The following is a 143,227-nucleotide window of genomic DNA, read 5'->3' as shown; positions in this document are numbered from 1 at the left end:
AAGAGCAGCAAAATGCAAATTCATCCATATGTGGTTCTCATTGGAAGGAGATTCGTGGCCCGTCCCCCCAAAAACGTAAGACCTTTGTGCCCAGAGCATGGGTCTGATGGCTGAGGATCCCATCAGGAGAGGCCTCTGGAGTTCACTCCACTGGGCTGGCCTCAGTTTACCTGTGAAATTTATTCCTCTGCTTGGACTCCCAGCTTCTCTCCAGGTGCTGCCTGGCCTCGGTCAGAGGGAAAGAGGCCAGGTGAGTTTTTGCTGGGGAGCAGAGCCACACCTGGTGGGATAATGCCGAGTGCAGCTGTGGCTCGATCGAGCACTGGCTGCCTGCTGGGATAACACCACAGCACCCTGTACCCATTCTAGCAAAAGCAATCTCCTTTTCTCCACAGCAGGCCCAAGCAGGGCTTGTGGAAAGGGGTGAAGGAAGAAGGGTGGTTTTGGCTCATCTGTTCTGGGAATATTCCTGGGTGTGTTTTCACAGTAAATGAATTTCTGCCTGGTGTTATGAATGGACTAGGAGACCAACTCCAAAGTGATTTTAACCTTTATTAAAACAAAATAAACAGCCTTTATTAAAAGAACAGCCTGGGAGGAAAGCCCGGCGCACACCGCTGCTGGTCCCGTGATGACTCGGAGAAGGAGTCAACCAGTTCCATCTCTGTATGGTGGATCTGGGTCTTCTCACCTCACAAGTGTCTCCAGGAAGACGCTTGCTGGCTCTTGGTCTAGGGGGGTCATGCTGATCGAGTGCAGTTCAGGTCATGGCGACAAGGCGAGAAGCTTTGGTTAGTGGTCTGATGTTCTTTACTGTTTTCCTCATCTAAAGGTGTTTAGAACTTTATTGGTACTTGGGCTCCTTGGTTTTAGGGGTTCTTGTCTGCTAATTTCGCTTCCACCACATACTAGGCCTTATGGGAGTCTTACGTTTGCATAGGAGGTGATGTAATCTTCTGCCACCATGGATACAAAGAGAGCAGCAGGGCAACACTTGACGGTAAGAGGGGGGATATGAACTAGGAACTGATTAACTTACACAACTTATGAGACATTTACAGAACATTCTAATGAACAACTGTATAACTTAACATTGAAACAGGTGATTAACCTTTAGAAACTTTATTTTCTACACCTGGAGCATGGGCTGTGCCCTGCACATAGGGAGGGAGGCACAGATACCTCCTGTGACATTCCTACAGTTTGTCATTTAACTCTTCCTACGCATAAAATGTGGATAAAACCAAGATAGCCTCTTAACAACATGCAAATTAATACAACTTCCTTAAAACAGGTAGCATAGTATGTCACATGTTGATAAATAACCAAGAGATGACACACACAAAATTTCAAGAGTTTCTATGAGACCACAAAATAAAAATGATTGTACAAAATTCCTAAATTATAAATTCTGTAATTGGAATTTCTTCTTTTGATTCACTATAAATTGTATAGTTTTCACAGCAGCTTTCCAGTGGTTCCTTAAAAGGGATTATTCTCTTGAAATATTTTTTTTAGCTTAAAAATCATTCCAGTTTTCAGTCTGAACTTGTATCCGTATTGTTGTCTCAAGTGGACATTGCAGGAGAGAGACACTGCAAATGGGAAAGCTTTGAAGAGACGCATTTCCTAAGCCAAGGGTTTTTATCTGCAGCATTGCATAGCACAAAAAGGTCTGCACAGACCAGTTTAATTTGATAAATAGGGATATAAATGCCATGGGAGGTTGTGATGGACTTTTAATATTAAGGAAGAAATGAGATATGAACCACGTCCTGGTTCTCACCTGTGCTGGGAACCCTGTGCTGAATCCCAAATCTGTTTTAACCAGCTGATGCGTCTGCTTAATTTTCATGGATTTCAAACAGAGCTCAGCTCCTCCCCAACCATTTGCTGAGATTCATTTTAGTTGAATTAATCAGAGTTTGTGTTATCTATAATATGATGTATGTAATGGGCTTTTACAGCAAATAGAATTTATGGCTTCATTTCTTGTACCATGCAAATGAAAGCTCTGTGTAATTCATACAGAAAAATCTGCTTACACAGCATTTGTCATGGCTGCTGCTTGTCCTCAGGCTGTAAAATAAGTAAGAGATTGGCAAATCAGACAGGTACATTTGTGTGGGAAATGTCACTCCATGGTGCAAGGTAGCACATTCTTTACCGCCCCTCAGCACTGCACTCAGAGGGGTCAATGGGAGCCAGGGTCTTGTGGGGTCCTGCCCGGTGGACACAAGCATTGTGCATTTGCTGGGCATTTGAACAACGTGTTCACTGAGAAATTAAGAGAGTATGGATGCTGTGGAAATACCCTTACTTTTTGAGGGCTGTGAAGCCCTGGGGGTGTCAAAACTGGAAACAGGATGGTCTGGTTTGCATCGCTCAGCCTCTTCTGTGAGCACCTAATGGCACCTGGTGCACCCAGGTCCTGGAGAGTGGAAAGCACAAGTCAGGGATAGAGGGAAGTTGCCTGTTGGGTCTGAGGTGGAAAAGGGCAGTTGAGAGGGCAGTTGAGAGCTTTTGCCAAACCCTTTCAATTCATGGAAAGGTAGTGGGGACATTTCTGCCTAGAAATAGAGCCTGAAGTGTAAGAGGGCTTGTTAGCTTGTCCCATCTCACACAAAACTGCAGTGAAAGAGGAGCTAAGGAAGATCACTGGCCTCCAAAACAAACTCTTCATCTTTTGTTTTCTCTGTTTTCCCTGCTTTGGTTAAAAATCCTTGGGAGGGAGAAGCTCTCACCATGAGTTACACCGTGCTTAGAACAGCCTGTCTTCATCATGGCTGGTACTTCTAGGAATTACTGCTTTTCCAAGGGAATCCACATCATGGAGAAATAATAATACTCATCCTTACTGAATGTCCTTTCCAACATTGCAAGGACTAAATGGAAATAGAGAATAAAGCTACTTTTCTGATTCTAAAAATAATTCTTCTGGGTCATGTGGAAAATCATCGTGGAGGTTATTTGTGGGAGTTCAAATGTTCAGTTGTTCTGCTTTCCTTTTTCTAGGAATTGCTGCATGGCTGAGTGTCAGCCTCAAAAATTCTCAAAAAGCTCATGAAAAGAGCTGCTCTGTTTCCTTTGGAAAAATTAAATGGCAGCGGAAGGAGAGAAAAAAAAAAAGTGTTAGAACGTTTCAGCTTTACTGGGATTTGGAAATAGAGCTTAGGATTTTCCTGTTTGTGTCACAACTCAAACGGGACAAGGAATTAATTTGGGGATAGAATTATTTTTAATGTGTTGTGACCCACCTATAGGACAGAAGGACTGCTCAGGGGTGGAATGTCAGTGGAAAATCATGAGGTTTTCCTTGAGAAGCAATGCCATTCCTCAAAGGTTGGTAATGTGCAATAAAGAAAGCTGATGGAGCATCTTTAGAGATAAGGAAAGGCTGTTTGATGTGCTCAACCATGGGAACGGGGACACAGCCACGAGGGAGTGTCTGGGTGGACCCTGGGGACAACAGGATCTGGTAAAGTTTGCCCAAAAGAGAGATGGGTTTCCTGAAAACTGCTGGCAAAGGCAGGATGCTGAGGCAGCAGGACTGCTGACCAGCAATTCCTGCACTCTTAACTGTTTGCCAAAATGTAATATTTTTTTTTTTAATAGTGAAAGGCCAAAAATAGGGAAAAAAAAAATAAAGTAAACCAGTGCCTGTCCAGTGTAGAGCAAGTGGTTTCCTGGTCCTAAAGCAGTTGTCAAACCACAGGTCATCATCTCCACAGTTTGCAGTTCTTTCTCTGGAATAAAAGGAAGTCAGAGCTGAATAAGCAGCAGAGAGGTTCCTTCTGGGTACACCTACACTTTTAAATGCTACCTTTCTCTTTTTAGCTCTTATACCTGCAGCATATATATTTAAAAGATAAATAAAATCGATCAAGACAGGAGTTCCCAGCCCTTTGCCCTCTGTAATCTTTTTTTTTCCAACACAAAATATCTTTTTAAATCAGGGAGTTATATCCTATATGGGAATTCCTATGTCCTGGTAACAAGAAAGGGACATGGGACAAAAGTAGTAGGAAGGTAGGAAGCTATATAGGCTGTTTGTATTTTCTCCAGCTCCATCATCTCTGCTGTGTCACATGTAACAGAAGTAAAAAAAAAAAAAAAAAAAAAAAAAAAAAAAAAAAAAAAAAAAAAAAAAAAAATTAGTTCTGTAGCCTGTATGTTGCATTTTTTGTTATCTGTTTGCATGGAAGAGGAAACTGTGATGTTCCTGTAAAACTTCTTTACATCAAATAAGGGAAGAAATCAGCTCACCTGTCAATGCTCATCTTGTTTCCAGCACAAACATTTCATCTCATGTTCTCTTGCTGTGAGCTGTGCAAGGATGAGGGAGGGGGACACCACAGCACTGCTCGTTTGGAGAAGAATCTGTTGTACAAAAATTGGAGGGAACTTAGCCTCAAACTTTCATATCTGTTTCTTGATGCCTGTCAGCTCCAGGAGCGCAGCATTAGCTTTTCTCCCTCTTCTCTGTCACGTCAGCTGGCTGAGAAGAGGCTTAAATGAGCTGACTACCTCCTTCTTGAGACAAATCGAGGCACAGCCAAAAAATAACAAGCACAGAAATATGAACAACTGAAAAGCTTTGTCTTCTGCCTTAATAATACTTCCTTGGCTCTAAGTTCTGATCTGCATAGGTACACATTTAGCAATGAGGTTCACAGAGCTGAAAAATGTTTGCACTTTGAGATACAATTTCTTATCATGTTATCCAACCCTGATAGTAGATGTGCCACCCTGAGAGCCAGAGGTTTGGAGCAGAGGAAAGATCACTTAGTTTTAAGTAGAAATGCTGACGGGATTTTGGCTTAGTAGAATAGCCATAGGCAGGAGAAAATTCAGATTTTACCAAAGAAATATTTGGGCGAGAAAGTTTTACTATTGGCTTTTAATTTTCTTGGTTTCTCAAATATATAGAGGGACTGGAGAATAATTACTGAGTAATTTGTAGTGAGAATTGGCTGTATTCTGCTGGGTTAGATGTGTGTGCAGCATTTCTTCCAAGTCTTCAGCCAAAGCTTCCCGTAGTGTTGCTGCTGTTGAGGATGTTGAGTCCCAGGTGATGGATATTCACCATTCCAGGCGTGGCCTTTGTGAAGCTGTTCTCTGAATTAGGCCCAGTCCTGCTAGAGGAGCCCTGGAAACCTGGGAGACCCTGCATACGAGCTCATTGGGACCTTGGGCTGGCTGCTGGAAATTCTCCTTTCTGTGAGCAGTTTAAATCCTGTGGAAAACTCCCACTGACTTTGCAGGGATTATCCATTTGAGGAAAGTTATTTTGAGGGAGTTGCATTCCTTTGTAAAACAGCTGGCAATGAGTCTGGGCAATGCTGAGGTCTCAGTCCTGGTCATGTATTTTTATTGGTCTGAGTCTGTCCTGTGCCGCGTGCAATGGGAATGCACTCCGTGACTACAGCTTGCACTTTCTATTTTGGTCCCATAAAATATAATAAAAAAGAAAGTGAGTCTTGAGTGCGTAGGTGTTTTCAGATATTGGACCCCTTGGGCTATATCATGTTTGTGTCTCTGTGCAATTCTGCTTGAAAAGCACAGACCCAGCATGACCTGTCTTTTGTCAGGCCCTTTGGGCTCCCAGGTGAGGGAATTTGCTCAATAAACATAACTGTTTTCATTAATTTTCTGAGAATTGTTATTAATTGTACTTTTTCTATTTTAATACCTTGTATTTTTTATTTATGTTTGTTTTGTGATCTCATTCATCTATGTGTTTTCAACAATATTCCAATATTTAATTTGAAGGTAAAGTAGAAAAGTCCCCATGACAGTTCATTTAAAGAACATGTTATCTGCTGTCTGCTCAACACATTTTCTGTGATGCTTCAAGACAGAGAGCTCTGTGCTGCTTTTACATTTAAGAGTTTGCTAGTAAAAATACACCTCTTCTGAGGTTATTTGAAATCAGGACCTACATTTCTCACCTCCCCCTGTTGTCTCACATACAGAAGCCCATGTGATATTGCTGTGCCAGAAAATGTTAACAGATGAAGTGCAGAGCAGGTTCAGGGTATTCCTAATTCAGATTAATGACTCCATTCCACTGCCTCCTTAGCAGGAAATTAGAAAGTGCTGGGAAGGAGAAAATAGCAATTCATAACGCGGGTCTCTCTGTATTGGCAGTTGCACTCATTAAAGCTAAGATATAGTTTTGATATAAAATAATTGAGCCTGACTTATTTATGGGATGTGGCTCATGGAGATTCCTCCAGAAGACCGCTGGCTCGATGTCTGGATTTCCCTTCCTAAGAGAGAACTGGCCTTCCCCTGAATTCCTGCTCATAGGAAATGAGTTTCTATGCAGAAGTAAAATTTTTGCCTGGGTGAATGTCCCAGTTCAAGAGCATTTAACTCCAGTCTAGCATGGAAGTATGGAATGCTCCTTTCAGAGAGTCATATCCATTACTCTCTGAAGGAGCATGTCACACAGGCATGGAGTAGGAAGGAGCTGCGCGTGTGACGTGTCAGGCAAGGCTGGGCAGGGCCAAGGTATGTATGAGCTTGGATTTTCAACTTTCAGCACTGGCACTGGTAATCTGCAGTCTGCTGAAATCCTGTGTCAGGTGTACTAGGTGTCTCTTTTGACTCTGGGTTTGGCTTGTAATCTTTAAGGACTCTACTCACAGGGTACTCCAAGGTGGCCCTGTGCACAGCTCAGTGTTGCCTTGATTGAGCACTGAGGTCAGAGGCCAGAGGTCCCCGCAAACCCACCCTGCGCATGGGCCGGCTGAGCTCTGCCTCTGTGTCATGAAGACAAATGGCATTTTTTAAAATTCTCCCAATGAACTAGCATTCATTTTCTGGTGTCTCTTCCTTCTTTATTGCTTCCTAATGAGCTTTGTTCCCATCACCTCTAGCCTCCTGCTTCCCACCTGCATTTACACCCTTGCATGGAAGAGAAGCAAATTGAACAAATTAATTAAGTTAGCCTGTCTAATGAAATGGCTTTGGTGACTTCTGGGGTTTTGCCTCTTGCTTTTTACAGGAATCTCCTATAAATCTTTAATGGTCAAAATTGCTGGGCTTTTCCTGTCCATAGTGGGCAAGAACATCACATTTTCTTTGTATGTTGTCTCAGACTTAACTGAGAACATTTCATTCTCTGTCTATATTTATATTTTTATATACATGTATTACATACATGTGTGTATTTTTACTCTTTATTTTTATATTTATGGTGGTCATCCTGCCTCCTTGTTTATTTTTTTAGCAATGGAATTTTTATAAAAGTGCTATTCAGGAGCCATTTGGAATAACAGCTGTTTCTTAGGAGAGGGGATCTGTGCTGGTGTTACAGCATAGATCTGTTATCTGGACTGCTGTTACAGTCCACAAAACTTGCTCTTGACCCTGGACTGGTCAGGGTGTATTTTTTCTCCTGTCCTTCTCATGCTGCTTTGTTTGCTCTTGGACAAGTCAACTGGTTCAGAATCAAGTGTTAGCTAGATTATTATTTTCTTGCTCTTGCAGATGACACAACTTCTAACACAGCACCACTCTTACCAGATGAAAATACCGTGGATTCTTTCCAAGGAATATGTGAACAATTTTAAATTCCTCTGCTGGAATTGCTTTTACTGAACCTTTCCCCCTTCTGGTCTTCACTGTGTTTTCACTTTGGTATCTGGTTACCTTTCTTTCTTTTTGTTCCAGCTCATCACTTCATTATATCTGAAAAAAAGTGATGCTCCTGTGAAGTGAAGCTTGTATAAAACACTGCTCTGGTATGAAACAGTGCCTGAACCTTCAGTAGTGGTTCATGTAAGGTCTCACACGTCACTTTTTGAAATCCCGGTGGGAACCTGATTCAGCTGCCAGTGTTTTTACCCTGTAAACTTTAGTGGCGTTATGGCACAATGAGAAATATCAATTTTAAACTCATCCTTCTATGCCATTTAATTCACTGCACATAATCATGTCCAGGAGGAACAGCACAAGATTTTGCTCTTGCTTCTTCCATCGCAGAGATTATTGTGCAGTGCTTTGCCATTCTGCAACCAGAATGTGTAGAGATGGATGATATGGGAAAATTATTATTTTGCACACTTGGTACAGTGTAGTGAGTACAATGGGTTCATTTCAGTCCCCAGGTGTGCAGTTGTTAATACAGTCTGAGAAAGAACAAAGGGGACCCAGAATAAAACAAAACCCATCAACTGGGGCTTGTTAGGGAGAGAAAGAAGTTCTCAAAAATTCTTTTAGCTGCATCTTCTTTCTATCCTTGTGTGTTTTTTATGTGGTCTTGGTGTCTTTAGGTTCCTACCACCCCAGTGATAGAAGGGCCATAATGGCTCCCTGTGGGGAATTTGAAATGCCAGAAAGTGCTACAAAAAGCACAGGCTAGGTCAGTGCTGCCACAGTGTTTACCTATGGAGTCAGGTGTGCTACTCGGAAAGCTGCATGTCACTGGTGGGTTTATTTGTGGTTCTTTTCTTTTAGTTTGAGATACCAGAAAAAGATTATCTATGCTGAGGAGTGTGGCAAGGGTGACCTCACCTCTAGTGAGATTCTGGACAATTTAATCAGTCCTTCTGCATTCAGGTTCACTGGCTCCAGCTTTCTTAGTTGAAGGACCCTCTTCCTGCCTGGAATTTCCTGCACTTGAGGCAGTAACAATTCAGCTGGTTTGGGGACTTCTGTGAGCAGTTTGCGCTCAAAAACTGGCACTAGGCCTTAATAGAGGAAGCACCTGGCAGTGCTTGCTGAGATGGAGGGTACCTCATAGCAGGATGAAGATGAAATAATTTGGTAAAAGCTGCTGTGCAGGAGGAGTGGGCACGGCAATGATTCACCTCCTGATTCCAGTTCTTTCCAGTGTCTCTCAGACTACAAACAAGGGTGTTTGACCTCACAAAGGCATAAATTCAGCAAAACCTAGATTTCATCACCACATACCTGTCATGCCTCAGGAGGAGCTCTTCCCTCACTTGTACCTTGGAATGCTTTGGAAAGGGGCTCTCTAGGTATAGATGTAGTTTTGTCAGGTACAATCCAATTCTTTCAGTCTGAAAAATCTCTCTTGATATTTAGGAAGAAGCCAAATAAGGAGGGAAACTAACCAAGACGTGCAAAGGACCACAGATAGATAGGGGTTTTGTCAGCTTTCTTCAGGAAAAAAAGCCCTGACAACTCTGTGCTGAACATGTCTGACATTTACTCACTTTATGGGAGTTGGCACTGCAGAGAATATGTATTTATAGGGATGTATTCACACGACTTTTCTTCTCACAGACTACTGATTTAGATGTGTAATTTAGGAGCACAGGCGCTCTCTGTCGTCAGCAGAGCCTAAATGAAGGTCTCTGAGTTGCTCCCTGAAAAGAGGCACCTTTCTCCAGCGAGTTCAGAGTGGCTTGAGGTTCCTAATTTAGGCCCATAAGCCACGTGTGCAGTGTGTGAGTCTTGAGTAAACAGCACTCAGGGATTAAGTGCTGGCCCTGGCTCTGCTTCCCCCCACAGGCAGTGAACTCTTCAGAGATCATGACTTGGTCAGACTTGAGTGTGGCTGAAAAGAAAGATCATCTTCCTTCCCTGCTGGATGTAGCCAGATCCATGGGCCTCAGTGACTCGAGGGCAGAGACACATTTGCATAGGACCATGCCCAAAATACCATTTATTCAGTGAGGGAAAAGGGAACTCCCCACCCAGGATCCAGCTGGGCATGTTTGACTTCAGGTGTCAGGGCAGGTAGTGGCACAAACCTCTGCAAGCTGCTGCATGCACAATGGGCTACCATGGCTGTTATTCTGGGATGCACACAGCTGAAAAAATAAAAAAGGGAAGAAAACTCCACCCCAAAGCAATCCCCGCCTCAGCAGAAATGGAGGTGTATAAAATAAGGACCAGAAAGGGCCTGTGAACCCCTGGCTCCTCCATCTGCCTTGACCAAGGGCTCTTCCTGTGACCCCACATAAATTGTGGATCTCTTGCTGCTTCTCCACTGCTTTGCAATGAGAATGATTTTATTCATTCAGAAGGTGATGTCACGAGATTGTTGTGAGGGGATGTGACTCAATGTTTGTATAATGCTTTGAAGATGAAGAGTGCTAAGTATTGTTATTTGAGATGGCAACAAAATAAAACAAAATATGTTCACAGCAGCTGTTCGAGCCAAATCCATTTTCAGTTAATCTTCCAAGCAGGAATTCAAAATCAAAGTGAAAAATCCTTGCCAACTGGAACTTTACAGCTTGATGGGAAAATTAGAAAGAAATTAATTGGGTTTTAAATAGTTGTAACTGTATTGTGATGGAGCATGGAGTGCTCATCTACTCCTAATTGCCAGTCAGTTTGGAACTGGGAATTAAGGCTTGCTCAAGGGAAACTTTTTTTCAGAAAAGGAAAATAGTTGGGCTGTCTTGCATGGCACACTGTATAAACTGTCAGAGAACTCTGAAAACATGTGCTTTTTCCACTTTATGCTGCTTTTTTGCAGTAATGCAAACCAGCAGATGTGGAAAGCAATGAAACTGCCAAATGCCACCACAGATCTCCGTGGGGGAATTGCTGTCCCCTCCCAGACAGCTCAGCCTCTGATCCTGCCCCAAAGGGCTGCTCCAGCAGGGCAATGGTTCTCCCGGCCCTGGGCAGCCTCTGCCTATAACAGTTGGGGACCAGGTGCTGTGCTGGCCCCTCAGCATCTGCTCCTGGTTGCTCATACATGGGTCCATGACAAGAGGATTCTCCCCTTGGATCAGGGGTGTCAGTAACCACACAGTGCTTACTCCCAGTGTGATAGAGCAGAATTTGCTCCCCAGCCTTTACGATGGCCTTTAGCCTCTCTCCCCTCAGTTTTGGGACTGCAGAAATTCCTGTGCTAAATTAGACAAATACTTCAGCGTTCCAGCAGCAGCAGCTGACCTAAAACTCCATTAAGGACAGATGTGCTTCAAAATTGTTTCTGCCTCATGATTGATGTTTCAAAATATAGAGAAAAAAATATGCTTCCTGCACAGTCTCTCTAAAAAGGACACAATAACACCTTCACTTCCCAGGAGCAGTGCTGAGCCCAGATTGTTTGCAAAACACTTTCAAGTCCTGGACTTAAATTAGCAAAGCTCAACTATTTTTGCCTCTCAAAGACCTGTCCCTTTTAAGGAAATGTACATTTGATTTAGCGTTTTTCCTGATGTTCAAAGGGGACTTGGACGTGTCTCTCAGCCTCTTGTGTTTGATGGGATTTGTGCATGTGAAGCACCTTTATAAGAGGGTTATTCATTACTTCTCACTTTGAGTGAATGCACTGTTTTCTAGCTAAACCATCCTGTTTGAGTTTTGCTGTCCTGTGCAGAGGTATGCCTTCCGGTCCCAGTTTTGGTTTTCTTAATACTTTTGAGGTTACTTGTTCCTAAAATACGACTTTCAGTAAACATTTCAGTGCTTTAATTTGGCTAAAATGTACGCTTGAATATTAAAGTTCCAAAATAGTTTTATGAGCAAATAAAAATACGATGGCTCTGGGAGCCTTTCTTTTCAATATCTTTTAGTTATGTTAAACTCTGTACCCAAGTAACTGCCTTATAAACAGCTTTATATTGCACTCGATTGCAAGTCATTGGAACAACATTCCGTAATGGTTGCAAATGGCATAACATTATGTGCCCCAGTTTCTGCAGCCAGAATGAACCAGATCATTGGAAAGGTTGGTGATAAAAGTGGACATAAAAAAGATAGCCTTAAATCTAAGCCCTCTCTATCACAAGTAATAGAACAAAGTAAAAAAAAAAAAAATCATCTTTTTCTTCTCAGAAGCAACATGAGCCAGCTCAATCCTGCTTGCTGAAATGCTTTTTCTTATCATATTTCAAGTAAAAAAATTATTTTCTTTAGAGCTGTGCTTGCTGTGACAAAAAAATGATTGCATAAATAATTTTTCCTCACCTTTGGAAAGCTGATTCTCTGAGAATCAATTAGTTAGCTGTCAGAAGAAAGCCTAGATCGTATATTCTGGAACACTTAGTGGGCAGAGCAGTGTTGAAACACCCGTGGCAAATGTTCATTACTTGAGGTCTGGCAAAATCAAAAGTGCAGCACAGGACTGACATTTTTTCTCCCTTCTGGAGAGAAATGTGTATAATTAGATGCTTATATTTCTTTCTGAGGTGTAAATCTTTTAGATTTGTATGAATGTCGCCATTAGCTACAAAAATGGGAAATAGCAGAAAAGACGGCCAGCGCTTGCCTGGTATTTTGCAAAATCTTGATTGCAAAAATGTCATCAAGTCATTAAAAGATATACATCTTTTTCAGTTATTATCTTGAAAACTTTGGTATTTCAAGTGCTTTCTGAAACACATCCAGAAACTCATGAGGCCCAGTTCCACATGGTGCAGCCTCTTATGCCCTTCCTAAAAAATAAACCTCAAGCCCACCAATGAAATACCTGAGAAGTTTTGACAGAAAAGAAAGCATTTTTAACTGAGGGACACATGTGCCTCCTCTGTGTGGGCAGTGTTTTGGGCATCAGCTGTTTGGTGATCATACATTTTAATTAAGGCAGGGCACAGTAATGTGTGCACTTTATTTGAGCTTGTTCTATTTGAGCTTGTTCTCCCTTGTAAGCCTAATGAACTTACTCAGCCCCACAAGCAGGAACAAGCCTGTCAGGTCCCTTTGCCAGCGGACTCTGGCACAGATCACTGAGCAGAGAGGGTGAGATAGCATCACTCAAGAGAGGGAATTGTCCAATCCTACAGAAATCCGGCTACTGTTCTTAGCAAAATACAGTACTCTAAGGTGGGGCGTATTTTCCTCCTACCTTCCGGTGAGGAAGGCAATGCACTGAGGGAGAAAGATGTTTCCCAGATGCATTTCTAGGAACAAATGTTTTTGGAGGTGGCAAAGGCACTTAAATTCTGGCTTTCTCAGCGCATATTTTATCAGCTGCTCTCAAGCTTATGAGCTGCAGCCGGAGGGACTGTGGTCCTTTAGAGAAACGTCCCTCGTATTTATTTCATCACAGTTTGAGAGCCGTAACCATGAGTTACTGCACAGTCACCCTTATGTGTGCTACACCACAGTAAAAGCAAATTGCTCAGGTTTCGGTTTTTATTTTGATTTGATTTGATTGATTTGATTTGATTTGATTTGACTTGACTTGAACAGACTTTCCTGACTGGGGTGCAAGAGAAGAGAGTGAGGTGGCTGGGTGGTCCCAATGGTTATAGCAGCAGTTGAGGATCAGGATTTCTGTCCTTTCCCTGCCTCAGCCATGGCTCACTGTCACTGAGACAATTCACCTCCTCTTTCTGAGCTCACGTTCACAGGGATTTCTGTGTGACACAGTGTGATAGCATTGACTTGCGGCGGTGCTGAGGGAATGATGCATAGCTAAAGCAAAGACTTGGACCAGGAATCCTGTTCTGGTCTGATTTACATTTGCCTGTAAGCCATGCCCGGGCTTCCTTCCTCTATCAAACGACACTGTAATCCTGGATTTGTACATTAAGGAATCCCTTCTGTGGGTAACCTCAAAGCGGCCAGTGGTACAAAATGTCATGTGCAACGTCCATATGCAAGAACGTGGCCTGTGAGGGGAAACCCTGTAAAATGTCAGGAGATTCTTGGGAATCACCCCAATACCCGTGGAAGTGGCTCTTTAAGTGAGTCACAAAAGGCGTTGGCCTTTCACGGGAGATGCAAAAGCCAGTTTCTCTGGAATCGCTTTCTGTGGTGCCATTGCCTCTTTGCGAGTGCCGGGAGAGGAGCCTGTAGGCAGGCGCAGGCCTGGAGGCATGGGATGCCCCAACGGGCCTTTAAGGACCACGGCCTGAGGTGAAGCCCCTTTTTCCTGTGGTGATCAAACAGGAGGGCGTCTCAGGCGGCCGGGGGAGTGCCGATATTTATATACTTATTTACATGTGTATAATTAGCGTGCATTTTATACGTGCCGATGTCCATTCGGGCCGGCGCGCTCAGGCACCACCTGTGTGCGGGCGCCACCTGCCGGCCGCACTGCCCTTCCCGCCGTTTTCCCCGCCGCTTTCCGTGGGACCCGGGGATGAGTCGTGAGGGGATTTGGTCGAGCAGGGAACCGCCCGGACAGGCTGCAGGTATTCAGAACTGTGGGCGATGTCCACATATGCCGTGTTACATGTCACCCACATTTATCCCGCCTTATTTTTAAAGTTCTCCAAGGGAGAGCCAAGCTCTCGGCCCCAGTGGAAATATCCTCTGCGCTCTGGGGAGATTTCCCCTCGGTGGAGATGCCCAGTCGTCTGTCACTGTCTCTGTTAGTGCCAACAGGGATTTCTTTTAAGACACCCTGTTCTCCATGAGCAGTTACTCCCACACAGGGCTGCCCCCCCAGTGTTCACAGCCTTGGTCCCTGGTTTGTGATGCTGGAAGTCACACTTTGTTCCAGCCCTCTGTGATGGGAACACACAGCCAAAAAGGCCTGGATTTGCCCTATGTACTCTGTGACCACCGCTGGCCTGAAGCAGATAGCCCTCAGTCTGGGGGTCTGTGTGCTGGGGATGCATCCAGAGAGTCCTGGAGAGCTGAGCCACCCTCTCAGATCCTTGTGGGTTTCACATGGCACTCACCCTATGGGGCACTTGGAGTGACCAGCTCCTTGTGGGTGCATCTGGATAGGTAGCAAAAGCTGAGGAAGACAAGTCTGGCTCACCATATCTTATCAAAGACAGGTACAGAGAAAGTTTATTTAAGTTGTATTTGACTCACCTGTGTAAAAGCCAGAGAGGAATGTAGCTCTTGGCCCCTCAGTACAATTACGTTTCATCTGATGCTTTATGTCTTCTTCTGCAATTTTAGTGCTCATATTAATTATTTTTGAAAATTTCAGTGAATTGGTCCAGGGGTTGCTTTTTTCATCCCCAAGTGATGTTCACTAAATAACAAATCCACACAGTTCACTAAGCTGACTGAAGCTACTCCACTGTTGTTTCCCTACTTCCCATGCAGTACTTCTCATGAACAGATGAGGCTGCTATGGAATTGCTTGTTTCAGCTGGGGGAGTGATATTTAGGTTACTGTCCTCTCCTTCCTAGATACTTGCTGAGGCCTCTGACAAGCCTTTGCACAAGTAGTTACTCCTGCCTGGCTTCTGCTAGTCTATGTCACTATAAAGTGGAATAACAGAGGGCTGGTTATCCTTGACAACTGCTTGGAGGCTTTAGGTGATGCTGAAGGTGACCACCAGTTTCACAGTGTGACACCTGTACCAGTGCTTCCCTCTTTTGTGCTGCTGTCACCTCGCTGCGACGGGCGCATCCAGACTTTGGTTTGCATTTAGAGGGCGCTGGGCTGCCTTGAGAGCTGCTTCTGCCTTCTGCCAAAACATTCCTGCCTGGACTGCTCCTGCTGTTTTTTACCATAACATTAAGCTTGTAGATATTAAAGCACTGTCAGCTGAAATCTCTGGCTCCACCACTGACTTTCAAATTTGTAGTCTGGCCTTAACCTTAGCACAAGCAAATGCTTATTTAGGTTGTTTTGCAAGTCTGTGATTTAATAACATCACCAAATTTCCAGCTAATCAAGAACTTTCCAGAAGCAAACAGTAAGTAGCAACAAAGCATATCCTTGAAGTAGATTTTATGTACAACAACCTGAACATTAGCAATCTCATTTTCAGTAATGAGATAAAAACCACAGAATCAGCTTTTAGGATCAAAGATACATCTTGTTCTACACACAACAACACATGGTATGGGATGATGATGTGTCACAAGCAGCACACCTGACACACCCTCAATGAAAAGCACTGTCTCCAGGCAGAACTGTTTGGTACTCTTAAAAATGCAAAAGAAAATCAGGTTGTATTGTCCCAAGAAAGAGCATCTAGTTAGAGCAGACCAAAACGTTGTTTTTCCCCAAGGGAGCATATTGAATGAACCACATTATTCTCTAGATAATGGACAAAACCCTTCTTTATTATGAAAACTTTATGCCCTTTCATAAGCATTAATAATGCTGGGGGTGTGTGGGTGGGAGAGCAGGTGGGTAGGAGTGCTAAATGGAAAAGCAAAAAGCAGAGCTATGAGGCTGTAATTTCTTATGAAATATTGCTCCATGTGATACCTCTTTGCTTTGGAACATTTTTATAGAAGAGAAATACTTTGCATTTCCTGCAGTCTTCAAGTTTTTGCTGGTTTTTGTGACTGCAGTATTTCTGAAAGGCAATGGGGAGGGGATAGCTTAGGAAAGCCTTTATTTATCCCAATGATGTACGGTACCAACAGCAGTGGAAATTTCCTTGTGCTCTGGGCCAGTGCCTGAATCTTGTCTAAAATCATCTCCTAGGCTCAGAACAATGTCTCTCTCCAGCTCTCCCAAGCCTCCCGAGATGGGACTCATCACTGTTCTTCCAAAAGCATTTGCCCGTGCTTTAGGAATTGGATGGTTTTCCCTCATTATCCTCTTTGGAGGTCACAGAGCGATAGTGGCAGCAGATGTTACTGCACACAGGGATGGATTCAGGGGGATTCCTGGGATGGGCTCCACGTCAGAGTACCTAGAACCCTTCCATCTTCTGTTTGCATGGAAAATTCTGTCATTGAATCTGATTCTTACATTGTGGCTACCAAATGTTTCAGCTTCACAGCTTTGGCTTGTGTGGCAGTAATGGTCCTGGAGGTTTTTTCCAGTTTCAACCTGTTTGCCTCACAAATGCCATTGTAAAATAGTGAAATATTCCCCACAGTTACCAGTAAGGGTTTAAGACTGTCTTGTTCATGAGCATTCCAACAAGAATTTCCATTCAGGGTCCAAAAAAACTTTATTAGCACAGCTCTTTCATCCACAGTGTCGAGACATGCTTTTATGAAGTGATCAGATTGAAACTTGTCTTCGTAGTTGCACAGGTGTTTTCATGGCTGAAAGTAAAATCCAATGAGCTGGAAAATTCACTATATAGACCTCACCATCCAGCTTCTGTCTAAATTAAAGAAAGACTCCATTTTAAAGAATAATAACATTATAAAAAAATAATTAACACGAGAATGAATATTTGCAGCCCTATTAGTCAGAAGCAGGAGAGGTAATGAGCAAGATTAAAATCAGTGCTGGCCTTTCCTGTTAAAAGTCTATGGGAGTTTAATGAATTTAAATGGGAAAAGGAAGCTGATAATTGAATTATTTGTAAGAACTTTATTCAGCAGGGTTTGAATGGTTGCTGTTGGCTTTCACTGTTGTCCTCCTTTTTGTCACCTCAACCTGTGCACTGGGAGCATTGGATCTATATTTATTTATGTATTCGGGCAAACATGAGAAGTGTGCTATTGATTGCATTGACTGGAAACATGTAACCAGCACCAGAAAAGGGGAATTGGAACAGGAACCATCTGCTCAGAGATTGCTACACCCACCTAAAGAGTTGGACAGGAGCAGAGAAGTCATTTGAAAGAGGTAACTGTGTCAGGCTGGAGAAATGCTTTTGACCCTCCACACATATAACATTCAACAATTATACGGGGACTTGTGAGAAGAAGAGATTCTGACAGGAAACTCTGGCCGAGCAATTTGCATTGGTCCATAAAGGAAGGCAGAGAACAGCAAAGCAAAGGCAGGCTCAGCCTACACAGCTAGCAAGGAAAAAGCTGCAACGTGAATTAATTTTCATTGAAAAGGTGCGTGGAACAGCAGGAGGACAAACTGCAAGTCTCTGCAGATGGAAAGGGCAGTGGGAGGAAGGCACCAGCAGGGAAAATGCTGCAAATTGGTGTTTTGTAGAAAAGGCAAATGCATTCACCCTGTCAGCTGCAGGAGGTTTGTTTATTGCGGGCTGTGTGTGGTAGCTAACGTGTGTGGGTCCTCGTGGCTTTGGGGATTGTTAGTTTGGGTTTGTTTTAGTACCTGAAAACTCTCAAAAACTGTTGGAAAAAATCTAACAGCTGTGAGTTATCCAGACGCTGACACCCCTGAGGAGCAGTGGCCTGCAAAAAACCCAGAAGGAACTTTTCCCTTCTCACAGAGGTCAATCCATTTGCCACAAAACCAGCAGATGTTGAAAAGAAGCAATTTTAAACTGTAAGGTTTAAATTGGCAGCAGGGAAAGACAAGTTTCCAAAATGTGTCTTTGTTTTGTGTTTCTGAAAACCTCAGTTCCTCCTAGTGGGAGATTTCCATGTTTGGCCCCTGCACAGATACACTTGCATTTCATTTAATCTGCTGTGGTGCAATCAGAAGGCTCTGGCTGAAAGGATTGTCCTGTGAAGCAGATCCAGAGCAGCTGGCCTGTGGAGAGCTCTGCACTGCTCTGCTTTTAGCACTAGAGATGATTTTTGAGGTGTATCAGTGAGGGCTGCACTTACCAGGTATCCTGGTGGGGGTGATTGCCTTGTGGGAAGAAGCAATGGGATTTGGTCCCTGGAGCTTCCGAAATGAAGCTTTTCTGTCTGGGTGTGAGCAGTCCAGTAGCTGCAGGAACTTCACAGTACCCCTGTGCATGAGCAAAGCTTAAGGAAAAAGATTTCAGTGACACGGTTCTGTGAAAATAGCAGAATTTCAGGGACAATTTCAGAGCAGATGTGAGTTCTCACTGACAGCTCTGAAACGCTATAATTACTTTATAAAAAGTTGTGCAGGATCCTTTCTAATTATTACACACATGCGCAAAGAAGTGAGAAGGGTTTTGTAAATGTAGTGGTCAGAGAAGGAGAGTAATTGAAATGTTAATTCTAATCATGTACTATGCTCATACATTGATTTTTTTAATTCATGTTATCCATTAATTACTTAATGCCTGTAAAGCTCATTGAAGATAGAAAACGCTAGAAATTACTATGGACTATTGTTACTATCATTATCCACTAAGTTTAATTAGTTCTTGTACATTTTAAGTGGATTATTGAGATGTAAACTTGGTGAAGATCGTTTCATACCAGAAACTGTCCTCAGAATCCTGGCAGAGTGAGCAGCTGCAGTGCCCATCCATACAGATCAGGAGACTGCCTTATTTATGCAGATTGATACAGAAAACTTCTTAGGTTTGTCCTACATGAGCATTGCATCTGATGACTTCCCTGTCCCCCAAATGCTCCTTGTTTAGGCCCAGGCTGGCACATGTTCAGCCCGGCCAGGTGATGGCATTGCTACAGAGGGATGTGGCATAGGGCTGAGCAGTGATTTATGTCCCTGGAAAACGAGAAACAAGAAGATTCAAGCACAAAGATGAGAAAGATTCTCAATTTCCCTGTGGGGTCAGCACTTCTCTGTCACCCTTTGAAGAAGGGGGGTTGTCTTTAAAGCAATAATATCTTTAACAGGATCTGGTTGTAGTTTGTTCTCTTTTCTTTCTATGTCTGTAATCATGATGAAACCCTCTGACTTTGTCCTTCGTTCTTGTCCGAGCTTTGGAAGGTTGTGTGGAAAATAACGGTTTCTAGTCTGCTTTATTTATTTATTTATTTATTTATTTATAAATAGCTGCTTTTGAGGGAAACATCAGCATCTAACCCTCTTGGAAGAAAACCTCTGGGAGGTTTTCCTTTCAATTTGGTCCAAACTGCTTCCCCCCGCCCCTGTGATAGATCAGAGATATTCTGGGTTTCTGTAAAGTTGAAGATGGTCTTCAGTTCCAGAACCTGCTTTATTTCCAAAAGTCCTTTCCCAGTGCATATCTTCCCATAGCTGTTTGCAACAGGGCTCTGTTTTTTGCATTTTTTTTCCAAAAGTTTTGATTTTAATGCTTATAAGAACCGCTGTTAAAAAAATCTCCCACCAAAATAAAAAAGACATTATAGTGGGCAAAAGAATACAAACACATTTGCTCTTTTTTAAAAGAGCTGGGATTTTCTGACACATGGCTGACTTGCAAAATTCTCTTTAACATCTTTGCATTTTTGGCAATGTAAGGAAGTACCACTTAGATTACTGCAACTGTCTGAGGGTTTTAGTTGACAAGAGAAAAAAGTAGGCAATATGACTTTTTCCCCCTAATTATTTTTTGTTAGCTATTTCCCTCTTCTAATTTTGTTTTTGTCATTTTCTTTATCTAAATGTCGTTCTGCTTTTAAAAAGAGTTGAGGACCAAGGCTGGTAAGAAGTAATTGAGCAGTTTATGAGTCCAGGATTCCTTGCAAATAATGGAAAGCCATGTTTTGGAGCCAGTGAGTTTTGGGACAAATTCTGAAATATCTCCATAGCACTGAATTCCTATTAAAAATTAGTGACATTTATATCCTTTTGTAATCATAACTTTCTGTCAGTCAGTTCTGGGGTCTTAGGCTGTGGCATCCTATCCCCAGTCCTTCAGGACTGACCCCAATTGTCCCTGTGCACAGATATTAGAAAGTTACAATCTGTTCTTTAGCCTTGAAGAGCGTTGGCTGAGTCAGCCTCGGGAATCTCGCTTCTGGGTTACATCCTCCTTTGTTTCACATGGTGTTGAAGCTGCAAGGGTTCACTATGCAAAGATCTTTGTGCACGTTGCTTATCTAATGTTACAAACAGAGAAAATGCTCATCCCCTGAAAATTGGGGGTTGGGGCTTTTGTTGTCTAATATTTCCTTGTTGGAAACAATTGTTTCAACTGCAGTCTATCAGTTTATTTTCAGATCTGCTTGCCCTGGGAATTTTTCATACCTCAGCTGTGACAAAATGTGCAGCAATGGGATTTTCTTTCCTCTCCCTGTATATTCCAAACATTATGGTGTGTGTCATCCCAAATTGCTGGGAAGTGACTGAGGTCAGCAGGATTTTTCTGGCCGGTTCCAAGGAATGGTTTGTGCCTTGCTTGATTAAATTTTACTTCTTGGAATTGCTAAATTGCCCTCTCTCTGTTTTAGCTCTGTTTCATTCAGTTTAGAATGTCCACCCTGGTCTGTCATGCCTGTGGCTGTGTGAGCCGTACACAGGGGTTTTCCCTATCTTTGAATTCCTGCTCCGCTTAAAAACTCAAACAAGCCAGAAACCCCCTCACTCCAGTGCCCAGTTTCCCGAGTTCATGCATCTCCTCTGGAATTTATTAAGTAATAATAGCTGGAAGGAGGATGCTTAGAATAGAAATCGTCATTTGGGTGGGGTTTTGTTTGTTTGTTTGTTTTGCCGTTCCTGTTCATAAACAAATAAACCAAGATCTCAATAATGTGCATATCATTGCTGCATGGTTTTGTAATGATACAGCATGTAATGTTAAGCTAGCACTAGATAGAGTAGTTCACTTACCTGATATATTGAACACAGCCTAATTAAATATTTAATGGATTTTTCCCACTGAGAGGAATCAGCAGAATAACTAACGAGTGTGTTCCGGGAGATGAAAGTTGCAGAGGAAGGTGATCTGTGGGGATTGTTCATTCAATAACCTCATGAGCTGCCTTTCCAATTACTGTGTACCTTCCTTCTGAGAAGGGCACTGCATACATTGATATGTAGATACATATTCCAATGGCCCAAAACCAGTGAAGAACTTCAAAGTCTTGCTGCATGATATGATGGTAAGTGCTCAGTTGATTACTCTTTGCTGAACTGACAATAAAGCTGTGGTTTGTTCTTTGCTTAGTTTAATGTGAGTGCAGCTTTGCAGTGGGAAATGCCCACATATTAAATGGGACACTCAGATTTAACTAATTCTGGCTCTTTCCTTTGCAGGAACCAGAGATCTAAAGGTGTATCCTGTAAATTTTAGGGGCACTGTCTTTTTATGGACTATATTGAGGACAGTCCTCTCCTTTAGTGGTTCTATAGCCCCAGCTCCAAGGGGTCCCACTCCATGGCTGGGGGGTCTTGGATGCCGTTGCACTGCAAATAAATAAGTGAGGCTCAGGGAGGATAACACGCTGCAGTTTTTATTCCCTCCTGAATGGCATTGTCAGAGCTGATAATTAATTAATTTATGGAGCCATTGGGGTCTGCACAGGGCTGGAGCAGCTCCTTTATAAAAAAGGAGCAAGTGAACAGTTTATCTAATTAGCAGGCAGCTTCCTTCTACAGTCCTGTGATTTCCAGCTCATGTGAAGGCAATGACTTTAGATTCAGCTGGGCCTTAATTCCAGCTAAAACTTAGAATTCCACTAGGCCCTGTGATAGTTTTACTGCCATACCATTAACTCTCCTTTTGTGGGCAACTTTTGTTGTTTTTCTCATCAAAACTAATCTGTAGATGGCAATTAAAAAAAAAAAAAAAAAAAAAAAAAAAAAAAAAAAAAAAAAAGGTGTCTGCTGTTCTAATCAGACTCTGTGTTCACTGAGCCCTCTCACTGACATTGTGAATGAGCCCAAAGGGCTCTGAATGCCAGCTCCTTCACCTGTGTTATTGCCTGCCATGTTCCACCAGAACCCTGTGAAGAATTGCCAGTGAGCTGGAGACCCAGGATTTGCTCAGATGTGAGATACAAACCCTAAGAAATACTGCAGTCGTTTTTAAACTGCTGGAGCAGCAGAGGGAATGCACTCAATAGGAAGTGCCATGTTCCGTTAGATAAGCTTTGAATACTTCACTTCATAGGAGCCCAAATATTAGAGGGTTTTTTTGTTGTTGCTGTTGGGTTTGTCTTCTGTTCTTTTCCTTTTGTTTGTTTGTTTTTTAATTAAAAAGGAATGGGGAAAAAGAGTTTTAAAGAATAGGACTAAGGAAATGGGAATTATCAGAGCTACAATTGGTATCAAGGAAATGAATGTTATCTCAGCCACATCTGCTGGAGAGGTTGTGTTACTCCTGCTGCTTTTTATTATCTAAAACTTAAAGAGCTTTTGTCTTGGAATTCTTTCTTGCAGCAGGAGCTATGCAGAGCTAAGCACCCCTCAAATGAAGCCTGAGTTAGGGCTGTCAGGGCAGCATTGCAGGTTAACTTGTCAGGAAATGAACTGTTGCGGAGCTGCCGGTCCTGGCTCTGGAGCCCAAACAAGGAGGGACATTGTGGAAAGCAGTACTCCATGTGCTGTGGCCTTGCCACTGGCTTTGGAAAGTGCTGAGATGGACTTGGGCTTTCACGAGACTGATGTGGACTGATATGAAAATGTCTCCTGTGGGTGTTCCTTAGTTTTAGGCTTTTCTTTCATTACTTGATTTCAAATTTTGTACTCAAGGACCCATGCTTGGCTGGATGAATGATTTTGTTTGTGTTTTTAAACCAGTGTAGTATTTAAAGTGACTCCAGGGAAATCTTCAAAAGAATCTTATTTTGCTTCTCTGCAAAGAGGTAATCCTATAAAGACGTGAAAACCTTAGGATGGGAAGTCTGGATAATTTGGAAGTCCCAGGAATTGTTTCCCACTGAGTTGCACTGTGGAAGTTGTCAATGAAGCAGCAAGAGACAGGGAGAAATTGGCTTCTGCAACAGACCACTGGTGTCTCTGTGACAAAGTAAGTGGTGAATAAATAACCAATGATTTCACAACAGAGCTGACCATACTGCAGGCAAAACCTGAAATGCTGGGAGATCTGTTGTAAATTATGAAATCCTGCCCTACCAAGGAAGGAGCTGGATATAAAATGCTGTCACATAACCATGAGTCAGCCAGAGTGAGTGGATGGGTGACTGATTTAAATGCTTTTTGGGGTTTTTTTTGCTAAATTACGATGATTCTAAATGAAAAACAGTGTTACAAACCATTGAGGTCTGTCCTGTTGTAGATTAGTTTTACTTAAGCACACATAGCTTTATAAAAAATGCAGTGAGTAATCACTTTTTGTAAAAAGGTTTTATTAACAAGTGTCAATAATGCCTTAATCTCATTCCAATGCTTGTGCTTCCTAAATTTGTTATAAATGCTTAAAGCTCTGTTGATGTCTTAGAGGAGGACAGAAAGTCTCCATCTCCCTGTCTGTAGATACTGTGCCAGTATTTGCCATTCTTCTGGGGCTCGGGGAGCAAAGGATGATGCTGTAGGACATGCACCTTGTCTCACCCCCCACCATATTGCCATGTACTTTATTTCCATCAACAATAGTGGAAAGAAGCATATGGCCCCTTATTAAATCACTAATCAAGGATGAACAGGAAGCAAAGTCCAGTGTTACCCAAGTGAAGAATGGGAGCACAATTAAAACAACCCCACAGATGCTCTGGTTATGTGTCTGTGTTGGATCCCAACCAGAACAAGCTGGTAGCTCTGCAGAAAAGTTGCCAAGCCCTCTACAATAAAATCAGCCCCATAAAAATGTTATAATTAACTATTTCCCTCTAACATCTTTAAGTTATTGTCTCAGGAATGTCTTCTGCTGAGTTGGAAAGGTGCCTGTTTTCATATTTGATGTTGTCTCTAAGGATCAGCCATCAGCCCACTTTTTTAACCCTGGGCAGTTATAAAGCATGTTCATTTACATGAACCTCCCTGAGATGAGCAGGTGGGTTCAGGAGCATGGGCCAACACCTGCAGAAGCAATTTCCCTGTCAGTTTGAGTGGCAGTATCTTTTCCTGTCTCAGGAAAAAGTCTTTTCCTTACCTCCTGTGAGTAATCCATGACTTGGGGATCCTGGGTTTGTCCTGGAGGAGGGAGACACAAATCTGCAATTGTAATAAAAGGCAAAGTGCCTATGTGAGACCTTCCTTTTCATTCTATTACAGATTCCAAGTCAAAGCTGCAAATCTGGCTGGGCCACAGGCACTGCCTAAGCTCAAGCAGGCTGTGCTCATTGCTCTCCACTCCTCTCCTCTGGGGCATCTTTGGTGGCTGTCCTGAGTCAGGGTGTGTTCAGTCTTCCCCAAATGCAGGCTTCTGTCAGCAGGGATGGACTTGCTTCATCTCCATCCCAGGCCTTGTGTGTTCCTTCCACCTTCCTTGCATCTCATACAGCTTCTGTGAGCCAGATCAGTGCAGCCATCCATGGTAAAACCAGTTATTTATTCAGAAGTGGTAGATTTTAACATTGACTCATGAAGCTGATCCAGTTTACCGCACACTTGTGTGGTCACTGGACCATAAGGAAGGTGTAGGTGGCAGCAAGAAGAAGTTCACAGAAAACTTTGCTTTGTGAGAATTTCTGAATTTTGAAATATGAAGGTAAACTTCTTGACAGTTTCAAGAAGAAAAAACTTCTTATGTAGTCAGTTTTCTTAGAGAATAAATAGAAACTATTTACCACAAGTAATTAATTAAAGGGGTCTAAGTTGCAACTTCTGAAATTTTAAAAAGCTCAGTGATTAATTCAAACTGAGTATCCCCGCTCTCTTCAGACTATTAATTTGAAAACATTTTTTTCTAGATTTCTTTTACATTTTCTCCTAGTTGGAAATACATGAACTTCTTTTTCTCTCAAAACTATTCCTGGGATAAGAAAATTGCATGTTGCCTGGTTTGGTTTGCTCAGAGTTGGCCATTTACTTTTACCTGTGGTCAAATCAGGAGCAAAGGATGAGGATTCCATCTGTAAATGCTTTGAATACAAAGGTGTGTGTACTGAAGGATTTTGTTTGTGGCCAGCTTATCTAGATGGCATTATCCGTAATAGCCTCTGTGCAGTGGAAGTGGGCATGCAGTGAGGTAGGAAATACTGTGTGGATGGCCTGGTGTCAGACTATTAGCTTTCATATGTACCCACACTGTGTGAACACTGCTGGAGACTCCATTAGGAAAAGTTGATCTATATTGTATTGTAAAATGCATTATCTGATTTATGCTGGTACAGTGACTACAGGAGTAGCAGTCAGGGCTGGAAGGTGAATCCTTCATAGATGGATAGAGCTGATAGATAGATAGATAGAAAGATAGATAGAAAGATAGATAGATAGATAGATAGATAGATAGATAGATAGATAGATAGATAGATAGATAGATAGATAGATAGAAAGAGCTGGAGGAGGAGTGAATGGATCCTATGGCCAGTAAGTGCTGGCACAGCTGGCGCTGACAGCTGTGACTATGGACCATCTTTGAGTATCAAGGACTGTTAGGAAGAGGTGGGATCCACCTGGCCAAATGAGGCAAAAACATTTTTTTGCCAATGTGCTGGCAAATCTGCTCAGGAGAACTTTAACCTAGGGATGGACAGAGAGAGCTGATGACAATGACACAAATGAGGGAATAATGGACCAGACCTGGCAGGCAAGAGATGCATGGCTGGGGTGCTGCCATGGTGGAGAGAGGCTCTGTAGGGACAGGATGGGAAGGCGAGGAAGGGGAACTCTCTCCTTGGTTAGGGATGGGAAGGTGTGGAGCTCTGCCCAGGGACAGGAGACGAGCCAGCAGAGAAACAAACAGGCTGGAGAGCAGCTGATGTTGGGGATGTTGTGTTGGGTGTCAGCTACAGACACGTGGCTCATGGGAAGAACATCCAGAAGCAACTGTAACTAAAATTAATTGAACTTTTCATTTTTAAAGCTCTCTCCACTTCTTTCCAATCTGGGATGACATTTTTCATGTCTGAACTCCTCTCAAAAGTATTTTTGGAAGGTCTGAACAAAAACAGTTTAGCCATCTTTGTGTAAAATGACTGCTAGGCAAGTACTTGGCTATGACATATTTTTGGCAGAGAGCTATTGAACAGCTTTAGGGCCTCATTGGAAATGTCCAAGAGTTTTTAAAATCATCAGATAATTATTATTGGTTTTGATAATCCTTAGAGAGTCTGCCCAGCAGTCAGAGACTTAAAGTACTGGAGGGTCTGCAGACAGCAATGAAAAGCAAGTCCTTAAGGATATGCTGGAGAAATTTTCCAGCAACCATTGCTGGGTATCTGTATGTCCCGGGGTGGGCAGGACACAGCAGTGAAAATGTTACCAAGATGGCAAACCGTGGTGAGCTATGGAGATTTAATTGGCTGCAGATCCACATTGCTGCTGGCATTTGGCACCTGGTGTGAAGGAACTGGAAGGATGGACAGGGACTGCCATCTCCCTTGCCACTGGACAGAGGCTGCAGCAATCCCAGCACTGCAGTCTCCAAACTCATTTGCCCAGATTCTCCATTTCAGGCTGGAAATGAGAATAATTCAGGGGAGTATTGCAAAAATGCAGCTTTAATGTGAAAATCTGAGTGTTTGTTTTGGGGCAGTTGTCCTCACCACTGACTGTGTCTCACATAGGCACTTCCCCAGGAGTGGGGAAGTACTTGGCATTTGGGCAGTGAGGTGGACTGTCTAAAAGGAAAATTGTAAACTTGCCAGGAGATGGGAGTAATTATGTTCCACTTCCCACTCTGCTTTTGATCTTGTTACACAAGCGTGAGTGAATGTGAAATTAGATCCTCTCCTTATAGAAACGTTCCAGATTAGTTTCACTTGATATGTTTTTGCTTCCATTATTAGAGCTACATTTGTCCCAGACGTTTGAAGTTTGAACTACTTCCAGTGTCCATACTCCATGAATTCCCCTATCTCACTGGTGCCTGTACAATAATGCTGTGCCTCCTGAAGACACAGATGTGGAGGTACTTCATATTTGTGGGGAACATGGTGCTCCCTGGAGCTATTCCTCTCAGATCTGTGCTTTCCACGGCTCCTTGCGATCAAAAGCTGTGAAATGCTGCTCCAGAGTAAAACTGGTAAGATTGAGGCAAGTGGACACTCTTCTCTGAAGCTTTTGGATTGAAAAGTTTTTGGACATTTTTCAGTTAACTGTTTATTTCATGGATGGAAATTAATATGAACTTTTAAAAACCCAACATCAGTGTATGAGCTTTCTACTTATACACTGCTGAATAATAATAAGAAAAGCCTTTATTATTGCTGCCAAGCTGTTCTTTTTTGGTTGCATTAAACTGAAATATATTTGGGCATAAAAGATGACAGCTCATTTTCATGGCCTCTTACTGTATTTTTGCTGTGTCTGGTCAGATGCTTTTATCTCAAGCTTTGTTCTTTGCAGTGGGAAAGAATCAGAGGATTTAGGAGAGTGATAGAGTTTGCAGAGAAAATAAAATTTTCACACAATACTTGGCACTGCCTAGGAAATGGGATTTCATGCTGGCAAAACTCTGTGCAGGGTTGGAGCTCTTGTTGACAGTGATGGGCTTCGGGGTTCCTCCTGCAGCTGAGCCAACATGACACCCTCCTGTGGCACAGGTATTCCTTGGAATAGGGGCAAAGGATCCTGAGCATCAGGCTGGCCCTGTGGGAGAAGCTCAAGAGGGATTCCCATGCCAGGACCCATCCTGGATGGAACCAGAATGTTTGGCATGTACCTGGGAGGCTGGCAATACATGGAAAATAGATCAGTTGAAAGAACATCTCTTCATGACAGTTGGGAAGGGAAAACATAGAGGACTCTTGTGGTGAAAAGTCCAAGTGTAGCCCACGATGGATAGGTGTGGGAGAACTTTTATTGTGGTCAAGTACAGCTGGCAGTTCAAGGAGAGGATTAGCAGTAAGAACAGATGAAGTGTTTGATTTAGCCATTCCTGCAACTTTTAAATAGGACTAAGAGCAGAAAATAATCACTGGTCTGGTCCTCTGACACTGACAGGAAAATGCCAAGGGAGCCAGCTGGGACAGTGATGTGGGATGGGTTCTACAGCTGCCTGTGCAGAGCCAGCTACAACCTTGTGATCTGCCATTAACTACTTCAATTTTCCCCTCAAGAACCAGAATCTTCTTTAATCCTACATAATTCTAAAATTGCATAACTGGAGGTAGGAAGGGCCCATTAAGTGAGACAGCCTCCTCTGCCCGCAGGGGAATTGTTCAGGGGGAACTTTGTGAATCCCTTTGAAAAACAGAGATTCAACCAATTACTCTCCTAATAGTTTCAGTTCATCCACCTCTGCCTCCGAGATCTGTCGTCTCATCTTTCTTTGTAAGCAGCATGAATGAATTATCAAGTTTCATTCTCAAATCATCTGCAAGGCAGATTTAGGCAGAGTCTTTGTATCTCTAAGCAAATCGGGGAATGTGAGTCTCTTGCTACGCTGCGGCTGAAGATTCTTAGGGAAGGTCTATAAGCAGCCCAAGCCTGTGAGGAGTTTAGCTCATGGCATCCGACCTTCAGCTGGAACAAGGAGCTCCACTCGGGTTCGGTGCGAGCCCGTCCGCGCCTGCGAGCCGCGCTGAGCCGAGGCGGTGCTGCCCGGCGGTGATGTAATGCGACCTCTCGCCAGCCGCCCCGCTGGAAGCATCGCACTGACGCGCGGGGGGCTGCTTTTGTGCCTCCGTTGCTCGGGGCGCGGCGGTCACCGGCCGGGACGCGGGAGGGCCGGGATGCTGCCGCAGGCGTGTCGTCCCGCAGGCGTGTCCGTCCCTCAGGCGTGTCCGTCCCGCAGGCGTGTCCGTCCCGCAGGCGTGTCCGTCCCTCAGGCGTGTCCGTCCCGCAGGCGTGTCCGTCCCTCAGGCGTGTCCGTCCCTCAGGCGTGTCCGTCCCTCAGGCGTGTCCGTCCCGCCCGCCGCCCCGGGATGGCCCCGGCCGCGCTGGCGGGCGTTGGCCGGCAGGGGGAGCCCGCGAGCCGCGCGGGGCCCGCACCGCCCCCGCCCGCACGTGGCGCGCGCCCCGCTGAAAAGCCGCGAGTGGCCCCGCGCCCGCCACTGGCGCCGGCAGCGCCCGCTCCGCTCCGTCCTTCTCGCTGCTTCCCGCTATTTCCCGCTCCTCCTCCGCCGCTGCCCGGCCCGGCCGGGCAGCCTGCTCGGAGCCCGCCTGCTCTGCGCTCCGCCATGGTGCGCGGCGTCGGCACTTCGCATCCTCTCCTGCATCCCGCAGCCCGGGGGCGGCGGGTACCGTGAGAGCCACCGCGCATCCTTGGCGCTGCAGCGGGGACCGGGCGCACGCAGCTGGCTGTGACCTGTTGCAAGAGCCGGGCTTGTCTTGGGGATCTTTTGTCTAGGTCTTTTTTCTATTTTTGGTTTTTTTCTTCTCGACGGGGGAAGTTTGCTCCCCAGCCTGCAGCTCGGCTTCCTCCACACCCTTTCCTCCTCCTTTTCCTCCTTTTTTCCAGGATCCGCTGCTTGGGGCCAGAAGAGGTCTCCCTCGTCACCCCCGGCCCAGCGCTGGAGCTGGGGGCACCCCGCAGGCTCCGGGCTCGCCCTTTCCCCCGGCGGCGGCGGTGGGGCGGCCCCGGGAGCGCGGGGAGGCTCCGCGAGTGCCCCAGGCTGCCGGGCCGCCACCATGTCCAAAGTGGCGGCGGAAAGTTGCGGGGCAGCGCCGGCCGAGGACTTGTCCAAGGTGTCGGACGAGGAGCTGCTCAAGTGGAGCAAGGAGGAGCTGATCCGCAGCCTCCGCCGAGCCGAGGCCGAGAAGATGAGCGCGATGCTGGACCACAGCAACCTCATCCGCGAGGTGAACCGCCGTCTCCAGCTTCACCTCGGCGAGATCCGCGGCTTGAAGGTAGTGTGGTGGGCAGGGTGGGACCCCTGAAGTTTGTGCTGTGTCTCCGCGTCCCCCGCCTGTCCCGCCGGGAGCAATCTCGTCAGGTCTGGGAGGAGCTGCTCTCGACAACCTCATGAAAAGCGGATGAGGACTGGGGTGAATAGCGTGTGATCTCGCTTAATAATCAAGTGTCCGGCTAAGAGATGACCGGCTATTTGGCAGGCTGTGGGGCACAACTGGTTTATGCTCTACCCCAGTATTCTTTTGGGTTGATAAAAACGCTGAAGTCTTGTCGACTTCCTTGGTTTTGAGTGAGGTTAAATGATCCTACCTGAAGTGCACGAGAAATAAGGGTTTGTGTGGCTTATGCTGTTTTCTGTCACTATTTTCGGATGGCTTAGTCTGTCAGGCAGGCTGGTAGGCTGCTGGAGAGAGTTGGTCATTTCCAGGATGCAGTGCAGTGTGTGACAGGGGAAGGCAAACCCTTAGGCTCAGGTTTGGGATGGTCAGAACCAATCCCTAATTTATTGTCTGGAAAGACATCTGGTGATGCACCTCTGATCAAACCATTCTCAGTTGTGTGCTTGTGCAGTCAGAGGCAGACCAAGTCTGTAATGGCTTATTCCCTTCTTTATTTTACTGTCCTGGTGCATGAGAAGTGTAGTCCCTAATGCTTCCTTCCCAGTTCTGAGGACTGGGAAGAAAGTGCGACTCTTTACAGAGTGTTACCTTGCTTGTGGGTTATAGACCTAGAAAATTGCCGTAGAGTAGGCAGGACTACAGAACATTTTCTGGCTTACTGCTTTGAGAATTTTCAGGAAATTCCTTCAGTGAAGTGAGGTTGGAGGGAAGGAGAGAAGAGGCAGAGATGCGCTGTGGGCTTTTGAATTATTCCAGGAAAGTGCAGTAGAAGAGAGTTCTTCACTTGAGAATGGCTTTAAATTTCAGAATTATTGAGAAAGTGTCTTCAATAGTGGTGTGGCGTGAAATAAATAGCTTGTGGGAGAAAACAGTTCCTGCCTCCCAAGTTGTGTTCTGCGAAGTATGTGTGTCCCTTTGGCGGTGTCTTTGGAGGTGTCTGAGTAAAAAAGACCCACCCATGGTAGTATTGAGTAAAACTGAAGCTTATCTTTTAAATGGCAGTTCAGTTATGACAATAGTATCTTTCTCCCAGTTACCTGGAAAAGTATCAGGACTTCTGCATCTTCCAGATAACTGACCAAACACACTTAGGATGGGTAGGAAGGAGTCACAAATTCCACTCTCAATTCCAAACTCCATAGTCTTGTTTGATTTCCGCCTTTTGTTCAGATGACTCAGCTGGAACTTTAAAAAATAATCTGGGAGAAGGAGTTTTCTTGAACCCTGTGTTGGTGTCTGGAAATCTCCTTCCTTTGTCCTGTGTGAAATAACTGTTCCATGAGTAAGAATGGCCAGCTGGATAGGTGTCTCCTGCTTCCTGACTGAGGAATTGTGGACTTCCACAACTTTTTTATTCCACTTTGGGTTCATTTCAAACATCTCTCACTAGCAGAGTTTTGTAAGGATGCCTTAAAATGTCATTGTGATTTTCTTTTCCATTGTCAAATACAGGCTGAAATTGTTCAAATTCCAAGTTGTTTTGGGGCAAAAATCAGACAAACACAGGCATTCATGCACCTAAATCCAGTGGAGTTACAAAAGCTTCCTTTTCCTAGGAAACTGCTAAAATGCTGTTTCCATAAGACTGACTTTTTAACGACTGTGGCTAATCCCTAGTTGTAATGTCATGCATAAGGAATGAATATGTAGATGATGGGAGAAAGATAAATATGGTCACAAGTCCAAACTAGAAGGATAAAATACTGAAAACGTTTTTATTCTGCTGTAGTAATACTCTGAGCATTTTTTCTTCAGAGCATTTGCTTCAGACTGTTCTTCACTTAGGGAAGGGCATAGAATCATGTACTTCATTTTGTTCGGGGTGAAAAAAAATCTATTTAGCCAGATTATTTCATTTCAGAATGGTTGAAGTGATGGTCAAGTGATGACTGACAAGGCTTTTTATGCCAATCAGAAACAAAAACCAGCAAACCTCAGTTTTAAAAAAAAATCTCTAAAATGGTCATCTTTATATTTGACTATGCTTTAGGGAATAGGGACTATAAATGTTAGTAATTATTTAAGAGAGATTACAATTTCTGATGTACCTTGCACTTTTATTTAGCAATAACTTGCAGATGAATATTTCTCAGGGGAGCGAAATCATCATGAGAGCACTTACAATCTTTGCCCAATTTGGGAGCTAAATTACTCTGATATTTAGCATGAAAATTAATTAAGCACCTGAAACTCTTCTGCTGTATCAGAAATTGGAAATTAGCTCCAAGTCAAGGGCAGTTTTTGCTGGACAGCAGCTTTGTTTGCTTGAAGCACGGTGCTGTTACAACGTGCCAGGTCTACACGTGGAATTATCTATGCCTCACTGGAGTGCTTGAGTTTGCAGCAGTGCTGTCCATTGGTCTGTGTAACAGTTTAACATCAATTCCTTTAGACACTCCTCTGTCATGATAATCTTTCTTTTAAAGGACATCAACCAGAAGCTGCAAGAAGATAACCAGGAACTGAGGGACCTCTGCTGCTTCCTGGATGATGACCGGCAGAAGGGCAAGAGGGTGTCCCGCGAGTGGCAGAGGCTGGGCAGGTACAGCGCCAGTGTCATGCACAAGGAGGTGGCCTTATACCTGCAGAAGCTGAAAGAGCTTGAAGTGAGACAAGAAGAAGTGGTTAAGGAGAACCTAGAGCTGAAGGAGTTGTGTGTGTTGCTGGATGAGGAGAAGAGCGGAGGAGCAGGCAGCCGGAGCTCTATCGACAGCCAGATCAGCCTGTGCCAGCTGACTGCCACCAGCGCGTACATCAGAGATGTTGGGGACGGCAGCAGCACTTCCAGCACGGGCAGCACAGACAGCCCGGACCATCACAAACACCACCCGAGCACCAGTCCAGAGCACCTGCAAAAACCTCGGGGGGAAGGAAGCCCTGAGCATCAGAAACACAGGAGTATCAGCCCAGAGCACCTGCAGAAGCCCAGGGGTTCTGGCAGTCCTGATCATCACCTGAAAGGGCCGAGCCCCGAGCATCACAAAACCATTGTCAAAGTACCTGAACAACAAAAGCACAGCAGCAGCAGTCCAGAAACTATCCCAAAGCACGTTTTGAGTAGTAGCCCTGAACACTTTCAAAAGCAGAGGCCTGGTGGTAGTCCTGAGCATCAAAAGCACAGCGGTGGCAGCCCAGATCACCTTCAAAAGCACACGCCCAGTGGAAGTACAGAGCACCTGCACAAGGTGAGGGGTACGAGCCCAGAGCATCTCAAACAACACTATGGAGGGAGCCCAGAGCACCTCAAACACCTCAGCGGAGGCAGCAGAGAAGGTACCCTCAGGAGACAAGTGACAGATGAGCTGTCCCCTCACCACAGGAGTTTGTACAACGGAATGAATGGTGGGTCAATACTTGGAGCAAAAGCTCACTTTGAAAATTGCTAAGGCAGTTTCGGTGTTATTCCAGCTATTTCTGCGGCAGAAATGATATTTGATGTGAAATGAAAGTCAATGGGTCTAGTGTCACCATTATTCCTTTAGCAGGTGATTTAAGTGGAGTACATGTTTGTCCATGCAGTAGGTGTGGAGTAGATTAAAGAAGTGGGGGAAAAGTGCATTTTGTGTTTTGGTGTAGGGCATCAAGGAGAAGCTCTCAACCCTGATCCTGCTCTGTGGTTGGTAGACATAAACTGTTTGTCCCTAGGTAGATTTGTGTTTGCATAAGAGGAATTGCATTATGTTTCTTGCCCTGCCTATATCTGAGTCAGGAGAGTGGAGGTGTCTCCAATTTCATTTCCACCTTCCTAATCTGCCTTGTCTGTAGCTTTAAAGATATTGAAATTTCCTGTTTATTGATTGAAGGCTTTTTGTATCCTTTTCCATAAACTTTGGAAAAGACCCCAGATGAAGAGTAGGCTCAATAGAAAAGAATCTGATAGCTCACAAAGCTTTTCAAAGCCTTGAGTTTGCAGATTTATAATCATAATAAATTAAAAATTTAGGAAGATTAAGAAGGGGTTTCTTTGCTGTTGTTGTTCCTGCCTTTTAGAAAGGTTTCCAATAAACACGCCTAGTTTTTAAGAGCTGTGTATCCTGACTGATGGAAATAAATTATTTATATTAGGAGGGTCACAATGTAAGTATTTTGTTATTTTGAAAGCTCCAAAGTTCAGACATCCTACTCTGCTATAGAAATAACTCATTTTAGACTTAGCAGAGATCCTGTAGGCTGCTGCCTTTTATTTCTTCCATGTGCTTTGGGATGTTCTCATGAAGGCAATTGGTGTCCTAGTTGAAAACCCTTTTCTCAGACCTTTACATGTAGATTTGAAGTCAAGCTCTGCAGAAAGTGATGATTTTGCCTTAGCAAATTGTCTTGGATGGAGTTCACGTGTTTCCACTTCGTAAGTAGCTGTGTGAAGCTGTGTTGGCATCAGTGGAAGTGGCCACTTGTTGGATCTTCTTGTGAGATGGGTGCTGTCCTCAGCCTTTGTCGCACTGGTCCAGTCATCTGTTGGGATTAACTTGCACAGTGCCCTCAGTTAAACCCTCTCTGCAGGGGCAAATCCACATTGTGTTCAGTGACATATGTATGTATTTTTGACAGGGCTGACCAAACCCAATATGGTAAGTGTAGAGACTCCTCTTTTTATAAAGACTTTGAAATTATTAATAAGGTGAGTGTGTGACAAATACATGAAGATGTGGAATACAGGAGTTATTAAAGTTGGTCTTACACAACTTCCATTAAATGCTGTATTTTTCTCCATTGAGTTCTTTGTGTTTACTACTGACCTTCTGTAAGTAGCGTGAAGTATGGAACCAGACTTCCTAAAAATTACTTGTTTTTTGCACCCATAATGTTCAGTCCACCACAGTTTATGTAGGAAGGTCATCCAAGGTTTTAAGTACGTATTTTTAAAACTCACAGGGGAAGGAAGATCTGGTTTTTCTGCTGCCAGCACTGTGGGCTTTGGTTGGTTGGTTTTTTTTTTTTTTTCCCTAAGCAGCCTTGTTAAGAACCATATTCCTAAGAGTGCAGTGAAAGCAGTTGTTACTTTATTCCTGAGTTGACTGGCATCCTTTGTGCAGCATATTTCAGCTGTCAGAAGATTGGATTCAGGCCACAAGGTGCTGGAGAGGGCAGCTGTGCTTTGGGAGGCTCTTTATTGACTTTAATCAGAGCTTTGCCTGCCCTGTGCTTTGTATAATCACTTTTACCGAGAAGTCCTCTTTTGTTTTGACAACTTCTCTCACCAGAAAGTTGTCAAAGTTCTCTTCTTTCATATTTATGTAATTGATGCAAGTTTGAGATTGAAATCTGACATCTGTCTGACCTGGATCAAACTTGGTAAGACTCTTGACAGCTGTGCTTTGGAGGAAAGGCTTTAAACTTCAAGGAAATACTTGGTCTTCACAGCAAGGCTGAATCCTTCTGGGTATTTTGTGTTTTGATTTTGTCAGCTACTGTAAAGTTGTGGGGAACGGTAAATAAGGAAGTGGTAGAAGCACTGGTCATTATAATTTGTTATTGTTGTGAAAATAATGCTTAAATCTTAATTTGGATGTTCTGTGTGTACCTGACCCTGCCAGTTGAGTGTAGGCAATAAAAATCCTGATCTTGTAGTAAGAAATGTTAAAACTGTGACAATGGGAGTTAGGGAATGGCCTGGAAGCCTGGCCCTAAACTCTCATAAGCAATACAAAAGGCCAATATTTTGATTATGATCCCAAAGTCATCCAGTAAGTATATTATATCACATTGGTGGAATTGAGTTGGCTTTCAAATTTGGAGTATCTCTAGCTGGCAGATGTTTGCACATCTGTGTCATGAGTTTGCAGAGCGCTACTTATTGTAGTTCTTGTGGACTGTCATCTGAGCAGCAAGAGTGAAGTGTTGGTGACCCTAAACGATGAATGGCAGAGACAAACATGTTTTGATATTTAAAGAAGTAAAATAAAGTATTTTAACTACGCAGTCAGAATTTACTAGAGTCAGCACAAGCCCTGTCCAATCTTCCTTGGTCTGAACTGGACTCTGAATCATGTCTGAGAGGAGAAGTTATTCCTCTTCATGTCAAACCTCATTCCAAAAGCATTGTACCTCTCTCCCTGGACCTGGTGTTCCTAATTGGAAGCGTGTTTGTGAACAGCCCGTCTGTTCCTGGAGAAATGGGAGCTTCTAACAGCTCCTGTTTACCTGGATTTGTGATCCTGTCAGCACTTGGTGACCACAGGGGAAGCAGTGGATTCTGCAGGGTGGTGTTACCTCTCCCAGAACTGGGGCTGTAGGTAAAGATGTGTGGGATGGATCAGAGAGTTTGCAGGTTCCTGACAGACTGGAGCTGCAGTCAGAGCAGTTGCAGTATAATATTACAATGCCATCAGAAATGTGATGTGCAGCTGGAGCTGCTTTGCAGGATGTGTTATGCATTAATCATTGGCCTTCATGCATGTTTTAAGCTATGCGGGAAGTTACCTCAGCCTCTTGCTCACAGGCACAGCTGAAGGAATAAAGGATGAGGTGATAACATTTCCTTTCATAATTCTTCTCATCTTCTATGCTCAAGGGTTTGATCTTGGTATTTTTTCTTGTATGACATGTCAGCTTTCATTTATAAGATTTATAAGGCTTTAAAAAAACCTCTACTTCATGGATCTCCTACATATTTTTCTGAAATGAGTGTCTTTAGCCTTTGGAGTGATAGAAAATGGGATGGGAGAGCTAAATTTGGCTTGGTGCCTGTTAATTGAAAGCACATGTATTTAATTCTAGAGGTTTTAACCAAATAAAACATTTTAACAATCTTTTGCTGTAATCACACCTAAATGTTCTAGGTAATGAGAACAGAGGTATTTGGGATAGGATTGCTGAAATTAGATGAGAAGATACCAGCAGTAAAATCATTCTGAGAAGAGAGCATTAACATACACTAGAAGAATCTGTGACAGTTTAGCTCTGACACAGATATCTGGGGTGTAAAAGTGCCTCCATAAATTGATCCGCTTTCCGCATTTGCAGTCTAAGTGTTGTTTTTTTTAATCCAAGTGATTTATTTTCAACTTCCTATTTTAAGAAGTCCTTTGTTTTACTCTGAGCTTTGACTTTTGTGTGAAAGGAAGGTATCTAAAGGCTTTCATGTGTGCTTCTTGCTTCCTGCTGAGGTTATTAATGAAGAGAAGCCAAACTGCTGACTAACACCTCCTGTACTGCTGGAGGTGTGAGGGCTCTTACAGAACAAATGCAGCATCACCTCTCCTTGAGCAAAGGTGTTTGTAGGCTAAACAGAGACTCAGCATAAATTTTGGACACTTTCTCTTATAAATGCACTTGTGAGAAGGAAAATTAAATTAGAAAATGCTGCACTGAGTGAAAAGGGGAACTGCAGTGTGACTCCAAAGAGAAAAAAATGCACAATGTTACTGAGTTGTCTGATATCCTCTCTGTGCAAACAGCTCCCCTTTGCTGGCTGAAGAGTGGGGTGAAGTCATGTTTCCATGTATGTTTGCTTACAAATTATGTTTCTTAAAGCTGAAATGCAAATAATCTGCCTGTTATTAATGGCACTGCACAGCACTCTGCGTGTGATTTGACCTGTCCTGGTGTCACCTACGACTGCACATCTGGGAGCCTGTGGCAGCATTTCTTACTTTTCGGAGTGTTACCAAAGGCTACAAAGATCAGTAGAATTTTTTCCTTGACAGTATGAAGCGATGTCATGTTTATTTCAGGTATTTAATTTTGAAGTGTGGAACTCTGAAGCTTTTTCAATCAGAGTCTTTCATCTGAACTCTGTAGGTTTGATGTCAAACTTGTAAATTGGTTCTAGCTGTTACACACACTGTAAGAGAGCTGGGGCATGAGATGTGAATATGGATGTGATGACAGCATGCTGCATTTATTACCCAACTCTGTTTTTTTGTGGAGTGAGTTATCACGTTGAAAATGTGTTTTGTAGTATCAAAACCACGAACCTACTAGAAACCCATGCTGTTGGACTTTTGGGTGAGGGTTACAATTCCATGTCATTTAAGGATTACATTTAAAGACAATTACAATGTCCTTAACTTCACTGACAAAACTTTTGATTTGAATGTTTTAGCGTGCAGTGGATTATCCTTCCGGCGAAACTCTTGATATGTTAATGGCAGAGCGATGCCTCTCCCTATGGAAATGGCCTGGTATCACACGGTTGTCTGGCCTTTCAGCACCGATTCCTGCGCAGGTCAGAGGCTGATCCAAGTGGCGGACAGGTGCTGGGGACAGGGTTTGCTGTTCGGTGCTGTGGCGCTGCTGCCTGCAGCGGGACGTGCCGGGGGATTTGGCTGCACAGCCCCCCTGCTGCAAGACTGAGAACACCCCAGCACCTTCTGCTGCTTCCAAGTTTTATGTCTTTCAGTTTCTCCCTCAGGCTGCACATCCCGCTTCACAGGCAACTCTGTTTTGCAGTTAGGCCTTAATGCTGATTCGGCCGTTCTTTGATGGACGCGAGGCAGAGTAGGGAATAGAGACATTACCTTTAAGCCGTCTCCAGCGTACCTCGACTCTCTGGCAGCAAGGTCCCGGTTAGTCCGTGAGTGGGGTATTAATGAGGTGGGAGGGAGTCGGTGCTGCCAGGCATTTGGGAACAGGTCCCACAGCTCCCACAGCAAAGCCCCGTGCAGTGGGAAAGCCCCTGGTGCCCCGTGAGCAGGGCCCGTCTCTCCGGAGCGTTTAACCCGGCGTGGGGGCGAACGGAGAGGAGGAGCCGTGTGGCCATCTCTCGTGTTGGGAGTGGCTGCTGGAACTTCCCTGACGCTTGCCCCCGGAGCTTCAGGAGGGGAGAGCTGCTGATCAACCACAGTCCCCACAAACACCCTGCAAGACAGCGCCGGCTGCCATCCCCTGACTGTCGTACCCGTACACCTGGGATGGGGCTGGCATACTGATCTTTCACCTGCTTTCTTTATTTCATTGGGCATTTTTAGGAAACAACGTATTTTCTGAGTAGTGAGTTTGTTTTGGTGCGTACGGGAAACTTTAGAGAAGCTTATTTCTTTTTCATGGCGATTGGGTCGAGGTGTGAGCCATTTGCCTCTACCTCAGGGAGCTTATGAGGAGTTTGCACAGCTGTTAGTGCTGTCTGCCTGAAATTAGTGGGCACATTTGTGTGTTACTTTATTTTTCTCAGTGCCAGAATGGCAAATCCTCACATTAAAACCTTATCTGAATCCTTGCCTAGAGAGAGTACCTTTAACCTGGGCTCAGAATGTCGTGTATCAGTTCTTCACACAGCTTTTGGAGTTAGTGTTGTGAGTTTAGAACAGTAAAATATGGGGTTAGAAATATTAGTGATTAAATTGTAAAATTCTCTGAACTATAGCACTTGCAATGGGGTCAGTATATTACAATAATTTCTAGTGAGTGCTGCTTGTTTAAGACGTTCAGCCTTGTAGTGTGCTAGTCAGAATGTCCTGTCTCTTCTGTTCACCTTTTAATTTATTTTTTTTTAATTTTATCATGAATTTAACAATGGAGAGTTGTGCAGGGGTTGGAGCTGTGTTAAGAGTTAGGGAAGAGTGTGCCAGGCAGTGTATTGTGGGGTTCAGATTTTGTACTGCCACACACACAAAGCGCAGGGATGTTGACAGGAGTAAGCGACAGCGAGGCATTCCAAATTATAGGGTATTTAATGAGGTATTATAAAGCCTTGTGTACATAAGAAAATTACTCTGGCAATGAAAATTCATTGGCTTCTGTGCTAGTAAGTTATGTCTTAATTAGTAAACTGTAGCACAGCTTATCTTGGGTCATATTGTCATGTCCAGAGATATATAGTTACTGAGGGAGCACTGAGAATTGTCTTCAAGTTATGATCTTGATGTAAATCTTGTCTGCTTGTGCTTCTTCACTGGTTAAAGGGTGGTCTCTGTGAAGAGAATCAGCTAGGACTGAAACACAGCTTTGAATTTTGCTTAATGCAGAAAGCAGTATAATAATCTGAGAGGGAATGAGTTATACAAATATGACATGGGGATGAAGGGCATAAACTAAAGTTGTCTTTAAAAAAATAAGCAATAATGATATTACTCTGTGCATATTTAGTGGGCTTGTAAATTTATTTTTTAAGTGCTTTTAATTCCTCAAAGCACACAGAGGAGGGTCGGGATTGTGATCTGAAATGTGTCCATGAGCATTTGGTATGCAGCATGGAAGTGTGTGCAAATTTATTGATTGTGAATGGGAAAGCTGCTGTCTTGAGCGAGGCTGTCTTAAAAGATGAACAGTTCTGTGAAGGCTGTGAATAACAAATAGTCTTAGTTCTACTCATCATTTTTGCTATAAAAATTTGGGCATATTTGCAGTATTTCTGTAACATTCATGGGAAGTGAAGAAGCCTGCAGCTCTGGACCAGTGTAGTTCAGCAAGGACATGCTTCTTCTACACTTCAGTTTTTATTTTATATTTTATTTGAACATGATTCATGTGAACTTAACTGGTTTGTGAAAGTCCATATAATAAATTAAGTGTTTATTTGGACCAGTGAAACGGCAGTGTTCAAGCACTGTCAAGAGTAAAAGATGTGTCATAGCTGAAAAAGTCCAGTGAGCCCTGTGGTAAGCAACAATATGGAATGTCTCCTAAAGGTCTCCAATTTGGAACTTCTTCAAGGTTACACAAATTATTCCAGAGCCTTTATGCCTGTAATATTAAACATCTCTAATCTGATCAGTAGTGAGATAGCTCCTTCAAATGTTTGACCTCAAAACTCACTAGATTTCTTTCACTGCATCTCTTTAAGCTCCTGCGAGCTGTGAAAATTTGCCATGATCCATTGTGGAGCCTGTACCTGTGTCTTGGATTCAAAGAAAAATATCAGTGCTTTCTACAAAGGGTACAAGGCTGATTCATCACTCCCTGATAAGCTTCCATTTAGGCCAAGTGCAGATAAGCCTGGAGAAAAGCATTGATTCCTGACCCACATCCCCTCTTGGCTCCTGAATCTGTTTTTGGTTTAGAGTGAACAAACTTTAATGATGTTCAAAATCCATTTTATGGCTTTTGTGGTCTGCAAACATTGCTGAGGACATTAAGATAAGCCTCTAAAAATAGTGTTGGATTATGAGAAACAAAAAGAACATTCCACTGGAGGCAGATGAATATATCAAGCACAAATACATGAATGCTGTGAGGCAGAACCGGCAAATTGCCTCAGATCCTTCCAAGGATTTGAGCACTTCACTCCTTGTTGGCGCCTGACTTGCACTGAAAGGGGCTGCCCAGACAGAACAAGATGCTTAAATATCCCTGCTCATGCAGTGCTTTGAATGAAGTCACTTGTCCTGTCACTGTCATTCATCTTGTTTACTTGGGTCCATTTTAGAAATGTATGTAACCTGAAGTTAAATTTTGAATTTTAGGTTTTTTCAGTGTCACTAAGTCCATAAAGAAAACATGACAAGAAAGCATTCCAGCAATGAATTTTTTCCTAACCAGCTCTCCAGCCATCAAGACTAAAGGCTCTTGAGTATTAACTGAACAGCAAAAGATGCCAAATCTATGTCTTCTCCAGGTATAGGTGCTAAGAACTCTTTTCATTCATTCATTCCGGTTGTTGGGACTTGATGCCTGGCCTACACTCCTGTCCATACTGCTGAATGCTACATTGTGACCACTTGAAACCATAGCGCATGCAAATATTTTGGAGAACTATGAGGACAAAAGATCTTGAGTTTTTGTTTTAAAAAAAAATCCTAATTTCAGCATGAGGGCATTGGGATTTATGTGTTTAACTTCTCCATGAATGTAATCAAATGGGAAGGGTTTTTCTTTAACTCTTGAGTTTACTGGGATGTTACATTCAGCCTGAATTGCTGGATTGGCCAACAGCATGGAAGTGACTGGTCAGACTGTCTTGTCAGCATGGATCCCAGAGTTATAAGCTGACAAGTCACTCCATCATCCTAGATTTGTCAAGAATGAGTTGGACATTGCTCACTCCTTATATTGATCACAAATACTGCAAATGCATCCAGTTGTATCCATGGAATCCCTGGCTGGGGAACTCGAAAAGGAGGTGTAGCAAAAAAGGACTTGCATGATCCACTTTCATGATAACTCTACGGTAATGCAAATTAAAGTGTATTTACTTATCAACTGCCACCTGGAAATGTGTCCTTCACGCACAGGAGTCAGTTTCCTGGGCAACATATTCTATTCCATCTTTCCTGTGTCATGTGCTTTTATTTTATTTTTTTTTAACTAAAAAAAATGAGTGTTGATTCCAGTGTTGCTTTTGAAAATGGGTATTTGAAGGATTGGTGAAGATTGTTTGAATGAGAAACAATTTCTGTTGGTGTTGAGAGAAAAATACTGTTGAATTTATCACTGAAAAGATCTATATTTTAAATGTAGCAACCTTAGCTGTGTCTGCTTTGTGCTTAGTAGAGCTGCACTTAGCATGTGTATTTTTCAGTCAGTCGATGTTAGATATTAATCCTGCATGTCACTTAAACCTAATGTAAGATTTCTGGATATTCCTTGCCCTTGTTGCAGGGGAAACACGATCTTGACTACAAAGATAGTCAGGTGATGCTTGTTCTCGAATGCTTAAGTGCTTCTAATACCTCCCCTGTTTTGTTAGATTTTGATTTATTTGTTCATGTAGTGCTGCTCAGAAACACATCATGACGCACAGGAAGCAAAGAGGCTCTGGAAAATCTTGGAAAAGAATCTATAGTGAAAGATAAAAGTTATTAGTAAGTTTTTACTCCCTGGAATGAGAAAAATCCAGGTAGTGTTTGCATTTTGTTTGTTAGGAAATGCTGTTCCCCAGGGAAGCAGGAACGTTTTCTTGCCAAACAATGAGGCTTGCTGGTCTGTGCCTTTGCCCATCAGGTGTCAGGAGAGTTGACTGCTGCCTGAAGCAGCTGCTTGGTTTGCATCTCAGCTCATGGCACTACTAAAATGAGGCCCAAGTGCCAAATTTGTGTCCCATCATACCTGTGGAAACACAGTGGGAAGGGTTCTTTGGGAGAGTTTCTTCACTGCTCTAGAAGTGTCATCAGCAGTGCACAGTTTCAGTTTGGCCACACCTGGAGGCATCTGTTGCAAAAATAGAGATAAATTTCAGCAAATACAGATTTCTGTTTTAATGTTGTAAATCAGAAGTGGCTCTTTGCCCTACAGATTTCAGGTACAGTTCTGTTTCTGAACACCATCCCTTCAGCAACCTAAATTCAGGATTCATCTTCTAACTGAGGGCTTGAGGCAGCTCAGATCTGTGGAGAAGGAGGGGTGGATGAGATTGGCTTGGCATGATGCTGGCTTGTCACCTGTGGATCTGTCCATGTGCAGCTCCATCTGTGTTTATTCTCCACACCATGAAAGGTGTGCCCTGATAGCAAACCAATCAGCTGGGCTAGAGGCTGATTGTGGAGTTGTGGGATTTTGGGGAGATGTGGGTGTAATCAGACCTTGCATCCTGTTTTGCTCTGGTTTTGTGAACTTGTATATGTGTTGCGCAGCAAACTTCTCCCTCTGAACACAAAGCCAAATGCTGAAAAGCCCAAACCTAAGTATTTGTCAGATCTGAAAGCTAGCAAAATAAATGTTCAGTGATATCTATTTTCACAGATTCAAAGCTTCTTCTGAGTTGGAAGGGACCCACAAAGATCATCGAGCGCAGCTCTAGTAAATGGCTTGTATGGAGATTGAACCCACAACCTTGAGTTATGTGCTGAATTCATCATGAGAGGGAAACGCTGAAAATCTGTAACATATTGGTCATCAGATCAACAACATTTATGCCTCTTCTGGAAGTGACTTTTGTAGTATGTCTGTCCTTTTCAGGCCCAAAAACAACTGCTCTGGTTCATGTTGCAGAAGCTTTCTGAGTTCCCTGGTGTCCTGTGAGCTTCTAAAAAGTGCAGAGCAAGTCTGTGACTCCAGAGGTAGGACTGGGGTACCTAGGGGAGAGGAGGATGTTGCTGTTTTCCTTTGTTCCCTTGCAGGCTGCAGAAAGCCATTGGAAAGTCCTGTCATTGCTCCAACTTGTAACGCTGGAGTTTGAGCCTACTGAGGGTTTGGCACCAGTCTGGTGTGACTGAGAGAAAGCAGCTCTTCCCAGAGAGCTTGGCTGGATTAACTCATGGAGATCTGGCCCTGGAAAGCTGCTATATGTGTGGGCTGGGGTAGCATCGATGTGTGGAACATCGATTTACGTGTGTGAACACACCCCTGGTTGCAGCCCAGTCAGGAAAAATGTCTTCATGAGGGTGAGACCTTGATGTGTGTAAAGAGCTGTGGGTGTGCTGTTACCCTGAGCAAATGCTTGCACTTGCCAGTAGTGCCTGGTTCCCACTTGCAGCTCTTATCAATACTTCTGGAAACGATTTACCAGCCACACAAATACTGTCATCATCACCTGTGTATTAAGAACCATGAGCTAAACAAAAGACAAGACAGGATTAATCAGCCACCAACTAATGCAGATTTCCTGAGGTTTTGCTGCTGATTATTCCATCGCATAATGCCGGTTTTCTAACAGCTTTATTCTTAGCCTGTTTTCAGCACGGTGTAAAAACTGGGGCTGAAGTCACTCACATGCCTAGAAAACACCTTTATGAACAATCAGCTCAAGGCAAACATTTTCCATGTGTTTCCTTTCAAAATCAACTTTTAAGACAATGTTTCCTTCCTTCCTGAATTGCCTAGTGGGAAACAAAGCTATTTTTAATTGTCTTTTGTGTGTGCAGCAGTCCAGTTAGAAGCTGTTAATGTACGTTTTACATTTACAGGGCTGCTTAAAGGTGTCCTGGCACACAGTGATTTGCAATGGATCCCCACACCCCAAGGGCTGTAATGGCTTTACTAGAGGAAGCTCTGTTTTCTGTCCTGTGTCTCCTGACCTGTTTTTACTGTTGCAAAGTAGTTGTGTAGCTGTAGTTGTCTTGATTTGGGAACTGAAGTCGCTGGTACCAACCAGAGGCATGGTCAGCTCTCTGCTGCTGATTTGGTACAATCCAAAGGAGCATTCATCTTCCATCAGAATAAAATTTGAAAATGAACATTCTTGAGCTTAAAAAAAGAGAGAACAGAGTATTTTGACAAGATGGTCATCTGGCCCTCAGCATCCATCAACAGTGTGGCATGTTGTGACAGTGCCAGGGAGGGGGGGAAGTGGTGCTTAGCAGATATAAATCTCCATGGCGAGGCTCAGGCTGAACATCTGTGAGTTGGCAGATGTGGAAGGGAGGAACTCAGGGATTTGGAGCTGTTCTGGCTGGGTGCCAGCATACTCCGTTCAAGCAGGTAGGTGCTGCTCTCTGTCAAACACTGCGGGCTGAAATGTTTGCTTAAAGTCATGTGAAGCCGGGGCTGTGCTCAAGGGAACACTGGGGAAAGGTTCTCCCTGCCTGCCAAAAGCTGGAGCTTTCCTGGGCAAAGTCACTGCAGCAGGGTCAGTTCGAGAAGGGTTTGTGAATGGCCGCGTTCAGGGTTCGGTGCAGGCTGCAGAGCTCCCCAGTGCTGTGCACGCCGTGGGGAGCCGGGATTTGACATCCTGGGATGACAGCCCAGACATTCCCGGCCGGGGAGATGCGCTGACAGGACTGCAGCAACAATCCTGCTCGGGAGCGCAAAGTTCCTGCAATTACAGCAGCTTCCTGCCGTGCCAGGCAGCCAATCCTTAATGGCCCTTCTCAGCTGAAATGTGCTCTGAGTGCAGTCTAATGTTTCAGACCTGGGCAGAGATTAAGGAGATATTAGTACTGCTACTATTTTCATCTTAATTACAAACCAGAGCAAACACCAGGTTGCGTGTCCTGAGCATGATTTAGCAGCCTGCTACTCTTTTAATTATCTCTTTCCTAATTCGATTGCTCTGATTATTTGGTACTTGAAGTAAGTGTATATTTTTAAATTCTCGTGGCAGTAACTTTTGGAAAAAATTCATTGCTTTTCATTTTGCAGACATTTTGTCTTTCATGCTGAAGTACAGGAACATATGGTGCTACTTCTGAGGTAGCACTTGTCTAAATATCTTTGCTTGTAAAATTTTCTGCAGAGCCATATAATTTTCCCCTGTAAAAACATTCTTACTGTATTGAACTGGTTTTATAGCTACTTGATGGGATTATCACATTTTTATAATTGCAAGCTTTTAATGCAGGTGGGTCAAGAAATTAGACTCTGAACCATGAATTAAAAAAATGTGCAGTAAGTAGTTAGAAATTCAAAGACAGTAGTAAGAGGTAGTGATAATAGTATAAGGAAAATAAAATAGTTTATCAAAACATCCCAGGTATTTTGAAAGGGTCAAAGCAGTAATTTTATTTTTAAACTGAACTCTTGGGCTCTCACTGGCAGTCAGTAAACATGGAATGCTGTAATACAGTGTCCAGAATCCTCACATGGGAGCTGGTTATGTCTCTGTTTGTGTTCAGTCTGGTGAACACACTTCCCAAGTGATAGTGTTCTTTCTGCCTGAGCCATGGGAAGCTTGATTCAGGAGCATGCGTTAAAAAATGTAAACCAGCAGCACATTCATCTATATACAATGAAGGGAGACTGGAAGTGTTCCTGAGTGTGGCATAGCTGGGAGAGTCAGAGGAGTGGAATAACAGGAATATTCTGTATATTTTTGTCTACATTGCTAGACTCTTACCCAGCATGAGAGATGATTAGTGAGAGGCTAATTGGCCTGTTAAATAAATGTATTTAGAAATGTATAAAGATACATATCTCGGGAATGATGCAGATCTGAAACACAGCAGTGGGAAATGCATTCCAGGGTCATTGTGCCAGGCTCCCTCTCTGCTGCCTTGAACATGCTGAGCCAAGGCTGGAGCTCTTCACAAGCCAGCTACCTTGGAAAATGCTGCAGGGATGATGCATCTCCAGGAGAGAAGCTGGCCCGGTCATGCCTGGGAGGCAGAGCTCTCTCCCCCTACGGGATCACAGATGGAGCAGCAAACGCACAATTGCTGGAAGCGGAAAGGCAGGAGAAGGATGGACTGATCAGGATCTCCTTTCTCCTACAACTGGGCTCAGGACTGATTGCCATCTCTAGGGAAACATCACTCAGATGTGGAGGTAGCTTTTGTAGCTGTAATGAGAGTTGGCTGTGTTTGATGCTGGAGGTTTGGAGTTGCACCCTGCTGAGTGCAGACAATAGAGCTGCTCAGAAAATAGTTTCTGGGGTTTTTTTTGAGAAGAAGAAAGTGGATGAGGTCAGACAGATTCAGAGTTATACCTAAGAGTGCATCGGTTGTAAAGCTGAAAAAACAAAAATGTTAGAAGGACTCCGGGCAAGGGAAAATGTCATAATCCAGTTACTCAAAGTTGGATTTTGTTGAATTTGCCCTGTTTTTGAACAGTCCCGAAAATGAAGGTATGGGAGAGTAGAATTAGATTACAGGATAACCAGAGCTCCAGCATTTCAAAGTTTGAAATGGTAGGAAAAGCTGTAGGTAATGATCACTTACATATCACTTGTTTGTGGGTGCTGAATACAGCTGAAGGGTTTTATTAATGACTGTAGTTTTTCAGTCAGTCACCGGTATCAGTTTGGTCTCCTGGCCACCTCATTCTGCTGGCAGGTGGAAAACAGGACATTTGTCAGTGACCATCGTGGTGCTGCTGGTCCTCACCAGCTCCTAGAGGCTGCTCAGGATTCATGTTTCTGTAGCATCTCTGAGATCCTGCCAGTCTTTCCTCATGAGTGGGAATGGAACTTTGGCAGTCCTGGCAGCTGATAGTCTTACAAAAGTGAATTTCTTTTGGGTGGCCTCTTCTCTACCAGAGTTCTCCACAAAGCAGGATTCTAACCCCCTGTGTGCTAGAAGGCAGAAATCTTTCATTATGTAGTGTTTAATTTTTCAAATGACTGATACCACAGTATCAGTCAGTAGTCTGTGTTTGAACTCTGCTGCTGAATCTGAGCTTTCCTATTAAAAAAGGAGAAAGCAAAATGTTGTTTCTATCCACTTTTACTAAATTATTCTTAGTGATTTGTGCAAGTTGTTACTATGAGTCCTTTGATTATTATTGCTGGTGGGCAAGCAATTACATTGGAAAACCAACTAAAAGTCTATTGTGAGATTAAAACCCACAGTTCTAGTTCTTTTCCTTGATTTCTTTTTGATAGTGGCTGATTTATTATTCAGAATGAGACAGGGATCTAGGAATTTCTCCTGGCTTTCCTTGTTAGTCCCTGCCTAGCAGCTGGTTGAAGTTTATGGCCCTTATGAGAAGTTCCTACAGGTGCCTTTGCTTTGGGCTTGGAAAAAGATCCCAGGTAAAGTGAATCTGTAAGAATCTGATGGTTCATTTGATATGTGGCCATACAGGGTAGCAGCTCCTTTAGGGGACTACTTGTCTCCTCTTAATTTAACTAGAAAATGCTCACTTGGCTGCACAAATAGGAGCATCCTTCTGTATACCTATTATGGGATCAGATTAATTAAAGTAAAAGCAGTGAATTAACTTCAGTTACTGACACTGCCATGAATTGCTCAGTAATAATTTAATCCTATGTTACACAGGTAGAAGGCATCATATAACCAACATGTTAAACTACAAATTTCTGATCCAACATGAGTTTTGAAGTTTGTTTGTTTGTTTGTTTGTTTTGTTTTCAGCATTGCTAAGGAACTTAGCAAAATAGCCTTACAAAGGTAGAAGGTTTGACAGCTTTATTGAAGAATTTGTAATGCTTAGTTTTAGCCTTAGGACTATTTCTAACTACAGCCTGAAGTACCTTTAATCTCTCAGTTTGTCTAGATGGTAATTCTGATAAATTTAACATGAATCAAAGGTACTGTGGGATAGAAAGCTTTCCTGGAAGGTTACTCAGAAGAGAAATAGATTTGGTTTTAATTGCACAAGCTAATATGAAATTGCCTTTCTGGTTTGAAAACAGAGAATGATCACTTACAGTTGCCTGAGAACTTCCATCCATCCATCCCACTGCCAGGCTCTTTGTGAAGAGTCAAAATGTTTATCAGGGAGAGTTTTTATTTTTCCAATTTCACTGTAAGTTAATATGTACTTTTTAGGGAAATATATAGCTGTGGGCTACATTTATTCACAGTCACCACACCCCATTCCCTCCAGGCTCCTGTACAAGCTTCCAGGTTGGATGTGAAGCTCTTGATGGAAATTCCAAGTCTGTATCCAAGGGATAAGTCAGTGCAGGAAAAGTGCACTGGGGATGACATAGAGCTTGTTCTGTAGCTGTACAAATAAACTCAGTGTTCAAATGTACAGTCTCTCTGAGATACCACAATAAGGGAGAAAACAGAATTAATACAAGTGTTGCCAATCCATTACTGTACTGAGGGCAGGAAATCAGCCCTGCTCTCTGCCACAAATTAATATTGTGGAAGTCTGGGAGCCATCCTTGCTGGGCACCAGGCTCTGCCTAGTGCTTCAAAGAATTGTATGTGACTTGCACTCAGGCTGTGTGACAATCTGTGATTGCATTTCTGGAGATTGGAATTGGGCTTTGCCTGTTTCCTTTTGACATCACTCTGACAGCTGAGGGCCAGCAGTATTTGCTAAAGAGATAATGGTAGGATGATGGCTCTTCTTGAGGAAATGCAGATTTTAGTCACTGATAATTAAAAATCACAATTACTGTGTGATCTTGGGTGTGGTATGGAGCTTTTTTTCTCTTAAACCAAGGAATTTCTTAAAGCATTTCACTGGAAAAAGGAACTAGATGGAAAAACATGGTGGTTAAATTGTGGAGAGAGTGAAGCATAGGATTGTGGAACCTTTGGATGAAGTTCTGCTGTGTTGCAATTACTCCTGTGGGCATCACAGGAGCAAACATGGTGTAATGGTAAGCCCAGAATCTTGAGGGTAAATAACTTACTGAACGTATCCTAACATGAGATATATGGTGTTTAAATATCTTGAATGAAAAGGGCATCATATGCTTTTTCAGTCACCCCATTCACTAAAGATGTAAAAAAGAAAAATCCATATACATTTACAGCCTAGTTATTTCTTACACATGCAGGAGAGAGGTTTGAAGTAAAATCAAGGAAATACTGAACTAGGGTTGTTGAGCCTGTTTTCCTGCCAGGAGTGGGATCCTTGAAGCAGGAATAAGAATTAGGATTGCCAGGAGCAACAACTGACCTTTCAACACTTGGGTTGCTGTAAACTGGCAGATCACAGGGGTAGTTCCAAAGCAAAGTTCCCAGCCTGTTCAACCCCATTTTGATGAAAAATGGAATGTTGGAGAGAGGACATTTATCTTGCTGCAAAGAACCATTCACACAATGATTATCTTGATTTTATTTTCACGGGAACATATGTTTCATGTTTATAGTCAATGCCTTCCCTAAGTCTTTGCTTCCCACTATAACTAAAGTATGAAAAATCAGTGGGAATGCAGTGAGGGAAACAGGTGGGGTTCGAATAAAACCTTGGCACGGTTGGCCACAAGCAGAACATCTTTTCAAGCATTAAGAGATGAAAATGTATGGCCAGTAAATGACAGGGAGAAGGGACAGAGGGATTTGACTTTCATTTTTAGTGGGAAGAAGAAATGAATTTGAATGAGAAATTGATCATACACAGTTTGATCCTCTTGCAGGAATATTGCCATTGATTTCTGGAGGAATGGGATGTGCCACCTCGTTTGTCTGTGACTGTGCTTTTCTCTTGGTACTGACTAATTCACTGACACTCCAAAAAGCCCCAACCCAAACAAAAACCACCACAAATAAACAAACAAAATCTACTTCACTGCATAGAGGCTAAATTAGCTTTTAAATCTCTAATATGATTGTCGTGGAGCTATGGAGGCTGAGAAAAGATTCTCCCTGAAATTTTGCTGCTTGGACTAACTCCACGCTGTTCAGTAGTGGCAACAGTTAATTCATTTTCTAAAGATCACGTAGATACATGAGGCTGAAACTTTGTGATTTATTTTGAGCTCTGAGGAATATAATGTGAAAACCTATTCAGGTTTTACTGGCTGGCCAGAGACTGCAGTCAGTTTAATGAGACACAGCTAAATTTACCATGATAAAGTGCTGCTTCGTGCATGAAATAGATGTTGTGTTCCTGTGCTCGTGATTGATGATTTATTACCTTCAAAACTGTAGAACCAATGTGCAGAATTAATTTTGAGTGGATTATTCATTGTTTTTACCCCCAGGAATCTTGTATGATTGCTAAACATAATTTAAAAGAAGAAAAAAAAAACCCTCAAAAATTAACTATGAGAAATCTTAAGGTTGCACATTTTATAACACCCCCCTCTTCCCCATGAGATGTTTTACAAACCTAATGTAGCATCAGTTTATGCTGCAAAAGATGTTTATAGGTCACTTTATTCTGGTTTCTTATCAAATTACTGGTTTTACCCTGTAAAGCTCTCAGGGGATTGAGTGAAGCTCCATTGTATGGATGATCCCTCCATGCATGGTCCTTCATTCCGTGTGGCAGCCCCTGGGCTGATCCCAGCTGACAGCCCTCAGTTTGGAGCCCCGGGCGCTGGGACTCCACTCACAGGGAAATGCCAACCGCAGGGCTGCTCAGCCAGGGGAATTTCAGCTCCCAGTCTTGTAGCTGCTTTTACCCTTTAACTTCTGGGGAGGAAAACCTGCTCAGGCAGAGGATTAGTACTAGAAAACTGAGAGAAGAATCCAGCCAGTGGGAGACGAGACGGGAGAGGTGTGTTAGAGGCAAAGGAAAGTGATTAAATGTGCTGTGGTTGTCTCTCTGGAGCACGAGCACCCATGTCATTTTGGGGGTTCTTCTGATGCAAGCAAGCCTTGGCTTTGCCTCTTGCAGTGTGGGGATTTGAAAAGACCTGTGCTGTTCCCCCAGTGAATTCCTTGCACTCAAAGGCTCTGTAAAAATACACATTTACGTACTAGCCTGTTCTGATGGGCGCTAGAGGTGAACAGCTCAGCCAGAGTCCTGCCAGAGCAAAGAGCAGCTCAGCTCGGCAGCATTGGCCTCCAGGGCTGTTTGTGTCTGCTGCTGGGACCATCAGCGTCAGCTGTACTTCCGAAATCCAGGGGGTTAGGCATCATAGGATATGTGCTCTGACAGGCTCCACAGCAACTAAATGTTGGACTTAGGTGGAATTTTGTAGGTCCTTAAGCAATTTTGGTCCTTGCCCTGCAGAGCTGAGGTGAGCCGATGACTTTGCTTTGTGAGAGGTTGTTTCATAATTCTCCTTTAAGCTCAGGCTCCTGTGCAGGTACAGGATGACACAAGGGCTCAGCGATGTCTTAGCTCTCAAAAGCAAAGGCTCCATGTTTCATTTAATCCTTTATTTATTTAAAAGAATAAAAGCTGTACTTTTGCAAGCAAGGCTCTTCTTAGCATCTGAAGCTGAGCAGGGTCAGTCTGGATTGTTACCTGGATTTTTAACCTCTGGAAAGAACATGGGTGTGCCTGTGGTGGAATAACCATTATCTTTCGAGTCAGTCATAAATACCGTGAGGGTAAAGGTTGAAATATTAAGCTGAGATTCTTTCTACTTGCTCTTTGAAATACCACAGACCAAGAGCTTGAAAGTTTTTCCAAGGCTCTGTGCAAACATTGGTGCTGGAATTATCATTCACTTTCTGTCAGAAGCTGCTGTGTGGTGGTGCTGTGTGCTCCAAGAAAACAAAGCCCCTGTATCCCTGTCTCTTTTGAGTCCTGGAGCTGATTCATGTTCTCTTCTCTCATCACAGCACCTATTTATTCTCTTTATCACAACCATCCTTACATCATCTCTTTGCCCTTTGTCCCTGCCATTCTTCTGGTGGTTTGGTAGATAAAATAGATTTAATTATAATCAAAAATGCCTGCTGAGGGTGGGAATGATGCAGGACTATGTCAAGAAGAATCATTCCCATTCTGGGGAAAAACCTCCCTTCTCTGACCTGTTTTCTCTCTTGGAAATTCTGTTTTCCTTATGCTTTCCTACACATCTTCAGAAACTTCAGTGCTAAAGAATTTTATGATCTATAAGCCAGATTTTTGGCCTTCGTCTTTAAGTAAATAAGTATCAGGTGACTCTGCTCCTCAGACTTGGAGTTGCTCACAACTCTGTCCATTACACACATCAACCCCCACAGTGCAATAATCCAGGGAATATTGTTTGGTAAAAATCAATCATCATATTCTTTCTACATCTCCCTGTTTTGTCATCTGTCATCTTGGATTCATCAGAAGGATCCATGTTTGGATTTTCATTCCTAAATCTGGCCAGACTGTCTGACAAACAACTGTGGCTATGAGAGAGTTTCCTTAAAGGGCTGTTGGCACTCAAACTTCACCTCTGGAAAAATTGTGAAAAATGAACGATGTTGTGGGAAACATGGGTTTGTTTTCAAGGACTAAGCTTTATGCTCAAGGTAGGCATAGAAGAATGCTTTCAAATTATTGATGTCTGGAATGTGAAGTTGAAGTCATCAAACTTCTGCTATGGAAAAATCTTTTTGTATTGGAGAAATGTATCCGAGGTCAAAGGTATTTTTATTTGTCTTCTTCAGCAGCCAAACCTCTGTTGGTTTTTTGTTGCTCACTGAAATGATCCTTATGTGGCTGGGCTGGCACTCTGTGCTCCTGCCTGGGCAAATTGAGCACTGTTTGATGTTCCTCTGAAAGAAGCTTCCCACATCTCCTAGTGGCATTCTGCCTTATCATTCCAGGTGCTCAAGGAATGAACTTTCAGCGCCACTCAGCCTTGGCTTTGCTTTCAGTGGTAAAACACATTTTACTGATTTCTTTTGCAAATGCTGTTTCAGTTTCTCTTCTGTCTCCATGGTGTGCTCCTCACTTTCCTGCCAACAGAAATAATAAACCTTTCTATTATTATTATGAGTGATGGGGGAAATTAGCATAGTTCTGAATCTCATTGGAAGTTTAAAATCCCTTATGGGTGCTGTCAGAAGAGGCACCGCAGTTTGTTACTATACTTGAGAGAGGAACCCATGGTCACTCTATCAAAATCTTCATGGGTGATGATCAAAATTCTTTTTTTCAGGAAGTGTGAGGTTTGACAGATCCAACAGTTGGCAGGCTGGGCCTCATTTTAAATGTCAGAGAGATGCTGTATGTTTCAGTGCTGGTACAGTGTCCCATGCCCATGATATTTAGCAAACAAAAATTGTTCCTTGAGGTAGGAAAAAGAGTAGAACAATCTTTGACCAAGAACAGCAAATGCATCAAAAGTGCTACTTTTTGGAATATAATTAATTAGTAGAATTAAAACTTCTAAAAAGCTGAATGTTGTCAGCAAGGAACGAGAGATGATCTTGAAACAGAATAAAACATTGGGATAGAAAACACTGAAGGATTCATAGCCCTAGTTTAGATGCCTTTAAAAGCAGTGAAAGGGGATTGACTGTACTTCCTAAAGCCACAGGTATCATTCCAACTTCTGGTTCTGGAAATTCAGGTGACTTGAGCTTTGTGATCTCCATTAAATCTTGACAAAGTTCTCTCTCTCATTCTGATACACTTGCAGAAGCTTTAGCCTCATGTCCCAGAGCAGAGTTTGGATTTGATTCCTCCCTGAGGATATATTGCACTTGTTATTATGTGCCCACTTTGCACTGCATGCTTCAGTTTAGCTTTTCCTGGTTGAAAGGCAAAAAAAAAAAAAAAAATAGAGAAGAAATGAATGTCTTATACTGGAAATCCAGAACAAATTTGAAGCAACTCTGTGAGTGTCTGTAGTCCCTCTGTAGTTGCTGTGGTGGAAGGTTTGGTTTTAATCCAGAGGGAACAAGAACGAAGCTCTTGCACATGAATGAAAAAAACCCCTCCAAATGTTTGCCTGACTAATGAGTAAGTCAGTTTCTTTAATGGTGTGGGTTTTTTTCTTGCTTTTTAAATATTCTTTTCCTTAGAGAAAGCAAACTGAAATACTTCCCCTCAGCTGAGGTTTTGCAGGTGGGCAGTGTCAGCAGGAACGAGAGGTCTCTGAAGGACAGGAGGACAGGGAAAAGGGGCACTGTACAGTTTCTAGGCAGTATTCCTTACACTTAATGCAATGAGTGGTTAAAACAATAAGCAGGTTTGGTGTCAAGTTTTGGAGATGTTGTACCAGAGCCAAGAAAAGGGGCGAAAAGCAGGAAGCACTGGGATGTGCTGAGCGTGGTTTTGTCTGATAGAACACATAAATAGTAACTATTTCGAAGGGAAAATAGAGGTAGCAGAACTCTGAATTCCTGTCAGGGCTGCTTTGAGTTGTGCTGAGTGTGCAGGCCCTGGGAACACGTTCCGTGGCAGAGCGGGAGAGGAGCGCCGTGCTCAGGAGTGCCATCCTCCCGCGGAGGGACCGGCCCGTCCCGCACCCCGGCCGCTGCTGCAGCGGCTCACGCCGAGTGCCACAGCCTGATCCCGAGCTGCCGTGATGCGCTCCATGTCGTGTCAGCAGGGACGGAGCAGCAGGGAAGCGGCCGGGAATATGTTGCAGTGCAAGTAGTCTTGGTGCTGACGCTTTTGACTTGCCTAGGCAGCATCTTGATGAAATCAAGGGAGACTGAATACGTTTAAAGTTTTGCAGTGAAAAGGAAAGGATGATGCTTTTCTTGAGGCCAGTTCTTTTCTCAGCCATTTCTTCACTTTTTCCTCAGTTAGAGGGAGGTTTGATTGCAGGAGCTGGTTTAATCTGATTTAGTAACATCTGGAATACAAAGGGGGTTTTTTGTATATTTGTTTAGCTATTTATGAATCTTAATACATCTTGTTCCTTTCACTTTCTTTTTTTCTCCCCGAAAGAATTTTAACAAATGCAAAGATGCTGTAATGAGGAGGGAAGAAAATTACTCCTGACCATAGAGCTGTGGAAACTAAATCCGTCCTTTCTTTTTCCTTCTCCCTTAGTAGAGAAGGACCTTGTGAACGTGACTCCATGCAAGCAGCCCCCTGCAGCCACAGGGAATGAGAAATAGTTTGTGTGGGTGTTCCAAATCACCAGATAAGTGTAAAAATGGAAGAGATGAGATGCCAAACCCTTAACTAATTTAAGATGGCATAATGCAAAGGGCTTCTGACTGATGGAGAATTTGTCTTAGTTTTCATATCTTCAGGGCATTTCATACATGGCATCAAATAATGGCAGCTCTTCTGAAAGCTGCAAAGATTTGGATAGTGGCCACCCCAGTGATGCGAAGTTTTTCTTTTCCATCTTCATTCCATACCCTGACTTTACCGCTTAATAAAATAGTCCATTTTACCTGGTAAGCTCAGCCAGTGTATTTTATGCAATTCATGATATGGATTTGGCTACAGCTGTGCTCTACACAGTGGATCTGATTACCAGGTGCAGCAGAACTTCAAAAATGAGATGAATTAAACTGTGGAGGAAAACTTCTGTGTCTGACCATTCAGCTTTGGGGTTCCAAGTGAAGGAATTCAAGCTCCGCACCATACTTCATGGGTTGTTTTATTTACAAGTAAACAGCTCAGCTGGAATCTCTTAGCCTGATGTGAAATACCAGCTTGATGGTTTTCTGATAAATAGTCTGTCTCCTGTGCTTTGCTGAAGCTCTAGGTAGAAAGGCAAGCTTCATGTAAAGCTGCAAGCAGAATAAGCTGTATTTCACTTTTATAGGGATTTTTACCAGCAGTTATTTTTATTGTGCTCAGACATTAGCCACACTCATTTTCCCTTTTGTTCCTTAAAGGCTTAAAACTAAAGCGTATCAAAAGACAACACATTTTTTGATATTTTCTGGGAAGGTAAAGGAGAAGTCTCATAAAGAGACATCAGTTAAAACAGGATATCCATGATTTTACATCCAGTGGGCTGGGTGTATTGCTTGAGCCTCTCTCAGCTGCAGCTTTGACTCTGTAGGGATTTGGGTGGCAGAGCAGTTTTGTTAACTTCAAACAAGTGAGGATGTGATGCACACGGGGTTGAACATCTCTGACTTACAAGAGCGTCTGTGTGGCTCTGCATTTCATTTGAACCTGAAAATATGTCTGCCAGGTATGTGGGCTTGTATAAACCCTGACTGTGAAGTTATCCTTACTATGACTTTGGAATAATTTCATTAAGGAAAAGGAAGCAAATTCCTTCATGTTTATGCAGACTAAATCTCCTTTCCTCTAATTTCATCCCTGTGCATTTTGCTCTTCACTAAGTGCAGGAGCAGGCCCCCAGCCTTGTTCCCTGGGCTCTTGCTGAACTGGTGTAAGAGCAACCAGGGAAATAAATACCTGCAAGTTCACCCAGAAAGTGCTTTTTGCTGTCAACAAAGTGTTGAAGTGTTGACCTTGCAGATGAGTGGAAGCTGCTGGTCCCTTGCTGCCGTGTGCTCCTGCTGTTGTCTCCTATGGGCTTCACTGGTGGAAGCACTGGCATTTTCAGCTGGGGAGGAATCCTGCTCCTCACCTGGAGTCTGCCATCAGAAACCCAGGTATTTATAGCACATGCATGACTGTGGAAAGTGCTGCTATTATATTTAGGATGCTTTAGGTCTATATTTAACTGTTACCTCCAGTGAAAACCCTCACATTCTGCCTGTTATTTGCCTGAGCTTGCTCTCAGCTCAGGTCACTTCTTTCTGCTTCTAAACAATTACTGTCATATGTCTGTAGGTTCCAAAACAGGGAGAATGAAAGAACTTTCAGGCAAGTGATGAGATTAAATTGACACCGGAGCTGAAAATGTTATATTGCTGCTATGCCTTCTCAAATGCCCTTTTACAAGCCGGGAAAGTCTGCCTTTAAAAAATGGTTGGGACATGAAAATAGAGTGACATTTAAAAGTGAAGAAAGGGAGCATCCACAGAAATCACAACCAATGCGTGAGTGACATCAGGAAGAAAAACCCAGTTAAAGCAGTGATTGACCAGAGGTTTTCCCCAGAGGAGATCTCAAATATTTGTCATTCTATCACTTTTTAGCAAAGGATTCAAATGTCTCTGAGAGGAAAAACCGCACTCAGGATGATGTTTGCTTTAAAAGTGAGTCATGCCTGGGAAAACAAACTTACTCAAGATGCATCCCACAGCAAAACAAACTTATTTGAGGTCAACTTACTTGAATATCATAAATTAGTCCAATTCCACTAGGATTTGATATCAATTAACTTAAATACAACCTAAATACAAATGTATGTGTTTTGTATAAGCTTCATTGTTAATAATAAGTGAAGCTCTGGAAGTCTCCTCCTTAGGGACAAAAAAAGAATTAATTGGTGAGGGATACCTATAAAAGACTTTAATCTTTGAGAAGAGGCAGGGGGAAAAGTGAAATCATAAACAATACATGTAAACAAAGAGTTTATCTGCAAAAGAGAGATTGAAGCTTTATTTTATTTCTAGAAGATGGAGATGCTCTGTGAAATGCAGTAGCAGGAAATTCAAAAGCAATGAAAGAAATGAAGTTGTTTGAACACAGAAATAAAATTTCATACTTGGAGGCAATTCATAATAGAAAAAAGACTGAAATGTGGCTATTAGGAGCTCATGAGTGACAGAGCAATCTGACTGCAGCTCAGTCCAACTCCTGTGTGCTGCAACTTCAACTTGAGTTGACCATTTAAAAGCTGTCTTTACCCTTTTATACTGAAGCTTCATTTCATTCTCAAGTCCTGCCCCATCAGTTGTTTGTAATTTGTTAATAGATCAGGCACAGAGCTGTGTTTATTTGGAGGGGATCCCTCTGTGCAGAGCCTGCCTGCATTTGCAGTGTAGCTACAGGTTGTGTGCGTGGTTTGACTTGCACTCATGTGAGCTCACCCTGAGAACTCTGTGATTTTAAACAGTGGCTTATTTTAGTGCAGTGGATGGTTATAATTTAGGGAATTTGCAAGTAGAAATTTGTTTGGGCTAGATGTGCAGGCATAGCACCACACAGATTGCATTCTAAAGATACACACATGCCTCTCTGTGAAAATGTGACTGAGCAGTCAGGGGAAAGGTCGAGTAGAAATACAATATGAAGGGAGGAGCCCTCCACCAGTGTCTGTGAATGAGAGCAAAGGCATTCCTTCCTACAAATGCACCAGGATTAAGAGGGAAGAGGCCGCAGGACCGTAAAGGCAGAGGTGCAGTATGTACAACCTCATCTATTTTTACACTCACTTGTCTTCCACTCCCCTACCTGCTTATCAGCCTTAATTTGTTTTACCAAAGTGAATAGATTGAAATGAAAAATAAAATTAAAAGAGACCAAGTGAACGATTTTGCCTTGCAGCTTCCTGCAGGGTATGGATTTGGGTCATTTGAAGGAATTTAAATTCTTGACTAGAAGCAGGTGAAGGGTTGGTGTTTCATCTGTCATTTTGCTGGAAGTGTAATAAACCCCAGGTAACAGGCAAGGATGATATTGCTCTCAGGCTGATAAAGTCTCCATGGGAAGTGCTGCTCAATTCTTTTAAATTACACAACTGCCAAATTATAAACAAACTGTGGAACACAAGGAGTTCTTATGAATTTTATCTCTTTCATTTTGCCATGCTCAATATCCTGCCCTTTATTAAACCACCTAAGGGATGGACAGTGAGAGCTGAGAAATCTCTTGCTTTTCTCAGGGGCCTCCTCCACCTCTCAGTTGTTGGACTCCTTGTCTTTACTAAAACTGCTGTCTCTCCTGTAGAAATGGTGTCACGCTGCCAGACACACCTGCAGAGAGGTGAGGTGGCACTTCCCTGTGACAGGGGATGTGCAGAGCATGGCCCCTTTGGTGTCTTCTGAGGGGTATGAAAACCATCTGTGAAGCACTGGAAACTTTCCTGCTTTGTGCCTCTTTCTCATGGATGTGGGAGAAATCCCATCTTGAGACCTCGCCGCAGAGTGAAGCAATGAGCAATGCTTGGAAGCCAATTCTAGGTCACAGGGGTTTTTTTAAAATTTTATTTTATTTTACTTCTTAAGATACAAATTTAGAAACTCATTAAAGCTTTGTCCTTATGGATTAGACATACTTAAAACAATGGCAGGATTTTCTCCAAAGGATACAATGGAATTTGTTGACAAGATTAAAGACAGGCAAACGGTGTCACCCGAAGCCCACAGGAGTTACTGAGGAGTTCACTGATAAAGGGTTTGCATCCGGCCTCCAGAATTTTGCAGGTGGAAAGAAAAAAAAAAAAAAAAAGAAAGGCAGCTTATTTTATTTCTTGGATAAGGAACAATTCATTGCTACTTCCTGATAGTAACCACGGGCATTGATTTTCCATGGATTTATGTGTGGTGGTTTACAAGACTAATTTTCACAAAATGGTTTCTGTTGGCAGATGTAAGCAGTCTCCTGCTTCACTGGCTGAACAACTGCCATTAAGCAAATGGTTGTCATTAGCAGGTACTTTTTTAGGCTTCATTTTGTTTAAGCATTTGTTTTTTTTTTAATCCAAATATCTGTAGAATTGCAAAATGGGGGCAAAAATCCATATCTAGCTCAGATTGCTGAGAAATCTTTGGGAAAATTGGTTTATAAAGCATCTTAGAAAGATGGACACAGCTGTACAGTGTTGACTGTGTAATTCTAAATATAATTCTAAATCCTATAAATTCCAAATACAATTTCATGAAAAGGAAGCTTGGGGAGAAATATAAATGCATGGGATAAATGGGTTTCTTAAATACATAGACATTCCGCATGGAACTTACCTGCCCTGAATTTTTAATTTGGTGATAGATCTCTCTTCAGCAGTTTCTTTTTAGAGCAACACCTTAGCTGAGGGAATGTGAAAATGATAATCTCAAAGTTCTATTTCTGGAAGTTTCTAACTCAACACTGCACCATTTATTCTGAGGGGAGAGCTCCTGTGTGAGGTCTCGGGTGTCCTGGCTGGGAAGTTGGGCTGTTCCCTTACCTGCAATTTGGCTGCTTTGGATTTGTACCCAAATACCTGAATCAGCAAAAGCCTCTCTGCATTTTAAGAGCCCCTGATTTACCTGATACATTTGCAGGAGTTATTTTAGTAACAATTATTTGTTAGAGATCTGTTCCTCTTACCTTTGTCCTGAGGACAAGGAAGTCCTGTTGGTTCCATGGGAACTGCAGCTGCTGATTTCAGCTCTTGGAGGTGGTGAAAGGGATTTTTGGTTTTTGGGCTCTGTCTCCCTGGGTGTATCTAAACCTCTGCTGTTGAGAATGTTGTGCTAGCAGGGATCAGAGATACGTCTGAAATAGACTGGGATTTATTGAGGATGTTTGGTTTGTTCTGAGAACTGTGATCCACAGCTAAACCTTTGTTCTTTTGATGCCACCTCTGAAAGTGTGTTCAGCTGCTCTTTTATGAAAGTAAAAATTACTTCCTGCAAGCGCTTTACTACACTTTCAGTTAAGGGTTTTAAAACATGTACGTGATCGTGTTTTCATGACACTGTTTATTTAAGATACCTATTAATATCTTGTTAAATATTCATATAATTTAAATTTTACTTGCTACTGCCATAAGACAGATGCTACTTCTGTGAGAAATGTACTGTCATGTATTATACTTCAGGGCGAGGTTGAGACTCAGTCATTCTGCATTACATCTGAATTTAAGAAACAGAAGAGTCATGGGTCTCAATTACCTCTCTGTTCCTCCTTTTGGTTTTCACATCTGTTATAGCTTTGATGTGAATTACCTGCAAACTGCAAAATTTCTCTTGATGTGAACTTCAAGAATTTTTTGAGCATTTTCAGTTTCTCTAGACTTATTTGGTTTCAGTGAGATTTTGCATCCCTGTACAATTAAGAGTTTTGAAAAGTCTTGAGTCTTCATCTGACTCTTCTGAAATCAATGGAGATTTTTCTTTATGGCTTTAATGGGAACAAGGCTGGCACTTGGCTGCCTTTGAAAATCAGACCCATAACTTAATAAACAACAAATCACTCTCAGCATTTACAGTGGACATGAGCATTTGCAGTGGCTGTAAATGGCATTTACACCATAAATATCCCCATTAGGTTAATCCTTACAGAAATGGAAGGGTTACTGTTTGCCAAACCCAGGCTGTCCAGGTTTGGCTGGATGCAGAGGGCTCCTTCCTAAGGAATTTGTTCTGGTGGTGTGGATTGCAGTGTGAGGCAGTCTCTGTGCTGATGGGGTTGGCTCTGGAGGAGGGAGAGCGATGGAGAGCTCCTGTGATTTATCAGTCTCAGCCCAAGAGTAGCTCCCATGTTTGCTGATGCCAGTGACAATGTGTGTTCTGCTCTTGGGAACGTCTCCTGTCCCTTCTGCCAGGCTGTGCTTCTTGACTCAAGCCAGAGTTCCTCTTATGGTGCCTGGAGCAATTATTAGTGCAGCAGTTGTGTGGAAGCACAAATAAGTTTGTATCTATTTTGTACGGTATCTAGATAAATGCTGGAGTGAAAATCAGATTGTTGTGCTTTCCCTGGGCTGAAGTGGGAGGAACCACAGAGACCAGCAGTGGCTGTGCTGGAGCAGGGCTGCCCTGTGACATTCTGTGCTGGTGAATTCCCTTCTCAACCTTCTCTCTATCCAGGGAGCCCAAGTCAGTGCATCTAAAGAGCAGAGTTTGGATCTGGCACCCTGAGTTCCACCTAAATCCTGCAAAGAGTATCTAAATCTGTTTCAAATCTACCTTGAACCCAGAGGTGCCTGAGGGTGGCAGATCCACTGTGGTGGGCACTTAGATGTCCCTCTTCAGAACCATCAGTTGCTGCTGCAAGGGTGGATGTGTCAGGTCCAGACCTTTGGGAGGAGCTGGCTCCGTTTGCCAGTGGCCCAGGGGCGTGGGCAAGGCTGTTTGCTGATTTTTCCCAACTTCGGGACAGTTGTGACCCAATTCCCCACTGACAGCGTGTCCAGGACAGCAGTTGGGGCAGCATCCATCACTTCAGGCACTGACTTCACAGTTCCTGTAATATAAAGCAGCTTTTATGTGTTGGCTTTTTATTTTTTTAAAAGAGAAGCTAGAAAGCTTTTATGATTTTCTGACATATGAGCCAGAGAGAGCATAAAGAATACAAAGCTTTTCCTGCATTTTTAGGAAAAAAATTGCTTCCCTTCACACCTGCTTGCATTGACTAATTCAAGTAAATAAATCAAGACCAAATTTGCACTCATCCCCTGCATATTAAGTATCTTATCCATACATCTTCCTATTGTGGCTTTTTAGGATGGGGACCTTGCTTGAATTGGTTGATTAGAGAAAATATATGTCCTGGTCATTCTTATCATAATGCTCATTACGTTGGTGACGCTATCAGAATTAGAAGCCTTTAAAAGAAAATGCCACGAGTACTCACTTCCTCTGGAGCTAAATGAGTGACTGAATAATCTCTGAAATGAACTGAGTAATTAGACATTTCTTCTCTGGAGATGGGACAGACTCCAGGAATAAATACGGGCAATTCCCATTTTGAAAGGAGCATTTGGAAGGGTTACAATTTGTTCCTGTAAGAAAACAGGCCAGTTAGGAGCAAAAATGTTGGGGACAATTGCCGAAAATACCCGTGGAAAGAAACAACCCTTGAGTCCCTGGCTGGCTGCAAAGGGGATGCAGAGCAACAGTCAAAATACCAGAAATACCAGTGACAGGTCAGACAAATAATAGAAGTTACAAGCCACCTTATGGCCAAGGACAGCCCCTTCTCGTGCTGGATTAATTAGCATTCAAGATGTCTGTGTGTATTCTGACCCCTTGAAAAAGGCCCTGAATGGCACCCTTGAAAATGAACTTTTTCAGTCCTTTCAAACTTGTCCCTTTGCCTTTCTTTGCAACAGGATCTAACTTCAATGGAATGTTATTTTGGGCTGGGGATGTTCATCATTTTAAAAAATTGTTTTGCTTAAATAAATCTTAATGTTAAATCTTCATTCATATGGCCTCGACCTGGCTGCCTTTTCAAAGCATATTTCTCTTCTGTGGGTCCTCCAGCTGCAAAAATATACAATGTGAATGTCTGCCCCAGGGTCAAAGTGATGGTTCTGAGTGTGAAGTTTAACAATGTGCATATTTATCCAGCTGATAAACATGTCAAATGTAAGAGACATGTTTGACAAGGAGAGAGGAGCAAAATTTTGAGGACATGGAGGCAGATGTCCACTCCTACTGCTGTTTGTGGGCTTTCAGGTGTTTTTGTTGGCACATCTCTAAGTGTTCAAGGTAATAGTTCCTGATAATGGGTGATAGGAAGATGTAAGGAAGTTAATTACTTATTTATTAATTCCCAGTTTTAGAAATTATCAGGCAATGAGAGTAATGACAATGGGGTAAAATCTGAAGAGAATTTCAATAAACCCAGAGTGAAAACTGCAAAAGGACTTGGGAGTTTGCTAATTGATTGTTTTCATGGAGAGAGAAAAATCATGTTTAAAATTTTCCGTGCATCATTTGTTCTAATGTAATAACCAAAAACTATATAAAAGTAATTTTGTTGGGGGGCAAAAAGTGATTAACCTGTCCTGTTACAATGAAACAGATTTTTTCCTAGAGAGAATTCTGCTGGGGACAGCAATCCTACCTTTGATTATGTGCATTATGAAAACTGCAATTCAGTCATATTCATCTTTTGTTCAACAGATTTTCAATTTAGTGTGGTATGAACTAACTGAGCTTAAACTTGGTATGAGGCTCCTTAAAGGTGACATTTCAAATAAACATAATTTTTCTGCAGTGCTTTCATAGAGGAGTTTTAACAAATGAATGACAGATGTGAAATAATCTCAGTCAAGAAATACAACTTGTAAAACTTGGGTGTTTCGAGTAACAGCATCCTTAATTTCTCTTTCGCTTGATTAACTTTTGTATTGTAGTTCCCAGGGCCAAGAGGAATTAATTATAGTGTGAAGTGATTCACTCCCCGTGCTCTGGGAGACCGAGCTCTGGGTGAGAAGGGTTTAAGGTCTCTTGAAGTCTGGAGCTGCAGGTGAAAGGCAATTCCTGGTGAAAAATGGGAACTCCACAGTAAGCAGGTAAAGGCTGGTGTTTAAAAGCTGACTTCCAGCAGGATGAACATATACACCAGTCCATATCGATTCCAGGCTGCTGGAGAGGGGAGGGGATTGTCCTGGGAGAGCTGCTGTGCCCAGCCCTGCTCTGAGGCTGCAGCTGTGAACCTCACAGTGTTCACAGCTGGGTGGGCACGAGGCGGGGGCCGCATTTGTATCTCGTTTTGGTCTCTGCCTTGGGGATTTCAATTGGCTGATATGGAAACTCTGGAAGGAGGGAGCCTGGCCTTCCTTGGGGCTGGATGGCCCCCAAGTTACAGCAGCACTGGCACAGAGGGAAGGGGGTGCAGCTGAACTTGTGTCCAGCTGCCCCATAAATGAATGTGTCCTTCTACATACAAAATACAAATATCCACGCTATTTAAATATCCTGTTTTCCACTTCCCTCTGCCCAGGAGTCGCAGAGCAGGTTACTCACCCCCGTGCTGTGTTCACCTAGCTCCCTCCTCATGTCGGCAGAGCAGCCGCGCTAGGTTCCCCTGTGGCTCCCACACGGTGTCTGGCTCCTGGTGCACCCACATCTGTCATCTCCAAAGCTTTCTGAGCCATTTTAATGCCCTGTGCAAAGGGAAATGCTTTGTGGCGCTGCACTCTGCCACTGTGGAGAGGCAGGTGCTCCTGGAGATATGCATCAGCAAGGGAAAGTGGAATTTAAACTGCCCTTTAATTTGTGCTGAGACCTGAACTGGGAATTATGAACCAGCACCATTTAATGAAATATGCTGTCCTTAATAGACTTGGAGGGGGTGCTTAACATGTAGGGCAAACTAAGTGCTGGATCTCACTGGATTAGTGGCAAATTTAATCTAGTGGATGACACTGCTGATTCAACAGTCTACTTTTTTCCTAGGATCAAAGTGACTTTGGCTCGACATGTGATCTGCTCAATACCCTAAATGAACTGTAGGCTGGATGGGTTTGACTCAGTATTTCAACAGGGAAAGGAATTTAATTTGAGAAGTTGCAATATACAGAATGGGAAGTCATTTTTTTACAGCAAGGGAAAGCTTTTCTCTGATGCAAAATTTCCTCAGATATGCTCCCCAGGCAGCAAATAATAACTCACAAAGATGTTTCCCCAGAATACCAGCACTTACTACGGAATTTGTGAAAACTTGTGGTTTACATTATATTTTTCAAGCCTGAATCCAAAGGACAAATATCCTTTTTCCTGTAAAGAGTTTTATCTGACTCAGCAGATTTGATTGAATGTTCTTACAACAGGAAGATGAAAGACTATGTAAATAGGTTAAGCATGAGCTGAATTTTAGTGGAAAAAGCCTCTTGAGGCTTCAGAAGCACTTTAAAAATTGATACTCAAATCACAAGTGTCCTGCAGTAGTCCTAGGTCAGTGTGTTAAATATTGAAGAGTGAAATGTCTCTGATTAAAGACCAGGAAAACTGATTCGGATCTCGAAGTAATTTGTGTCTGTGATGGGATGTCCTGTTCCTAGGAAATCCCTGTGACACAGGGAGGGTCTGAACACCTGGGAATTATGAACTAAAGCAGCTATTGTTAGAAGGGCGGAGCTTTCCACAAAAAAAAAAATCAATTTATTTTAATGTACTTATTTTGTGAAATATCTGAAATGCACTCTTGCTCTAATTCAGGCTGTCATGTGGTTCTGTGGAAGAAACTGGTTTGGTGGCCCCAGCGGTAGATGTTATTTGGGCTTTGGCAAGAACCAGTAGAACAAAGTCATGACACAGTGAACAATTACACTGAAACAAAATTGGCCACTGCCAGCATTTACCATGTCCAGTGGCAAATGCTTGGTATTCAAGGGATTGTAGACTTGGGATGTAATGGATGGCAAGAAAAAAGCATGACTTCTTTACAGGGACTTCTTTGCTGCCACACAAGAAACATGGCATTAAGAATGAAGCAGTAAAGATAAGGTGCTTTTCTGAAAATAAGATTGCTGACTGTTGCTCACTTCCTCTGATTTTACTTTCCCAAACAGGTCTGCATTCTTCTGACTTCCACAAGAAAAGATTTTTCTCCCTTGCTAGTTCAAACTGAGGTCAAGTTTCCTTTCTTTGACTCTGCCACCCTGTCTTTTCCTTCCAAAAGCTTCAAATCCGGGTGTGAGTCTATCCCTTAATCTGTCTCTTACTAGAAGTTCCTGTCCTTTAGAGATCTGACCCTTTAATCTCATATTCTAAGACAGAGCAATAACTTGTGTGTCCATGCTTAACTCAAAGAGAAGGATTTTTATCAAAATATAAAATGTCCTCAGTAAGGACAGTAATCAGCAAGCAAATCTGGAAGTTGACACAAGGTTTGATGGCTTTTGAATAAAGCTCTTGATGTTTAGGTGGAAATGATGTCTCATTAAAATGTTGGCCATGCAGCTCGCAGTCCTTTTTACTTAGAGACTCCACCAAAAAGGGCTGTCACCGTCGTACACCTGGATGAGCCTGGTTTGATCCTGTTGTTGCTTTTCCTCTTTCTCTGATGATGGGAAGCATCCCTTGGAGCCAGTGTTCCTGGGAGTGTGGGTATAACCCCTCGTAGTGTCCTTGGATCACTGACTAAAGGAGGGACTTGACTAAAACCAGGAAAAGCCCGTGGCCTTCTAACAACCCCCTCCTGTCACCACGTGTGTTCTACAGTGGGAGCACTTTTCCCGCTGTCCTGCCCAGTGTAAATTGTCCCTGTGTGCTGACTGTGGAGCCAGGCCCTGGTCAGCACAGAACAAATGCCCTCAGCAAAACTCAGCCAGCTGTGTCAGCTGCCTCTGCAAGCATTCCCTTACCAAAAAGAGAAAATGAAACCTGGGAATATTGTCTTTGAACAAACAGGTTTGGGAGCAGGAGGAGAGTGAGGTGGGAAAACTCGCTACTGCTTCCTGGGATATGGGCTAGAGATGTGTTAAATGCCTTTTTTTGCCTTCTGCCTATTTGTAACAGGTAAAACCAAACCAACCCAGAGCCTGACAAACAGAGCAAATGGAGCAGTTCCATTACTTCTCACTCCACTTGCTGCCAAATGCTTTGGTCGCAGTTTGGCTGATGAGGAATGGTGGGATTTGTCACTGCTGGACGAGTTCAGTTCCCACCAGAACTGGGACCTGAGTGCACAAGAAAGGGTTATTTCAGTTGTCCCAGAAAGTTCCCTTTCCCTTGGGAAGAGCAGGCTGGGTAGGGAAGTGTGGAGCTCTCAGTGGCTGCTCTGCAGAGGAGTCGCCGCCGCCGTTGTTTTTCAAGGAACCTCCTTGAAATGTGTTTATGCTATGGGAAAAGCAAGCTTATGATTTTCCTGAGCTGCTGGCACCTTTCCAGGAGGGCATTGTTTTGTGTGTCAACTCTTTCTGGGGCTCAGTGTGTTGTAATTGCTGCTCTGGGAAGGATGGGAGGAAAGATTCCTTTTAGTCTCCAATCCTGTGCTCTGTTTTTCTGTTAGTCTTCCTTAGGACTGGAAGCTTCTGAGGAGTTTGGAGCCGAGAGCAGTGCTCTGTACCCTTGGTGAAGCCAGGATTGCTTGTTGCCATCTAGGAAATACTGGAGGGGCTGCCTGGGGTCATCTTTTGTGTAAGATTTAGGAAGGTTGTTAACGACTGTAGCGTGACAAATCTTGGTGCCCCGGAGGCAATTCCATACCCATGCAGGGCAGGTGGATGCAGGAAACGCTGTGGGATGTTCTGTGGTTTTCCAGCGGGGGCGGATGGCTTTGCTTCGTGTGCTCAGCGTGCTGTAAACAAAGTGACAGAGGGTAATTGATACAGGTTTCCTCCTGCTGTTTCCATAGGTGAGCATGAAAGCTGGGTTGTCCTGAGGAATGGCAGGAAATAGTGCGCATGGATTGGAACTGGTTGTCAGGCTCACAAAACCCATGAAATATATAACCCTCCTGCAATAATTTATTGCTACAGATCTTATGTTCATGTCCTAAGTCACACAAAAAACCTCATTCATAAATTTAGTTTTGGTCCAATTGTTTCTGCCAAGATTTTCTTTACAGGAAAAAGCCCACAGACTTCTTTTGACCGTATCCAATTCCAGCAGCAAAAAGGAAACCAGGCATTCCTGGAATTATTATCAAAATTCCTTTGTCTCTGCAGGGCAAAAAGCCAGACTGCTTTGTTTTAATAGTATTTTTCTAGGCTTAAACCTCCAAGGCTGTCTATATGTCTCAATTTTCTCCAGAAATTTCAGGATGCTGTCTGCATTTTGTTACAGCAGCTGCCCTGACTGCTCATTTATACACTGATTTTACTTCCCTTGCCCACAGCACTACTACTGCTATCCCTCTGTAATAAAGCAGTAGGCAGGCTGGTTTGCTTGTGTCTCTAACATGACTTGCTGTGGTCATACATATGTAATATAATGGGATTTGTAATCTTCCCTCCTGCCCCACTGTTTTACTTGGAGTTTTCCTGCAGTTTGTAGTTACAGTCACATCTGTATTTTATGCCAAGAACCCCGGGAATAATTCTTTTTGTCTTAATTCTAAAAAATCTCGGGAGATTCAGTCCTACTTTGCAGCTGCCGGTAGAGAAAAATGTCAGTATTTTTTTTTTCATTTTCTAGAATTTATTCTATTTTGCAACATTACTATATTTTAGTTTCATTAGTAATATTAATCAGAGATGATAAATGGGACTGTACCACCTGCTTGGGAAATGGTTATGTGTATCTTGTAGCTTTTTGCCTGCTGATGGGCAAATTCTCCCTCCTTGTAACCCTATAAAGGAAGCTTTCAGAGTGGCCATAAAAAAATCCTGATAATTTGAGGGCAGGTAGTTCATGGGAAGACCCTCCCCTCACGTGTACATATCCACACAAACATGATTTTTGAGTCTGACTCATCTTTCAGCGTGTGTTGTGTGACCCAGGAGGGGCAAGAAAGGGCCCTGGGGAGCTCCTCGTGCCGGGGGCAGAGGATTAGTCACAAACTGCTCCGTGTAAACCTCAGCGAGAAGGACATGACTGCTTCCAACAGCCTTTGGAACCAAGAGCCCTGCACAATTATTTGTATGTTTGGGGAGAGGAAATGCGTAAATTGCTTTCCCATTAGTGAAGTAACCAGGAAATAAACAGAAGAGACCTTGTTTTAAATGCTTGTTTTGTTCCGATGATGAAGATAAGCATCTGGGAGAGCTCTCGAGTAGAACTGCTCTCCCTGAGTCATCCCAGCTTTGTCTGGATGTCGAAGGGTCTCATGCTGAACACAGCACTACAACCCTGCAAATGGATGCAGATGATTTAGAAACTTGAGGAATTATTGCAACTGCTAATTTGCCATTTTCAGGTTGTAGAGCTCTTCCTACATTTGGCTGATTTCAGCCCCGTTGGATGAAACGGTGCTTGAAACACAAAAGGAGAAGATGCTGGGGCAGCCAACAGCAGTGGCATCAGATTCCTGTGTTTGAGGGACAGCTCAGAGGGGGACGTGGATTTGGGAATGGCTGTTCTGGGTGGCTGATTTGGATGGACACATCCACAGGTGTGGACAGACCATTCCATGGAAGGCACTTAAGTCCTTTAGTTAGGGCTGCATGGAAGAGATTGTTGAGTCTTGGAAGTATAGTAAAGTGAAAGTACTTGTTAATCTCTTTTGTCAGGAAGAGGCTCACAACATTTAAAGCCCAAGGATCAGCTTCACTAACATTAGGGACTCCTAAGTGGGGGAGCTGCCAGGCAGCAGCATCCTAAGGAAGCTGCCACACCTGCTGTGCTGGGATCTGCAGGATAATTGGAGAGGTCTCAGATGCAGCCCAGGGAATGGGGACCTGGTTGTTGAATGTGCTGATTTGGGAAATCTCAGCTGGTTTTGCTACAGAGACATTGCAGATCCACAGCCACAGCAAAGGAGAGGACAAGGGGCTCCATTTGCCATGTCTGGGGGTAAATCATTATAAGTCATTAATTCAACAGCCTTATAGCAGGTAAATGTGCCTAGTACAGCTCTCAGTAATACATGCTGTGCTTTGTTACCTGTGTTGAGATTACTTTTAAATTATGAGTGTTTTAATCAGCATCATATTAATATAACAGCGGTCTATGTCAATAGCAGAGAAATAACACTGTAAAGACACTGAGAAGCCAGAAAGTTGTTTATGTGGAGCATTTGGCTTCCTCTGAAGGAGGAACCTGGGCTCCCATGGTTTATGCCTCTCACAAGTGTTGTTCTGTATCAGTCTATGATATGGGTTTGTATCTGTGCACTTTTACAAAATAAAGCACAGTCTGATTAGTTCCCAGGCCCAGCTGCAACAGTGCAGGATGCAGCCACAGAAATATCAGGAAGGCAGCAGAGGCAACGAGGCGGGGGAAAATGTGGGTTTAGGACAGAAAGAATCTCATAATGTAGATGGGGAAATATGTAAAAGGTGCCTAAACCCCATCCCTGGCAGAGCTTGGAAGCCTGAAAGTGTAATGTGTCAGGGTTTGGCTTGCAGCACCTGAGCCCCTCTGCCCTGGCTGCTGGGAGTGTCTCTGAAATAATCCCATAATCCCAGCATCATATCAGATGATATGATATGAGCACAGAGATACTGATCAGACATCAGATCTTCAGAAATTAGGGAAATAATGAGCTGAAGCTGGGCAGTATCCTCTACTGAGTGATGTCTGGTCTACTCTGGCATAGGAATCTTTCTACCACTAAGGTTGGGATGTTTGTGCTGTCAGGAACATGCAAGGAGACATTCGCAGAGTTTTCTGAAGTGCTGAAGTAGTTGGGTGCTGATTTCAGCCAGTGCTGGACACTTAGACTGATTCCTGATCTCTGAGGTCCCTCTTGGGACTTTCTCCTTGAAGGCGTTTCATCTGGAGACATGGATGCTCCAGCTGCAGAGGGAGCTGCCCAGGAGACGGGAGTCCCTAGAGAGTGACATGCTTGCACTGATAGATTTTAAATACCTTGTCATTTGAATATTCCTTCTCATTATCCCTTCCCCAATCATTCCAAAAGTCTTACAGAGGAGGATGGAGACAGTACTGACAGCTTTTTCCTCTGCTATTGTGTAGCTGCCAGCTGAAATGGATAGAGCTAATTTTTCCTTGGAATGAGGTTCTGTGCTGAGATTGCTGGTGCAGTAATTTTACAAAATGCTCATCTTTCCTGCTTTAAATATGCCTAGTTCAGGAGGGACAGGCAGGCCTTACTGTACCATGGCTCTTTAATGGGCTCTGGAAACAAAAGGGTGGTTTCAGTCCCCAAGACATATTTAATCTTGTAACACCTTTTACTGCGTTTAATAGCCTGTCCTACATCTTAATCACTCAGTGTAGAGAAATTAATCCCAAACCCCCTTTTGTCTTGATAATTTTAAATCTCCACTGTGTTTGCCCAGGTTGGCTTGTCTTTCTCTGGCAGTTCCCCAGCTTCTGCCCTTGCCTGCTCATGGGAGTGCTCCCCAAGGCTCCTCCTAGGGATGGATACTTGTGTGCATCTCACTGCTTTTTCCCTTACTGGTTTTGTAGTTTTTTCCTGCTGTGTTACAGGAGGAAATGGATGCTGTGTGCACACCATCCCTTTGGATGCTATGTGTGCACCACAGTTCATGCAGGATGCTCCTGTTGCAGGGAATGAAGCATCAGTAGAATCAGAAGTGAGACAAGGAGCTGGAAACAGAGGCTGAGAGAATGGCCCTGCTGCCCATCTTGCTTTCCTGGCACTGTCTGCTGCCCAAACATCTCTTGGAGCCCCTGTCTCTCCATCCAAATTTACCCCATAGAAATCCAGAAGAGGGACTGTTGGTTTCACTTGCTCAGGGAGGAGGAAGAGTAGTGGGTTGGGTGTTTCCCCACATATTCATGCGGCTATTGATCTTTGTTGTGAGTTTTGGCATCTCTTTTGTAGTTGTAGCAAGAAAATGTTCAATGGTTCAATAGTTTAAGTAATGTGAGAGCTTCTATTTCTCTACTCTCAGGAACATCGTTTGAGTTTGGGATTGAGTCACACAAACAGTAATCCATAAAAGAGGAGTTTAGAGGTTCGATAACTGCCTCCTAATGAGGCACTAGAGGAGAATAAAAATGATTGAGAGGTCTGATTCAGAATTCCTGGATATGTAGTTTTCAGGTTTGGCCTAAGCTGCAGTTTGCCAGGTGGAACCCAATGTATTATTTAACTTGAGATTGCTGTACCAATGGTAAAGTTCTCATGTAAACTAACTTTTCTAAACTATATCTCCAATATCTGATGACTGGAGCCTATGTGATACAGTTTTTTGTGCTAAGAAAAGTGGCTGTGAGCATCTGTGGGGAGTTACTGGGATTTGAGCGACCTTTAGTGCATATATTTGGTGTCTCGGTCAGTTTGGCCCTCTGGTTTTTGCACAAATATTGCTGTTGCTGGGAAGCTCTGTATTTTCATTTATAATATTTTGTCCTGTAAATGTTCATTTGGCAGAGGCACAGCAGAACTGGGAGAACCTGGAGGTGGCTCTATGGATACAGTGGTTTCTCAGGTTTGCAGGGGACCCGGGGCCTTTTCACCAAGGGACACTAAAGACATGCAATTCCATGTGACCAGGAGGCACCGGTGTGAGGTCAAGATTCCTGTGTGGAATCAGGCGGAAAGCTGGAAAAGGCAAGCCTGAGGATAGCCTGGCTTAGGGAAGGAAGGCGATGAGGGCACTGGGTTGGAGAGATGAATGAGTGCTTCATCACCCTTCCTTCCCTAAGCAAAGCTGTTCTCAGCTAATGCCTTTGCCAACCTTCTGTTTGATTCTATGCAGGAGCCTGCTGAACATCCACCCCCCTTTCCTTCTGCTGTGTTTCCAGGCCAGGGGCTGTGCCTGCTCTTGGGGACACTCCTGATGAGCACAGGAGAGTGCGGTGGCACAGGGACAAATCTGGGTGGTTGAGTAAATGGGACCAATAAAGATTTTACTGATCATAAACCACAGCCAGTCAATACCAGAACAAGCTGACAGCCAGTGGGAAATGCTTCAGCAACAGCATAATGGGTTTGATTTTCTCTGTTTCCATCAATAATGTGCCAAATGCATTTAGCACAGGCTGAAGGGAAGCTAATGGGGTATCTAACAGTCCAGCAAGGAAAGCCTTTCTGTTGTCACCTCTAGCACCAAAAAACTCCAGACAAAGCAAGGTTAGAGTTTCAGCAGCCCATTAGTGTGACAGTGTTATCCAGCTGTTAGCAAAAGCGTTACCTCAGCTGACATCTGAGATAATTTTTAGGTGCTCCTATAGCTGAATCCTTTATTCTCCATGCAAGGTTTTTAAACTTTTTTTTTTTTTTTTTTTTTTTTTTTTTTTTTTTTTCTCTCCTCGAGGTGTTGGTTTTGAGGGGTTTTTTTGTTTGTTTTGCGTCTTTTTGGGGGGGCGGTTTTGGGGGAGTTTTTTGAGCTTTTTTTTTTTTACCGATGAATTCAGCTGGAAATTTTGTTGCACCTAAAGCTAAAAGTGCAACAAAACCTCCAGCCTAAATCAGTAGCCTTCTTAGGTGGAAACCAGTAATACATTTCTAGTAAATTGTGTCATAGGCAGCATTTGGGTGACCTGGGGCATTTCTTGGTGACCTTGGGAGGAAGAAAAGCCTTGGGAGAGCTTCACCACAGGGATGTGTGTGCACAGTTAGCCCAGACCTGCTCACTAAACTGCCTGATCCACAGTGGCACCTAAATCTAGGCAAATGCGAACACCTTGGAATCTGAGTCAGACCCCATCACTGAATTGCTAAAGGCATGACAAGGGCTGCCTTAAGATAAGAAGAGTATGCTTTTTTCTAATAAATAGTTAATCTGTGATTAAAAGCTGCTGCACCTGAGAAAACACACTATTTTTGTGTGAAATCCGAATAAAATTCTCTGGTTACAGAGATAAAGTAATTAGCACCTGTCTGTGTGTAATATGTGCTGAAAAGGTAAAACATGGTACATGATGCCTGAGAAGTGTCAGGACTGCCTCTGCATCCTGGATGTTTGAAGCAGCATGTGCTCGCTTTTCCCTTTGCTAGGATTCAGTTTTGACACACTTGGTGAACTAGCTCAGCCTAGTTAATTATATTTTTAATTACTGAGAGAAGTCAAGAATTGCTGGATCCATAATCACGGGGAATCTGAGCTTGGGGTGGAAGAATTTCAGACAACAGCAAGACTGAGGAATGCGAACTCTTAGTGCCGCTGTGCTCACTGTCCCAAAACTTCCTGAGAATATGTGCCTTTGTTGTAAATAGCTCCTAAACATTCTGGTGAGCTTAATAAAATCCTGCCTTGGGCAGATGTCTTTCTTTCTACATGATAGCACTAATCCCAGTGTCACTGTGTTGCCGGGGAATTCGACTGCACTCTAATAAGAAGTTTTCCAGCGCTTCTTCGGTAAGGGATGTTATGTAAGATGTGCAGCCCTAACAGAAAATCACAGGAGACAGGACTAAAAATGACCTTGGGAGGTCCTCTGATCCTGCCCGGGGGAGGTGGACGCTGCTAGCGCCAGCACTGAGTACAAGGGGTGTAAATTGCTGAGAGTGTAAATCCAACAGTGCCATTTTATTTTTTTTTATATCCAAAGGTAGCTGAAAGGGGATGGATTGCAGTGATAGCATGAATATTAACATTAAGGTAATTAAATCAGGTGACTAGAAACTCTAGGACAGGGAGATGGTTTTGCATGTCATTGAATCTGCTCCCCAGTTAGCAGAGAAAACCCTTCCTAAACATGTGGAGCTTCCAGGTAGTTTACAGGAGAGTTTAAAATACCCCTTGCACAACCTTGGTTTTCCTTTCCCATTTATTGGAAGATTATTTTGTTGTCACTGCAGTGTGCTGGGAGTGGATTTGAATGACCAAAATCTGATTTGATGTGCAATTATTAAATTCCTGCCAGCACAGTGCAGAGATCTCAAAGGTCTTTTCCAACCTAGTTAATTCTGTGATTCAGGAAGAGCAGCATAACAAATGGAGTTTGTTGAAGTTGGATATACCTGAACCAAACTCTTGTCACGCATCAAAGTATCCCTACACCCAACGTGCTGAATTCTTTGCCCGGGTAAATTGTTGGCAGTTTCCCTCATTTATACTCTCAGTGTTTAAAATATGTGCCTTGGGATGTGGCTCCCAAGGATTCTGGTGACCTCTTTTAGGAACATAAATACCAAAGCAGGAAGTATTGCTGGCAACAGAATCCAGGTGAATTTTGCATTATCACCAACTTGTGTTTTTCCATTTTCTGGCCATGAGGATGTAAGGACTGCCTCAGAGCAGCCTTCTGTCCAGCTCTTGGGTCTCCCATTCTGTCTTTGCCTCAAATACTCCTCTGTTGGATAAAATCCCTTCCACCTGCTGTATTTGGCTTGTTTCTCCAGCTTCTATGAACAAGTAGAAAACGAGGTTGAACCTCTGGGGTTTTGCCTTCTGTGGGGGTTCTCAGGCTTTTTCCAGCATGAGTGTAGAGAACCTCAGACTTTAAGATGTTCTCTAGTGCAGTCCCACAGCTGCCTGTGAGTCGTAAACCTGAAAAAAAAACAAAAAACAAAAAACAACCCCACCAAACAAAAAAATGCAAACAAACAAACAAGCAAAAAGAAACAACAAACCCACCCCACCCCCAAAAACACCCAACCAAAAACCCAGAAAGAAAAAGGAAAATATCAGAATTTAACGTGACATCCTCACGCATTCTAAAACAGCAGAGGATAATCTGTCTTAGAGAATATTATGAATTCCTTGCTAGACTGAGACCAGGCACAGTCATATAAAAATGAATAAAGCCAACACACAAATACGCCTTTGGCAGCAACGTAAGTGTCTGATAAAGTTTGACATAACCCCAAAATATCTCCTTGCTTCAAGAGTGTGGATGTCAAAAGAAAAAGAGATCAGCTGCATAAATATTGATGTTCTCTTACAACATGTTAGAGTGACAGATGTGGAGAGAGGGTGAATTGTCACTGAATTTCCCTAAGAGCAAGATATTTCTATGTCTCTAATAGTTCAGAAAATAGTTTTGTTTCAGCCCTGGAATGAAGCACCACATAATGATCATGTTCTCAATGATATTAAGAGCACAGGAAGCTCAAGGAGGGAAGCTCATTTGGTAGTAACCCATTCCTGAGAATGGGAATTTTTCCAAATTGTTACGCCCTTAGCAATGCATCACAAAGGAAGATAGGAAGGAGTGGAAATCTGTAACCAAGGGGCCCACAGGGGTCGAAACTGGCAGTAATGACCTGAGCCAGTGACGGTCCTGTTTGCACAGGTTGTTCCAGAGCAGAAGAGATTGATCACACAGGTCTTCTCATAAACACTTTTAGATGCAACTTTTGTTAAGTTGGGTTTTTTTTAAAGCTTGGTGACAGTGTTTCAATTCATGTGTTTTCAGTTTCTCCATCTCCTATGTCCTTGTCTGACTTTTCTGCTCATTTTTCCTCTAAGCTCATAACATCCCAGCATAAATATATTAACAGATCCTGAAATATATATGTGACTAGTCTATGTGTCAAGAGGACTCACATACATTAGGATTTGCTTGCTCAAGCTTTTGGTAGATGACCTAATATTCCCTTTTAATCAGACTACAAGCGGAGATTTAAGTAATCATTTCACACTTTAGAAGGGTTAAGAGGCACAGAGATTCCAGACCAAATCCTTGGCTGGTAGAAGCTGGCATTGGTAAGTTGAGAACTGAGGCTGAGTTGTGTGATTTGAAGCAGTAGGGATCTCTGCTCTGGACTCCCAACAGACAAGTGAAGAAATAAAACTAAGAGCAGACATTGACAAGAGGTGTGTGTTGTCTGAGGAGATAAGGAATGCTCAGCCAGGAACTCACAGAAGACCTGGAGCTTCTGTGGGAAGCTCACACGGAGGGAACTGGTGAGGACAGCTGGGAAGCTGGACTTGGGAATGAGGTCCAAACCCACGCTGACATGGCAGTGAACTCATAACAAGGAACTTAGAGCCGGCCAGTGGCAGAGGGAGCCCCGGGTCCAGCCCCTCTGACAAGATTGGTGCTCAGGAATCATCTCAGGTAGAAAACAACAGAGGGAAGGGCTGGGATGTGCTGGGAGCTGGTGCCTGTGCTGACGGCAGTGATGGTGAAGGAGCTCCCACAGCTCCTCCCAGGAGTGCCTGTGCTAGGAAGGAGCTGATTTGGTGGGAGGGCCTCTGTCATAGGGAGTTAATTGAATGAGCTGTTCATCTCCTAAGTGCTCATCTGAGCCGGGCTCAGCGGCTCTCCAGAGATGCACCCATCACTAACTATGAAAATCCTCACGCAGCAGAGCGCGCAGAACCTCAGATTACCTCTTCCTCTTTTATTGTGCAAGGCTATTTTTAATCCAGTGCCTGGCTGGGCATTAATCATCTTTGACAAATTACCATGTGTTGTCTTCATGTTGTGTAAATTCCCATGCATATTTTAGCCTATTGCAGTCTCATAAGAGTGGTGAGTGACACCTTATTCCCCTTATTTTACAGGCAGGCTGCAGTAGTGATGAGGTATCAGAGGAAATTCATGCCCAAATTCTCCCTGTCAATTTAAACCAGTGAACAGTTGTGTTGTCAATGCAGCTTTGCAGGGCTGTATCAGCCATCAGCACTGCCCTGTTACCCATGGATTCTATACCATCAATCATCAATTTTGCTAATTACATGGCAATGTGAGTACAACTGTGTGATGGGAATTGACATCGTAGAGGGCGTTGAGTGGACCACTGAGTCAGGAACGAGGACGTGTGGAATTCCACCTACATACAAGGAGGTGCAAGAGTCATGGCAGTTTTTCTGCACCTTTTTTCTTACACTTGATTACTACGTTCCTAGACATGTCTCTCCCTTAGATCCAGGACTTTAAGAGCAGCAATTCTGTGTGACCCAAGAAATGTGTGACGGTAAAGCCCGTGGGTGCTTTTAGTGCCGGATCAGGGATCTCCTCTTCTTATGTCAAGTTCTTGGGAGCAGACTGGGAGTGACTCATGTTCTTCACACTGCACCAAAGGTTGTGCTTGTGGAGGTCAGTGAGTGACTGGTGAGCAGAGCAAACAGGGTTTGCTCTTTGTGCAGTTCTGAGGGCAGAGCAGGGCAGTGGCAGCGTGTCCCTGGCATGTGGGGGAGAGGAGGACACACCGTGAGCCGTGCTGTGCCCTGGCTGGTCCTGCTGTCAACCAGCTGGGAACCTCTCAGGCCTTGGGGACGCACAGCCGCTTCCCAGCCGGGCCCAGCTGTGGCAGCAGGGCCTGGCAGGAGCTGAGGTGGGTACCACGAGCTGCCGTGCTGCCCAGGGAGGCTGTGTGTGCCCCAGAGCCCCGGGACGGTGCGAGGGGTCCCGCTGACCCCGGCTGCCTGCACAGCACCGTCTGCTCTGCCTGGGCTCCGCAGGGCTCACCCGGTGGGATAACGCATTACCCCTGTGGAGTCTTTCCAAGTGGGGGTGGGTTGGAAGAACTCAGGCCTGTGTTGTCTTTCTGTGAAATTCCTTGGGTCTGAGAAGGGACCGCCTTAAGGTGCAGCGGTTCAGAATCACAAACAACAAGGAATTGATCAATTCCAGTATCAGTGTTGTTCGCTCTGCCCTGGGAGGAGCAGAGTGGGATGTTCCATGGATATTTGAGAGAGGTAATCTCTTTTTGATTTGAAATTTGAAATTTGAGAGAGCTAGTGAGTACAGGTGAGAATGTGGCGCAGGCTCTGGCACTGGTAAACACAAGCAGATCTCTGTGGATAATACGAGTTTTTTTCTGTTTGATTTTTTAGAATCAACCTTGTCCTATGTTAGGCAGCTGGAGGCCAGAGTAAGACAGCTGGAGGAGGAAAACCGCATGCTGCCCCAGGTGGGTGACAGCCCCGCGGGAGTGCTGCCCGGGCTGCAGAGGGACCAGCAGCCCTTGTCCTTCCTGCGTTTGAACGCTCAGATAACCAAAGGCTCTCACGTCTGTTTGCTCATCTTGCTGTGTTTGAGTAGGGGATTCATCTAAGGCTGTGACAATGCTTTCATTAATTTTTTTCCTTTGCAGGCTTTGATACCTTGTTAAGAAAACTTCCTGGAAGCAGCTACTTCTAATTAATTAATTAATTGATTGATTAACAAGTTGGGAATCACAGTGAACTGACCCTTTGCATTCTGGTTTTATTCCAAGAGGTTCTCGTTAAAGTATCAACTACTTTTTATAGTTAACCAAAATATTTTGCTCTAAAAGCGCAAACATTATAAGTAATAATTGGGTTATATTATTTTCAGTACTTCAAGGAATTCTTAGCTACATTAATGCAAGACTGAAATTCAGCTGAATAAATAAACAAATGTGATGTTAAAGGTTTTCCTAACATGTTTCTAAGAATGAAAAATTTAAAAGTCCAGTACAAATGAATCAAAACCACTTGTAATTTTCATATATGCACATGCGTACTAGAACGTATTTCTATTATATTTCATTAAATAATCCCTAGAAAAATCCATCAGGTCTTCAAATGAAGTTGCCCACTGGAAAAGAAAAAGTTGGATTTTGTTTAAATTGAACACTAGTCATTGATCTGAAGAAGAAAATAGGTTTTGGTTGGACTTAGTACCATTGTTTGACTGTAAAATCCAAGGTAACAGTGATGTAGTAAGAAGTAAAATCCCCTGGCTCATATTTATTGCCCTTTTCCTAAGGCAGATTTTAGGTAAAGTATGATGACTTTTCCTGTCACCTTTCATATGACAGTTGGAAGGGCCTCTGCAGCTCTTTGCTTGGTGACCTTGGGCACTTTGCTTCTCTGTATCCTAATTTTTGGATCTGGAAAAGAAAGACAACAAGAAATGTCTGCTCATTAACATGTAAACAGTTTTCAGTAGGAAAGACAAAGGTTGATCCTCAGTGATGACAAATATTAATTTCTTTTCACGATGGTTCTCAGGGTAAATGTTTACAAACCCACCCAAAAATACTGTGTGGTTTGTCTTGGGTCTGGACCAACACTGGGAGATAAATTGTGCAGAACAATCTTCATGGGCCAAATCTTTAGAAGTGTCCATGTGTTTTATGTTTGATTTATCTGGGTTTGAGGCGCAGAGGCAGAACCCACAAAAAGCCAAAGGCTGGAACACCCACACTGTGTGCATTCAGTTCAGTGAAAATACCTTGGCTGGGGTGCCAAACCAGAGAACAGTGTCTGTGGAAACAGCCCAGCACCGAAGCCTGTAGCTGTTGCAAAAACCATTGAAACAAAATATGCTGAGGGTAGGGTTTTGAAGGGGAAGAGCAAGGTGAACAAGCACGGAAACTACTTTTTGTTTTCAAATAGCCAGGTCAGCTTGTCTTACATGTGGTTTTGTTGCCACAAGGATCTGTTCTGAAAAATCTCCTCACATCTCTGGGTATTTCATTCTAAGACTTAATAAGTGGCAAGGGTTCACATTTCCTGGCATATTTTACTCTTCCTCCTCGTTGAAGTCGTGGCTTTGGGGGAAAGAAGGAAGTGTAGACACTGAGCCTAGTGTAACTTTGCACTCATCACCTTGGTGTTACATTTGCCTGAGTTTGTTTTGGGGGTTTGTTATTCCTGTAGCTCTCACCAAGAACGTGCTCACCTCAGTGGTGATCAGGCCCTGTCACAAAGACAAGGATGTAGGATAGAAATGCATAAACTCCTGGCACTGGTTTGGTTCCATTTAATGGGAGGGATGGGAGTTTGTTGGTTATGAAGCCAACCAAGTGCTTTTGACAAATAAACTGAAAATCTACAACAAGCTCCACAACTGATGAAGGTTTTTGGCACAGCACTTAGTTACAGTGTCCTGCCTTAAAATTTCAGGAGTACCTTGGTGAGAGATGCATTTTGCTTTTTGGATAGCCCCTCCCTGCTGGGGTGCTGGAGCACTGGGAGGGTTTGGGAATTGCAGGATTGCACTTTGGAGATAGGTGACAACTCACAGGTGTGAGTGTGACTCTTCTGCTGTCTCTGCTGAAGAGCCCTGGCCTCGTCTCAGGCTTTTTTCTCTCTTCCTGCCACGCTTTTCTTCTTTTTCCTCTCCGCTTTCAATATCCTTTCTTCTCCCCCATTCCTGCTTATGTGTCACTCATGGAAATGCACTGACACATTTGTCAACACCTCTCCAGACAAGTCATTCTGTTCCTCTGTCACTTAGATGTGGTTCTTTTCCAATTTCTTTTGCTTTGCTTGTCTCCCTCTGTATGTATTAGTTTTCTTTTCACAACCCCACAGACCTCCAATGTAAAGGTTTTGTTAATATTTGGTGGCAAGAACGTTTCCAAAGCAAATGGTTTTAAATGCTGCCATCACTGTTCAAATGGAACCTGAGTTTCAGCTCACTCTGCTGTACTGAAGGGCTGCTTTGTCAGGGGAATTGCAGTACCGCTACTGAGTCAATATTTTAGTTTGATCAGGTAATAGAAAAGGTATAAAAATGGGAATATTCACTTAAGCTTATTAATGTCTCTTGCTGTACTGCACAGTGCTTGAGAGGGTGGTTCAGAACATAGGAGAGGGTTTCAGAGTTACAAGGAGCCATAGGCTGCAGGTTTGATGAGAGCCATTCTTTTGTCATCGTTGTTGTTGTTCTGTTTTCCTTCTCTCAAATAAGAAGAAATGATCCAGATCCTTTCAGTTTCTGGCCACAAACAGGACTTCTGAGCAAGAAAGCAGATACTTTCCAAGATTTATGGCACACAGATGGGTCTTCTGTTGGGAATGCCAGACTGTGCTGGCTGCGGCCAGGCCGAGGGGTGAGCAGCTTGCACTGGTGCTCCTCAAACACTCCTGTGAGCAAGGCTGTGTGACAGCAGGGTGTGGGGCCTGCAGGGCTTGAGCAAGAATGTTTCTGGCTTGCTGGATGGAGTTCAGGCCAGAGTAGTTCCCCGTGGGGCTGAGGCAGGAGCAGCCCATGGGCTCTGGCAGTGCCTTCTGCTGACTCAAAGCACACATGGAACTGCAGCACCACTGGGGATTGGGTTGTGCAGCTGACACTGAAAAGGGAAAATGCAGCATCAGCAGTGCTCTAACCACGTAAAACATGTTGACCCTGTCTGGAAGCCAGGTTCTCATCAAAGCTGCTCCATCACTCCCTTCCTCAGCTGGTCAGGGAGAGAAGACACAGCAGGAGGCTCATGGGTTGACATAAGGACAGGGACAGATCACTCCTCGTTACTGTCATGGGCACAACAGACTTGATCTGGAGAAATTAGTTTAATTAATTACCACTCTAATCAGAGTAGGATAATGAGAAATAGAAACTAAATCTTAAAACACCTTCCCCTCAGCCTTCCCTTCTTCCCTGGCTCAGCTTTACTCCTGGTTTTCTCTATCTCCTCCCCATCAGCAGCACAGGGTGGACAAGGCATTTTTTCCTTCTTCTTAAACATGTAACTCATCTGCCCTGAGCTGCAGGGCTGAGAACTGGGAAGCCATTCCTAAAGCCTCCCTGTTACTAAATCTTCCCCTGCCACTCAAATTTTGTCACACCAGTCCACTACACCAGGATGTAACGCCTATGCTGTTGTAATGAAGATACTCAGCGATAATTATTAAAATACCTAGGGATTAGAGATTGCATTTGGATCCCAGTTGCAGCTCCCTGAGCTGTGACTGAGCCTGAGCCCTGTCCCTGGGCTCTGTTATGTCAGTGAGTAACTTCAGAGGCCTGGAAAGAGCAGCGTCCTCCCAGACTTGCTGTGGTGCATGACTGCTCTCCATGCCCTATGGTGGGGGAAGCCAGATCAGGATCTGGCATCCACACGTCAATTAGCTGAAGATATCCCTGAGTTTTTGTAGGGGTGGTATTTCAGGGCTGATCAGCTCAGCTGAAATACTCTGGCATTGTGGACATCTGTCATATAATGACAGTGAATGCATTTGCAAAAGACAAACTTGGCAAGTCACCCAATTTAAATTGCTTCAGTTCTTATTTGTTTCATGGGAGGAGGAGACTTTTCCCCTTCCAGCTTTTTGTCCTTGTAATTCAGCTTTCCTTTTCAGAGGAGGGGAGGGGAAGCATTGCCAGGATTGCAGACAAAGTGCCAGGGGGGCTGGAGTTGGGATGCAGGGAGTGAGCTCCTGATTCCCACAGCACAGGACCAGGAGGCAGCTCTGGTGGTGGGCTGAACTGGAGCCCTTCTGTTCCCTCTCACCTGGGCTCTGCTGCCTCTGTTTCCTCATTCTTGCCTTTCCAAGGCTTTTGGTTCTTTTCCATCTCTTTTTGCTATATTTCTTTCACTCACACTGTTGCTTCAGGCCCTTTTTGAGGGGGTTTACATCCTTGTTAGTCCATTCCAGTCCTGATATGTTAAACTGGGAAATGATAGCCGTGACTCTCAGGCACACATTAGTTTAATTTTAAGCTCATACAAAATTTTCATTTCTATCTTTCTTCCCCCTTCCATTAGATTATCACATTTTATTTCAACCCATTTCCAAATCTTTCAAAAAAACCTTTACTGAGACCTGTGTTTTTTATTTTCCCCCTTCGTGACATTTTTTTAATTATAAATCTGATTAGATCGGAATTATTTGTTTAGTGTTTTTTTCCTAAAATCTGTGTCACTCACAGTCCCGCAGTGTTTGACTCCCCCCTTCCTTACCATGTAGAATAGGAAATCCTTCAACCAAAATGTAATTAAAAGCCATTGAACAAACTGATGTTTTCTAATCACGTCATCAAATATTTGCTGAAAGAGAGTCAAGAGAATCCAGCCACCCAATTCTTTCATGTGCTCCCATCCCCAGTAAATTAATAGGCCAATAATGAAGGGCTCCAGGTCCCAGCAGCTGAGGTTCTGGGCAGAGTGTCCATTGTGCTTGGCAGGGGAGGGCTGGAAGACAAGAGCTCCTGAGCTTCATGTTACCAGGACACAAATTCAAGAAAAATTTGTTGCACAGAGAGTTGCAGTTCTCAGAGGACAGATAGTGGTTGTTTTTTTTTCTAGTTATAACTCTAAAAGTCTGGAATTACTTGGTCCCCAGGATTTTCTGGTAGACTCTACAGAATTGTCTAGATTTTACATGAGTGGCCTCCAAGGTTTGGAACTGCCACAGCCCAGAACCTTTTTCTCTTGCCTGTTCATTATCAAAAGAGGTTTCTGAAGGGACTGCTGGGAATGGCTGTTTCTGAGGAGGTGTAGCCAGCAATGGTTTTGGCCACTCAGAAATCTGAGTGTGCCTCCAACCCGCTGTCAGAGTGTGTGGATTTTGGCAGCAATATCCTGGAGAGGTTTCTGCTGAGGTCTTTGAGGACAGGTGAAAAACTGCAGTGTCTGAAGATTGCGTATTTTAATTGACAAGAATGTTCTCTAAAAAAATGGCACTGTTTTCTTTCGTGTGTTATTAATCCAGCCGAGCAACGTGCTGCAGTTACTGCATTCTGGTTTTCCTTTCTCCTGCCTGTTTGAAACAAGCTGACCCACACTGTCTGCATTTGCTTTGAGCTATAGAGGGAAATTGAGGGCTGGGGAAATCAGGGAAAAAAGTTTTGAAAATCAGGTAGTGATTGAACTGGCATGGCAGCTACCCAGCAGGAAGGATCTACTTCCCAGTAAACCACTTGCCTCTGGGATAAGAGGCTGCTGCAGAATGAGGTAGGCCTTGGATGGTGAGTGAACAGTGCAGTTCCCAGCAGGCAGGAAAATCCTGCTCTCTTGGAAGCTTTGATGAGGGGGCTGTGAGTGTCCTTGGGGCAGCCATGGACTGCTTTTCCCTTCCTGCCTCTCCCTGTGTGCCAGGCTCCTCCGGAGGGGCTGGCACATGGACTCCCACGGACTGAGCTGGACGCTGGGCTGGGCACTGCAGTGCTTTTCATTCATGACTGTCCTTATCAACAATACAGATTGAAAAAATGAAGCTTTCTACTGACTTAAGTAGAAAAGCTCATGATTCATTCTCTCCATCACAGAATACCCAGTTCTACACAGGGTCTTTATTCTGACCCTGACCAGGGTACAGTGCGGGGTTTGCCTCTGGCGCTGTGGGAAAATGGCCTCAGTAGTAACATTTTGCAGTTAGTGTGAGTGAAATGCTAAATTTCCATTCATCTGGGCTTTTTGTTAGGTGATATTATGGGGCTGAGTCAGATTTCCTGTTCTTTCTATTCACTAGAGTCATGTTTTGGCATTAGATATTTTGTAGATTTACTTCTAACAGCAAATGGATCTGCACATTTAGGGGTTCTTGTCCTTGTTGGAAGCCATACACAGGATATAGTGTGGGTTTTACCTGCTCTCTGCAGTGGGATGACCTGCACAGAAATCCCTTTAGACTCAGAAGAGGCCGAGTGCACACTGCTGTACTCGGCCACCAGGGCTGGCCAGGACCATTAGAGAAGGCTGGTTGTGTGGGATGAGCAAAAAAGTAAATTATTTCTCAGGTGCTGATGTTATAGAGCATGGTTTGCTCACAATTACTCCAGATGTTTATAGAGATTTCAGCACTACAGAGCTATGACTTCATCCCTCCTGTCCAATTTGGATCCACGTCCACAGTTTGTTACTGGATAAGAAATGAAAAGATCTGTCACACGGAATACTGCTTCCAGTGGCTGGATGCAGGCACTGTGTGGAGCTAGGGAAGAGGAGGAAGGAAGCAGATTTCTCTTCCCATCCTCGAGGTCCTGCTCAGGATCCAGTTGTACTCCGGGCTGGGCAGTGACAGTGGCTCAGTGCAGAGACACTGAGGCCAGGTTTTGGAAGTTGAAATGTGTCCGTGCTCCCCCTGGGAAGAAGCAGCAGCTGTGCCAGAGGCTCTGCAGACCTCAGTTCCTCATCCCCAAGGCCCCATGTGTTCAGACACCACCACTTCGGCAAAGTCTCTTTTCCTCCTGCTTTGCTTCACTGCCTCAGGAGCTCCTAACAGCAGTGCTGGAGAGTCTCCAGCTCCCAGGGCCCATGCTCAGGCTGGGCATCCCCATCATTGCCTGGAATAAGCTTCTTCCAAGGCAGGCAGAAGCTTCACTGCCTCAGTGGAGTGGCCTCACCTGACATGAGAAGTCCCTGACCTGAGGAAGGGCCTTCAGGGCTGCAAAATCTGCCTTACTTTTTAAAGAAAAGCTTATGTCTCTCATCAAGGAGAGAGGGAGGAAGGAGAAGGATGTCCACAGGGAAAATATGAATTTTCAGTCTCCTACCAACATGTGCTGGCTGCTTGAAGCAGTGTATTCACAAGTTTCTCATTCTCATGAAAGGAGACAAAAAAGTGCTACATATGGCAGGGAAGAGGCTGTGGAACACAACTGCCTGGAGGAGGGCTTGAACTCTGAGAGCAGCACCACTTGCAGGAAGTTTGAATTTTATTGTGTTCAGGAGGCTTTACATGTGTAGTCCACACTCATCTTCTCAGCATTTTAATGGCAATATTTCGATTTTCAATTCAAAACTGACCAAAATCTTTGCTACCTCTGGGGTTTGTAAAGAAACAGAATACTTCTACTGATAAAAGCTCCAAAGCGGACAGACTGAATTTATCCTAACCCAGACTTGTTACAATCTGCTTTATTACCCCTTTTCCTTCAACTTTCATTTCCTTTCTCAAAGTACAGCATTAAGTCTGGCCAGTCACTAACAGATCTGTAAATCAAAGCAAAATAAGTCCTAAACTCCATCCATACCTCACAGCAAACTGGTCCTGGTCATTGCTGGGGGAACTACAGGATGCTGCCCTGCGCAGCTCCGACTGTGTGCTGCTCCTGTCAGCCTGGTTACGAGATCAATTAGTGCCCACTCTAATGGATTGTGTGAATCCAGCGCTTGGCAGGAGGACAAGTTTGTGTATGAAACGAGGTTTCAGATTCAGGCTTAAAGTATCTTTTTATGGGCTTAGCATATGCAGCATTTTTTTTTTCTTTTTTAAATATATATATTTTTAAAAGTTTTTTGTTGGTGTTTGTTTGTTTGTTTGTTTGTTTGTTTGTGGTTTTTTAATATGTGAGGTCCAGTCCTACAGATGACTGTGGGGGTCAGGCCGATGTTTTAGGTGGCTGGGAGGGTTCTCTCTGCCTCTTGGTGCTGCTCTGAGCCTGCACCATTGGTTGCAATGGCCTTAGCACATCCCAAGAGCATTAGGAACTTGCTTTGGACTGGGTTACTTTCTAATGGATTTTCAGGCAGACTGGATCTGTGAAGTTCAGCCACGTGTCTTTGCTCTGTGCCCTTTTTCTCCCACACCCACCTTCATCTTTCCTATTGTTTAGATTAGAGACACCCCCCAAAACTGCACTGTGCTCTGTGCTTGCTCAGCAGGGCAAATGACTGCACATGGGGCACCAATCCTCATCAGAGGCTCTTTCCACTGTCATTATTTTTCCTTCAGAAACGCATTTCCCACACATTCCAGCAGGAGTTACCGCTACATTATTTCTTAATGTTTCCTGTGGTGTTTGCTACTCTTTAAGGGAGGAAAGTTCCATCCCTAGGTCTTCAAAACGTTTTGCTTCTTTGTATTTCTCAATTCTTTTAAGACAGTTCTGCATGAGGAATGAAAGGAAAGGGCAGGGCAGGTTGGGAGCAGCTCCGGAGCGGGGCTGGGGCGGTCCCTGCGGCTGCAGCACTCACAGTGCTGCCCACGGATGCAGCAGGAGTATTTTTAGCACTCCTCCAGAGCTGCCTGCTTGCTCAGGTTACCTCACTCCAGCAAAGTTTGAGGTGACTGGGCTGGAAGAGTTTAGGTAGCTTGCATCTTTTCGGCAGTGTCCTGAAGAGCCCTTCCAGGTGTCCCCTGGGAGGACAAAGGCCTCGAGGTTGTCACTGCTGGGGACAAGTTGACATCTCTCAGGCCAAGGAGGCCATGCCCTTGCCTGGAGGAGCTGGAGACAGGGAAGGAGTGAGCTGGCAGCCCAGAACTCCTTCCCTGGTCAGCTGTGGCTCAGCTCGTGTTGCAAACCTCGCAGCAATGTTCAAAAATGTGAGTTCCATTGAAGGAACAGCCTCCAGAATTACGGAGATAAAATTAGACTTCTCAAAACCCTCTCTGAGGTTGAAATTGTCGCTCTGAACTTTGTAGCACTTCTGTGAGGTGATGTACAGATACAAGAAATTTTGTTACTATGTCTTGATTTTCCAGGGAGACGCCCTTGAGGGCCAGGGCGTTTGGGTGACACTCCGCAGTGCCACCCACGCTGCACCACGTGGCCCTTGGTTGCTGTGGCACGGAAAGAGAGGGGCTTTGGAGTAACACACGCCTTCAGGGCTTCTCAGCCTTTTGCAAAAGAGCAATAAATAACTGACATCTGTTTTGATCAGCGACCAAGCCTTTTGTGTATTAAATAGTGTTTAATTTTTTGCGAAGGATGCCGTTAGGATGCCAGGAGGGGCGGAGGGGAGTCACTGCCCTGCAAACGAGCCAGCCAACAGCAGTGGACATGGCTCAGCCTCTCAGCAGTCTGACTCAGTGGTAAATGCTCTGAAGGTAACGCTGCTCCTCTGGTACAGTCCATGCAAAACGTCCTGTCTGTCCCTCAACACGTGTGTATTGTCCTGGCAACATCCCCGTGGGCACCACCGCGATGTTACCATCATGAGTGGGATTGTTTTTGTTTGTCGCTCATTGCATCTGTGGACTGTGTGTTTCCTGGGCAGGGTCCAGCCCTCTCAGCCATGTTGATTCCACCTATAACTGCTCTCCACGTTACATTTGTAGTTTTTCTTTGAAGCTGGAAGTGGTGTTTTGCTGAGTAAGGATGTCTTTCATTGAGTATGCATGTTTGTGCTCCAGCGGAATACAAGGGATTCCTGTAACCATTGCAGAGAGAAAGACTTTAATGCAGAGATAAAGCTAAGGGATGCAGTGTATTTGTGTTAAAAATAGCAAAGACCACAATCCCAAGGTTGGTGTTGAAACTCCCTTGGGAACAGGTGTGTTTTACCCTGAAGTCAGTGCTGAATTGCAAAGGACTGTGTGGCATCCATACACAGCAGTTGACACAAGTAATCAGAGGGTAAAGTTTCAAGTTCTCCCTTCTGTCAGCAGTAAATTTGTTGCAATTAAAGAAACTTAAAAAGTGTTACAGGATTCCAAGGCTTACGGGGTGACATGAGACAGCAAGTGACTGAGTTCACTGTCCCACTGCAGCACTGGCACCCATGATGTCTGTGTTCCTCTGGAGGGGAATAAAACCGGGGGAGAGCTGAGCAGAGTGAGGACTGTGTATTCCTCTCTCCCAGTGCTGGCTCACTCGTGGTTGTTTGGGGCTTTGGGCACCTCTTCTCTCCTATGCTTCGTTCATTTCTAACCTGCTTTAGGTTAATCGGGTGAGTTTCCCCACCTATACAGGTGTTACAGGGACATACTTGGAGGAGGAAGGTTTGCCTTCTTTCAGAAGGGACTTCTGTAGACATTTTCTCTGGTTTTGAGCTCAGCAGTGCTGTTGGCTTGCCTGGATATCCGAGTTCCTGCGCAGGGTGATTATGTCCCTCAGGCCGGGTGACCCTGGCTTCTCCTCGGTGGAGCCAAGCACAAATTACAGCAATCAGATCCCTTCCTGTAACACAACCCCGGGGCACAGCAGCGCTTCCCTGCAGCTACCGCGCCTGTTTTCCTGGCATCCGGAGGAGAGAGGCGGCAGAGAGTGCTCCAGCCCCTCTCCTCGTGCCCTCACTGGCAGGTCCCCTCTGCGGTGGCCTCCCCAGCCACGTCCCTGCCTGCAGCACTCTGCCCAGGAGTGCACTGATCTCACCCTCCTGCAATGTTCCCAGCTCCCGAGGAGTGCCTGGTTCAGAGCGCTCCAGGTCCTCTCTGCAACTTCCATATATTTCACCTGCTGCTGCCTAGAAAATAAAGCTATGCCGGGTAACTTTGTCAAAAGATCATGTGTCATTATGGAAAAAAGCCTTTTGTTGTTCTCTTAAAATCCCCCTTGGCAGAGGCACTTCCCTGAAGAGAGCATTTAACAAGGTGCTTTTGACAACCTGTAATAACAGCTGGTCTGTGTAAGTGAAATATTGGAACAACAGCTGACACTTTGCTTGCTGAAATAGATTGATAAGAAATGCACAGAGTTTAGTTCAATACGATGTGAAAGCTGAGCTTTAAGTTCACTAGGAGGTACTGCAGCAATTGATATAAATGAAGTGTTGTATCTAAATGGAGACTGAGCTGTCAGCTCACAGATTGCCCGACTTCCCCATCCCCAGACAGGGAGCAGACCCTGCTGTTTCCCAGGGTGGACACATGGCTTTGGTGCCACCTTTCTGGGGAATGCACTCTGCAGAATCAGGTGCAAGAGTAAGAACCAGCCAGCATCAGGAGGCTGCTTTTCTGTACAAATTTGGCAACTTGGAATTCCCGCAACATAGAAATAGTCTCTGTTATAAAACCTCATTGTTCGTGCAACCCGCTTGTGCACAGCAAGCAATCTAAAGAGCAGGAATGTGTTTTAAAGGGACATTTCCATTAGAAAAGAGAGGAAGGAGTTGCTAAAATACTGCTGTTGTTTTCCTGGCTTTGAAAAAAATGAAAAAATATTTTCAGAATTGCCTGGAATCTCCTGCTGGTGGAGGAAGTGGAGAACAAGAGCAGAGCTTTGCCATGCCGCTGGCTGGCCAAGGCTCTTCCATGAGCTGCTCTGCCAGGCAGGATGGTTGGAAGAAGAAGTCGCCACGTGTATGTCCCCATGCCTGGGCCACTTGTATCTGACCACACTGCATGTGGTGCTCCACACAGATTGGCTTTGCCAGCTGGGACAGCTGGAAAAATGTTCAGTGTGAGTTTAAGGTGTTTAGTTTTATATCCCATATTGAGCCTGGAAACACCTGAAGATGCAGAGTAATCTTTGTTTAAATGCTGACTGTATGCCCTTGAAGATTTTATATGGAAATTAAGTCAATTACTGTTTCTGTAATGCAATTATTGTTTCATTAGGAACACTGTAGTGTTAACATGTGGGTTAGTATTGATCAAAAAAATCTATGTATATAATATATCTGAGATAAAGTACTGTATGACTCAGCTGACCTGAATTTATCCTTCATAAGAATAGAACTTGGCAAGTGTGATAAAGCCTGGCAGCCTCAGTTTCCCCACCTGAACAATGGCCCTTTTGTATTTTTTTGCCTGTGATATTCCTTCACAATTTATGGATAAAACCCCAGTTTGTAAGGCATATATAGTTAATAGTAATCCATAAAAATTCCTGTGATGTAAGTAATGCCACTTCTAAAATACTCAATTTGACATTATCACTTTATTTGTGTAAATCTCAAATATATATTTGTATCCCACCTTGTCCCTTTGTTCCCCAGCCATTCAAAGCTCTGCTGCTGGCATTGGAATGCTCCCTGTTTCCCTGATTTTATAATCTGTGCTTGATTTGACTATTGATATATTATTATACTTTTTTAATAGTTGGTTATTTCCTTTCTGGTTTTGTCTTCTCTTACACCCACCCAGTCCATGTTAAAAGCACAGTGGATTTGTGATGAACTAATTATGTTTCTTTTCTTTTGCATTTTCCTTGCAGTTCCTGCCAGGCTGTAACTCAGTGTTTAGCTGCAGCCTGATGCACTGTGGGTGTTTCACAGGAAACATTTGACATGGCATCTTTTTGCCTATGAAAACAGTGGAATGATGACAAGTTTCATTTTAAGCTCCAGAATTTTGATGCATGGTGTTGATTGGTACCAAAATGCAAACTGGTACCAAAATATTGCAAAATACAAAGATGGATGTGTAACTCATGCTGTAGGAATTTTGTGGTGGTGTATGATCATGCTGATATTTCATTAAGGTAACGGAGGTGGGAATTCTCTCCTCAGGATGTGTGTATGGGATTGGTGCCTCCTCATCAACAATGTATTTGGGAATGGTTTTGCTTTGTATTTATAAGCTTGTAGTGCCTTTTGAGAATGTAGCCAGACGTGGCAGCAGGTTTAGAGGTAGTTCATGGTGCATTAATGAGCATGGGGGTAATTCCAAGGCACAGGGATGTCTGGACGGGTGTCATTCATTATTTTTCTCAGGTTACTAGGAAGTTTTGTTTGCAATTCGCTTGGGAAGGGAGGCCAAGAGATGGTGAGATACACCAGTTGGGGTTCGGGGTGCAGCTGGGCAGGAGGGCTCAGGGAGGTGAGATTTCCATGGGTATTTCCTGCTGCTCATGGAGTTCCACAGGGCTGGAATACTGCTGCAGCCAGCAAATGTAATAGCTCTCACCTGCAGTTAGGTGCAGGTTCCTGCCTGGCTTCCAGGGTCATTCCTGCATCCTAGCACTGTGCTGTGTTGGCAGCAAGCTAAAAAGGAACCTCCATGGCTGCATCATGAGCCTCACAGCTGTCCTTTAGCTGAGGTTTCTGCTGAAATTTGGAATCCTTTTGAGTGACATTTTGACCCCGGCTTGTCACTTGTGCTTAGGATGTGGGCTCTCTTGTATGGGTTTGTCCTCCCTTCCTAGCAAGCAGGGGTCACTCATTCAGTTGGAAATAAAGGACTCTGGGGAGTGTCACCTCCTAGTTTATTACTGTGTCAGCATTAGCTGCATGGTAAATACTGTCTTAATATCTATTGACAAGAAAAATTTTTCAAAGTCATGAGTAGGTGCAATGTGCCTTCTCACAAAAGTTGTCCAGGAGACCTTCCTCTTTGCTAGTATTAAGTTAGGAAAATCAGAAACCAGAGGTTGGAAAGAATAGTCAGATCCAGCCTGGCTGTGCCACAGACACCCAGTTTGGGAGGTGTCACTGAACCCCTGTTTTTCATACTCTCACCACTGCAGTGTTTCACTGCACAGCAAACGTGCCTAAAGCACATGTATTTTTTTGTATGATGGTGACTTGGGATTTCTGTCTGCAAGATTTTGGTCATATGGCAAGTTTGCAGAGTTTGGGTCATGCCCACCCGTTGGAATTAAAGACAGTTCCCTTTAAAGACTTGACTTCATCAGGCCCTGTGCTTTAACACTGTTAGTCATGTTGCTTCCAGTCTGAAGTATTTCTGGTTTTCTTGCTTACACGCAGGTTTTCTTCCTTACATGCAGGTTTTCTTCAGCAAAGGCTCAGAGAAACTGGGTTATTTTCCCATCTCTTGCGCAGAATCACAGTAGGACCTTGGTTTTGTTCTGCCTTTGCTCATCAGCTATAGGAACTACTTTTTCAGGATGTCAGCTTCCCAGGATCCAGCTCCTTTGTCTTTATTCAGTGCCAGCTAATGCAGTATCTGTTCACTGCTGGACTTCAGGCATTGGTTAAATACAAATAATGAATGATGATGATGGAAAACAGCTTTTGCCTTTCTTGACAGTCATATTGCTGCTGGCCTGGAGATTAGTGGGTGATTTAATAGCAGTTACAAAAAAATAATCTGAAATTGCGATACAATTGATAGGAATCACCATTCTTGTCTCTAGTGGTCCCTGAAAGGCCTGGGGACATAAGACAAGCTACTGCTCTTGTGCTCATATTCTATCAATGTGTCTATAAATCATTATAAAATACTTCCCTGAATGTTGGGGTGTATCAATACACTTCTCTGCCTTTTTAATTCCAGTACTGTAACATAAGCAAAGTGTTAAGCAAAGTGTGGCACAGCAAGTGCAGGCACAATTCCTCTGACCTCAAGGAAGAACTAGTAGAGTAAACACTTCTAATGCCTTGCTTGATTTTAAGAGAAACAAGTAAATCCTTTGAAATAGTTCTGTGGTTTTTCAACTGGAGACATTTAGACACCTCTGGATGGATCTTTGTGCTTCTGAATCACATTCTGCAAGAGATGTGGTTGTGGAAATAGTTGGATAGATTTTCTGTTGAGTCTGCAAACACCCTCAGTCTTGTGTGCGAAACATAAAATATCCAAGTGATGCTCGTGCCAGTTCATGTGTCCCTGGTTTTAATCATTTTTACCTGGCAGCATGTGCTTTCTGTGTTCAGGAGGAGTGTTGTGTCCCTTGAGAGACAGTCTCTTCTCCTGTTGTGTGTCCCTGCCCTGTGTCCTAGCTGTGCTGCATGGTGTGTGTGCCGAGCTGTGGCATTCCAGATGCATGTCCATAGGAACGCCAGCGCTCCTTAACTGGGGATAATGAGCTCTCTTTCCATCCCTCCTTCTAGGTTGTGTGGAGGAAACTTGGAGATGCTGCAGGGTCGTGCCCTGGAATTAGACAACACTTGTCAGGAAATCAGTACAAAGGACCTATGTAAGAGGCCCTGAGCATGTCCTCTCTCTGAAGAGCACGGTCTGAACTGCCCAGGAGAGGGGAGGAGCCGCCTGAGTCCGCCGCAATTCCCAGCTGACAACGGGGGTCTGCACTGCAAGAGACTGCTGGAAAGGGGGGACATTCTGCACAGGGGTCTAGTGGGGAGCCGTGTGGCAGTGTCCCCCAATCCTGCTGTTCCAATATCCCAGCTAATGAAGCGCTGCACCCTCGCTGCAACACTCCACCCTTAGAAGCACTGAGGTATTGCCATCCTAACCAAAAGATATTTGGGATTCTGCAGGTGTTACGCAAAATAAGTTTTATTTTGGTTAGTTACAGTGAATCTCTGATAGGTCTCAATGAGTTTTCCACTGGATTTAAGAGAGGTTTTTCAGCAGACTGGAGAGACACTGATGAACTGTGCCTTTGGTCTCCGCAGGTTTGAGAAAGTCGCTTCTTAGTAACTCACATTTCAGTCTGTAAAGGATCTGTTAATGGTGCTTAGGCAATTTCCAGGTGATTTTTTTGCTTTGGTAGAATACCTGCCTTTGGAGGTGCTAAAAGACCATAAAGTCCTAACCAGCCGGTAGTGTAGCATAACTACAGTACTTGTAGTGATCCACAATTTCTTTCTAAATGAAAGTCAAGATAGCTTTCTTTTTGATTCGCTTTGATGCACATCTTCTGAAGAGGTGTAAGGTGTTTAATGAATGGCCCTTTAATGAATAGAATACTTAGGCATCGCTATTACAGGTCTCAAGTCAGGATTTCCATCAGAATTTATTTTGGAAATTATTTTCCAGTTGTCAGGATGCTAATTTCTACTGTTTAATTTAGAGACATGCTGGTTTGTTTAACAAGAGCCTAGAAGGATCTAAAAGATTGCACTGCATTATAAAAAAAGCTTTTCTTGCCACTGTAGCGTTCTTTCAAAGAAAAAGGTTTTATTATCCTCAGAGCATGTCTTTCATTATAATGAGGCAGAAAGCTCTTGTTCAGATTGCCTGAGATTTGACCAGACGGCGCCCTAGATGTGCTTAGTTTATTTTTATCTCTGTGTATGATCCTAGTTGTGTGTATTGAATTACAACGATAGATATTTTGTGTATATCTTAAAGCAATGATAGTTTCATGTATGAATGTGCAACAGGCTTGTGACTGAATGCTGTTGCTTAACTTTTTACCATAGCTGAGTATCAAAAAGACTAATAAAAATTAATTTAAAAAAAAAATAGGAATGCAACAATTCCTGGGTTTCTGGTTTGTTCTTGGTTATTAAGATTTGAGCCAAAGTCAGAACCTCTGTTTTTCTGAGCTTGGACTGTATCCGTGGGCTATTTGCAGTGAAATGTAGCTCGGTTGCTGTACAATCTTTTGTTATATAGGAGTATGATGTAAATCTGCTATCTGTCTTCAGAAAAAGTGTGTTAATTTGCAGCAGTAATTCTGTTGGTTTCTGTTGTTATTTTCACTTGGTACCATTCAGTGTAAGGCCTCTGATCCAGCGTTGCTTTCTTGGGCAAAAGTCCAGTTCACTGCTTCTCCCTGAGTTGGAAATGCAGAATCCAGCCTTCTGTTTTGAACCATTGCCCACCTGTGTGGTTTCTGATACAACCCCCAGCCCAGACAGCTATCTGTTCTCTTCCCATGTTGTTTTCTCTGCCGTATTGTTTGCAGAGTTCAGTTTCAATTGTTGTATTCCTATCTCTCTGTATGTATAAACAGCTGTAACACCTGTACTTGTGCCTGCACTCTGGACGTGCAGGGGCCAAGTGAGGGATACTGGTCTTTTGACACTATACTTGTGTAAATTTTGATACTGTATTAAAGCTATTTTTTTACAGTTCTGCATACGATTGGGTATCAAGTATTGTGTTCATCTTAGCAACGGTAATAAATTATAGAATCCCACCCTTGTTTTGTTCTCCTTTACTGACTGGAGCTCTGAGCTGCTTGGGCTTACAGGCAGGAGCCATTGGAAATGTTTCCTGCTTGGTTAAGAAATGAGCTGCACACGGTGCATTTTTCTTCATTTTCTTGCCAGGTGTCTTTAAAAAATCCTACCAAGGTAAAGAAGTTGCTTCTGTGTTTTCTGCTAAAGGAGGAATAGCTGTGGGTAATTGTGCAGGGAGTTGTGACCAGGTGCAATTTGTTCAGCCCTCAGCTGTGCTGTGTTTGCAGCCCCAGGACGCCTGTGCCGGTTCTTTCTTCCTGCCCTCCTCACAGAGCAGTCTTGAGGTGAGGACAGGAGAATGTGGAGTTCCTGGAGTCTTCTTGTTCAGGTAAGGAGTGCTGGGGGATGCTGGCAGTGTGTTGGTGGCCTTGTGTGCCACCACGTCCCTGCCCCAGGATGGGCCTGTGTGGGCCAGGGGAAAGGGCTGGCTCTGGCTGCAGAGCAGAGAGCTTTAGCTAAGTTTTCTTGAGAAAAGAGATACTTAATACAACCAATATCTTCAGGCTAATAAATCTCATGGGAGCTCCTTAAAATGCCCCTTCCAAAGAGGAGAAAATGGGCAGTGTGTGGGGAAGGGGGTCAGTGCTCTTGGGAGGATCTGTAGCCTGCTGAAATGCCCCTTTGCTAAAGAATAAAAATTGCTGTTGTACTTGGGGACCTTCAGCTTCTCTGTCTTGTTCCCTGTCCCTGTGGTTAAGCCTTTTTCAGTGAAATGTAACTATGCCAAGCCTCTTGGACCCTTTGTGCAGTTGCTTTTAGCAGAATTCTGCTTTGGTTGAAGATTTGCAAGTGTTGTTACTTTCCCTGGATCTGAGCTAAGCCTGAATGAACTATAAATTCACTGTCTGAGTGAATTTTAAATAGCTCTTGTGCAGTGGATGTATGGAGTGGATTTTACCTTCTCTACTGCAGAAAAGCTGCTTTGCTGAAGGGTTCGAAGGTAAAGAATGGCACTTTGTTTTCAGCAAGTGCCTAGTTTCAGTCGAGCCTGTTCCCCAAAGGCTGCAGTTGATGGACGTGTTTATGAACGTGGCATGAAGCCAGAGTGCCCTTTTTAATGTTTTGAGCAGAGGCAGCCCAAGCAGCCTCTGTGGCCTGGGGACAGTGCCTGACCCTGCACTCCTTTGCGCGGCCCGAACCTCTCAAATACCAAATGCCCCCCAGTCTCTCTGTGTTGCCTCCCCAGCAGATACTAGCCATGCCAGGGCACTGGTTTGTTCAATTCCCCAAGTGTTTTTGAAATAAGTCCCAGGGTGGTGTGAATTCTTTACACTAATCTCACCACTTCAATACTGAAGAAAACGGCTCAGCCGTTCCCCCCCCTGCCCCTCCCCCTTTTTAAGTGGGAAAAAAAGTCTTGATGAGACTGTCCTGTATTTTGAGGAGAATGGGCCAGCAAATGCAGCTGCTGGGTATGGAATGCCCAAATCTTTGTCTGTCTCCACACTTGTGTTTTCCAGGCTTAGGTGAACCAGACATGAATGTCCCCAAACCAGCACCAAACTGCAGCTCTGGTCATTGAAGATTGCCGAGGTAAGAACAGCTGACTCGATAGCGGCTCTGCCTGGAATGAGTAAATAGAGGCTCTGCATTAATTAATTGGGCAGCAAACAGGGATTTGCTGGGCTGCTCTGTGGTTGTGGTACTTCTAGCACATGCAGTTGGGCCCAGGAGTGGATTGTGAGGTGGCATTTACCTGAGCTGGCTACTCAGGTCTGATGTGTACGGTACTGAGAGTGAGGGGGAAAGAGAACTACCAAAGGAGGAATGAGTGAGTCATCTTGCTTGGAATTACTCTTTTCTTAAGGAAAAAGCTCCTTCCTCTCCTGCTTGGTGGCTCCAGATGCCTTCTGTTTGTTTTTTTAATCCCAGAAATAGCATGGCATGGTTGAGATTTTCAATGTCTGGAAGGTCAGAGGAGGGGAAGGCTTAGCAAGGCTACATGGGATTGGTAGGGGTAAAGCAACACAGAGATGGTAGTGTGAAGGAAAATGAACTTTTGAATATTCTTACATACGTAAAAATACGGCTGTGTATTAAAAGCTTGCGGTAACATAGACCAGAGACAGAAACCTTACTTGGATCTTTCTTGACTATGAAAACTCGACTCCATGTGAGTAATTAAAAAATTGAGAAATATTGATGGGGATGATGAAAAATGAGTGAAACCATAGCATCCTGTGATATTGATATGAGGGCTTTGCTGGAGCTCTGGGGAGCTCCAGCCTCGTCCAAGCATTGGTGGCTCTCCTCGTGGTACCAGCTTGTGGGGAAGGACCCCAGGGACTGCATCACCTGCTTCTATCTGAAACAGCTTCCTAAACGCATGGGTCACAAAGAGCTGCCAAAATAATAATACTGAATTATTTAGTGTGTTTGCTAGAATATGATAATTACTCTCCTCTTGAATAAGAAATTGTTATAATGATCTCTTCAAAGCACTGGCTGTGGCCCTGAAGTTTGAAGTTTCTTTGGATTTTTTTTGCCCCCCACTACTGTGTATTGGTTGAAGTAGATTAAAAAAAAAAAAAAAAAAAATTTGTAAGTCTGCAGACCAAAAAAAAAAAAAGGAAAAAATAACATGGGGAGCCCATTGCCAGCTTCAGGGAAGAAAGAGGACAAAGGGAAGGGAGATAGGGACCTGCCCTGCCGAGATCCAGGCTGCTGCAGGTGAATCTCGTGCTGCATTTAGGTGGGATGATCTGTTTGCAATGAGCTCACCTGTGCGTGGCAAACACAGAGAGAGAGAAGGAGGTTTAGTCCTTTCACAGGTGACTTCATTTTCTTTTAATAGTGACTTGGTAAATGACAGGGACTCAGATTGGCCAGTGAGCAGTGGCGTTCCCAGTCCTGAACACCTCCACTTAGGAGCAGGAGGGGTTGGATGGTGTGTTAGGGGATTTTTTCAGGATGCTTGGGAAGTCCCTGGTGTGACACAGGGTCATCCTGGCTCAGGCCAGTGTGCTGAGCCCTGTAAAACCACAGCTTCACTCACAGCTTAAGTGTAAAGGTCACAGTGAAACAAAAATGTTCTCTTGGGTTTGAAAGTGGCCTTTCCAATAGAATCTGGTTTGTTGTCAGAACGGTGGGAGTTGGCCTGAACATCAATCAATGGTGGGGGGCTGTTGAGCTGCTCTGTTTTCACAGGCATTAGACTTCATAAGAGAGGAAATACACAATCTAAAAATACGGTGTTTTCCTCCCCCTGCTGAAGGGGAAGTCTCCACAGACTGCTGCATGCTCCCATTTAGGAAGGCCCGGAGCCCACCCTATCCAACCTTGAGAATCCCAGGAAAAGCTCACCATAAAACATGGAAATGTTTCCATGGGAACTGTTCCTCTACTTCTGCTAATAAAATGGACCTATAACACCAGTGACAACAGGTCCCAGTTTCTGCACCAAACTACAAACAGTGAATGCTACAAAGGGAGCTGGTGAAGAGCAGAAGTGAAAATCAAGAGAGCTGCTAAATTAGGTATGTGCAGGCCTCTCTGAGAAAGCACAAGCAAATAAACAAAGCCCTTGGGGGTGTGGGGGGGGGGAAGAAAATATCATTTTAATTACAGCACATCCAGCCAACATAAACCCCATGGATTGTGTGAAATCAGGTTTGTTCCTCTGATCTGCAGCAGGAAACCCTGTTGCAGATCAAATGTGTTCAGGGAGGCTGTCCTGCTAATTGCTGCTCCTAGCTGAGCCAAAGCAAACTCTTTAGACAAAGGAGAGAATTCACTTTTTATTTAGTATTAATTATGAAATGACATGTCTTGGTGGGCTTCACAATAAGGCTACATTTCCTGAAGGGGGGAGTGGGGGGAAAGCAGTTCTAATCTGGTGAAATAATTGGAGAATTAACCCATTGCTTCAGGCTTGAGCCCCAACATGCACATACAATTAGGTGCAAGATGAGTGATGTAATGAATAAGGCCTTTTCTTTCATCACAACAAATTATTAAACTCATTCTAAAGCCTTCCATATGAGCATTCTTGTATGTTCTGGTGTTAAAAGAGTGTGGGGGTTTTTTTCTCCTCTTTTCTGATTTTCACACTTCCTTTTGTATTTTATTTTTAAGCCTTTGTGGCTGTTTTGCAGCATCTCTTTGGCTTCTCACTAGAGATTTCAGAGTTTTGCACTGAGTATTTTGGGGGTTGGATGTGTTGCTTGGGTACTCTCACTTTATCCTGCTAAACACGGACTGGAGATTTTAGTTTCCTCCTGTGCTGTTGGGGCACGTGTGCGTTGTTTTGGAGCAGCTTATATGCATTTGTAGCCATGGACAAATGAAGCCAAAGAGGCAGGGAAGAAGTTGTGTTGGTAACCTGACAGAATGGAAACTGCAGGAATATCCATACATTGCATCTATAATCCATATGTACTTATGTTAAATAATAACTTTATCCAGGAAAATGTTTCTGCAAGTGCTGATGGAAAACTGAGCTGGATGGGAAGGCAAGTATGTGCCAGCAGAGAGCAATAAATGTGCTGCTCTAAAGACACAGGTGTAAAAATCAGCAGTCAGTTAAGAAAAATACAAATAAATGAAAAATAGACAACTTGAGGCTTTCCCAGCTGCTTCCCTCGGCTCTTTGGAAGCTGCCTTCTCTTTTCTTGGAGGACAGTTCCGTGTGACAGTGCGCTTGTCTTTTTCCTTGCTAATATCCCTACCTTAGCAGGAAAAAGGAGCAATGGAGAGACGAGGCAGCCAGTGATCAGTGCCCAGACTAGCGCTGATAACTTTCCATTTTGGATGTCACTTAATTAATTGATGCTGAGGTCTCAGTTGGAAATGTCATTGCCTGGTTGGGGAAGGCACTGAGGGCTGGGTCATGCCGTGTCCCAGGATTTACTCGCTGGGCTCGGGGCAGGGGTTGTTGGGGATGTTTCTGTCCCCTCAGCTCCCCGGGGCTGGTTGTTACAGTGGGGTTTTTCACATGGTGCAGCCGGGATGGCAGGAGCAGCACGCCCCTCACACCCCTCCAGAGCCCTTCTCTCTCACAATTCCCATCTTACCTCACAGCCTGTTCTCCACTCACAGCCCCATCCCCTCTCATAACTACCCCCTGTCTCCTCACAGCCCCATTTTCCCTTCATGGGCTCATTCTCCTCTCTTTCCCCTCACAGCCCCATCTCTGCCATCTCCCGTCACGACTTCCCTCATGAACCCCATTCTCTCCTCAGCCCCATCTGCCATTTTCCCTCACAGCCCCGTTCTCCCCTCATAACTCCTCTCTCTCCCCACACAGCTCCATTTTTCCCTCATGGCCCCATTCTCCCTTCACAGCACCGCCAGGACTGGGCCTTCACCCTCAGCACAGGTACTTGCCATAAATACAGAAAACACTGACCTGGGAGAGTCTCAAGGGGGAAAAAAGAAAGAAAAAGAAAAAAAAAAGGTGGAATTTGGAGATTTCCAGTCCTGTGTGTTATAGAGAGAGGGAACTTTTCTTGGGCTGGATGGAATCCACATAAATAATTTGTGCCTCCAGCTGTGCCTGTGGGTGACTCAGGATGTTGATGTCACAGACTGAGGAAAACTTTTTGAGTACATGTTCTAGAAAGTAGGTTCTAAGTCAGATTTGCTGCATTTTAGTTTTCTGTCATCATAGAAAATACATAAACAGTCCATAAATTGGAGTGATTGCCAGAGGGAAAGATGTTTTAGTCTAGTCTAATTACTCTGTGCTATTCATTTGGTTGGGGAGGAAATATTAGGCAGATTCCCTCCCCCCCCCCCCCCCCCCCCCCGAGGAGGAATTAAATATGCTCCCAAAATGTTTTGGTCTAAACTGACTGTTAACCACATTTTAAGTTCTATTTCACATATAACTAGCCTCCAACTAGAATTCCAGTGGCCTGAACAAGAGGAGGTGAAATTATATAAGTGAAGGGATAGTATTAGAAGAGATCTGTGTAACCAAAATAACTCTCTGCTCAGATGTGTCCTCTGAGTTTTCATTCTTTTCAGATACATAAAGGTATCTAAAGGGCAGCAGAAATTATAGCGGTGTTGAACTAAAGCTGCACACAAACCCAACTTCTGATTCTGTTTTCAATTACTTGAGTGATCTGTATAATATTCCAACCTACCAGAAAATCAATGCTGGTTTACCAGATAGTCGCTTAAAAAAAGAGGCCAAAATCTTTTCATGTTTCTATTGCTGATTTACAGGCACTGTCCTGTTAACTGGGATTTCATGGGTATAAGTGACTGGAAAATTACCTCAAAATGATGCATTTTCTATTCTTGTTTTGGTGTGCCTGTTGTGATTTCCTGAGGAATGGGTAAATTACATGGAAACTGTCACATGTAGTGATTAAAAAGCTTTAAAAATCAATTTTACCTTGCAAGTTGGTAGAGAGGGGTAGCTCTGAATGGGGTTTACTCTGGGTTTGTGGAGCCTGGGCTTGAAAAGCAGGCTTATTTTATTTGCTCTTAACTTAGTGTGTATATTAGTATGGGGTGTTATTTGCTGTGGTACTACTGGAAGGCATCTTGGTGTGGGAATGCTTGGTGACCTCTACTTGGGAACACTGCTCAGAAAAATCTTCCTGTTTGAACTCTGCACCTGAGGGAGGATCCCTCCAATCTGCTGCTGACTTTGGCCCTAGTCCTTCAAATAATTTCAAAAAAGAAAGGCAGTTCCCAAACAGCCTCATTAACACCATTTTTGTTAACACATTTTCCCTCAATTTTAAACCTTCCAACAGGCATCTATTTGGGTTTCTTTGTTTATATCAGTGTGGAGTATTTATTGACATGAAGAAATGCCTTCATCTCTTTGAGAGACAGGTTTGGTTTGCACATATTCCTGCTGTGCACGGGAACATTTGCTGCTGATTAGAGGGGTACAGCTCTGTTTGCAAAGCAAAGTGCTTGCAAGAGCAGATTTCTCCCCTTTGCCTTCTGGTTTCTCTTCCCCACTGGAGTTTTCCAGGTGCAAAGTGGTCTTCACTCAGAGAAAAGACCATCTGGGTTTTGTTGATGCTCAGAGGAATAAAACTTTGCAGCTGAGAGCCGATTTCAGTTCTTCTCCTTTCCTGCCTTGGGTCTGGGGTTGGTTTTGTGGCTGTGCCAGGCAAGTTGGCAGAGGCTGCTGGGCGTTGTGAAGTCATGCTGGGCTGTGGCTGGAGCAGCTCCTCACTCCTTTTATCCTCTAGGAGCGTATTTGTTTGGCGTATGACTGTCAGTATATCGGAGAAGCAGCATTCTCCTGCACACAGTGACAATAAACATTGTGTTGTGTGATGCCTTAGCCCCAAGTCCAGCATTCCACTTCCCTGCCTCTGCTGTTGCCGTGGCCCAAAGCAAAGCCACGGATGAGGGAGAGAAATAATGCACAGAGGAGAATTCTCTGAATGCCATCGCTGTTGTGGGTGCTGTGAACGTCCCTGGGATTCTGTGCAGTGCAGACCTCCAAATCTCAACATTTGTATGTGTGTGTCTCCCTCCTGGCCATGGAGCTCATGGCAACCAAAAGATGTTTCCCATTTGTTGGCAGGAGAATGAATAATTACTGAAATGTAAGACCTCAGTAGTAGCATCTGGGAGATTTTGGTCTGTCATGTGGAACACCAATGCAAAAACATTTTCTGTGCTTTTGCCATGTCCAATTATTTGCCTGGTGAATGGGAGAGCTGCCTTTTTTGGGGCTGCAGATGTGGCCTGGTTCTCTGAGCCCCCCAGTGCACTCCCTCTGAAGGGAGCAGTGCACCCAGGCATGGTGAAGAACTGTCACAGCAGCCCTTGGCACAAGCAACCAGGAGTCGCCCTTTCCAAAGGACCTTAGCAACTTTTCCGGAAGCAGCTCCTGCATGGCAGGAGAAGCAAGGAGGCCCCAGCCCGTCTGCACATGGTAGGTGACAAAGTTCCTCAGCTACTGATATGATTTATATATATATATATGTTGTAATGCACTAATTTGGTTTATATTGTGTTTCATCGGATTTGTAATCTGTATCACGTGGTCCGTCCTTGCTCAGCTGTAACCCAACTCTGTTCCACTCTCACTTTATCCCTGATTGGGCAGTGGCTTGTCCCTGCCTCTGGGCCCTGCCCCCTTGGGAAAAAGCCCTGGCACGGGTGGGGCCTCGCTCCCTCTGGCACCGGCGAGCCACCGGGAAAGAGCTCCAGCCAAGCAGGGTAGGACTCGAGAATAAAGCTGTTCTATCCCACCCGGTGAGAGAGAGCAGACTCTTTCCTTTTGCCATCGGTGGTCGTCCAGTCTCAAAAAGAAACATCACATATATATATATATGTTTTAATTTTCAAGAATGCTGATTCTTATCTAGTGGTTTGTGCTATATATCAGTTTTGTGGAAATAGATTTTTACCTACTCCAAGAATTGTCATGAATTTTACCCTGGCAAAGGGCTTAATAAATTGCAGGAGACAAGAATGAAGAGGAAAGTATAACCTTTAAGCAGAGTATAAAGAAACAATGGATATGGATTTTTTTTGTTGTTTTTCTCTGTAATGAATGTAAAATATTTTTTTCCACTACTAGCTGTTGGCTGTGGAAGTGAAAATATAGAGTCTGGTGAGGTAAGGCCGTAGAAATGAGGAAATACTAGTACATAAACCCATTTGCACTAAAGTATTACACTTGTCTGGAAGATAAGTAACGCTGCGTTAGTAGTGGTAGCAGAATGATGGTTTGCTATCAGCCCTCATAATTTATCCCATGCAGAGTGCTGCATGTGGACTAAGGGCTTGATAGATCCTCTCAGCCATCCTGGTACAGCAGGAATTAAGGTTTTGTGTTTCACTCTTAACTCAGTGGATCAAGGAAGAGAAGCCAGAAAGCAGATGTGATGATTAATTTGCTGGGTGTGCATGTTATTATTGCTGCACATCTGTATGGCTTAGTCCACCTGAGGATTGTGTGGTCTCCAGGTGGCTAACAGCATGTGCCTGCTTGCTCCAGGGGAGCTGGTGTGTTTTAAAAAAATCAGTATTTGAAGTCTGAAGAGTTTTCAAGGGTCCGTCCTTGGGGCCTGTAGGGTGGGCAGCTCATCCACAGCTGAGCTGAGTGTTCAAAGGTGGGCCCAGGGTTTGTTTTGTTGTCTGTGCTCCCTCTAAGTGGTAGTGTCAGTGTGCTTTGAACTTAAAGGGAATTTTCCTGAGCATGTTACAGGTTTTTAAAAATGAGTTTTATACTGTTGTAGGGCAAGAAATCACTGACTAGTGGGTTAGCCTACAGTCAGTGCTGCGTGGCCGTTTAGAGCTGATGATGCAGCCACAGGTTGTTAAACAATTTTAAGTGGGCCTATCTTCAAAGCTTGTAAAAACTAACATTTAATGAAGTGAAACACAGATCAATGGTAAATTTTGTGCAGCGGCTCAGCTGTATTGATTGCAAGGTTCAAAGACTTTCAGTATGGCCCTATTAAACACCGATAATGTTAGCGTTGAAACGACGCTTGGCAAATGCTAACAAGGTTGAAAATAATTCCTGCTCTCCAATAATCTGCTGCTTTCCGGTCAGCAGGGAGGGGTGGGAGCTGTTTGGTCACGCAGCAGTTGCTCCTGGGTCAGTCTGGGCTGGAAAGAAAGGGAGTTCCGTGCTGGCGCAGCGGCAGAGGCAGCACTGCAGCACCTGGGGTTGCTGAGTGTGCAGGTGCGGGATCTCTCCCTCAGCACTCCCCTGTGCAGCTCTTGTCTCTTGTTCCCCGAGGGGATTTTTGGCTTTACGCGTGGGCAGGGCTAAACCTGGGCCAAGTGTGACAGCCAGGGAGCAGTTTGGCCCCTCCGTCCTGGTGCCTGGGGTGCTGTGGGTGGATGTGCACGGCGGCCCCGGGCACGGACCTGCTGGAGACTGTGTCTGCCACAGCGGCTGTTTGGCAGAGCAGCTGAGAGTGTAATTTAGCTGTACTTGGCTTTGGCACGCTAAAAGCTGGATCCTGGCTCCAGCCCGGTCCCCTGGTGAGAGGTCTGTAATTTGTAACCACTCAAGGATGCCGGCGGCTTTTCCTGCGCTCCGCGGATGTGTGCCGAACTCAGCGGGCTCGGCTGAGCCGTGGCCTCTCCTGCCCAGCAGCGGGATGGGAATGGGAAGATGCGTGATCAGGCGGACAGTACAGCAAAAAAAAAAAAAAAAAAAAAAAAAAAAAAAAAAAAAATACAGATCAACTGAAGGGTTTTAATCCTGCCTTGTAATAACTCCTTATCTCTCCATCCCCCATATTCATTACAGTGTGGTGTTGCTGAAAGCTGCTCACTTGCAAATCAGAATGTCCCCATGCCATGTAGTGACTATAAGTGTGTACACACACACACACACCAGGAGTGCACTCTTTGCTGTGAGAATGGGGGGTGTGCATGGAAACAAGCCCAAGCGGCTTCCAGCAAGGCTGGGCCTTAGGGAAAGAAGAGTCTGGGTGCTGTGTTTGATCCTGGTAGCTCTTGCCCTGGGTCAGCTGGCATCCCCCACTTCACACCTGGGTAGGAAGGGTTGTTCTGTAAAACAGCAGCTCCCTCTCCTGCATGCGTTCTGACAACAGCAATTAGAAACATAGCAGCACACCAGGGAACTGCTAAATATAGAATGGCTTGGAGGGATGAGCTTATGTTTCCTGGATTTTTTTGCTGTGATTCCCCACCCTACCTGCATTATGGATGGTGCAGAGAATTTAAAGGTCAGGTGAACAAACTACCTCAGAAAGAGGAAAAGGGGTCCCTACTTCTGCCACTGTGGTATAAAGGAGTATGGAAATTCCATTGGGAAATAAAGGACCATTAACTCAAAATGAGATTTTGCCAGCCTGTGGTGGATAAAGCTCCTGCCAGTTCTGAGATAAGGAGGAGGAAACAATGCTGAATTATGGGAGTGTGGGGGCTTGAGTACAGCAGAATGTTGGTCCTGCCCTGGAGCTCTAAGAAGGGAGGCTTTGCTGAGGCCCAGCCCTGACCTGGCTGGGCCCACTGTGCTGTGGGACATCACAGCTCCTCTACAAGAAATCCTGCCTTTAGGAAATTCTTTCTCTTTAGGAAATGAACAAAGAGCAAGTGCTTTAATTCCTGGATGTCTTAATTCAGGATGAGTTGTTTCACTGCAGCAATAACACTTTTTTTTTGTGCATAATACATCATTTATTTAGAAAGGCTGAATGAAAGAGCTCCCTCACTCCTTGTCTGTGGTGTGTAAATGTCTAGGGAGGGTTTGGTGCTTGCTTCAACAGCTCATGCTCCTAAAGACTTGACATCTTGTTTACATTACCTAAATAGATATATGCTATTTCCGGGAGCTGGTGTCGGGTTTTTATGGCAGTCTTCACACACAGTTTCATTTTTAGCGTAGGAGAGGTCACAGTGTTTTGCCGACTCAAAATACTTGACACTGACAAGAGGAAGCAAATTTCATTAAATAAAAAAAGGGGTCAGCACTGCACAGGCTGATTATTTATAAATAGTGCTGCCAGTCGATACCCGATGGTTTATTGAACTTAATGAAACTCCTGTAGCCAAACGTGTATTTTAAGAAGGCACTTGACCTTGGGCATCTCTCCTGCTGGGGATATGCTGTCTGCTGTGTCAGTGGTTCAAAATCAATACCCTCCAGCACTGTCCTGTTGAGGGCTCCTACTTAAGGGTGAAATTGTAAAATGTGACAATATTCTGCTGACTAATGGCTTGATACCCATATCCCTGTGGGGAAGGGTGGGCAGGGTTATGTGGTGACTCTAAAAATGCATTGATAATGAATGAAGAAAAATTCTGCTGGGGATGCCACTTTATCCATTTAGCACTTGGAACTGCTACCCTTGTGTCAACGTTTACCAATGCTGTCCGTGGGGGTCTGAGTGAGACCTGTTTGCTGATGTGATTCACAAATTTAATGAGATTTGTTAGGGCTGTGGAATTCATACTTTGCTATTCTCCTGTTTTTAATCATGGTAGCAGGGTCATAGCCCTATATGCAGAAATTATGCTTGTCTTGTACACAAAAATCAGTGCCTAAGTCTCACTTTAGGGACTAGCTTGATGTTTTAGGCTGTTGCCTATAAATAGTTTAAGGGTGAACATCAGGAAGGGAGAAGAGCTGCCTGATGCTGGAGTAAATGGGGATAAACTGGCAGTGGCTGTATTTATTGTATCAGTTGGAAAAGAATCTCAGGCTAGAAAAATTGTCTGCCTGTAAAGACCAAAGCAAAAAGTTGAAGTTCCTTTTTGGTACAACACTTAATTCACATAAGGGAATGTACATCGGTGGACAGATGGGTTTGTTGCCTTGCAAAGCGCTTTTTAAAATATTTAAGGCTCCCTATTAATTGAGATGCTGCACATGGAGTAGCTTCCATTCACAGCATCAGTTGGATGTTGTTGGCACTGCTCATGGATGAGGTTGAGCTTGGATTTTCTGGGTTCCTGGGTTTGGAACTGGGGCGTAGTTCAAAGCTGAGGTACTCTATAAACTTAGTATGAAGTACTTTGACAAATCTACTTGTGCCAAACTGGCTTGTGTTGGAAGATGTGTAGCCTTTCATGGGAATAATGCTGTAATACTGTTACTTCCCTGTAAACATCCCAATCATGGCTCCAAACCTCTGGCTGTGGAAATGCTCATGTGTCTCTTGCTTGATGCAGGCTGGCAGAAAGAGAAGTGCTAAATGCAAGCGTACACATAGATGTGTAATTGCGATTTTCCAAAATAGCTTTTTTAATAACATCTTTTAAATACTTTATGTATTAAAGAGCTCAGCGGGTCTCTTCTTAATATACAGTGTGATTAATTCAGATGAGAAAAAAACCAGTCATGTAGACAGGCTTTTCAGCTAATGAGCAGGATACATAAAATATGCTCTGCCTCACTAAGGTATTATTGTCATCTGACATTTTTGGAAACTCTCATGGAAAATATTTTACATTAGCTTCTGGAAGTGCTGATGGATGGGTGAAATGTTTCCTCTTTGTCTTGAGACTTGAGCTAATCCTCTGTTCAGATTTTTGGAAGTTTCTTTTGCACAGTTCTGAGTTAGGCACATTATTAAGAGAATTGCACACAGGAAAGAAGAAGCACCACAGGCAGAAGAAGCACATTGCTGTGGGTTAAGGCAGTAAGTCCTGGTTTTTGTGCTAGCTAAGAGTTAGAAACTTGTCTGTTTTAGTTCCTTGTACATTACCTGCATAGCGTTTTTTAAATATGTCCTGTGCCTTGACCAATGGGGCTGGCTGCCAAACCTGAATGGATTTCAATGAGACCTTCTAGACAGGAAGGGATAGGGACTTGGTGATTATCAATAGCTGCTTTCTGGTGGAGGCTGGGGGTGTCTCCAAACAGAGCCACCCCAGAACACTGCCTGTGTGTGAGATGCTGTGTGCTTTGTTCTTTCAAAGCAAAATGTTCCTGAATGAAGGGAAATCAAGCCTCCTTAACATCTATTTTAAGTAATCTCTTGGCAAATACAGTTGTAGCCCAGACTGAGTATTTCCCAGGACTTGGGTATGGGGTCAGAACCAGTGTTCCTCATCTCTTTCAGACATTTGATATGAATAAATGCACTGTTGTGTTGAAATAAGAGTTTGCAGGCTATACTTAACGTGTAAAAACTCAAATTCTTCCCCAGCCTGAACAATAAATGCTTTTGGGAAAATATCTTGGAGGGAAATCCCCTTAATAAAGCCTAGTTGATAATTTTCTTCAGTGAGCTTTGATGTTGTATGAATGTGTGTCTGTCCTGGACCATGCGCAGAGCATCTCCCAGTATTCTCTACCTGAAATATCAGCAAATTCATCTTGCAGGGAGTCCTTCATTTCCCTTGCTCAATCTAAAACCAGATTTTGCTCTCTAGCTTCTAAAGTCATCTTATCACAGAAGAGGTTTTCTGTCCTGAAAGAAAGCAGGCAGAAGACAGAAGAGGGGTTGCTAAAGGGATAAATTACAGACTCAGCTTTAAACCCTGAACTCTGCAATTTATTTGCAGAAAATGTTCGGGGAGTGCAAAGACAGGACATCTGTTTTGTGTTATTCCCAAAGCAACCTGCTTATTCAGCTGCAGACATCCCCACCTGCTCCTCTAATGAGCTCGAATCTCACAATAGTCCATGTTCCTTCCTTTGAACCTGGGCAGAGCTGTCTGAAGCAGGGGAGCACTTCCTAAAATTTAGCATAGAGAGAACCCTCTGCATATGTGCTGTTGGAGTCTCTCTGACTCCCACACTCCTGGAGTTGTGATGGCTAAATTAGGCATTAGTGCACATGCTCCTAATATAGGATGTTGTGTGTGAAACCAGAGCAGTTTTGGGGCTGGTGAGGGGTTTGGGCTCTGGCCTTGAAGACAGATTTTTTCAGTGTGATCCTTTTCTAATGCACTGCTGGCATTTGACATTTACATTTGACTGCTTATGCAAACTAAGGGGCAGCAGAAAGATACTGATTTCTATTTTTTTTCCCCTCCCTGTACTTTAATTTTACAAAGTAAATATCAGAAAGAACTGCTTTGCAGGTGCGTTTTAGCACAGTGAGCATAATGCTTAGGGAATGCAGCTAAAATCCTTGGCCAAGGCTGCAGAGTCACTGTGTTTCAAAATGCATATGACTTTGATGGAAGCTCTGGACTAAGTGCTCACAGCCCGCAGAGGTGCCCGCAGCAGTGGGAAAAGTTCTCCAGAGTGGTGCAGTCATCTGCTCAGGCAGCCTTCTTTGGGAGGAAGAGAATGCCCTTGAAACTTCACAGAAGTGACAGATCCTGCTCCGTGTCCCCTGCTCTGAAGGTGTCCGTGGCAGTGTGGTGCCTGCCTTGCTTTGGAGGCTGGGCATTGAAAGTGCTGTTCCATTGTACCTGAACATTCTGAGCTGACTTTTTCTGACCTGTACAGAGCAGAGTAAATGGGGCAGCAGGCAAGACAAAGAATGGTTTTGTAGACTCCCAGGGAAAGTTTCCTTCTTGGGCAGAAGCGTCCCCGGGAGCCTCGCTGTGCATCCTTCCTTATGCCATGCTATTTTTTGCTCTCCCTGCAGTCAGATGCACATTGTCAGACGCAGATCCCCTCATTTGAGAAGGACCTTTGGTGTCTGTCTCTTGGTAAACACTGCCCTTAATGAGCCGTTTACTTGGTGTGATGCCTCTTGCCTTTTATCAGCCACTGCTTCCTGAGCTAGTCTTGGCAGGACAGGAGATAGGTCTCTGATGGATTCCCAGGAGAGCTCTGGGAAGGGTCTGTTAGGATGGGAACGACAGCTAATGAAAAGGAGTGGGAGTGAAAACCTGCCTTGTGCTGACACCTGACAGTAAATATTCTCAAATAATTTAAAGAACTTTATCTAGACTCAGTGCACCAAGCCTTCAGCTGCCCTTCCAGCAGCAAATGTGTTCTGCCCCAAAAGCCATAGGCTATGGATATGTGTGGGGAGCATTGCGTGGTCCCAGCCCTAAGCCAGAAGCCTCTGAAGCATGTGGTTGGATTCAGGCACAGGATGAGGCAGCCCAGGGGAGTTGAGGGAGCTGCTTTGCTGTCATATGTACATTTGGTAGTGCAAAGGTGAGTTAGGTGTGAATTGGGAGATGGGATGGGAGCATCCAAAATGACGGTGGTGTCTGTAGTTACAGTGCAAAAAGAGAATTTCTGGAACTGTGAAAATGGCTACTCAGTGCCATCCCAAATATCATTGCCTATGAAGGAGACAGATTTATTCTCCTGATTAAATAATCTTCCTGGTTTTGCCATCCTGAATAAAGACTCTTGTTCTTTGTTGGTTTTTCATTTCCCTCTAAATTTTCAGAGGATCAGGCTAAATATCAGCAGTGCTTTTTGGTGCCAGCAGAATCCTTGATGTGAGACTGGGATGTGCTGTGATACTGATGGCAAACAGTTCACTGTCAGTTCACTGAGTGTGATTTTGGGAGGCACCAGAACTGCTTTAGCAGCTTTTTTGTGCCTCTGCTCTGTGCCAGGAGCTCTGTGTCACGCTAGTGAACCCCTGCCACATGCCAAAAGCAAGTGGCAGTTGAGACCATGAGCCATGGGGTCATCTCTGGTGTGAAATCCAAAAGCTCTGGCAGGGAGTAGAGGATTTTCAGAAAGCTTCGACATTGGTGTTAGGTTGAAGGTGTCGGTCTCTCTAACAGGAAATTGTGTCTCCATGTTGGACCTGACTGGATGAAACCTTGTGGCAGTGGCAGATTCAAGGATGTGTGAAAAAAATAATGATCTACAAAAAGCAACTAAAAATTGCATATAATGAAAGGGGATCTGCAAGTAATTGTTTCAGTACCGTGCACCAAGGGAAACATCTTCATCATAGTGGTGATAGTCAAGTCCTCTTTGCTGCTGTCACCCAGGAGCAGCAGATCCAGAGAACAGAGCTGTAACTTTCTCTGTTGGAGTGAGCAGGAGCAGATTGCCCCTTTCTCCACAAGAAAAAAAAAAATGGCAGTGGTGTTTGCCTGTTGCACAGAGCTCAGCACTTGAATTGTCTCTAACTGAAGCCTTTCCACTTGTAAAAAGTATCTCTCATGCTATTAAGTTTTATTGGGTTTGGCCAGCTGCCAGGTAAAAAGCTGGGTAACGCAATATTGGCATGGTGCTCCGTGAGTCCAGACATGCTCCATTTCCAGTAGCTTTTGGAGACTTTAGTGACATGTATCGCACAGTTATTGCATATCCTGAATCAGTGGAGGCAGCATAGTATGTAGCTAAGTGCCTTTTGCGGTGCCCAGTATTAAAATTTGTGTTATTTAAGTTGCTACACTTGTAGAATCAAGTATAGTGATTTTCTCTTTGTAAATGGGGTGGATTTTTCCCATAACTGGCAGTTAGGCTTGCTGGAGTGGGTAGAAAAATAGATGAGAGCATGAAATCACAACAGGTTCTAAACTCAGTTTAGCACCAAGTATATATAATTATATTTAAGAAATAATAATAGCTGGAAACATGATAGAAATAACGTGAATCTTCCCTGGAAGAATGCCTTTGCTATTTGTAGCCAGTTTCACATGCTTAGTAACTTAGTTCTACATTGATATCTGTAAATGGTACTGGGCTCACAAGGTGGCATTTAGCACATTAGATGAAGTAGTGACCCCTCAGACGGTACTCAGGACTCTGATAACTCTACTGGGACCATGAGAAGTGGGAGGCTGTTATAAAAAAATTCTGCACACGCTCAAAACTCACCCCTTTCTTCCCCGAAAAGGCCAAAGCACAAACATTTGTCTGGAACCTGGGGCTGGGCCTTTGACCAGGGACTGGGACATGCTGCAAGGGGACATCTTTAGGGAACCACTGATCCCTGCTGTGTGCATTGCACCTTTTCCAGATGAGCCCTTTTCCAGACCCACTACTGTAGTTTTTCCTCCAGTGACTAAAAAATTAAATATGCACAGCAGATGAGACCCACTGGAGCAATTATCCGAGTGAGGGGTAGCACCAAAGAAAGATGAACAGCAAACTAACAGAGTTGGATGTAACTGAGGTTTTGTCCATCTTTCTGAATGACCAATTTATTCACTCCTAGTTTAGAAATTAAAATTAAAAGGGGGAATCTTCAAAAAAATGCAGTACACCGCGGCTTAGGAATTTGTTCCCTTGTGTTGCTGGCTAACCTCGGCTGCAAATGTGGCCTTAATTCTGTTGTGTGGCTGCAGGTCCCCAGAGGATAATAGCTGCAGGTTCACAGCTTGGAGACAGACCCAAGCCCTGCACCTCACAGCCACCTCAGCACACACCAACCAGGCATGGCAGATGCAAAAGGTCAGCTTGTGCCCATCTAACCACAGGACACGCTGTACAAGTCTGTCCCATTTAAAACAATTGATTAACTCTGGTGATATCTCTACCCTTATCTCGACCAGGCAATAGATTCGTCTCCATCTAAGACTTCCTTTAGGAACAACAGAGTTCTTGATACCTCAGCAGGCTGTTTGCAGATATCAGCTTTGCTTAAGCACTGTGATAACTGACTGTAAGGGGCTGATTTTATTCCTGAAGTATTCATGTTAATAACTTTTGAGAAACCCATTAAAAGTCTGCAATGGTACTTTAAAAGAAGGGTCATATGCACCATTCCCCATTCTATAATGATCAAGTTAGTAACTTCTGATGGGTACGTTAAATGATGCTGTCTTCCCTGGGCAGATCACAGAATCAAAATAGGTTCTTATTTCATTTAGAGTGTAACACCTGCAATGAAATGCTCTTCTGGCTAAAACAGGTGTTTCCAACAGAGGGAAGGTTTGCTGTTTAAACTGCATCCAGCCAATTCTGTGGGTGTCTGCCAATAGACAGCAACCCATAATCTATATATAAATTAAACAAAACCCCATCATGACAAGAATATTATTAAAGCTCTGCAAAGTCAGAGACTTGGAGGTGAAGAAATGCCAGCATTAAAGTTTCCTGGGTGACCTCAGTTTGTCCTCTCCTTTGGTTGTGCACATGCATAATGATGCAGTTTATAATTATACAGGCAGAAGTTACTCCTTTTTAATGCCATATCTCCATATTCAGCACCTGAAATACCCTTGCTCCTGGGGCTGTGAAGTGCTGGGGCCTTGGCTCTGGATTGTTGTTACCCAAACCAAAAAGGTGACTTAAGGAATAACACCAGACTTATGCCCTGGAGGGGAACATGTTGAGCTGTTGTCCTGTGGATTCCTCTGGAATTTAATTTTAAGCATCCTGTTAAAGCCAGCGTTGCTGTATTGTGGATGAGTGTGGCAATGGGGCTCCACACCTGCACAGGTGCTGTCAGAAATGGGCTGTGGGCTTTGCATAGAATGCTGTGAGGAAAAATTATGCTGAAAATCTTTGAGGAGTTTCTCCTGGTGTTCAGTGGCACTGTGTCTGGGAGCATATGTGTGTCTGGTGAGCCCTGGTGGGGTTTTAAGCTCATTGGAAAATAGTGCTTGTGCTTTGTAAGGCAATGTATTTCCCTGGGGAATTTGGAGCATCGTTCTGGCAAGAACAATGAAGACAAGTTTCTCCAGTCTTCTGCTGTAGCATTTTAAACTTCTTTTTGCCTACTGCTGATCCTAGGTACATAGAAGATTATTAAAAAAAAAAAAAAATTATAGCAGGAGTGTATTGTGGTGATTCTTGCACAAACAGTGATATTTGCAACTTTCAGAATGAACTAATTGGGTATGATTTCATACCTCCTTTCACAGGCTTAGCAGCACTGCAGCTACAATGTCTGAGGGTGGCTGCAGAGCTCGCTGGCCACTTCAGAGATCCATCCCTCCCTGATGTGCTGATTTTGTGCCCAAATCCCTGCCAAGGCAGGGAGAGCTCACGGTGTGGCCAGAAGGAGCTTAGCCTCCAGCTCTGAGTGTGTGTGAGGGGCCATGTCTGCCACCTGAGGTTCTTCAGCTGGCTTTAACTCGCTCCTGAGCTCCTGGCTGTTGTAAGCCTCTGCCAGCAGTGCCTTTCATTTCTAAGTAAATGAAAGTGGGACTGGTCGGTGTAAGTCTGCTGTGCTCCAGCCAGAGCTTCCAGCAGTGCTGGGGGCATGAGATCAGCTACAGATCAAGGCTGTGCTGTGTCCTCAGTTTATCTTTTCCATCTGAATTGTCTCCCTTTTTGTTTTGTGTTCTCTCTTCTGCCTGTTAGATCTGAGGGTTGAGTTTGTAACACTCTCTGTGCTGTTGGGGGCAGGGGGTGTCTCAGCAGGTCCTGTTTGTGCAGGACCCGCCTGCCTGTGACACAGGGGCTGGTGTCTGCAAGGGCTTTCTGATCTCTGTGAAATCATAATACAGTGTAGCTATTGAAACATGAGAGAAGAACTCAGGCACAGAAAATTAACAGGAAATCAGCTTTTCTTTATTAACTCTTCATCTGCTCTGACTCTCACACAGAGAGTGTCAGTACACAGTCGTCTCCTGTTTTGAATTTATTTGTTGTATTGTCAACAAAAGGGAAAAGGCCTTCAATTTTATTTACATGGGTTTTTTTGATAGAGGTGTTAGAGATGATAGATCAAGTTTAAATTTCTAGAACAAATGTGTAGATTTACACATGAAAAGTTCAGTTGTTTTCTTTTTAAATAGAAGGTTTCGTTTAATACTTGAGTTTACTCTTGCTTCAGAAGGCAAAGGAAATCCTGGTATAGAGCTAGAGACAGGGAGTCATAACAGAAGTTAAACTGAAATTAGACATGAAAGATTTTTTTTTAATCTTTTGTCTCTGGAGCCTGAGAGAATTGTTCCTCTCTAGTGAAGGCATCACAGAAAGGGAAATCCAACCTCATTGGAAAATATTTTATTCCTCTGAGACAGAAGGGAAAGTCTGAGCAGAAATATTTTTAAGAGTGTCAGTCTGTCTCTCTCTGATCAGACTGTGCAAACCCAGCACTTCTAGTTTGGTTTGGGGGTTACTCTTCAGTTGTAAGCCTCTGGCAACAGTTGGCCCAAATATCAGCAGACACTCCATCAAACCCCTTGAAGACATAGGGAAAAAGAGAAATTTATTTACAAGTTTAGTTTTGAATAGTCCACGTACAATGAATTTAGCAAGGTTGCATCCTGGCATAAGAAGTTTGCAGAAACTTTGAATTTTTGAAGTTTGCAGAAATGGAGCAAAAATGTGAGGGTTTGCAGATCAAAGTGAGTGGCACTCACCTCCTGGGGCAGGCTCAGGGTCTGCTCTCTCTGGAAGTTTTCCTCAGCTCTTAGTGGGTCGTGTGAATTATCCTTCAAATGTGTTTCTGTCAAGGAAATATCATTCCCAGAGGCAGGATCAAGCTGCTAAAGGTTGGCCAAAGAAAAACTAGCACTGGTTTTATTTACAGAGACATGAGGACTGTAGCATCAGCCGCTTTTATCCTTGTGGTACCAGCTCAGAGCAGGGATGTGCAGGTGGAATGGGAAAGGGCTGGGGCTGGTGTTAGGGAGAGCTGTGTGTTTACATGGTGTTTGCTGTTATTCCCTTTGGGTTTGCTCACAGGGGGCTATAATCTTGTAAACCTCCATTTCAGATAGGAATCTAAACTATGGAAAGACCTGCCTAAATTGCAGAGATCTGAAAACTCATGTGGAGCTTTGCTTCTCCAAACTCCAAAGCTGTGAAACTTAGCAGAAAACTGCTGTAAATGTGGTGTAAGTGAAAGCCACCCCAGATTTGTGGTGTAAAGCCTGTGCTTGAGCGAGATGTCTCAAAGACAATGAATACATGCAAGTCACACTTGCGGCTAAGGAATATCCTTCTATCCTTGTAGAGCTTATCACCTTCCCAAGCTCATAATTTGATTTTTTTTTTTTTTTTTTTTTTTTTTTTTTTTTTTTTTTTTTTTTTTTTTTTTTCCCCTGGCTTGAGCTGGTGACTGAAGCTCATGTGCTTGCAGAGGACCAGCTTGCTGTCATCTCGTTGCCATTCTGGTTCGCCGCTTGCAATTAAAGCTGAATGTTTCTACGTGCCTTCCCCAAAAGACAAGAACCTGCTTGCGATGAGCTTCCCGGTGACAGGGATCCAGCTTCCCGCTGTGCTCACTTCGACTGACCTTTGGAGCACGGAAGGTTGTGATGCGCCAGCCTGCAGGGACCGGCACGATGTCTCTTAATTGTGCTCTGTAATCAGCGGCTCGTTTGCAGCCCTCCGCAGTGACACGGCTTTGTCCTCCAGCTGAGGGCACCGCGGGAGGCCACTCTGCAGGCAAAAGCAAGAAGGTAGAGCAAGTATTCCCGGCAGCTCTGCTTCGATGCTGGGCGGCTCCTTGGAGCTGTGAGAGGGACCTCAGCGTGTTTTATGTGTATTGATTGGTAAAGGAGGCATAAAATGCTGCCTAAACCCTCTTTCTCCTGGGAAGCTTCCATTACCCAAGGCAAAATGGGACCCAAAGGGCTGGGGTCCTAAAAAACATTAATTCCCTTATAAAGATGTGTGTGTGACCTTGGATTAATCCAAAGTCAGCAGAAATAGGCCCCACTCAGTGTTTCGTGAGAGTTTGCAGGCTCATAGGAAGGAAGCTGTGATACACACCGCAATAAACTCTGCAGGGATTAAGCTGCGTGAAGCAGGGGAAACTTTCATTGCATCATCGGGGTGAAGGAGCTGCAAAGTTGTTCCACTTTTCCAAAAAAAAAAAAAAAGGAAGAGTGAAGGACCTGTACTTTGGCTTTGCTTAGGATTAGTAAAAGTCTGTGTATAAGGTCTGTATAGAAATGGGGGCACCGTATAGAAACGTTGCACAAATACCTTTCACCCAAGCAGCAGTAAAAATGGGCTGTTGAAGAAATGGCAACCACTGGGGATGGTCCAGGAGAGATGTGACTTTGCTTCTTGGAGGTGTCCACGGTTCAGGTGCTGCTCCACCTAGAGAGCTGAAAACATAAGGGCAGAAATGGCAAAATAACTCCAACACTGAACCGAAGTGCCACGTGCTCAGAGCCTGGTTGAACAAGACACTGTGACTATGAAATCACATTTTGGAAAGGCTGAAGTAGATAAGCTTAGCCCTGAAGCTGCTTCAGCCTTGTGCAGGAGGTGAGCCTACGGTGTAGGATGTCTCTCTGAGTCCTTCCTGGAATATTTACCCTCCTCATCCTTTTTGGAGCATTAGCCTTTCTCATGTGAAACAATCGTTCTCTGCTCTCATGGATTCTCCTGAAATAGAATCTGCGTAAATGGAACTGCTGCAACCCTCTTTGGATTGAAACACACAGTGTTGTAGGGTGGAAAGAAATAGCTGTGTTTTTCTTCAAGGCAAAATTTCTTATTTTCTTGACATCTTTTGAAAAAAAAGGCAGCGTACGTGGAGTGAAAATCTTTGATGGGGAAAAGAAATAGTGAAATAAAAATGAATTATAGCTCAGTTGTTTCACTTTCTAAAGGTGAGGTCTTAAATTTCTAAAGTGGCTATCCAGATGCTAAAAGGCATAACTTTCACAATTTATTACAGCACATTTTCTCCTTTATGTCCTATAAAACACTGTAGATGTTCTTGACCGTACACCTCTGTCATAGCATGTGATACACACCCGAAATGTATTCCTTCCCTCCAGCCAGGGGACCACATGGCTGTGCTTGCTTTAGCCTGTTTTACTGGTCCCTTTGCTGAGCAGAGGTAGGAATGAGCTTTCAAAGCCTGAAGGGTAGTGATGTCAAACCAGCAAAATGGTAAAAAGATCATGTAATCCATCCTGCATGGACTGGGTCCAAAGCGCTCCTGCCCTCCTGTGGGTTGTGCTTGACCAGGAAAGCAGATCTATGCTGCAAATGAAGGGTTTTTTGTACTTTTTATCCTTTACTGTTGGGGAAACTGCATCTTGGTGTTGTAGAGAGTGAGCCTTAGAAACACAAGGAGAACAAATGCAAATGAAGAAGGATCATGAGTGGTTCTTTGCCTGGGAGGGAAGAGGAGGGTGAGCTGAGAAACCAGAGTGAGGAGTTACTGTTCCTCTGACACCCAGGCCTTTTGTGCTGCAGAGCAGATGGGAGCTGCATGAGGTACAGAGTCGGGATGGTTGCAGCCCAGGCAGGGTTTGGCAGCTGCCAGTGAGTTTGTTGTACACATGGTGAAAATTGGGCCAAATTATGAGAAGGGGGTGATTCTGTGCATGTTGTGGTCAAAGCAGGTGTATCTTGTTTTGCTTTTGGTAGTAACCAGCATTTTTAATAATATGTTGTGCATGTATGGCCTTACATTTCAGAGGAATCAAATAAACCTGACTGAATTGCCTTCAAAGTTCTGCAAGAAAGTCAGTGGTTGGGCAGAGCTCAGCACAGGCTGCCCTGGGACATCAGTGATAGCACAGGGATCTCAAAAATAAGCTTTTACATGTGATAAATCAGAGATTTCTTACCTACCATAAGGGAAAGCAGTGTGCTATAGAAAATATCAATGTTCAATTTACATTTAAGCATATTCATATTATATGTATATTTAATATTTGTATTTATTAACCAGACATTCTGGCTTATGCTAAATACTTTAAACATACAGTGAACATATCACAAAGCCAATATAATAAATATATAACACTTTTTTCTTACAATAAAATATTGGCTATGTTTAGTTTACTACACTTTATCTTATTAACATGAGTTTTAATTAAGCCTAGTAAAAATGTTGTTTCCTGTAATAGTTTGGTAGAGAAGTAGGACAGGTTCCAGTAGGAAATGCATTTAATCTCTTTAGGGAAAAGGGGGCAAAAAGGTGTTTTATGCGTTCTAGTGGTGAACACTAAGGACAACATCTTCTGGGAAGATCTGATGTTGGGTTGGAAATCGAACAATCACATTGTTCCTAAATAAATTGATCCTGCATATATGGCCTTAACTGGACACGTGGCTGATTTATAAAGGGTTACTTCCCTACTTCAAATTGAATGTATAGACATTTTAATTAGTATGGGATATTTCTAGATCTGGGATAAGGTAACAGGAAAAAAAGGAGGTTTCCCAAATTGTCAGTATTTTTACCCATGTAAACTTTTTTACTCATGAATAACTCTGCCAAGACATTATGGTAGATGGCCCACATCTAAAGACCTTTCAGTGTAATGGGAATTTTTCCATTGCTTTCTCTGGCATTTGAGTCAGAGTCCCCTTCCCTGGTATTTGGCTGATAAGACTCACTAAAGCTGCACAAAATCTTTTTATTTCCATTGCTGCTTAAGCAAACCAATCTGACATGGATTATAACCTGGTTCTAGAGGTGTAGTTGGGTTAAACTGTATTTTTTTGGTGTGTTCACAGGCTGCTCCCTTCTAGCCTGCAGATTTCTGTCACAGGATTTATTTATTGCTGTTGTCTAGAAATCAGGAATTGGGTGGATACGACTGTCCTTTCCCTGTCAGACTGCTCTGGGTAGTTCAGGGTAGCAGTGGATTTAGGCACCCTCTCAACTACCTCCAGCTCTACTTAACTAAAACCCCTGGTCTTAAATGGGAGGTTTTTGTAGTGTGAATTAGTATAGGAGCACATTTGGAAGGCTCTGAAGGAAGCCTTGGGTGTGTTAGTTTTTGTTATTCCTGCAATCTTTTCAGAGATGTAGCACCCAGTCAAGTGATGGGGGATCACTTCTGAAAAACTCTGTTCTCACATCTTCTGTACAAATCCTTTTTCTGTATCAGGTCAGAGCACAAATGCTATGAAAAATGTGATTTATTGGTAAAATAGTGATTTTTCTGAGAAAAGTTTTTAAAAAAAAAAAAAGAAAAAACACCTTTCCCATCTGTCACGCAATAAGAACAAACCCTTTCTTGAGGTATTGTTCTTTTTTCCATGCTTGGAGACAATAGAGAGCCTGATGCCTTCTCCTCAGAAAAGTAATAGGTTATTTTCTTTTAGACTGGGACTGGTATTTGAAATGCACTTGGGGTGCTTGCCTTCACTTATCTTCTGTTCCTTATCTCTTGAGCCTGCCAGTAGGTGACTAGAAGGGTTTTTTATTTTTAATGTTGTGAACAGATTTTTTCATTGCTTTCCATGTTATATGATGTCTTTATCATTTATATTTAGGGGAGTAACAGGGCTTTCTAAGAGCACAAGGCTGTGTTGCTTGGGAATCTCAGCTCTGCACACCTTTGATTTGTAGGTAGAGGGTTTTAAGTCTGTTTTAGGGTGTTTCATTTGCAATAAGTGCAGAATGGCTGTCACCATGAAACCCAAGCCTTGTGCTAGGGCTTCTGGAAACACGAACCAAAAATAAATACATTTCACTACTTATGGGTAGGGCTCTGTTCCTGGTTTATGTGCTGTGCTCTGATCAAACAGCTGAAGGCAGTCTGTGCAGATGTACTGACACCCTGCCTAAATTGGCCTGTCCTCACTTTTTCTGGGGTCCAAGATTTTTTGGGGTGTAAATATTGTGCTTGTTTGTGATCTGTAATTGCTTTTGGTCAGTTACATTGATGGAGGGATGGATGTTGTCTCCTTGGGGAAGGATCCATGAGCCTCCCTGACTCAGCTGCATTAATTTGTAAAAAGTTCTCCCTCCCTGAGCAAAAGGAGAGTTTCAGACCTGACTCTTCCAGTGCCACAGTAAAGAGTGTCCAGATGGATGTGAGGAATGGGATAAAACCTGGCTCGCAGCCTGGGTGAGCAGCAGTGAGGATATAGCCAAAACGTCTCTCTCTGGCTCTTCTGACACTCTCCTGGGCCTTCCTGCTCTTTCCCCTTGCAAAAATCCACATTGTCCTTTCTCGCCTTTCCTTTCCAACTCTTTATTGCTTTAGTAATACCAAAAGGATCTCCTGCTCAAGCTGCCAGACAGGCAGCTTGTAATAACAGAGGCACAGAACCAGCACAAGAGATTTCCTGGTTTGACTAGGATTTGTGTGCAGGAAATCTCCTCCTGAGCCCGTGGGTGTGCAGAGGAACTTTGCAGCCCTGCAGCCCAGCAAAGGCATGGAGCTAAAAGCCCCAACCACCCCAGAGATGCGCTGATGCTTTTACCCTTCTCCCCCCACCAGAGAAGGGCAAAAGCATCAGTCAGTGTCTCCCATACCTGTTCCACTGAAGGCAGCAGCTTTTGGGTGAGCACTCAGCCCCTTCACTCTCCGTGAGCCCTGGCTGCCATCCAGGGCAGCAGCCAGTGTGGGACCAGTGTTCCCTGACTTGCACCCTCTGGAAGTTCGCTTGTTCTCTGCCCTCATATGATGAGCTGGGTGTGGAGCAGAGGTTCTGCGGATATTGCAGTGCAAAGGGAAGCGATTCTGGGAGGGGCTGAGGTGTGTCTTCCATGGCATTTCCAAACCAGAGTGCTCCGGAGCTGTTCCCGGGCTTATTAGCACTGAGCCCTCTTAATTCCAAGAGGCTGCTCAATGGCCACTCGGGAGATAAGGGGAGATTAAACAGAAGAGTGTAAGTGCTTGAGGATGAATCCTTAATACCTGTGATGAAAAGGGGGCTGGATTAAGTGAGAGCTGCACCTCTGTGAGCTTCATTTCAGAGCAGGGATGGCTGATCTCATTCTCAGCTTCCCCCAGCTGCCACTGGAAATCAGCTGGTCCAGGCTGGAAAGAAGTTCAAGCCATTCTGACATTAAGCTAAAATCTTTTCTGGAGGTTTACACTTTAAAAATATAGCTGTGTAAGGGACTGAGTGGAATACTGATTGAGACTCTTAGCATTTGGTGGCAAAAGGATTGTTTGAAGGGGTGGCATGAGTTTTGTAAACACACAAGGGATGAAAACTATGAATCAGAGGAATGCTCTGTTAAAGAATTGCCTTTGTTAAAAGAAGATACTCCTTCCTCTAGAAAGCCTCTTACAGAGAGCTAAAGAGAAGTGGTAAAGTGTGAGCAATAGTTCTGATTCTTTTATTGCACTTTGAAAAAAAGGACAGGACTTGCTGAAATGCACAGGCTCCTACAGTTGGCAGGAAAGGCAACCCTGGACAGGAGGATTCTCTCTTTCTTTGGGCTGGACTTTTCTTGGCTCCAGGCTTGTCCATAGGGATTCCACCTTCAGAAGGCATGCTGTGGGCATGGCTGCATGCTAGTGGCTACTGAAGTGGTGGGAGGGTTTGTAAGAAAACCAGGAAGACAGTTGGGGTTTTGTCCTCTGGAAAGTCCCCCTAGGAACAAGAAAATAAGCGTACAGGCAGCTCTTGACTCGTGCTGCAGCTGCCCCAGGGTGTATAAGCTGATGCTGGGTGCCCTGGCTGCCCCAGAAGGCAGCAGATGATCCCGCGTGTGAGGGCAGGGCACAGAAATGGCTCTTTCAAGAGTTCCCATAAATAAAACTGAACACTGAACAAACAGGTAGCCTCTTCTCTTCCTCCTTTCCAAGGATACTTGCTGTTTACTAAATGGGAGATGACCTTGGCCTTGCCTCTTTTGCACTGCCGCAGCTGATGAACACACGAGATTTGACCAAAGGATTTACTGGCAGATCTGCCCCTCGAGGGACTCTGGTGCAGCTTTGCCCATGTCATGTCTGCCTTACTTGAGCCTGTCTCTTCAAGTTTACCTGGGAGAGATTTAAAAGAATGTTTTGGTGTGGCCCTTTCCAGCAAAGTGATTTTGTGTTGCTCCTGGGAAGCAAATTGCCTTGATGAACCTTTTGGAATGAAAGAGGAGCTGAAGTTCACAACTTTTAAGGGATTAATGCTGATGTATTCATTTCTTGTGTCTTTGTTGGAGCTCAACCATTTTAGGACAAGTAAAAAAAAAAATAATTTCACCTTTGTCCGGATTTTGTCATTGTCTGAGAGCTCTGAGGTTATAGAACCCCCTTGAACTGTGCCTGCAGCCATCACTTTGGGGCCTGTTTCAGTACACACTTGTGCCTGAGTGGGTGCCAGTGCTCTTTCCCTGGCATTGCCTTCCCTGCAGTCCTCACTGAGGTGCCATGGATGGCAACGCTGAACAGAATGTTGGCTTTGTTTGCTCTGATTTCCTTGTACTGTGGTGCTTTAGGCCTGGCAGCACCTGGCGCGTTGTCAGCCATTGGAAGCCAGGAGATTCCAAAGGGAAGGGACCAGGCACATCCCACCTGAGGGACATTCAGTCAATTGCACCACACTGCACAGGCTTCCCACAGGTTTCCAGACTATTGAATGCATTAAGACGACATCAGTGCTCTAAACCCACAAGACCCAGGGATTTTGGACTTTGGGATGAAGCTTGGGTTTCTAAAATCCCTGTCTGTGCCTGAGTAGCCCTGTCTGTCCTTCTTCATGTGGAGTTCCTGGGGAAGTTTTTTGGAAGTTGGAGCAGTTGGCACAGCCCAGTGCTGGGGATGGACTCTGTGCTGCAGCAAGTGATGTCTTTGCTGTCTCTCACTGTTTGCTATCGTGACTGCTGCTGCTGTCAGAGAGAAATGCAGTGCAGTGAGCTGAAGACACTGATCTGGTTATGGTGACAGACTATGAAAATAAACCTTTCTCTAAGAGCAGAGTTTTGACAGTTGACTTTTTTTTTTTTTTTAAGTGCATTTATAAAGCTTGGGATATTATACTTTATTTTCTTACAGTTCAAAGTGAAAGGTTGCAGGTACTAGACACACATGGATATGTAAAATTAAATGCATTATGAAAACAAGAAATAATTTTGAGCTAAATGTATACCTCTTGAAAATTTGTTGAGTTTCTGGCTGTTTTGGGTCTGCCTGAGATGGAATTATTTTTCCCCATGCTGCTGAGCTTTATCTTGGTAGCTAAAGGTGTTGGTCAGACCCCAGCGCTCTGAGCAGTGCTGGCACAGCACTGGGGCTGTCTCCCCAGGATTCCCCCTCCCCAGCAGCCTGGAGGTGGGCAAGAGCGTGGGACACAGCCAGGACAACTGACTCAAGCTGACCAAAGAGATCCCCCATTCCGTATACATCAGCAGAAATAGCTGCCAGAGAGTAGGACAAGGGGAGGCACTTGTTATGATGTTGTTTGTCTTCTGGAGCAATCCCTATGCATCCTGAAGCCCTACAGCCCAGGAAGTGGCTGGACATTGCCTACTGATGGAAAGTAGAGAATAAATATTTTGTTTTCCTTTGCTTCTGTAAGCTGCCTTTCTCTTGATCCATGAGACTTTTCCCATCTGAATTTTTTCCCTACCCTGTCCTGCTTGGGGGAGTGATGGGAGCAGCCTGTGGGGATCTGGCCTCCAAGCAGGGTCACCCCACCACATACAGGGACTTCTCCTCTTACCCTGATGCTGGGATCAGCTTTGCAAAGGTAGCTGAATGACCTGAGCCAGGTGGTAATGGAGCCTGATTTCTCATGGGTTTATACCTCATAATTGATTGGGCTTTGGCAAAGCCTTTCCTGAAGGACAGAAATTACTTGGGCAAGAGCTTTTTAAGACAGTCAGTTTACAGTCACTAAAGAAAGGGAAAATTATGAATTATATATGCAATCAGTTCTGCTGGTGAGACGGTGATGAGCTTCCTGCAGAATTGTCTGTGGAAATCTCTTTGTCCTTTTTTGGAAACTAAAAACTCTTGGAGAATACTTTGGGGGGAAAAAGGTCATGACATTTGAGAGGCAGAAAGGAAAAACACAGTGCAGTGATTTCTTCTTTTTTTTCCCCACAAACCTTAAATCTATAGTGCCTGGGCTCCATACTTCTGTCAGCAATTTTCTTTCCCCTCCTATTTTTGCAAGAGAATTTTAATATGAATTTTGTCATGACGTGTGGGGCACAGGAATTGCCTTGATTTCCCCCAGCCTGTACTGTACCTGTCCCCTGCCCTTCTGGTACAGCCCCTCTCTGCATTGTCCCTTGAATAACATCTAGAATAATGAACTTTTGTCAGGGATGTAGCATTGGCTGGTGGGAATGGGTTGGGTTTGGTTGGCTCCTGCCAGCAAACACAGAACTATCAGCTGGGACAGCCACAGAATTCCCTAGTGAGGTGTCAGTGTGGTAAACTGCACCCTGATCTAGGAAGATTATCTGTAGAGAGGCTGCTATCCAACAGAAAATAAAGAACATTTATTTGTATTCATATTTAACAATAAATTTTAACCTGCATCACATTAAACACGGGTTACCTGTTGAACAGTCAGCAGGCACCAGGACAGTGTGTGTAAGGGGGGGTTCTCTGTGCCTGGGTGTTAATATCTGCTTGCATAATTTTTTGCCAAGGAAATCATCTTTGAAAATAAAACCCAGCTGTCTGCTGGGATATGTGTCTGTGAAGGGCAGTGGAAGAGGGATGCTGTTTATCCCTGACCTGCTGGATTGTATCACTCCTGTTTCTCAGCAGAAATATTCTCCCTTTGCAAGTGAAAAGAGGATGTCTCAAAGAAATCTCTGCAGAGCTCTGACCTGCACTCCCAGTGGAGCTGGGGTTAGCAGCACTCCTGTCTCCAGCTGTGAGGAGTGCAAATGGGCTCTGCCAAGCCTTCCATATCTCTGCCAGTTTTGTCTCACAGCTCAGCTGGTTGGTTTCTTAATATTTGTTACAGAGCTTTTCTTTGGTAAAGCTAACCAATGCCAGGTGTCTTGCACTTAAATAAATGTGTATGCTCAGGTAAATGCAACCAATACAATAGAAAAGTAAGGATTAGAGGTGTTTTTGGTAATTTTCCAGTTTGGGAGAGCAGAGTCAACACACTCCACACCCAATCTGTGAGAGTATCTGATCTGGTCAGTGCTTTGGGGCACTACATAACAGGATGGAAAAAAGGTACATTTTGTACCTGAATTGTATCCCAGTCAGCGTGGTGGGTTTGGGTAAGTGGTGCTTCTTATTTTTTAGCTCCTCTTCCCTCTTGAATGCACTACATTTGTAACGCCCCTTGCTCTAACAGGTAAAACCCTGGCACACTATTTAAACCGTTTTTTCCTCAGAGAAATATTGGAAATGTGCTGTATCAATAGTAACAAACTCTGTTACCATTGGGGGCCACCTTGTTAACAACTGAACAGTTGTTAAATCTTAAATCTTTCCCTTCTGTGCTTGAGAGAAAGGTTTTCATTCCTCACTATTTCTAATTACTGCTCTCCTTTAAGAAACATGTAAATTTGATGGGATAAGGAATCTGCTTGGCTTATATATAGAAAAGCTGACAACCTTGTGTCTGTATGAGACTGGATTTAGTGGGAGCATCCTGGGGAGCTGGTGCACCAAATTCCCCATGAACAAAGCATGGCCAGCACTCGTGGCCATGTTCAATGCCACTTTTGAGGGACTTGCTGGAGTTCAGGAGCAGCTGTGTCACTCTGTTTGACCTGGAACGCTCAGAACTGTCCCTGGCAAGGCAAAATCTGAGGGACTGGATTTGCAGTCAGTAAGGGAAATACTAGAGCTTACATTAAGCAGTAGAGAATTGAGGTATGATATAGTTACCATGTTTTTAGCCTGTAACATAAACAGTGATGGGTTGTTCTTATCTGAGCGCTTCCAAGCAAGGTTTTGATCCCACCTAGCACATTGCTTTTCTGGCTGAGGGTGGAGGAAATAAAAGATAAAATGCTGGGATGAAATGACTGGCCTTTCCTTTTTCCCTATAGATGATTTACATTTAAGCCCAGATGCAAACCTAGATTTCACAGCTGGTTTCCTTAGCGTAGACTAAACCAATATCTTGGATCCAAAGCTTCTCAGTGTTCAAAGTAAATTATATCATAGTTTATTCTCCTTTCTGGCAGAGGTGGAGTGAAATTCTCAGGCATACATCTGTGTACAGTAAGAAAGAAATGTATATTTATTTATTCAAGTCCTGGAAATCTAGATGGAAGACAGAGGGATTGTCCTAATGAAATTGGCAACAATAATTGTAATTAAACCAAAATTGTTTAGGTTTGAAACAGAATCATTTAGATTTGACCAAAGCTTGGCATTGTCAATTCTTTTCCTTTCTGACACTGCAGATGTGTTTCTACTAAACCATTATGTGCTTAACATTGACTTCCCTTAAAAAACCCGTTGAGACAGCGGGAAGAATTTTGTCACAGCAGTGAATCCTCTAAGAGCTGTGTGTGACATATCAGGACAAAATGGTTATTTCAATGTCTGAGCAGTGCCAGCACGAGGCACACAACCCCTTTGGAAATGGGAAAAACTGGGGATACAAGGCTCCTTCAGCGCCCTTCTTAGCAAAGGGTTGTGCCGTGGTGAGGATTTTGCTGGAGCTGGGAAGGGAGTTTCTCCCTGGCTTGGGCAAGGGATAGTTGATGGCCCTTGCATGAAAGGAATGCCATAATTAGCTCCCACAGCTTGTATGGGAGTGCTGGTGTGGAATATGTCCCTAAACCAGAAATGTGCCATCTCTGGTGTTAGGAAAAGTGCTGGGTTTTTTATGTTTCCCTTCCTCAGAACTCAGGAGAAGCCATAAGAGCTGCCCAGACAAAGACAGAAGTGGGGATATTTTGAGTGGAAACCCCTTGGCTTCAGTTTTTATTTCCTCCTCCATTGTTGAGGATACACAATAGATCTTCCCTGGTTATTTTCACTTGAGGCAATGATGCACCAGAGTGATGTGTTAAAACTTAACCCTGTGCAACAAATATCCTCAATTTACTTTTTACAAGCCTGCTAATTTTCACAGATTGCTAGAACTGTTTCGGAACTGAGGACCAGCTGTATGATGGAAAAGGGATATACACCCCCCCCCCCAAGCACAGAACCTTCAAAATATCTCCAGTGGACGAGAGACAGACCAATGCATTCATGTCAGAGAATGAGACCCACCACAGCTGATCCTTCATCAGCTGCCACTGGTGCAGCATTGCTGTCTTGGGCCACATCCAAACTTTTGTAGGTGACCACGGGTGGCACTTTGCGTCCCCTAGTCCAGATTGGAGATTTTTGCTCCAAGCCCTTTGAGCAAAAATGAGATGAAATATGGTTTCTTTTTGCTCAGAGGAGTCTAAAGGTCTTGGAGAAAAATCAATTTGCTTGACAGACTTGGCAAGGAGAGCTCTCAGCTGGTGGCTGGCCTCTCTCCAAGCCCCCCCTGTCCAGGGACAGGCAGGATAATTTAGCAGATCTCGTTGCAGCAGAGTGGGATAACATATTTGTGGATGTCCAAGTGACTGAAGAGCTCAGTGCGTAAGCACTTGGGAAAACAAATCTGTTTGGTGCTGGCTCGTCCCTCCTGTGGAGACAAGGAATGCTTGGCCTTGTCCTGTGGCAGGCACTAGTTCAAAGTCACTTTGAAATGGGGCAATGGAGAGCACTGGGATGGTCCACAAATATCCAAACATTGATTCCTCTCAAAAGTGCCCAAGATTTCCCTTCAGTCTCTGGATATACCATGGCTGATTTGTTTTATCAACAGCAAGCTGATTTTTCCATTTTTTCCCTCAGTTGTTTTTTTTTTTTTCTTACTGCTTTAACTTTTTAACCTTCTTATCACCTCTAGCTGTGTGTGTTTCGGGTGCTTTGAAATGAAATTCCAGCACTACTCTTTTTCGAGAGAAAGCATTGCTGTTACTTTAGAGGCCTCGCGGACATTCAGCTATTACTGGTGTAACACAGCAGTGGAATAACATGACTCTCCTTGAACCCTTCTCTCTGTTTTACTGTCACTGTGTGTCTTGGGATGCAAGGATTCAACCTTCCCTGTGTACGGTCCCTGGGAGGAGCCAGCTTGTGCTGGCACAGGTTGCCCTGGTCTGGTGGAGAGTTTTTCAGTTCTCTCCAATCCCAGTTAATAGCTGTGATAGGAAAACCAAACAAGAGGGGAAAGGGGCTTTTCTCCCTCTCCAACTGCACCATGTCAGCCCTGCCTTCAGCTCTTTGAACACCTTGTGTTGTCACAGGAAAGCGTTGCAAGAAGCAAATTTGTTGTATGAATGTGCGTGGTGGCGGTGGGAATGAATCCTGTGGTTTATGCTGCATTTGTAGGATGGAGGCTGCTTTAAATTCATTTCCCTTTCATTAAGTTTGTTCCATAGGGCTTTCATTCACTGTTGTCTGTGGGACCCAAATAAATGAGAATCCTGGAATATCAAAAGAAGGGTAACCACAAGATTACGCATTTCCTTGTCTAGGAGAGAAATGATAAATTCATTCTGAGTAAATGGGAATACAATTACAGTATCCAAATTGTAAGTCCTAAATGTCCAGCCTCATTTCTAACCTGCATGTAGAGGAATCTTGTCGTTGTCCTGCTTGGGAGAGTCAAAGGCCTGAAAATTCCTGCCATGAGGGCTCCCTGCTGTGCAGCTCATCTGCCCCTGGGCTGCACAGGGTGAGTAGGACAGCTCTTGGGAGGGGTCGTGCAGAGCAGGCTCTGCCATTGCACGTTTAAGGGCTGTGGTTGAGTTCTTCAGATCATTTTAGACAAAGTCAGGAGTCATTTAGCAGAGCTGATTCTGCCCTGAGGAAGAGAAAGGAGTAACTGACCTGGGAGGATCTTTTCCCACTCTCTTTTCTGCGATACTGTTCCTGTTTCAATCCTCTGGGACCCAAAACTGTAGAGCATTTTGCATCTCAGAGTCAGCCTGAGAGAAGATTACTGAATGGAAAACAAGTTCATCCAAGAGTATGGGACATGAGTTTCCAGAAGGTGCTGAAGTAATGCTTGACATCATTAACTTGTGCTTTTAATCATAAGAAATGTACCTGAGAAACTTGGTGGATGGCATTCTCCTCTTCCCTGGTAAAAAATGGCATAAGAACGTGTGAGAGAAATAACTTCAGCTCCTTATGCCCCATGTCTGTCACAGGTGCAATGGGGTAACAGATTAACAACTCAATATTTTCTTTAGAGCCTCCCTTCTCTTCCCATGGGCAGCCACGTGTCCCCCTGTCCCTGTATTACACGGAGAGGACAGCCCTTAGCTGCCACCTCTCCGGTTCCACCAGAGCTGTGCCAATTAAAAAGACTGTTCTGTATTTATTAAGGAAGAGTTTCTTACTCCCAGTGACATTTCTGCTGGCTGCTGTTAAAATCCTCTGCACGCTAAAGTCAGCAGCTTCATCTCGGAGTGACAAACAAAACTCCAACTGAAGAAAATGTCTCCTGAAGTGTTGAATGTAAAATTGTTTAATGGTAAATAATACAGCCTGCAAAGTTATGCTGGGAAAATGGACTAAAAGGAGAAATCACATTTTTGTTCCTTGGGTTTTTGCTCTTTGCAGTTACAGGAACTGATCATGCACACTGATGAGGGGAAGAAAACTCAAGAGAGACAAACACCAACACATCTCAGGAACAAAAAAGACAAAGGTTTCGGAAAAATGTTCTTTCCCTTACTTTCTAGTTGTTCTGCTTATTATTTGTTGTTGTTTTGGGGTGGTTGGGTTTTTTTTGTTGTTGTTGTTCGTTTGTTGTTTTTTTTTTTTAAGAAACAATGCATTTCTTTTATCTTCCCCTCTTTCTTCCTTTTCATCTTCTTTCTTAAATGTCTCATTAGTTTCTGCTGTGGAGTTGTGCAAGATGAAATGCTGTCAGCCTGTGCTGATGAATACCTCTCTGCAAACTTTACATAATCCATCCCAGCCCCAAATCAGGTTAGTGCAGAAATAGAACTTTACACCTTTGAACTGCCAATTCTGCAGCAAAAAGCAGCTACTGGCATTGAGTGCCAGGCCAGGCTGTGCCAGCACACTCAGGAAGACATTGCACGAAGTTTTGGGACACAGACACAGAAATGAGGAGTTGCAGCCACTTATCCCATATCCCTTGAAAGTCCTCTACCAATTTATTAACTTGGAATCACGTTCACTTTTTTCACGGTGACAAAGGGGGAAAATTTCAGTATTTCCAAGACCATGCTCAATAATGACACAAATTTTTCTTGTTCTCCACTAAACTCATTGTTTTTCCTGGCTAGCTCTGGGGCATAGCAGGGAGACTTCTGTGTAATTCCATTATTGCCAAGGGCCAGATTGTCCGCTGCGTGTTTGAGTGGGGGACACAGAAACAGAAGGGACCCACAGGATCCAACTCCTAGGCTGGACAGGTTGCATTTGCAGCAGTGTAGGTGCAGTTTAGGCTGACTCTATTGAGATTATCATCCTTTGTGTTCCATGCAGAAGCAGCTGTGGTAGTTTGTGCATCCAAAGCCATCCAGGGAATGGACAAGAAAGGTTGACAGGGCTGCACTTAGATTTTTCTTGGTTATTCAAGAAAATGTTTGCTGGTTCCACAGCATCCCTAAGGAATCCCTCAAAACCAGACAGCGTGGTCATTATTTTTCACTGGCCATGACCACAGTTCTGTGTTAAGGCAATTTATTATTTCCATGCTTGCTGTCAGAGAAGGGTTTGTTTTGTCTTATTTTAAACCTCCTTGAAGCCTGTTCATAAACATTCACCTGTTGCTCTGTGGCAAGTAAATAAGAATTGAGCCTTTTTTATGCTATGGGAATAAGATGGAAATGCTGCACTGAGGTTGCAAGCAAACAAAATAGGATTATTGCTTGGTCTCTTGAAAAATGTATGTGCATTTCTCCTGGACCTACTGTGAAATGAAGAAATCTAAGTAAATGCACATCCCTGAATCTCTCCCTTCTGCCACTTACCTTAGATATTTGGCTGCTCATATGTTAGGGCAGCAGCAGCAAAATGCATTAGAAAACAGTAAGAAGTACAAGTAAGGGCTTGCAAGGAATGAAAAACTCTTGGAGGTGGTGTGATCTGCAAAGAAAAATGTATTGGAATAAACGGTCCTCTCACAAAATGGGAGTCTGGCTGCAAACAAGGAATCAGAAAGAAAATAGAAAAAGTGCTTTTCACAGAAGTAATCCAGGGAAATCCTATGCTACAACTTTCTTGCAGGCCAAGCACTAATTTAATCACAGGGGTTAAAACGTGTCCTATTTCTCTACAGGACACAGGAAGATTACTGGCTCATTTTTTTTCAAGTTAAGTGCATGTGCATAGGTCATACCTTATTTTCCAGATGCTTCCTGCAAGCAGAATTCTTGGACCGGCTGCGTGGTAGAGGCCTGAGGATGGTTCAGGAAAAGGGACATGTCCAGTGTGGAGCCAGAGGAGGTCCTGGGGGCTGCTTTGGTGAAGGCCTAGATTTCCAAATATTTCAGTTTCCTTGCTCTGTCACAGGCCAAATGTCAGAGCAAAGGGACCCGCTTTTCTCCTCCCCATTTCTCTGTGTTTGCTGCCTCTCACTAGAGAATGAGTAGGTAACAGATACATAGACACACATGCACAGAGAGATTCTCATTAAATGAAGGACTAAGTAGCTGCACGTTATTGACTTCAGTGGTTCCCAAACGTACATGCTGTGCTGCTTTTGGATCTGGGGGAGCTGGGATCAGCTTTGGATGTGAGCTTTGCCTGCAGGTCTTCTCCAACATGAAGGAGCCTTTCAATTAGAGCTGCCTTCAGTGTGGGGTAATAACGGGATGCTTCTGGCCTCCTCAAGGTACTGTTGCTGGAATAAAAACCACGAGTCCTATTTTATGATGTACCTGTCAGCTCCTTAGTGCAGGAAGTGGAAGGGAGCTGATGGACACCATTGGGATACTCAAAAGTTAAAGACCAATGATATGTATTTAAGGCTCAGGAATGAGGGAGGGAGAGAGACAGGACCAAAGGGGGAGTGAATGTGGCTGATTCCTTAGTGCTAATATTCCTCAGAGAGTGTAAACGGGCTAAAGGGAAATTCAGCCCCTTGAAAAGGGAGTTTCAAATGGAAGGATTACTGAAGGCTGAGGAAAGAAAGGCAGAGCTAGGCCCTGGTCCTGCTCCAGTCAGGGGATGCTAATGTGGCTCTCAGCTATTCAAAGCCAAAAAAGCAAGAGATGAGGAGGCTGTGCCCTTCAGAAGGGATGCTCATGAAGAAGAGGAAACATTAAACCAATTTGCAGTTGAGTCAGGCAAAAGGCATAAAGGAAGGAAACAGGAAATAAGAATGCAGTCATAAAGAGCAATGACCGGGTCAACACTATTTTTAGTTTCCGTAAAGTTATGGTTCTATTTAGTGAAGGAAAATGGGGTAAATTCCTCTTTGCCAACAAGCAAGGATGAAGGAAAACTTGAACTCTTCTCTCTTCTCCCTTTCTCAAAACCAAAAGGTTTTTTTTTTTTTTTCCATTTCTGTTTGTTCAGTCCAGGCCTAAGATAAAATTACCTGTTATTTTTGTGATACGCTAGTGGTGTTGTTTCTGCCGTTTATGAGAAGACAGAGATGGCCCTCCCTGCAGGCAGCTCACAGTCTGTGGGACAGGCACCCATCTGAAATAACTGGGGAGCTCATTCTCTCTTTCTTTCCTTATTATTGAGTGCTTGGGTTTGCTGCAGGTGTTGGGAAGTGCTGGGTTTAAGGTGGGGCAAGTCACAGGTTGCCACAAAAGCCGTGGTGAGGAGGGCACACAGCAGGAAATGGGAATGTGAGCCTGACACATCCCCAGGGTATTTAACTGAGAGGGTGGGAGGAGGAGACTGCAGGACAGCGCTGCTGCTGCACCGGGCACACATCCCCTGCAGCCCTCCTGCCCTTCCCAGGCATGGAAACACCGGAGGTGGCTCCAGGGCTTGTGTGGATTCCTGCCTTTTAGAATACGCTGCTGTATTTGACTTCTCAGCACTTACAACTAACATTTTGGTGAATTTCAAGATGAGAACATCTCTCCCCATGACTCAAATGCCCATCTCACAAAGGCTGTCAAAATCTAATTCTGAGTAATTACCCTTTCAGATGTCTCATCATTCATTTCTGTAACTGGGCTTGCAGGGCTCAAAGATTTCTACTGAAAGATGTGTGAAATGATTCAGGTTTTTGATATTTGCCTTCAGAATGTTTGTGGTGAAGTTTTGAGTCCAGAACCTCTGCAGTCAATGGCTGTGGCTGTAAGGGACACTAGGAGCACTGCCAGCATTCCAGAGCCAGTTGTGTGCCCTGCCTGGGGGAACCCTGTTGTGGACACCATCAATAACATCTAGAGAGGAGCTTCCTGCTGGAGCTGTGTGAAGCCTGTGGCATTGGCAGCTCACCCAGGGCAAAGCTTCTCCAGATTTGGGCAGTGAAGCCCACGGCAACGTGGGACCCTTCCTTTGCTCCTTATTCCCATTTTTCACTTGAATTCCTGCTGAGCTTCTGAGTCTTTTTGCTTGAACACATCTGGGTCAGCGTCTGTCCTCATTTAGATGTCGGCTCAGTTGTGGTTTTAAGCAGGTTTTCATGGGAACAGCCGAAGGGAGAGACTGGCCATGGGAAGCTGCTTGGGAGTAAGAACATTTACAGATCTTGTGGGTTGCGTAAGCACAGGCGGCAAAAAGGACAGCAGTCACAAGGACAACTTTCTTCCTTGTCCTGTTGAAACAAACCTCTTTTCTTCTAGGACAAAAGCCATTATTTTTTTATGCAGCAAATCGGGCTCTTCTGTTGTTTTAATGGATTTACAAATTGAATTTGTTATTAGCAGTAACTCCACCATTGTGATGCTAAATGGCAGGAAATTGGCCTGCTCTGTTGCAGCCACCTCTTATTACAAGTACCTTTCCCCTTCTCTTCTAAGGGGCTGGGTTTTGAAAAGCCCTGAACATCGTAGAGAATCTTAATTCAGTTCAGTTTAAAAGCTGAATTAGAGCAATCGATCATTTCGTTCTGATGATCACAGACTCCCAGCAGAAAATCCTGAAACATCTGCAAGAGCCAAGGGGGAATGGCTTTAAACTGACAGAGGGTGGGTTTAGATTAAATATTAGGAAGAAATGGTTGCCTGTGAGGGTGGAAAGGCCCTGGTACATGGTGCTCAGAGAAGGAAGTGTCCAAGGCCAGGCTGGACAGGGCTTGGAGCACCCTGGTGTGATATATGTTCTAAAGTTAATTCGTGTTAATAGGATATAAAATGTAATACAAACCACATAAATACAAGTTTTGTATAAATTAGCATGTTGTAAGTTAAGTTTTGTTTAAACTAGCATATTGTGAGTTAACTCAGGGGAAGGTGGCTCAACAAAATACAGGAATTTCTCTAGCCCGAAAAGGCATGGGAGGGACACGAGGAAAACATGATTGGAATTACCAGAAAGGGGAACGAGAAAATGCCGCTGCCGGGAATCCTTGAAAGGGAACAAAAGGCGACGGAAAACGGAGATGATAGCCCGGAGAACCAGATGATTACCTCAGATCAATATCTAGATCGTCTCTGCCAGAAATTAACATCTCCACACCACACCTGGACCCAACCATTAACAGCATTGTCCTCCTCCGCCGATCTAATCAGACTCTCGGAACTAAAACCTGCATGATTAATAAAGATGCCTCAGAGGAAGGACCGTCGACATCCCGAGCCTCTCTCCGCGATCCAGTGTATAAAAAGAGACTGCTGCAAACCAAAAATGTGAACTTGGGGGATAACAGACTGGCAGAGTGTGTTATCAATTGTTCACCCAGCGGCGACCCCGGGCTCGACGCTGTCCTTTTAATTGTGGCTGTCCGAGACTGTCATTTCGTCTCTCAATAAAATTCTAAATTTTGATTTATCTAGTTTGGTCAATCTTATTTATAACACTGGGATAGTGGGAGGTGTCCCTGCCCATGGCAGGGGGTGGAATGAGATGAGCTTTGAGGTCCATCCCATCCAAACTGTTCTGTGATATTTGTAATTGAAAGGCAAATCAAAGTCTTTATTTAAGAACATTGGTGAAGGTTTTGAGGCTACTCAAAAGAGATTTTTTGCTTTTATTTTCAATTTTGGACTCGCCACTATAGGCACAGTCCCGTGGCATGACCTGAGGTATCTTTATCCTTCACAAATCAGACAGCCTGACAAAACATGCTGGTTTGGTTCACTTTATGGTTATTAGTCATTATTTCTCTAAAGGAAACAGCTTAATTTTGAATGGATTGATGCTCTGCATAGGTTGCATATTGAGGGCTTTGCTTAGACAAAGTTTCCAGAGTTACTTCAGTGCAAGAGAGATTTCCTGAGCCCAGAGCCCTGCTTAGCAGCATTGGCAGAGCAGTGGGGGATCCTGTGAGGGAGACTCATTGTGGCAAGGACAGCAGGAAGGTCAGCCTGGAAAACTGTGAACTGAAAGCTCTGTAGGCAAGGAACACATTGCAGAAAAGTCAGGGGCAAACTTCAATGAAATATCAGCAGATCAGATGAAAACAAACAAAAATATTAGTTATGAAGTCTTCCATAACGAATTCATCTGGAATTGTGACTAATGCATTGTTCTGGTACTCAGTGGAAGAAACCTCAACTTCAAATTTATTGTATTTTCTTTTGCACATGTGGTTTTCATAGGTGCTGGAATGAAAACATGAAGACAAGCCTACAAACCCCTCTATATTTAAAGTTAATGACACAGAACTCTCAGTATAGCTGGCTTGCCAAGAAAAAGATAAATCACATTCTGCTCATCTTTACTTTTTGCCCCTTTTTTTGTGTTACTTTTGCTTTCTGGAGCAGATTTTGTCTTTAAACCAGTTCCCAATAAATGACTATTCACAACACCAGAACTGCACAGCTGACACTGCCAGGCTCCACAGCACAGGATATGAACCTAATCAGAAGTAAAACTTGCCTTTTAGCTGAACAGGCTTGTGGCTACTGCATTAGGTGTGTACAGCTGCTGACAGTGATGCTGATTTTGGAGCTAACAATGAGCTCAGTTTGTAGCACTTGGTGTGTTTTCCTTGAATTATGCTCTAAAAGCTCTTGGCTCTAAAATGGCTCTCTTTTTTTCATGGGGATAAAAACACCAAGTCTTCTTGTTGAAAATAAATTGGTAACATGATCTGAGTGCTTCCTAATGACTGAAACCGGAGGACAAAGAAATCATAGTGTCTGCATCTCAGTGACCTGCTCCCTAAGCAAAACTATTTTGTCTCTTGTGCTCTTCCATGGGTTTAAAATTTTTAAACTCATTTGACAAATCCAACCAAGGTTTGCAACGAGGAAGAGCAGAAGTCTCACAAATTATTAGGTTGTTAAAAAATTCATGAAATGAAGCAGATGGAAGCAAGTAACTTCCTCCACGTCCAACCCACATACAAGACTCCAGTAAGGATTTTTTACTAGACATGAAAGATTTTATTTTGGCAAATTTGATCAGTGTAGTCTGGGGAAAGACTTCACTGATGTCTCTGCCAATCTACCAAAAGATACAAATCAATATAAACAAGATTTTATTGGGTTGTGAAACAGCCAGGTCCTGAAAGTTGTCTCTTGCAGTTTTGCAAGTCTCATGGTTTTTTCGTTATTTATTTATTTATCTACTTATTTTTCATAAGTAGGTGATCTCATTATATTTTGGAGAATTGCAAATGTTTGGCTTTGGAATGTTTCCTGATTAAAATCACAAACCCATTTCAGTCTACCAAGGTTTCCATCCAAGAAACTTCACAGGAACTATGCCTGCAATTAGGATTAATTTACCAAATGCAATGACCTCTGGAGCAAGCAGGGCTTTCCCAGTCATGGACCATCCCTGTGATGCAGGCTTGGAGAGAAAAATATTTACTAAGGAGAAGGGAAATTATAGCACTTTGAGTCAAAGGAACTGTGTGTAAATAAAGATACCCTCTGCTCCCACAGCCCAATTATAACATTGATGTGCGTGATCTGAAAATTGCCCGCTGTGAAAATAATCCCCAGTTACAGATCTGCCTCTGACTGGCTCTCCTTGATTTCAGACACACGTAGGATAATTGCATGCTCCAACAGAGATCTTAATTTGAGTTATTCCAGAAGAAAAGCTCTTATAAAGCAGATTTCACTGCAGGGCACTAAACCAAGCCTGTGAGGGACAGGGAACAGAAGGGTCTGTATCATATTTTGCAACACCAACTCACAAGGTCAAACCCCATGGTTGAAGGCACGAATGAGGTTTTTGCCAGGTCTTTTCTGAGAGAACCTGCAGAGCTCAGGCACAGGAGTGGGTCAGGGATGGCTTTATGGGTTTGAACACCCTTGTGTTGACCCGTGTACCTGTAAGTGAACATCAGGCCCAGGTGCAATGACTGAGTTTCCATGAGAAAAAACCCATTAACTCTGCTTTGCACTAATTGCCATTATTAGTTCTCTGTGTTTGGGGCAAGGGAAGGCTTTTCTTTCTGGAAATACGGGCCAAATACTGTTACACGCTTTAAAAATCACTTTATTGGAAGGCAGAATAATTGCAAACATCCCCAAACAGAATGCTGAAGAGTTTCCCTTAAATGAAATTGTAAGAAAACACGGTGTGCTCTTGCTGTCAGACATCGCAGTAAATCTGGGAAAGCATCTCCTGTAGGATTATTCAATTTTTGTGGTAATTCTGCAGGCATTTATGTAAGTGTATCTGAGCCACTCTTTGACTGGCAAGGCTGGGCTGAGCTGTGTAGTCCTGCCTGCAGCAGAGAAATCCTCGAGAAAGTGAATGCCCTGCCCTGATGTTTTCTGAGCGTTGTTGATACTGCCAAATTACACGTTTTGGTGAACAAGCTGAGAGTTCAGCATGTCCCCTGGGTTCTTCTCCAGCTCTTTTAAAGTAGCACCTCTGTGTTCCCCAGCAGGGACTGGCTGTGAAGTTAATGTAGGACAAATTTGGGATGACTCACCGGCTGTTTGTTCCTGTGCATACATTGTATATTTATTACCCATCCCTACAAGCTGGTTCCCGACCCTGCCGTTCTGAGTCAGGCTGATGTTTTGAAATGAGGGAGTTTTGTGGGGAAAATGAGGGTGCTGGTGGTTCCATGTACTGACAAAAGGCTGGCTCTTCCCCTGGCTCGGGAAAGGATCTGCTGCATAATAAATTGCCAGTGTTTGAACTCAGGAGAAAAAAGTATGGCAAGAACCTAATAAAAATATTAATTTCACTGCTTTTATAGACAGGCCTGACTCAGTGTGGATGTTCAAGCCTTAAAAGCATAGGTTGAGCTACTTGAAGCATTCAGTTGTGATTCAGATTAAAAGAATAATTTGAATAAATAACTCCAAAGTTGCAACCTGATCAAGCACTAAGGCAGGACTTGCAGCTGCCTGAATCTGTGTGGGATGTGCCTTCCCATCTCCTCTGGGCATTGTGTTTCCTCTCTCTCTGTGGAAAACCACTCAATAGCAAACATCCCTGGGGCAGAGAACATTGGCTTGTTTTATTTAAAGCAGAGATCAGTGGGACCTCATGGAAGGAGGAGGAAGCTCCTTCCCTTGGAGATTCATGGGACTTACTCAAGAGTGAGCAAGAAACTGGGAGATTGCTGGGAGCTGCAGAGCCAGTTTTGAAAAGAATGGGTGAAATTTCCCATTGCTGAGTAGGAATTCTGTGTATATTCCTGGATTTTCAGGAGATTATGGAGGTGACTAGGAAGGACAAGCTCCCTGTACAGAGGAGAACTCAAAGCTCCTGCACCAGGGTGCAGGACAAATCTGTGCTTCTTAATGTGTCACCTTATCTTGGGAGAGGGCTGATCATTTCCCTCTTTGTGTTTCCCAGGAACGCTGCACTGTGATCAAGGCTGGGCTCAAACGCTGGAATCCTGTTTGAACTCGATCCTCTTTGAACTGTGTGACCTCTAATGAAAGCTGGGGAAGTTCAGAGAGGAAAACAGCTTGTCTTTTCCTTCTCCTTGCTGGATGAATGCCCTTATTTTGTTTCAGATCATTCAGCTTTATTTTTGCCAGGGAAAGGTTATTTATTCAGCATTCAAATGTTTGGTCAGCTAATTAATTTTTTATATGCAGGAGCTTTGAATATTTGAATATTTCTCTTTCAAATGCCATTAAAAAAAAAAAAAAAAAAGTGTCTTCTTTTTAATTTTTTTTTCCCCTGGGCAATGTACTTGGCTCTCCAGTTGTGACCTTCTCTCTAAAGTTGCCTAGAAAAATAACCCAGGGGAGATCTCCAGCTCGTGGGTGTCAGGTGAGAACAGGTGGCACAGTTTATGAAGAAGTTTCTGTTACTGATGCTGAAAGGGGCATCCCTCTCACAACAGCTCCCAATATTCACACACAGTGCTCAGTACACTCAGCCTGCAGAGGATCCGTGCCTGGCAGAGCCCCCAAGCCCCAGTGGTCAGAGGGGAAGCCAGGGGCTCTTCTTTGCTGTAGTGTCCTCCTGGTTGTGCAGCCTTGCTCCCCTTGCAAATTGGCCCCTCATCACTGCTGCTCTAAACTAGAAATAATCCTCTGAGTCCGTGGGCTGCACAGAGCCTTTGGCTGAGGATGAACTGCTGGCGCACCGGTGCAGCGATGGTTTTGTGTCCTACTGTTACTCTGGTGGAGCTTTACCAGGTACGTGAGTGTTGCTCTTTAGGGCAAGTTCTATGTGATGCTGAAATTAACTAAATGTAGAGGGTTTTTTGGTTTCTGTATATTCTCCTTCTGGCTTGCTTCCTTTTCCTGTATGAAGAACGTAGAAAAAGCAGTAGCATGGTCTTGCTCTCTTTGTTTTCCACCAGGCCACAGAATGCCTCTTTCTACCTTTTTGGCTGAATTTACCCTTTCCAACTTCTCTTGCCTTCATTTAATATTAATCCCTAAACAACTTTTCTTTGGTCATTCTCTAACAGAAGAACTTTATTTCACCCAACACCCTCCGTTACACTGCTGTTTTCGGAGCTCAGACCTGCTGGCTGCGTGCTCCAGGGTGAATAAATGAAGGTTCTCTCTCCCTCTGTGCTTTGAGTTGCCATTCCCTCCCCACAGCCTGCTCCCCCAGGCAATTCATTTCACACATCTCCACGTGGAAGCTGGGAGCTGCTCTGCAGATCAGCACTTACTGCCTCGTGTCCTGTTGTTATTTTGATGGACATGCTCCGGTGTCCTCCACACTCATCCCTGGTATCTTCTGCTCCCAGTTTCTTACTCTAAGTGGTGTTGCCCTGGGATTTTACAGCATTCCTCTCCTCCTCATGAGCTGCAGGTGCCAGGGCAGCTGTTCCTCATGGAAGGCAATGGGCTATTGGTGGCTGAT

General features: G+C 43.9%; 1 protein-coding gene and 1 long non-coding RNA gene across 13 annotated transcripts; both read left to right on the top strand.

Annotated features, from left to right (window-relative positions):
* Positions 1–29,891: 29,891 nt before the first annotated feature.
* On the top strand, positions 29,892–97,038 carry CCDC85A (coiled-coil domain containing 85A). 8 transcript variants are annotated; one of them, XM_040059270.1, is made up of 5 exons: positions 29,892–30,181; positions 32,731–33,646; positions 79,782–79,858; positions 89,295–89,414; positions 95,042–97,038. In XM_040059270.1, exons 1-5 carry the CDS (start codon positions 29,963–29,965, stop codon positions 95,129–95,131), a joined length of 1,422 nt encoding a protein of 473 aa, XP_039915204.1. In that variant the 5' UTR covers positions 29,892–29,962; the 3' UTR covers positions 95,132–97,038. The 8 variants fall into 8 exon arrangements, with proteins under 8 accessions (XP_039915204.1, XP_039915196.1, XP_039915197.1 ...); XM_040059262.1 differs by lacking the exon at positions 89,295–89,414 and having other exon boundaries at positions 29,909–30,181; XM_040059263.2 differs by lacking the exons at positions 89,295–89,414; positions 95,042–97,038 and adding an exon at positions 80,042–80,103 and having other exon boundaries at positions 29,909–30,181.
* Positions 97,039–97,240: 202 nt separating this feature from the next.
* LOC120751010 (uncharacterized) lies at positions 97,241–125,859 on the top strand. Of its 5 annotated transcripts, none has more exons than XR_005700236.1 (4): positions 97,241–97,409; positions 98,542–98,614; positions 100,296–100,557; positions 118,360–125,859. It is a non-coding gene; the product is annotated as an uncharacterized LOC120751010 (long non-coding RNA). The 5 variants fall into 5 exon arrangements; XR_005700234.1 differs by having other exon boundaries at positions 118,332–125,859; XR_005700237.2 differs by lacking the exon at positions 118,360–125,859 and adding an exon at positions 104,583–104,930.
* The last annotated feature ends 17,368 nt before the right edge of the window (positions 125,860–143,227 follow it).

This window comes from Hirundo rustica, chromosome 3 (genome assembly GCF_015227805.2).
Source record: "Hirundo rustica isolate bHirRus1 chromosome 3, bHirRus1.pri.v3, whole genome shotgun sequence".
NCBI lineage: Eukaryota > Metazoa > Chordata > Aves > Passeriformes > Hirundinidae > Hirundo > Hirundo rustica.
This window is presented reverse-complemented; position numbering and strand designations above follow the sequence as displayed.

Bases quoted from the DNA above. Each gene is read 5' to 3' on its own strand.
- CCDC85A (XM_040059270.1), top strand. From the start codon at position 29,963: ATGTCCAAAGTGGCGGCGGAAAGTTGCGGGGCAGCGCCGGCCGAGGAC. The intron at 30,182-32,730 runs GTAGTGTGGTGG...TTTCTTTTAAAG, and splicing joins GCGAGATCCGCGGCTTGAAG to GACATCAACCAGAAGCTGCA. The intron at 79,859-89,294 runs GTGGGTGACAGC...TTTTTTGCGAAG, and splicing joins AAAACCGCATGCTGCCCCAG to GATGCCGTTAGGATGCCAGG.